Below are 141,189 nucleotides of genomic sequence, written 5' to 3' on the forward strand. Positions count from 1 at the left end.
CCTCCTTGTTTTTAAATATCCCAAAACTGCCCTCCATGAAACCTCTGTCTGCCCTTCCTTCCTTCCTTGATTTTTAACTTAAGCATTGAAATCTTTGGGTGTTGTCACTACCTCCTTAAACTACCTTAATATGAAACAATGAAAATCATCTACTAGCTTCCATCCGACCTCGGTCAAGAGCCGCCGCCGCGTAAACACTACATCAAAATAAAAGATAAGTTTAATTATTAATTTGATCATTTTATTTATTTAGAATGTTCAATTAAGTCATTTTGTTTCCAAAAGTTTCAATTCTTTGTTTTTTAAAAATCTCTCAATGTTGTCCTTTGTTTCTTTAAAATGTTTCAAGGTGATTCTTTTCATCCAATTGAGGTTGACGATGTTAAATTAGAAATTTTGATGCAAAGAATCACATTAAGACATTTAAAAAAAAGAAGTTAAAGAATCATGTTGAAACATTTTAAAAAATAAAGGACATGATTGAAATTTTGGAACACAAAGTTTAATTGAACATTTTAAATAAATAAAGGGGCCAAATTGATAATTAAACTTTAAAAAATATTTTTTTCTTCTATTCCACTTGAGAAACCCAACTTTCTAATATATCGTAAAGAAAATATATGTCATCTTTATGTAGTGCGGAAGAGTAAAAAGGTACATCACACAACAATATAGTAGTATTAACTATAAAATATATTAGTTTATATTTTTTCAATTTCCAAATCGAAAACATGGGGTCAAGGAGCAGTTAATTTTCTAATTGGAGGCGCTCGTTTCTTCAGGGATAGTCTTGCATTTCAGCATTTGTATAAAAAAAAGAGAAAGTGTTTCAGTCTCAATGTTGCACTTCAGAAGCAAAAAAAGTCCCAATCTTGCACTTAACTTCACACATATGCAAACAAATATTACCTTCGGGTGCAAGTGCAACTGTCTTAGTCATGTAAATAGTTTAATTACCTACTTAATGCATTTGTAGCTATACAAATTGTGTGCTTAGTGGACCAACACGGTTAATCCAGCCGTAGGCCATAGGAGCAAGGGCTAAGAACGGAAGGAAACAAAGGAAAGCTTGCAAAAAATGAAAAAAAAAAAAGAAAAAGAGAGAAGTTATCCAATAATCTTCAAGTTGAAGGAAAAAGAATATAGTTAAAAAAAGCGCACTTATTAATTCATTATCAAACGGGAACGAGAGGAGGGGAAGAGAAACGATGGTGAGTGGTCCATCTTTGAATAATGCCTTAAAAAAAATGTCAATTTCAAGCTGCAGAGTATCCTCAATTCCCATTCATTGATTGCAATCCACGGGTAGTGCTGAATGAATGTTTATTTTCAAAATGTGGGCTTAAGAAGAAGCCCACAAAGGATATTTAGAGGAGATGAAGAAAGAAAAGATTGAGATTCCATTATGTGACCAGAAGAAGAATCATGATTAGATGGTGTTTTATATGCTCTTGTACTCAAATTGCCCTTCAAATCAAACATGGAAAGGAAAAAGACTAATTGGGCAAAATTAAGTCTCCCTTATCTAATGACTAACTTGGCCAATGGTTCTCTTTTCTTCTCTTGAATCCTGACTCATGAAATGGATGTTGTACTTGGAAGAATGTTGGTGTATGGAAGCTTGACTAGATAAGTAAAGTGAAAAGAAAAGAGGTGTTTCTCTCTATGCCTTGTGAATTGTGATCTACATTAAAATGGACAGAAGAGAAATTTTGAACTTTCTTTTTTAAATATCAAATGTAAAGTAACTTCGAAAGGTGTAACAACTAATCTATCTATGCAAACACTTTGAATAATAATTGAATAGAGAGTCTGGCACATGCCTCCCACGTGGAAAGATATAAGTTCTCACTTCTGTTTTTATGCTTATTGCTTATTGACAAGTTTTTTATTTAGATTTGAATCAGATTTCCAACTCTGTCTTTTTGAGGTGCTTATTCAGGACTTGGTTTAATCTCTGTACTAATTAAGGTTATTTCGATTGAAATATTTTGGACCATGTGATTTTCCCTTTATCAAAGAATATGAGACTCACATGGAAGGGGAAAAGAGCAATGGTGTTTGCTTTGACATGCAGAGCAAATAAATGATCTTTCATGGGATGTCTGATTGAAGGTAGATTTTTTTTCTCCTCTACTTTATGGAGACAATGCCATCCTAGTATCCAAGTTTGATCTAGTCATTCATTAACAAGATTTTTTTTTCTCTTCTATTTTCTGGAAATAATGCCATTGATCCAATCCGAGTATCCAACAAGTTGTGCATCACTTGCTTTTCAATCTATTTACACACAACAAGCATTCAAGATTGATGAGCACTATTTCTCATTTCGGGAAAACATGCAAAAACACAGAATGGTCTATGAAACCATAATCCAAACATGCACTATTCCCACACTAATATCTACCTCAAATATCTTAAAAAATTTCATACAATTACACAAATGCAAGTTAAACAAGAGAAGAAAAAAAAAGTTCCAAACTCAAGGCTAAAAACTCTCTAGTCTCCATTTGTTCATCCATTCCTTCTTTCTAGTGAACTCTGAGGGCGGAGGGTTAAGTTTGCAATTAGCCAATCACTTCCACAGCCACATATAAAGACTCATGTTGATGTCTTCCTCCCAAGGCATTCCCTACATGATGACTGGTTCCTGCAGCTACAGCTACAGCTCCAGAAATAGTTGGATGCTCAAGCAAAGATTGTCTGCAATTAGGACAAGAGGAGTGTGAGAGGAGCCATGTATCTATGCACCTTACATGGAATCCATGGTTACATTTTGGCAACACTCTAACTTTCTCCCCATCCACAAACTCCCCAAGGCAAATTGGACAGTCTGTGGCTGCAATACTAGCACTACCTGAACCATAAACAACTATAGGGATCTGATGCAATGCACTCTTCTTTAGGCCTTTCGCCACCAAGCGTGCCGCGGTCTCCTCCGGTGTCTCGAAAGCAAACCTGCGGCTGCATCTTAGAGCACATCTCACAATTGAGTTGAGCCCCAAAGCACATATAAGTGCACAAAGCAACGCGGCCAAGATAATCACCATGTTGGTATCAAAATTTGCATCACCAGTGAAAGTCTCTCTTGTTCTATTCATGCTGCTTGGTGCAGGTGAGCTTGAATTTGTATCAACAAGCAACAAGCGGTGGTGAAGAGTCATTATCTTGTGTCAACCACTTCAAAAACACTTACAATTCCAATTTTCAAGCTTAGAATTCTTGTACCCTTTTGATGTAAGATGAAGCACCTAGCTCTGCTGCTTGAAAAGCTTGGAGAAATGAGTTTGGAAATTTAGAAGCAAATAGACCCACATAGAGGCTTGAATCATCTTCTGGCTTGTGAAAACTCAAAACCTTTCTGTGATGTAACACTTCTTGCACTGGATGGTTACCTGAGTGTTGTTGAGGACAGAAGAATTTTGACGCTTGTCAGAGAAGTGTACTCCTACTGAAGCAAGCAAGAAAAGTTCTGAATTTTAAAAAGTTTTTTTCTTCTTAGCAATAAGAATTAGGGTAAGGACCTAAACCTTTTTGAGTTATGGCAATATCTGTCAGGAATCCCACTAGATAAAGGCTCTCAAAGAAGCATTTTTTGGTTACAAGGGAAAAGGGAACCAACCACAGATGGGGTGGTGAACACTGAATTCTGAATAGTATCTGAGACTTTGGAGGATGAAAAATGAAAACCAACACAAAAACTTTGTTTATAGATAGTTTAGATACTATTATAGTACTATAGAAGCACACAAGCTCAATCTCTGACTCTCAAATTCACATAATAGGCCAAAGCCATCATCATGCAAACCGTGACTATGTAGGCTGCAGAAGATTTTAATTGGTCTTACCAGCTTGTGAATTGTGATGTTTTCCCAACAGGAGTGGTTGGAGTTTTTTCTTCACACTATTGAGAGCACTAAATATGAGATTCAAAATTTGTGGCAAAATACGTTGTGTGGATATTATTATGTGGTGTTGTTTTGTCTTGGAGTGGTTTGTAGTGTTGAGGAGCTGCAGAAGAAGCAACTGGGACATAGATATTATGTTAGGAAGTGAAAGCAAGACAGCTTCTTTCTTGTCCCCTTGCATTTATTGTTTATTGCAAAAGAGGTACTATATGTATATGACATGCAGATAATAATAATAATAATAATAATAATGATTTTAATCTTAGAATCGGGATAGCGGGGGAAAAAGCGGTTGGGAATTTTGATTATGGTACCTGAATTGATCCATCCTAATCAAAAATTAGCTTATTTAAAGAAGCACTTATTCTCAGCACTAAATCCTTCCCCCACTCACCATTAATTTAAAGTTGAACCAATCTGTTGCCTTCGTTTGTTATGTTTTCTCATCCAACGTTCAGTGTTAGGTTGAGATTTAGTAGTACTGCTGATTATGGGGCCTTTAATTATGAGTTGTGGTGTATCAACGTACGATAAGAATAAAGTAAAGATAATTAAAATATGAAACTTGTTATATATTATGTTTTTAAATTTAATAAAGAAGATATTGTTGAAAAAAAATCTGATAAAGTATAAGGAAAATATATACTTGTAGTCAGAAAATAAGTATAAATTATTAAGGAAAAATGTAAGAGTATTAATAATTATAATATAATTGACAAAAAAATTATGATTATCACCTAATTTAGAATAAACATTTCATATTTAACATAATTTACAATATAATATTTAAATTTATGTTTTAAATAAAATTTTTGCATTTTTCATTTTATCATAAATAAAGTCTAATAATAACTTTTAGAGTAAATTGTACTCACACCCCCTGTATTTTTCTCAAATTACATTTGATATTCTTTCTTTTTTTTACATTACTTTTACTCTCTTTATGTTAATCGTTAATTAACGTCAATTGAAATATGTAAGTAGAAAAAATTATCCTACCATCTTTTGTTACACTCACAACCCTTGTGTTTTTCTCAAATTACACCAAATACTTCTCTCTCTTTTTTACATTACTTCTACTTTCCTTCTCTTAACGTTGTTAAATAATGTCAATTAAAATATGTGAGTAGACAAAATTGTCTTAATATTTTTGTTAAATATTTAATAGCAAATTAACAATTGATCCTCTGAATGGACCTTTCTTAAGCCAATAATAGTTTTCCTTTAATATTTGACTCTTACTTTATTGTTGTTAACACTGGAAGAAGATGTGATTTTTGATTGAGACATTATATTAAACACCTAGCCATAAAAAATAAATTTTAAAAAAAGGAATTAAAAACACAAATGTAAGAGCAAAAAACTAAAATTTGAAGTAAATGACCATATTCAATCAATAGACATTATTGGGAACACGTCCAACAAAAAAATAACAACCAAACAATCCAACACACACAAAAAATTGAACTAAAAAAAGAAGAAGAATGAAGGGTGTTAACACATAGTGTCATGTTTTTTATGGAGTTAAGAGGAAGAAGATAAAAGTATTTTAGATATAAATTTTCATTAAAAGTTATCTGACCAACATGTGCCTACTTTCTATTAAATTATTAAACAGTGTTTAGGAAGGAGGGAATATGGGTATAATGTGAGCTAAACAATTCAACGATTTTTGATAGGGTGCAATTTGAAAAAAATATAGGGAGTACGAGTGTGAGGAAGAAGATAAGTGGTGTATTTTAGATTTAAATTTTCATTAAAAGTTATATGATTAACATACATCTATTTTCTATTAAATTATTAAATAGTGTTTAGGAAAGAAGAAATCTTTATAACTAAACAATTAAGGAGTTTTTTTTTAGGGTGTAAAAAAAGAGAAATGTCAAATGCAATTTTAAAAAAATATAAAAGATACAAATGTAATTTAGTCTAACTTTTAACTTACATATAAGTATATATGTCAAGAAAATAAAAAATATTTATTATATTAAAAAAATATCCTTTTAGTTCCTATATTTTTCATTAAACATGATCAAGGTTCATACACTTTTCATATTAATAGATTTGGTTCTCAATTTTTTTTAAAAAAAAATAGTCCTTCTTCCGTAGGAATTCATTGTATTTTTTCAAAGTTAAGAAGGATTAAATTCATATCACTTTTTTAAAAATTGAGAAACAAATTCACCAATATAAAAATACAAGAACCTTGGTCACATTTGGCTAAAAGTATACGTGACTAAAAAAAACCCACTTTACCCTTTAAAAAATATTTAACATTTATTTTTAAGTGTTTAAAAGTATGTATTTAATAAAAATTAACTTATGTACAAAATAAACAAAATAAAAAAGTATAAATTAAATTTGTAAATGATTGATTGTTGAAGAAAATTGCAATCTTAAAACTTAGAAAAATATTTTTAGCATTTTTTAAGTTTATATATTTTGAGAAAGAAGAAAAGGGTAGGAAAAGAAAAATAATAGATGTAATAAGTAAGCTATGGTAAAGAAACAAAGAGATGAAATTTATTAAGCATTTAGGAAAGAAAAAAAAATTATAAATAATGATTTTGAGAATTTAAAAATCATTAATGATGCAAGTAAATATGATGTCAATTATTATCAAATGATAAAGTCGAAATCCACATGATAAAAAACATAATTTACATAATAAAATTGTGAAACAAATTCTTTTATAAATAATGTATCAATACATCCTATTAATATTTATTATTTTTTTTATCATATCATATCACTTGTTATCCATACACTTTTTTCTCTCTCTCTTTTTATCCAAGTGTTGAACAGAATCTGACATCTATCAATTTTTTCGAACAATGTTATATGTTGTTTCGACAAGAATGTTATATGGCCAGTTAAAACTGCTTTCGATTAGTCCATTATTAACCCAAGAAGCTTAAAAGCTGAGATCAGTTTGGCTTGTTATCTGTATTGAATGCAGTTTAGATTAAATTTTGTTATTCTTATCTTAAATCCATAAATAGCAAACACCACACAGTACGCCATTAATTTATGGGAGTGTTTGATATTTATAGTTTCTTAGAGCATACTTATCTTCGGCAATAATGCATTATTATGTGTTAATACCAAAGACAAGTTTGATGGGCTAAAGAAACTCCTTTGTTGTGTTTTATCAAAGTAATTAAATAAATAATCCCCAAATCAGATAGGGACATGTCTATATCACGGTGAGGAGGGTGTCTATGGCAAATCCACAATGAAGCTTAGCAAGTATGGTATTCGAAAGAGTGGGCACATGGGAGAGGTAATGTGGTTCAGATTTCTACATCAAGGGCCATTCTCACCCCCCCAATGGCAAAGCAAAAGGGCCACAAGTGTTCCTCATCATTCTCAGAGAGTGCCACATGTCCCTTGGATTGACTTTACCCCATACACAAGTTCCATCATTGCCAGCAGCAATATATTCTCTCTCGGCTACTTTACCAAATTCAATTGTTAGCCTCTCTCTCACACAATCGTGTCACGGGAAATTTGAGTCTAGATAGATATACATAGTTGTATAGCTTGTGTAATTGACAATTTAGCATACTAATCTAATAGTTAAAATTTCTCATTTATATATATATATATATCGAAACCATTAATTTATTAGAGAAATATTAGACTTTAGACCGAATTGAAACGACCCAATGACAAATCGAAATCATGAAAAATTAAGAGGGATGAAAAGGAAAACAATAGGGCGGGTGGTAAACACCACTACAAAATCTGACGGACAAACGATAACACCAGCGATAACAGAACATAGAGAGGGGATGGAAACGGAGCGGTGACCGGTTTAAACCCATTGCATGATCGGAAGCTCACTCTCATTCCCCCCCTAAACCAAAACGATGTCGTTCTCTCACCACCGTCGATCTCAATCCGAGATGCATTTCCGCATCCCCAACGACTTCGACCTCGAGGTGGATCTCTCTCCGCCGCATCATTTCCAAGATCCGGTCCCGTTCCATACCCCAATCTCCGCATCTGGAAACCCGTCGCTCCGGTCACCGGAGAAGCAACTCCCCCGACGCCTCTTCCTCCTCGTTGGTCGACGCCATTGATGCCGAGAAGGCCTTGTCCCCCTATAAGCTCGCTCAATTGTGGACCGTTGATCCCAAACGAGCCAAGAGGTACGTACGTTTCCGCATCATCATCATGATATATCGTTTCCTTGCATTCTCAAATTAACCTTTTCGATTGAATGGTGCGTGTGATTCAATCTCTTCAAACGGAAGCAACCGCTCTTTCCGCTCAATTAAGTCTTTTCCAGGTTCATATCTGCATTGCTTCATTCATAAGGCATCACGTTGTTCAACAAATGTTATTAGCTGCATTGTGTCTAATTTAGGGTGTGTTTCGGGATACAACTTTATTTTGATAGAGTTTCATTTATATTCACTATTGTGAGTATACATTTTATTACACTGACATCCAATTCACTATATGGTCACAACTCACATCATCTTATATGACGTGACAATAAGATGAATTCTTGTTGGAAGCTTATTATGTGAAAAAAAAAAATTACACTAATGGGGCTTATGAATCAAACTCTATTCAATAAGCTTTTATCACATGAGAGCTTATGTCATATATTCGACCAACCAACATGGTGTGACTTAGTTGACAGATAACTTTGTCTTTTAAGCATGTGGTCATGGGTTTGATACTCGGGTCTGTGTGTATGGAAAACATCTGCTGGGAGATATCAAACCCTTAGATGAATCCTAGTATTTCAAATTATTAACCCTTCATTTCCGCCTGGGGTACACTGAATTCAACCAAAAATATATATTTGACCACATATAGAATATTATTTTGATAATTTAAAAAGAAGTTATGATTCTCAAACTATTTTCATAAGCTCAAATAAGCTTCCCATAAGTTCTTCAAAACGTCCCCTTAGTTGTTTCTAGTGATACATGTACTTTTCTTGGTTGTCCTCCTGTTTTGTTTTTGGAATTTATTGTATTTTTAAGATGTTAGTATTATTATGCATAGAAGAAAGGCTTACATATTTGCATGCGAAAGAACTCTTAGATCTTGTAGTCAATATGTAATGCTTGAAAAGTCATACTCCCTTTCTTTAAAGTCAGGGAAGGAGAGAATCAATGCAAATAATTACTGATTACTGTGCCATGAGAAATGCTAGGGCTCTCTCCGCATGTGAAATGCATACAGGACCTATTAAATGTCGATTAGAGTGTGTATTTATCATTCTTGTGTTATTTATTATTCCAGTATCCCACATTCAGTTATATATATGTCACATCACTGATCACACATTCGCATCTACATGGTAGCTAGCTGTTCACACCTAGTTTTATTGCCTCGTGCAGGAATTTGGTTGCCTGCACTCCAGATACAAACTGCATGTGGTGCAGTTTGTATTTGGACAGTATAAATATACTTAAGATTATTCATGGATGTGGAACTAAATAATTTGGATGAATGAGATCATGTCTATTTTGTAAAAAAACATAGACAATCTTGATCCCCTCATACATATGCAAGGCGTTTGGTTGTAATGTTCACTAAGCATTGTTCTATACGTGCGTATATGAGGAATGCTAACTACACTCTTTTATACTCGCCTTTTGTCACTTTTTTTTGGGTGAAATGTCACATGGGTAAAGAGTATGTTGCCTAGTATTTCTTATATATATATATATATATATATATATATATATATATATATATATATATATATATATATATATATATATACATATATAAGATACCTCTTGTATTTTTTCAAATTGAAACACAAGGCTTTTAGATGTCTATTCTACATCCTGTCTCATCAACATGATTGTCTTGTAATATTACAGGATGCGATTCCTATAGGATTTTCTTTATTTGCTTGCTTTGAAGTTTGAATAGGCTGCCTTTTGCCAATGTCAGGAATAGTAACCTACCCTATTTTTTTTCTGGTGATTTTTTCTTTGCAAATTGGTTTACTTTTGATTCTTGAGGCGACTTTTTCTTTAAATAAAGATTCCTTTGTTTCCTGTATTGCACTTTGTTTCCAATTCATTAAATTAAATTGGATATATGGAATGGCGGCATTCATATTATTCTACCTGAGACTTATTCTTTCTGAAACATCTTTTTTCAGAGAGATACAACTGGTCTGACTACTGAAAATACGGAGTTGAAGCTTAGGTTACAAGGCATGGAACAACAAGCTAACTTATGTGATGGTACGTTTCAACCATAGTAAATCTACAGATTTTAGTCACTGTACATGTTTATCTTTGACATCAGTTACATATATCTTGATTATCTTTGATATCAGTTGCATTACATATATCCTGAGAAATTTTGCTGGTTTTTGCTTCAGCAGGAGTGGAATTATTTACCTAGAGGGAAGTTATTGGAAATTGTTTTCAACTTTTGATGCTTTTCTAAATGTCATTTTATAATTGTTAGACTGCATCATTCCAGAAGACGAATTGGTCCTTGTGATCAATAGCCTACTAGTAGTGTTTCTATTTTGTTAAACTTTCAGCTAATATATTGTTATTTACAACTCATTTCCATGACTTCAACCCTCCTGTCTCAAAAAATTATAAAATATACGGCTCTAAATGAAGCACTGAAGAACGAAGTTGATAGGCTCAAGATTGCAACTGGAGAGATAGTAATGCATACCGATGCCTATGGTTTGGGACTGCATCCACTTACATATTCTCAAGCTCCATTCTTCTCACATCAGTCACAACATGGGCAGAGAGAACTTCAGGCCATGAAAATGTGGTAGTTGCATTCACTCTCATCTAATGTGCCTACTTCCCATGAGCCTCTGTTTGATCTAGACATTCCCTATGATTTGTCAGAAATGTTGTCAAGTGAATCCATCGGCCAATTTCAGGGACTGGACATAGGCAACGGGGTTTCTCATAATCTGATGCCAGATTGTCCATCCATTTGTGTTAATAATATCAACAATGCCTTTTGATGCAAATTAGACTGACCAACATGTCACCAGCCTTTTTATTGGAGTGTTCATAGACTGACATGAGTGAGACCTAAAGGTATTGATTTTATTTTTTTTTCTATTTAATTAAGTGCAAATTTGGATTAGTTCATCTTGAAAAAATAACTTTTGCATTTTTTAAAGGAAAAAAAGTATTTATCACCCCAAAAATAAGTTGAAACAATAAATTTCACATCTTGTGTGGCTTGGTTAGGCTTAAATTAATTTATGTAGATAAAAATGTGAGAGGTTTTTTCAAGTTATATAATCCATTCTGGTCCATTTTTTACATTACTGGGAGAATTTGTACTTAATTGCACCTTCCATGCACACAACTTTTTTTACTTCAGTCTGTGTGTACACGTTTTTTGCACTTAAGACAGACTAGCAGGTGTTTCTGACAGTTCTCATTTTCTACCATGTTGCGCAAAGAACCATTTGTCATCAACTTTAATTGCAACTATTCATTCATATGGACATGGTGTGCCATGGATGGACCATCATATTTATATTTTTGTGGAAACATAAGTTAGACCTGTTTTGTTGGTTTACTCTCCTGTCAATTTTAAAGAAGCCATTTGAATGAGGGCCTCAAATGTCCACAGAGTTTACTAGTTTGGTATCGTGTTAGGCGAGAAATAAATGGCAAGCACTTCTAGTTATCATGGTCCCTTCTATCTTCTCTGTTGTCTTTACTGTTAGTTTTTCATTTTAATTTTCCCCTTCTCAGGCATTTTATGTGGCAAGTTTGCTGATAAGATTGCAGAAAGAGTTGTATATTGTTAAAATTATCTACATTTTGAAAATTAGATTGGTCATTGAATCACTGGAAAATATGTAGTTCATTTGTTTGTTTTAGTTGAATTATTGATAACTAAGTATAAATATCTTAAAAGTTGCATAATATATTAAGTAATAAATTAACACTAAATCCTTAAAAAGGTGAGATTTTATATTCATCTTATTATATATTTTGTATGATAAAAAGAAGTCAATAGCAACTAGCAAGTGGTTGAATAATTTGTAAATGAACTTTATGTAGTATACTTTTGTTGCTTGGCATTGGGTCTTAATTGACTGCAAAATGTTTATTTGAATAAAAAAATAACAAAAAATAAAATAAAACAGTTGATTTAATTTAGTTTTTCATCATCAATTTTGTATCAATTTTCAACAGATTCTAAATCAACCGGTTTTTCGGTTTAAGTACATCGAAAATCTAATTAGTTCTTCAATTTTCTGGTCGAATTGACCGATCGGAATCGTATTTTAAAAAAAAAAAGATTTATTCAAAGAGATATGAACTAAAGTTACAAAACAAGGAAAAAAATAAATTTTGCGCGATATATTTCTGAGTCAAGTCAATGACCGCTAACGTATTTGGAAACCACTTTTATAAGGTAAATGATAACTTTTTTTTTAAAACAAATCTCTACATGAGTAAATAAAAATAATTAGTCTTTTTTTATAGTAAATTGAACTAAATACACTTTTTTTATTTATAGTTTTAAGACAGACAATATATTTGTTTGGTTTTTTTTCGGAGAAAAAAATGAACTCTCTGACCACTCGAGTTAAGACATAGTTACCATATAATCACAAATAAAAAACTTTAAAAAAATAACAACACAATACTTTCAGTAAGAAAAAAAAAACTTATTAGTCAGAAATAAACAAAGTCATTTATTAGTCCAATACTATTAGGCCTAATTGGACAATCGTAGACACAATGTCCTGTACGAGTTTAGAATCTTTCGACCCCACACCAATGTCCATGCAGTCGCATAACATGTGATTCGATATGTAATTCATCAACAACTTGCAACACAAATCATAAGATTCATCCTAGAGACACTTTACATTCGCAAACACTAACTTGAGCATTAGAGTATGTCCAGGTACATCATCAAAGTTCTAGTCATGCAGACTACAGGGAATTTTGCTTGAATATTCTGCCCTAGACTGGTTTTGAACAAGTATAATACATTCTCAATGTGGTACTTAAACTACAAGACTCTTTCATCTAATAAACAAGTCTTTTGAATTGGGTTCTTTGTATGTGCTCAAGTCATAAATCATAACATAGTCTTAAGTAAAAAATGATCAGAAAGGGATGCTTGAAATAGAATTATTGCCATGTAATCATCATTGCCAGAGAAATGAAAAAGTTATAATGTAAATTTTGAACGAGAGATAATTCTATATTCAAATTGGATAGAATTATTGTGGGTGTTAAACTCTTCCTCCAACTTCCCAATTATATATATTATATTTTGATTATATTATTAATCAATGTGAGATCTTTAACATATTTTTTTCATATTAAGGACTCGACTTCTCAAGTGTAAGATTTGTAGGATTAGATATTTGCGAGTCTAATGACTCAATATGCTCAACATCAATCCATTGATTGTACTTTAATATTATCTTAAAATTTAGGTTTGAGTTAACCAATGTTCTCCATCCTCAATCCATCCAAACGTGCGCTGGTTCTTCTCAGACTTGTTAACAGAACAAAGTTGTCTAATAATAACTTCTCTGTCCTTTTAACTCAGTGATGAGTAATGACTACCCTGGATTACCATGGTTCAAAATAAGAATTTCATTTAAGTTCACTAGCATCCCATCCAATCGGGAAAATTAATGCACATATTCTTTTTCTTTTTACCTAACTTCAACTAAATAACAACCTCTATACCTAACCGAACTCTTGAACAACTAATATGATCCAAAGCAGTTAACCCTACATCAGATTATATCATCTAATAAACCCAATGGGACACGTCATTTCAACGGATACACGGGCACCTAACTTGTAACCAAAAATAGTCTCACTTCTTATGGTTATGGATGGCCTATTAGGCTACAGCCCCCAGCATCCAATTTCAATGCACATGGTAGGGTTGGGAACATGTTTGAATTTGAAGTTTGAACAACACAAAAGAAACTAACTTTTGAAAGACTCTACATATATGACCATTGCAGTTAACTACCAGTGACAAAGCAGTTCTCCATCCTTTGTTAATGGTTCAACTTCAGTCCATATTATGGGTTTTGCATGTTGTCCAAGTGGAACTAGGAGACAAGCCTTGTGAAGGGCACTTTCATATGGTCCCCAGACAAATTAACAATGTATGGATTTTATCCACATGCCCTTCTGTGGATCTCATTTCTAGTGTCCTTCATCCATTCCCCTTAAGGAGATTCTTTGTTTTTTCTTTGTTCGATCTATATGTCAAGCATTAACAAGAATTTTTCTCATCATTTTTAATTTCATTTTTGTTGTCATTATTATCATCCCTTTTTATTTATTTGTAGATATACTCGATTTTAAGAAGTGGTGGAATGTTGCATGGTCATAAATGCACAAGCAAGGAACTTTATTGTTTTCCCTTTTGGTCTTTTGTCTTTTGGACACAAGTTTTTCCACTCCTCTATCAAAATCTGACACTAGTTTTGACATGCCCTCTTCATGTTTCCTTCTACTTTTTTTTTGGTTTTGTGGTATGGCCATTAAATCTTGACACATTAGCACCGAAAATCGGTGCACTCAAATGACGTTGGCTCTTTTATCAAAAGTTTTTTTTTTTTTTGGGTTAATTGCTTTTATATATCTACGGAAACTACCCTGATAGGACAATGACGAGAAAAAACAAAAGGTAAATACATCCTTCACGAGTATGGGCAGAAAATGTTGTTCCAGTGCTTCACGGAGTGATTAATTCATCAAACCATACTCTGATATTATTAATTTCAATCCCCTAGCAAGACAAATTAGCTGGCTTCATGAAAAGATGTTCCTACGGTGATTTAAAAGGGACGTTTAATCGTGTCCTAATAAAAGATTGCCACCACGTAACCAAATGATTTGATACTAAACAGTTGCTGATCTACATTTGTCCTTTTGTTCTTGCTATCTATTAATTTAATTTTACTTTTTCAAGTCATACTCGGGAGGAGATTTCCTCTTATTATATATTCTTACAAACACTTTCATGTTATTAAGATTCCATATGCAATGTGTAGATAATATACATCAGAAATGCTTCAGCCAAAATTTCAAACCAATTAATCAATCTATAGTGAAGCAAATAACCAAAACACCATATCTCAGTCTGATTACACTGACCTTATTTAATATGCCATTTTTAATTTCAATAAATATAAATTAAACATGTTCTTAGTTAGCATTTTTTTTCATAAATTTGTTCTGCACCATGTAATAATTAATCAAAGTAGCTTCCAGTTGTAAGCAAATTATATAAATCCACGCCTCATATTATAATAGTTTGATCACTACTGATATAACAAGCCACTAGATGATTAATTTATTTATAAGTAAGTCATTATACAAATTTGTTGTAATTGCTTTCCAGTTTTCTTTCGTCAATATCCACAGAAACAAAACAACCCAATTTTTCTTATTTTTTCTGAAAATGACACTTGAATGAAATGGGCCGTAAAGAACGGGACGGGCATGTGCTCGTAACGTGGTAGGGCCAATGTGAGATCTTAACACTACCTTTTTTACAAGACACCGTAAAAAAAGGAACGTACAGAAAAGTAGCACCGTAAAATGAAGGTTGGAAGCATCGAAAGCTTAGTTTCATTAAACAAAAAATTAACCACTCTCATTTTCTTTGATTAAACTACAAGCCCTTTCATTAAACGCCATGTAATAATTTATATGCTTTTTGTTTAAGCCCCAAGACCTTTGATTAAAAGCAATCACATCTACCAAAAGAATTTCGTTCAATTAATTCAACAATATGTATAAATTATTGTAAATTGTTTTGTATCTTTTTTTTTATTTTCCTGTGGACAAAAAGAACGCAACCACGTGTCCGGTGGCACATTCCAAATTGTACTAGGCTAGTTGTTCCGTTTAACAATTTGACTGTGTCACTGTAATGGTTATATCAATTTAATTAACACTGCACCCAAAGTTTGTTGTTACCTCCTGATTCTTGATGTAGGCTTCTAGGCTTAATATTGAATCTCTTCTAACCAAACTTGCTTTATCAATACTTTAAGTTTCCGATTTGCAAAAGAGATGTATAAGTGTGAGAAAATATTAGAAAAAGTTATTATTGCACTTGGGGATTTGCCTCCTAATATGGAATGTGGTCCTTGTGATTCAAAGGAAATTAAAATCTTCACAATAAGAAAAATTTATGCCCCTTTGATGAGGTAAGGAAAAAACGGATGAGTAAAAGTTTGTAATTAATATTTGATATGGGTGAATTCGTTGGAGAAAAATGGTCCACAGGACCACAATAAAAGTATACTACTGTTATACTCACTACTTGGATTTACATTTCACATATTTTTAAATTTGTTAAAAACCTTAAAAGTATATAGATATAACTCTACTAAAGTAAACTATACATGTTTCTTCATTTTAGAGAAGTCAAGACAATGAGTTAGTTTGATATGACTGTTTTAATTTAAATTTCTATGCAATGTGGTATAAAGAGTGGGTAACCAAACTTTGATTCACCATATAAGTGGACATATATAGGTTAATTTATTTTGACAGCAGAGACAGTCACCTTAGTGCCTTCTCGTTAAATTATAGTGTACTTTTGCTTAATTAGAGTATCATTTGTCATTGTAGCCGACAAATAAAATATAGGATTCTCTCCGAGTAATAGTCATCTGAAGTGACTAATATATGCGAGGATTGTAATTAAAAAGTTAGGCAACCGAAAGAAAAAGACAGAGAATTTGTAAGTTCTCTTTTTTTTAGTTTTGGTCATCATTGTTCATTGTTAAATTTAAGCCGTACCGATTTTTCAAATCTCGTTAACTTGAGCATGCCACACGTGTAATCAGAATACTTGAGCTCTTGGTTCTGATGGAGTGCTACAGTTTCATGTCGGTTATTTGCTAAGATACTATCCAATATTAAATCCTTCTGCATACAAATTTCTTTTAAAAAAATATTGTCCTATTCATATGTAATAGAGCAGACCCATGCAGAATATAGAAAGGGCAATGTATCTCTATAGACAGGAATGGAGAAACGGAGGATTGTAGCAGCATTCACAAGATATAGTATATTTTAATTTTTCTTTTTAAGGGCATTCACAAAATAGTTTTTTTTCCTCACACATATTCTATACTGCTTCTGTTAAAGACAATTTTATACTGCTTCTCTTTTAAAGATAATTTTATTCGAAACACGGAAAATACTTTCTTAAACTTCTAAGGAATATTTGGATTACAATTTGATATGTTGTGACAGACTAATGCAAATTTCAACATATGAACTTCAACTCTCAAAGAAAATTTCAAGATTGATTCAATATGATGGAAGATACTAACCTCTTTAACTAAAACCAACCCCTATTAGCAAATAAAGTTACTGACTAGAACTTAGAATGGTCGTCCATTGAATGCAAATAAGAAGAGAAGTGAAAACGGGTTATACATGCAATAGTAATTAATAATAACACTAGCAGTCTAGAATACCTTAACACAAAGAAAGTCATTAATTCTACACGGTTTGGTGCGGCCCTCAACAAGAGCACACCATGTTGGACACTGACCCAAAATTAGTGGCCCTTTTGTGCTATAGGCCGTGATTTAAGGGAAAATTTTAAGAAGAGAATACATACGTAACGACCACATGAAAATTAACGTTCAATACTAATCACACAAAACGATTGATGAATTAACGTTAGCATATAATAAAATTACAAGAGAAAAAATGCATGTGCCAAGTGGGCCCGTAGATTAAGTAGTTGGTAGTGTGACCGAAACATGAGCATGTGCGCCTTGATTCTTGCTCGACGTTCCAAAAAATGTGAATCCGTTTTTGTGGCTTTGGCCTCTCTCTTTAGACCTGAGAAACGCTATGTTGTCTCATTCGGGCATGGGACCCCACATCTCACACTCTTTACTGCCTCCAACCTATGCTTAAACTTTCCTATATAAAGCAAACCAAACCTTCGCTAAGCATTAAGCACCAACGAGTAAACCACTCTCTCCTACTATCTTTTAAATCCTTTTGTACCCTCAACTCCATAAGCCACTAGTACCTCACAATGCCCATTGTAGCAACCTCTCTTCTCTTCTTTCTTCTTAATTTATGCCTCAGAGGCACTTATGCTGACTATGGAGGTGGTTGGCAAGGTGGTCATGCCACATTTTATGGTGGAGGTGATGCATCTGGCACAATGGGTAAGTTCATTCAAAGTGTTACATTTTTTAGAGTATTTCAAAAGGTTTTTAGTCTCACGTTACCTAATTTTGCTAATCTTCAAGTGTTTACATATCAACAAGGCAATTACATAAGGTTCAAACAAAATGCCTAGCTTTTTTCATTTGGGCACACATGGGGTTAAAAAGTTAATGGGTCTTTAAATCTTTTTATATTATTTTTTATTTCTACATATAAAAAAAAAACATAAAAATTGTTGTATTGGACTGCCCATAACTTTATGTCACGGGCTACTTATATATTACTTTCACTCTCTCTCCTATTATGAGTCAAAGCTCATGAAAAAATTGTTGTTTTTTTACAGGAGGGGCTTGTGGATATGGAAATTTGTACAGCCAAGGGTATGGCACTAACACTGCAGCACTCAGCACTGCTCTATTCAACAATGGCATGAGTTGCGGGTCTTGCTATGAGATGAAATGTGACACTGACCCCAAATGGTGCCTCCCCGGTAGCATAATCGTTACTGCCACAAACTTCTGCCCCCCTAACTTTGCATTGGCTAACAACAATGGTGGCTGGTGCAACCCTCCTTTGCAACACTTTGATCTTGCTGAGCCTGCTTTCTTGCAAATTGCTCAATACAAAGCTGGAATTGTTCCAGTTTCCTTCAGAAGGTAATAAATGAAAACATTACAAGACAAACTCTTCAAGTGTTGTTATTTTACTCTCTTTTTTTCTCCACTTTTATACTTATATACCTTAAAACATGTCTTTATTTACTCTATGCGAGATTTTAAGAGCATGGATATCCGTTGCAAAATTACATTTGAGGCAAAAGTAATTTTGACAACGGATTAAGACTCTTGCTTTTTATTCATTTTGTTTTATATGTTGAATTTACATTTAAATGTACCTCACAACATTTTCAATTGCAAATCAAACATGCACTGATTCTCTAACATAGCTTAACATACTTTTGTTTTTGGCCTAAAACAGAGTCTCCTGTGTGAAGAAAGGAGGGATCAGGTTCACCATCAATGGTCACTCTTACTTCAACTTGGTTCTCATCACAAATGTTGGTGGAGCTGGAGATGTTCATTCTGTGTCCATCAAAGGGTCTAGAACTGGGTGGCAAACCATGTCTAGAAACTGGGGGCAGAATTGGCAAAGCAACTCCTACCTGAATGGCCAAAGCCTCTCTTTTCAGGTCACTACAAGTGATGGCAGGACTCTCACTAGCAACAACATTGTGCCTGCTAACTGGCAATTTGGACAAACATTTGAAGGGGCACAGTTCTAGGAACCTTAATGATTTTTAAGTACACATTAATTTGTGTGTAATATATGATGGCATTGTTCACTAGTTTTTGTTATAGTTGGAAAGGGTGGGGAAAGAGAAGAAACGAAGGTAGATTAGGAGGAGTTTCTGGCCAACATGGCCCCTAATGCTGTGGTGGCTATATGGCACCCGCTAGGCCTAATATAATATATAGTCTTTTATTTTATATCTATCATCTCATTGATAAATGCCTTTTGATGAAGTAAAAGGTGTTGATGATCTCAATTGCCTTGTATATTTGATCCCCCACAATATATGGTACAAAAACCAATTTGGGGGCGATTTAATATCAAGTTGATTATGCTTTTTGATTACAAGTCACTTCCAACTTTTGGATCTTCAGTGACTAAACTAAATTTGATTAATGAGTAATAAATCCTCCAGGGAACACAAAGAAAATTGCACCGACTTCATTTTACTAGTATTTTCACTTCAGTACTCCTTGTCCTGCGCTTGTCATGATGTGAAAAAAATAAACCAGTTTCTTATACCATATTATTTTAATATTGAATTGGTTTGTTGCATCTAATTATACGAAGGCTAGATTACCAAGTAATATATGATTCTTAAAGTCAAGAATTTCGAGAAGTAAAACCATTTTATTCTTCTTCCTTTTATTTTTTTTTATTCATTTTCCTTTTTTTCTAGTTTTGCAATTTCTTATTGCAATGGGACGAGGGCTTTGGGTTGACTTGTACCATCAATAGCAATAGCAACTATAAAGAATAAAAATGCAAAGTTTTTCGCATCCCAAAAGGTAAAAGACTGGCTAGCTAACTTCTCGGGCTATGCAATTGCGTCCCAAAAAGCTCCTCAAATTTAAGAGTTGTTAATCTGTTATAAAAAAGACAATGCTAGGAATACATCTTCTTTTAATATATTTTTCTATTATTGTTTGAGGTTTGTTATAACTCACAAGATTATGTGTGAAAATCATCAAATAAAAACTGAGAATTACATGACTTTTTTTAAATCTCTAATAAAACTCAGCTAATAATAAAAAGTTAAAAAAAATGTGTAGTCAACTTTTTTCTTCGTAATGATTCTTTTCAGTTTTCACCGCAGGAATTATTATGTCTTGTTACAAAAACGAACATCGTAAATGCTTCCAAAAGTGGGTCGGTTATTGAATCGGTAAATACTGATTCACAGTTTATTAGTTTAGCGGTAATTGAATCAGGATTGAGCGAAAAATCATTAAACACTTTTCATAATTATTATTATTTAATTAAAATGCATTTATAATGTCAAGATTTTAAGATTTTTTACCTTGTCATTTAATTATATATATATATATATATATATGATTGACTCCGTCGTTTAATGATAATATATAAAATAATCTCTGATTGATTTATAATATAAAAACTTTAATACCAATAATATATGAAATTTAAATTGTTATTGCTGATCATACTAGTAGCGGTGGTGTTCGTCGTGTCTAGATGGTTGTGATTTTTAATAACAATGAATTTCAGAACATGCCATATGTATATAGACAAGTTTCAAGGTCAAAATTTGATACCATTTCGAAGTTTAGTGATGCTTTGTAATGAAGTCCTATTTTAAATAATTTTTTTATATATAGATTAGAGCTATTTTAAATTAGTTTTAAGCTAAAGAAAATGGTACTCAATCATTTATAACTAGAACCAATGATTGAAATTCGATTATAAGATCTTAACTTGGCTTGTGAGATAAAGCTTAAAATTGCTTTCTCAGCACTGATTTTGACTCCTCCTGAAGTTCTTTTCGGTTTGCTAGCTGGTCAGCTACTAACATGGTTTTATTTAAGACCACGATATTTATACATTAATTTTCTTTTTTTAATTAAAAGCTTAAGTTGTCATGTGTAATCCATCTATCTATAAACTTTAGAAACTTGTCCTTCTACCCATCTTCTACGGCTACCATAGATTACTTTTTATCAATCTCTTTTAGCTTTTAGTTCTTATTTAATCTTTCTTTTTTTCAATCATTCAACTACAAAAATAGGAAATAGAACAAATTTTATTTTATTGTATTTTTATATAATTATATTTACATTTTGTATTAAAAATAAACATAAGATTTTATATTCCAACAATATAAAAATAAATAAGTAATTTGAAAAATAGATATGATTTGCTTTTAATTGGATGATAAATTAAATAAAAAAAACTGATTTCCTTTTCAGACTAGCTGACCTGATAAATGAGTATAGAGAAACAGGAAAAAGAACTTTTTCTTTAGTTTGATGTATTTTTACCGTTAATTAATTTTTCATATATTAAAAATGACTTCATTTGGGAATTTCCATCTATAAAAAATATTTTTGAAGGAATAAGTCGTTATTGTTTATTTATTAAATAAACTATAACCTATTCTTCCAATCACTTGAAACTTTTAAAATAGGTTCTAGTGGTTTAAGAGTATTTCAACTTCTGATAAAAAAAAAAAAAGAGTATTTCATCTAATAGTGTCGAAACCCTAACTTTGACACCCAATTAAAAATGATTTTTAGTTAAAGGATCTTTTAAAATAAAATATCAATTTAAAATTCTTAAATAATTGAGAAACTAACAAATTAATTAAACGAGTAAAATAATTTTAAAATTAGTCCTGAAGTAAAAGTTAAGGCGCAGTTCCCCAGCCCACCTCCCCCTGCTGCGCAGCCTCTAAATGACACCTTGTTCTACGGATCTTTACTTCAATCTAAGCTTACTTTTCTATGTTTACAGCCATTTCACAATTTATGGCTGGAAAAACGCTTGCTGCACTCGCTTCCATGCACATACTATTACATATTTTTGTGCATTTATATGTAAACATAATATCTACCTGAATACTGACATAGAACAAGGCAAGAAATTCGTACAAGGATTAGTGAAATGGTCTTATATTGCATTTTACTGAATGCACAACTTACGGAACCGAGTATCTGTTCATAAGACAATTCTGGTAATCAGAACAACTAACCGCCAAGACCCTTTGAACTGCATTCATTTCCTTGAACCGACAACACAATTTAAGACGTCAACACCATAACTTGACTCATTTAAAACCTTGTACAAATTGGAACCACTTGTAATTCCATGGTGTTTTTCATTATAGCCTCTCTCTTCGCAGCCTTTCTAGTTCCTTGACCATTTGCCAATGTTCTAGTGACAAGCTGGTCTCACCATAGCTCAATGACATGAGACGGCCCATTGTTACCAATCTGTCGGAGAAAGGAAACAGGTGTAGAGGGTAGGGGAACAATGATTCAATAAAGTTGTGCTATGAAAAAAGAAAAATGCTACCAATACATGTAGAATAGTCACTTACTAACCTGCTTAAATCTTGGGAGCTCAAGCTCCTGTCTGCTTGTCTTGCTGCAACTAGATCACTTTCTATCACCTGAAAACACACAAATGCCCAAAGGCACTGTTATGCATTCTCCATAACATTTAATTATGCACTAGAGAAATCAGCAAAGAGGAACTCTTAATAATAATGCCCACATTATGTCCCCCCCCGGAATGTATTCTTGTAAATATAAATAGTGAATTATATGTGTATCTTCAGCTGAGATATTTATGGACTGAAGTGGAAATGGAAGAATAAACCTAAAATGCCACTTCTGGTGAGCTTAGAAATTTGTTAGTTGCTGAGTATGTGTAGGCTAACGGCTAAATAAATTATTCACAACTAGTTTGACCCAGAAGAACACTTGTTTGTGAATACTAGTGCCAACGACACTCATACCTTCTGCATTTCTGGTTCAATAGTGTGTGATAGCTGTCTGACAGTGGCCAAATACCACCTCCAGGCCTCCAAAGCTTCTGCAGTCACAGCTCCAGAGCAACTGGTTGCAGAAGGTCGGAACGGTACAATTACATCGGCTGGCAAGATATTTGATTTCCCCTCCGACAAAACTAGCAGTTGGAAATCAGTTGTCATATCCACTTTATAGTACTTGAAATCATATTCAACCTGAAACACATAACAAGTGCATGTCATCTTTAATTGTAACTCCAAAAAAAATATTTGCAAACAATCAACTGTAAATAGAGAAAGTGTTTCTACAGATTAGCAAGTTCACATATAATGGTTGATAAAGGTTCCCAACAGTTGCACAAGGCGCAGACAAATTTATCCCTCAAAACACGAGTTCAAGAAAATAAAAGAGCTAGAGAAGCAAACAATTACCTTTTGCAATTCCATTAAATTTTTCAGTAGCCTTGTATTCTCTACCCCTACAGAGTTGAGAGTTCCAGCTTCTAGTTTGGTCTCATCAACAATCAAGTGTGAACCTTCAGCTAGTTGTAAGACTCCAGTTTCCAGTCTGGAGTATTAACACTAAGAGATGTGATTATATTTGTATACTGGGAAGAAGTCCATGTTCAGAAGGATTAATAAAATGTAATTACCTATTAGTATCGTAATTCTTTTTTGGCGTAAGTGAAACAGAATTCAAGTATTCAACTGTAAGGGGTATGCAAAATGTGAATGGCAGGAGGTTCTTCAAAGCAACGCTTAGTGGTTTTCCAAATACAGACACGGTTTCTTTGCTAAAACAAGTAAGATTTAATGAAAGCTTTCCCACAGCAAGATCATCTGCTCTAGCATGCACCTGTTCAATAACAATACATCAAACAAATACTCTCAAAATGGAGGGTGGAGGAGAGGAATTAGGAAGCATACGATGAAAAAGTAGGAGTAGAATTGGGAAATAAGCAAAATGTGAAGAACAATAACTAGAACATTTACAGTGCCTGAAATGACTAAAGAAAATTATCTATTAAGAACCGCATACCTTGGATAGAAGATGCAGCAACATGAAATGAGTAGCCAAATCATCATTGCTAAGAACAGCCGTGAGATGCCTTAGCAATGCTTCCCTGATTCCTCTGACCAAGTTGGGCCTTGGCTGTGAGATCAAACACATAATATTTTCAGCTAGGTGTTTTCAAGTTGAGATAATAATCCAACTCAATAGCTAACCAACAACACAAGTATTTTGGTCAGATGAATAAAAAGCATTTAGGTGCATAAGAAAGTTACCTCTACAATAGGATTGTGCTGAAGGAAGTCGTGAACCGCTAATTTCCTCTGAATAAAACAATGAAGGTGTGGCACCTGCAGAAGAGGGAGAAAATGCAAATTTAAAAACCAGATGTGGGGTGGACATAGACATGATGCACAAATGTATATTTATGCCTCTTTGGTTGTTCCTAAAAGAACAATATAGTCTCTTATTATTTCCCATTGATCAAGTGGCCCTTGCTCAAATGCACATCAAAGTGCACATACCTTGCTAGGTGGGAGATGACGCAAAGGATCTTCAGAAAATCCATCTGATAAATCACAATCTTCATCGTCCTCTTCAAGCTCTAGATCAGATGTAAGGATACCCACAAACTCAAAAATGTCATTCAGTTTCAATTCAGAATCTGGAGAATCATATATCTAGCATAATACAGAGGAAAATGAGGAAATAGATTAGTTATAATTCCGAAATTAGAATAATAATCATAAATTCATCTTAAAATACCAATAAAATATATTCCCTAAGAACTTATAGTAAAAGAGACTAAGTCTTACCTTCACAAGACAGGGAGGTGAATTGCTATCAAGACCAGACACCAAACTGGTACCAGAGCTGGCAATCTCAGTTGCAGCTCCCTGAGAATGAGAAGCAACAGAAGAGTGTTCACCTTCTCTCTGTAAAACAACCATGAAGATCAATTCTCAGAAGAACCATAATAGAAGTTTGCAAGGAGCAATAAAAATTAGACCATCTAGTAAACACATTCATATCATAAATTGAAAAAACACAACTGGACCTAACTGTCTCTATAACTTGTAAACTGCTCAAGACCTCATAATTTGTCATCTAAATATGATACTGGCAACTTGGATGAAGGTCGGCTTTACTCAGATTTGGATCGCAAACAACTTAGTTTGAATAAATAGAAATTGAGGAATAAACTTAGAAGCAAACCATAGTATACCATTCTTTTACTATTTGGGGAATTCTGAACCTCATCACCAGATACCTGTGAATAAACATAGACCAGTTAGAACAATGAAAAAACACTAATTTCCCTGTTTCCCTGTATCTAGCATTTCCAAAATTTATAATGAAAACCTATAGATTCTAAAGCATCACATTCAAAACAACCAACACATCATTCTAAACCTATTAGGAGACGGACCAAAATGGCTAAACTATACGAATACAAGGCCCTAAATGTTTCAGGGGTTCATACACCCATCACATGATGATTTAATGGAAGCAATATATCAATATAGGCAGTAACACAAGGCCAGAAATTACAGGCATATCAGAAGACTCGCCATCTTCTCTCCTCCGCTTTTCTCTATTCTCCGATTTGCAATCCATAGATAGATCGCCAAATTCTTCAACTGAAACTTGAGTCCATGGACTCAGTCCTGGAACCTACATACAAATAAACAAAGCTAATCCTTCAACAATCTACTATTTAACCAAAATCATCAACCATTTATACAACAAAAAAATAGAGAAAACAGCAAACTCAAATGCCTCACCGGAACACAATAAAGCAGTCGACGTTCCCAGATTCGCATATCCACCGAAGAAGCCATAAGAGATTGAGAAACATCCATAAACTTGTTCGTCCTCCACACCGAACCATCCTTCAATAATCATACACCCAGAACAAAATTTTACATTTTCCCCTAAATTAAATCTTAATTCTCAAGATAACTAATCTTGAAATTAAAAACTCGATAGAAAAGAGAAAGAAAAAGAAAACCTTATAAGCGCCAATGTAAAATTCGTTCCCGAGCATGTCTTGTATCATCCCGCGAAACCGAACCAGAGTATTAGGCTTCACCCATTTGATGGTGGCAGGGGTCAGAAGTGGAACCTGTTCCATTAATTGATCGAAAATTGAGAAATATTAGTATTATAATTAAAGATTAAGGTTTTGTTTTTCTTTTCTTGGAATTTGGAGATTGAACCTGAGAGAGACTGGACTGGTCGGAGAGGAAGTGGTGGAAGAGCGGGAAGACGCCCCAGTCGCGCCCGTCGAAGGCGGAGGGATCGGAAACAGAGGCTACGGCGGCATCGAAGGTGGATCTGACGACGCCCAAAGGGTTCGCCAGAAAATCGTACTGTGGGCCCACCATCGCTGAGTCGTGACTCGTTCGCTTCACTCTCTGAGTGTAGAAAATAGAAATCAGACTTAGGAACGGTTTTTAGCCGAAGGCACCCTTTTTATGCTATCGTTTCCCGCCAAATCTTCTTAGCCGGTCCTTCCCGCCATTTTCTTCTATCATATATTTTTATTTAGGTTAAAATATAATTTTTGTTTCTTATTCAATTAAAACTGTAATTTTAATTGTTTTTTTAATTAAGATATTTTATATTTTATTTTATATATATATATATAATTTTAATTTCATTTTTTTAGTTTTAGGCTTAATTATGTATTTTTTTTAAAAATAAACTTATTAGTAATTAAATAATTTTAAAAGAAATATTTATCATATAAATAATAAATAAACATGTGTCATATAATGTTTATAAAATATATAGATCAATGTTTAAAATTAATTATAAAAATTGAAATTATATATTTTTAAAAGTAAATAACAAAATATTTCAACTAAAAAATAGATTAAAATCATGAATATTTTAAAAGCTAAAAATGAAATATATTAATTTAAAAATAAGAAACTAAAATCATAAATTTAAAAAAATAAGAGGACAAATATTACATTTTAACCTTTATATAAAAATTGTTACTTTTGCATTTTACATCTTTCCCCTAAAATTCTCATCATTTCTACCATTATTAATATACCACATGAGTAAAATTATTTTTTCATGGAATTTAATTTTTTAAATTAAATAATTAGTTATTATTTACTGACGTTTTTTACCCATAATTTAATTAAATGTTTCAAAAACTTAATTAAATGTTTCTGCCAACAAATTCATGAAAACTCATTCTTTTAATAAAATTAGTCATGATTTACTAACGTTTTTAGTCATAATTTAATTAATTGTTTCAAAAGCTTAATTAAACGTTTATTTTTATTCTTCTCCCTCTTTCAATCTTAATTAAATGTTTTTTATTGGTTATTTATTGGAAACCTAATTACTTTTATTTAATAACATTTGATTTGCACAATTTTTGTTTGATTAGTATGCAAACATTGAATAAGGAGTAGATGTCTTTTCATTTTCATTTTTTATGCAATTTAACAGTGTAACAATGTCTACTTATTTTTTAAGTCCTCTCTCACGTCAAACAAATAAAAACTCAATTTTTATTAGTTTCAAAATTTACCTTAAATTTATGTTTCTTTCTCTCTCTTACGTATTTTTTACTATGAAAGTTTATGTCCTTAGATCTTACACTTGCAAACTATATTTTTTAATCCTTTCAAACCTTAATTTCTATTTTCCATGTTCTCAAAATCTTTCAACCCCTCTTTTGAATCTTTATTTTTTCCTTTTAATTTTTTATTTTCCTTGAATGTCCTTATTGATTATGGAAGATACTTGTTATGAAAACACATGCGAGACATGTGACGGAAAAAAAAAAGGTAATTATAGTTAGTTAAGCTAACATGTTATTAATATAAGTTTCCAAAAAGTGTTTTTTGAGGTTGGGTGGGGGAAGGGGCTTATTATATTTTGCTGATAAAAAATAATAAAAACCAATGATTAATTATGTTAACTCAATTTGGTTAATTTTGGGTAATAACATTGATAATAAAAACATTAAAAGCTTATTTGCATCCAATTTATTTTATTTGTAAATTAATGAAAATACAGTTTAAATTAAATTTTAGGATATTGGATTTTGAATTGATTATAAACTTATGTTTTCAATTTAATTACTATTAAATATAAGTTATATTAAAAAAACTTTGTATCGCACGGATAATTCGACTAATTGCATATAATACTCAATAGTTTATCTTTTAATTATTATATTTAATGATTTGACTATGTATTTATTCTTTAAATATTGAACTTAATGTCTCTAGATAATCAATTTTATTAATAATATATTAGTTACGATTGTTTTGAAATATATTATATTTATGAAAAGATAATACATGCACGGACAATATAAATATTTACATTATCTTTCAATCATAAACTTTTATTTATAATAAATTTATGATTTTTATAATGTATATCTTAAAAGTCATATAAAATATTACTTTTTATTTTTATTGATTGACCGTGTAAATTATTGTCTTTGATTTTTTATATATGAAATAAATAACTTATTCATCAACACCAATCAAAATACTTAGGTTGATTAAATTTAATCAATAATGTCATAAATTTTAATTTTATTTTAAAAAATATCTTTTAAATTAATTGGTTAAAGTAGTGATTATATTAATGCTACTACACTTGTATCTAGTTTTTTCTTGATGGTTTTTTTCATTTATATGTAAGGGTGGGTATATAAACCTAGATCCGCGCATCGACTTGTTAACCATGTGGATCTTGCAAATAATATGTCTTTTTTTTAAAAAAAAATCTGCATACTTATATCGAATTTATGAGTGTGACTCATTAGATATACGGATCTAACATATTTAATCTGCAAAAGAATCGAATGCATTAAATGATATGTAAGAGTAAAAATCAAATGTCCAGGATGAAATATTTTTTCATAATATATTTTTATGATTAATAAGTATCATTCATTAATTTAAAATTATTTTTATTCATTTGAAAGGGAAAAATCAAATATTTTCAAAATTATCTTAATTTTGCATATTTGATCAAAAGTGACCGGTCTATATGATCGATGTTACCGGGTTTTAATATATATCCTACATGTGGCTGACTTTCAAACTCAAGATTTGATTTAAAAAATAATTTTTTCTTTAATTTTTTTCCCAATATCTATCCTCAATAAACTTTGGTCACGACATTTAATTTTACTTTTTTAGTTGTTCCGTCATTATGTTAGTTGCAACAACGTGAAAGGAACATAAGAAAAATAAAGAAAAAAACTAAAGAGAAAAAGAATTTGAGACCCTTTCATCAATTAAGACTATTTTTGAGCTAAATTATTCTTTATTCTAATTAATGTTAAGAGTATCTCATATTCATGAAATTCTGACTTTTATAATGCTTTCGTCCAAAGATTATTGAGCAAAATAAACATGTCTAAAGCAATATGAGAAATGTTTATTTTATATATAAAAAAACTATTTTTAATAATAGAAGATTTTTACCCACTTCTTCACAATATTGTTGGAAGTAGTCTTTGTTTCCTCATCATTGTTGGATTAAGTAGCAATTAATTGCTAACACAAGTATAATAAGAAATAGTAAGAATAATATTGAAAAGCCGTAAGAAGGAAATTTTAATGAATACGAAGTTAACATATGATATTTATAAAGTCAATTGTGATCATCACCTTTTTTTGGGACTTTTTTTTAATCATTATTGTACAGTTACAACATTAATGAGTAAATATATCAATGATAATCGTGATTAAAATTAGTAAAACCAATCAACAAATATTGGTTGTGGGCAAAATAAAATAATTAGTTTTATTTATAGGATTAGATTATTGCTAAAGGAAAAAAAAAAGTGAGACGGGAGAGAGTAGAAAAGCAACCGTAGAATTAATATTGTGCTGTTAAAGTAATTAAATTAAAAACGTTTCATGAAAAATATAATTAATAGCAGAAACACGAACACTACAAAGTTCATGTATCCATATTTTTATTATGTCAAATTTGATATTTATATGTTTCTCTCATTATCCATTGACAATCACATTAATTTTAGTCAAGTGATTATTTTTTTAATACATGACTATCAATATGTTTTTCTTTTTTCTTTGTGTCTGTTTTATTTTTTGTAATATGGTAATTTAATATATTATTTTATATAGTGAAATATACGAAAAGAAAAAAAATGAATAAAACAGATTTTAAGATTTTTGAAGTTGAAGTGTTTCTTTTTTATAAAACATATTTTCAGATTTCTAATTATAAAATGCTAAATTAGAGAAACAAAAGAATTTCAGAGCTAAATCCCTAGGTTCTAACAAATGTAAGTTTTTAGATTTCGCTATAAAGTGAAAGAAAATGATAAAGGAATTGTTTTTTAAAGCTAAATGAAAACTCACATAAATAAATAAACAAATTATATTTAAGGGAAATCACAAGCAATCATTTATAAAAGGATAATTTTAATCCTTGGCAGTTTCCATAAAACTTTTTCTTCTACGTGTATCACAACCTACATTCCGTGTCACTGCAGTTTCCAACTTTCCATATAGTTGTAGTTTCTTATAACTTATCCATCACCATCCAAAAAAAAAAAAAAAAAATCTACGGAAACTTCACATTTGTGAAAAATATTACCTTTACTTTTAGTATACCATTTTTGCCAGCATAACCTTGGTTAAACTTCCCAAATGGGTTGATTGGTCCTGCACACTGTTCCAGTGATTAATTCATAAAAACATGTTGCCCTGCCCAGGATTGCTTCGTTGTGTTTGTTTTCTTAGGAATAGTTAAACACACAAATCATATTATATATCAGGGAACAAAGGAGAACATCACATATAGATAAAATAATATCGAGTGAAAAGAGAAAATGAGATGCAAATTTTTATATTTATACATATGCAGGCTTACACTTCTAATATACAAAGGTATGTAAATTTTCTCTTGTGGATGTGCCATAAGCTTTCTTATCCTTTGAACAATGTCAAGATATGAAAAGTTGATTAACATCATTACATTAAGCAATTGTTGGGTTCTACTTGAAGATAGCATGAGCAAGAACAAAAGTAGATGCATAAGCAGTATCCAAAAATCTAATGAGCCTATATATGTTGGATAACAGTGAATTATCTTCATCGAGGGGTTTAAAAAACATGATACTCAACCTTCTCTAGAAGAAGTATGCGCATGATATGCGTTTCTTTACCATCTGTAATCATTGAGAAATTTTGTTAATTAGAAGTGTGTTTAAATAATTTTAACTACAAATTTATGGGGAGTGTGTTTAAATTAAGAATAAATTTAAACAAAAGGACAAAGAAGACATCCAAAACCATGTTGTTTGGGACCCTCAATAATAAAACAGAGGCTAAAAAATATCAAAATAAAAATTGTCATACCACATGTCGTTAAGATGAATAATGAATGTGCTATACCATTGCCCCAATGCTACATACTAACGGAGAAATATATTATGGTATTTGGATGATAATAATAGTCTAATCTATTACCGTAATAGTACCTAAACCATCAAATAAATTTAACGAAATTAAAATATATACATCAACAATGGCTTGATTAAGCAAAGTAAAAACATAATCAGCAAGATATAGAGAATTTCTCCAGCTTCATTCACCACTGAATAGACACAGTTTGAATTAAAAAAATAGAGAGAATCTATGAAATAAAAAAGATAAGAAATAAACACATAGAAACGAACCTAAAATGACGTTAGCTATATATGATGTACCTCTATCACTCTCTTCTTTCCTCACCAACATTGCTTCTAGAATTCAAATAGAGTAGGGATTAAAAATTAAAAAAAAAAAACACAGTGAAAGGGAAGAACATTATTGAATCATACTATAGTGGCAGAGAGAATCGTGTAAAATACAGACCTCGGGATCAACCTTGAGAACCCACTCACCCTCGCTATGATTGTTGTTATTGATTTTGAAGAAGTAGCAAATCAATGGGGAGAAGAATGGTTGTGGTTTGGCAGAAGAAGGGGGAGAGATAGGAGAGAGGTGCAGTTACACATGAGCAATTTGTTAACATAATCAAGGGGAGTGTGTATTGTTACACATGAGCAATGCATCAGCAGTTGAAGGGAAGAATAAATGATAATTTTCTAATTAATGTAAGAATAAAACGTCAAATAATATGTATACCAAAATTAGATATTCCCTTTATATATATATATATATATATAGTTATAGATTATAGGTTATATAACTAATAATAGAATTAAAGATATTTTTCATGAATATAAGTTATATGATAATTTTATAAATATATAAAAAATAAAAATTAGTGATATTATAAATTTATGAATAAAATTTTACACATATATAAGTTAGGTGTCGATCAGTTTCTAAAATTAAATAAAAAATTGGATCATATCTAATAAAAAAATTTGATTTTTCAATTTTTTTATCCGTTTGATTTTGGTTTTTTAAACCTAATTTTTTGGGATGGGATCGGATTATGAACGCCCTTGAAATATGGCATTTACTTCCTAACACCTTTTGCATCACTTAACACTTTTATTACAATTCTCTTGAACTGCGTGCCCTCTGCTACCTTCACAGTACCGCCGCTACACGCCCGCACCTGTTTCCTGCTCCGACACTTGGGCGATTGTGATCACCGCCGGCAAACACCGCGGTCTCACTCCCAACACTGGTTCTTTTCTTAGGCGCTAAGGACTAAAAAACAAAAAAATCCAGCAGAATCAACCTTTTCTTTTCGTTGCCTCTGTTCCAAAGTATAGAGAAAGCTTCGAAACAAGCACACTCTCCAGGTAGGGTTACTCAGCGCAGAGCAATCTCCTCCGCCTCCAACATGCTCCACAACAAGTCCTTCGTCAAGAAAACAAAAGGTGGCAAAGTCATGAAGGTACACACTTCTTCTTCCTCTCCAACCCTAACCCTAACTAACTCAACCTCTTCTTTGTTTTCTTTTTTTGGGAGTAGCAAGTGCGGGAGCACTATCTGCGCGATGATATATACTGCGGCGCACCGTTTTGCACAGTTTGCGATTCTTCCGGTGCTCGCCTCAGTGCTTCTCCTTCCACCATTCTCGTCGTCGACACCAATGTCGTTCTCAACCAGGTCCGCTTCCTCCATCATTTTTCTCGCCTTAATTCAACTGAGACTTTTTTTTTTTTTTTTTTTTGTGAATTGGAATGTGTTGTTGCTGCAGATTGATTTGCTGGAGAATCCGGCGATCGACGATGTTGTGGTGTTGTCCATTGTGTTGGAAGAGGTTAAGAACAAGAACATGTCTGTTTACAACCGTATAAGAGCTATCTGTAGCAATTCCATGAGGAAGTTCTTTGTTTTTTCCAATGAATACCACAGGTGGTTTTTTTTGCCCCCCGCTTTTTTGTGACCTGCTACTAGTTTGTATTTTGTAGTTAGCGTGAGATTATGTTACAGAATTAACAAGGAGAGTATGGGAAAACTAAGGATGCAGCAGGATTGATCAGTTTCTTCATTTGTTGCATATCCAACAACTACCTATATTGATTTGATATTTTGTCTCTCTATTGGCAGGGATACATATATTAAGGAAATGAGTGGGGAAACAAAAAATGATAGGAATGATAGAGGTTTGCTTTTCAAATGAGCTTTGATTTTATTCTTTATTTTTATATGCTTTCTGGTTCACCAGGATGGTTTTTTTATATGAGTTGCCAATAGAGATAAAATTGTTTTGAGTTTTAACTTCAAATAGTGATAATGCAGCTATTCGAGTGGCTACTCAGTGGTATCAGAATCATCTTGGTGGTGCAGTAAAGGTTTTGCTGATAACTAATGATAAAGAGAACAAAAGAAAGGCTAGTGAAGAGGGCATTTTGGCTGAAACAGGTACTTATCCTCTTCACGGTAATTGAAATGTATGTTGAATAGCTAGACATCCGTTGTACTTCAGCTGTGTCTTTGAGGAATATAAAAACTAACAGTTTTGTTGAATGGAGTCATCCTAAAATCTTATTAACCAATTTGTCTTTTGTTTCAGTTGAGTCATATGTGAAGTCTTTAGTCCGACCTGATTTACTTGACCTGCTTGTGCGGCCTGCATCTGAAGATGTGGACATGGAAGAGGTTGAAGATCTTAGACCATCCAAGAGGAAAGTCATCTATTCTGAGGTATTAAGTTATCTAGTAATTTGTGTATACGCATTTAGTTAAAATGACAGGATGGAATATTTATGCTCTATTGATTTTCAGCATAAGCCGATGTCAGAAATTACTTCTGGTTTGCATCGTGGAATATATCATCAAGGGAAACTTCGTGTAAACCGTTATAATCCATTTGAAGCATATGTTGGGAGTGAGAGCATTGGTGATGAAATAGTTATTTATGGGCGCTCAATCATGAATCGAGCATTTGATGGGGATATTGTGGCAGCTGAACTTCTGCCTCAGGACCAGTGGCAAGGAGTCTCGTCTCTATCTATAGCCCATGAAGGTATGTTAATTGTTAGATTATTTGTACCCTGCCATAAGGCAGATTTGCGACTTGTAAGAATTTATTCTTTGCAAAGTTATCTTATTACTTAATTTCAGTTTGAACATGGTATTGTTTATTATGGGAGAGAAGAAATACAAGGGAAAGAGGGGATGAGTTGTCTTAGGACCGAAAGTACAACAAGTCAACAACATTAATACAAAGAGCTTTTCATTAATGCTGCATGTTCATATATTTAAGTTATTGAGAGATGCATATTAAAGTTGCCTTAATATGAGCTGGATAAGTGTGAAAATATGCTGCTTTGTTTTCTTCTCTTCTATACCGTATTTGACCTGTGCATGGTACTTCTTGAGGCTGAAATAGCTTTGGTCTTTGTGTATGCACATGCCTGTAAACTTGTTTTTCTATTTGAATTCTCCTTCAAGTAATATTATTTGCTTGCAGAAGACGAGGATGAGAATGAAGATGTTCATCTAGCTCCAAATAGTGCTGATGATGCACCTAGAGCTGTTTCTCAGCAGGGTTCTTCTGAACAACTAAATGCTGTACCCAGTCGTCCTTGTGGTCGTATTGTTGGCATTATAAAGAGAAACTGGCATTCGTAAGTATCTTTTTAATTACCTGGAGCATGTTGGAAATATGTAAATAGGTGTCTAAGTTCATTGTATAGGCTAATGAAATCATGTATTTATTTTATTAGGTTTACAATGATATGTTCATTTACGATCGTTAGTCATAGTTGAGCTCTGCTGTATAGTTTAGACTTTAGATGCATGGAATTTATCCAACCTTTCTTGTTTTCCTCTTCCCTTAGGCCTTAACAAAGCATTTCTGTTTTACTTACGGACTGATATTCATTTGATTGGAAACTGAATTCACTATTTTTTTTCAGTAGAGCAAACTAATATCTCTTTTATCTCCATTAATTACGGTGATGTTCTGCTATTGTCATTGTTTTATATCAGTTTTTGTGTGAATTAGTAAGAAGTGGTAGAGAAATGTAGAGATAGATCTGAACTTTTCAAAAAATATAAAAGGTGAAGTGTACTGAAGCAGTAATGTAATTTTGGATTTTTGGGTGTACCTGTTGGCCGTTTTTTTTCTTTCAAAATGCTAATTGCACCATGTGTGAATGAGGTGCATTCATTTTACTTGAAAATGAACCTATGTTGCTTCCTACATCATTTTAGCACCAACCTATTTGGATTAAAAATGTTAAAATGCCCATAAAGGCCAGCATTTTGCAGCAATTTTTTTCTGAACATTCCTTATTTTTTAATAAAGTTTTTTGCCATGAGGATGCATGTGGAAGGACTGGTGCAAGAAAGAATCCCACAAATATAAAATCAGAAAAATTACTCATTTGGTCTTTATAGTTGTACAGACTTTACCTTTTAGTCCCTACACTTAAAAATCATCATTTTTAGTTCCTTTACAAGCACTTTCAGGTCCTAGCCGTTACAAAATGACAAGGACTAAAAGGTAAAGTATGTAACGGTGGGGATCAAAAGGGATTTGAAAGTGCTTGTACAGGGACTAAAGGGGATTATTTTTAAGTATAGGGACTAAACTAAAATTTGTGCAACAATAGGGACCATATGAGTAATTTTTCCTATAAAAACAGAAATAGGATAAAAGGAAAGTGTTCTCATTCTTTTGAGGGATTTTGGCATTTAAATGCTTTAACTGGATGATGAGATCTATTTTATCCATTCTGAACAGCCAAAACTTTGTATAGGCTCAATCTTGAACTAAAAATTCCTTTGAAGATAGAAATTCTTAGAATGTGGGTTTGGGTCTAACTCAATCCCAAAAGCTAGCTCATGGGGTGAGGGTTGCCCCTCCCCCACTTATATATATTCTATCTTTGCCTTATCTTTAGCCAATGGGGAACTTGGATTTTTCCCAATAGACTCCCTCACGCCGAGAGCACTTTTGGGCTTGGACCTCAATCCTCAACTTTGGTAAGTTCTGGTGATAAGGGAAAGTGCCTTCGCTAAGTTTTTTCATAGCAGAATATGAATTACATCGCCCTTTTAGAATGTAGCATTGTTCAAAATCCTTAATCATCTCGAGTTTTGTTCTATCAACTAATCCTCTAAGTTAATAAAAAGGCAAGTTGAATTGGAACATCTAGGTCTGCTGACTTTTTGTTAGAGGTTGGGTGCTCTACACATGCATACAATTTATGCTTGTTTAGCCGAGAAATTCATTTTTTTCTTTCTAATTTTATAGTCTTTGTCAATGACCAACTATCCCGAAAGCTTACCCACTTTGGCAAAGGCCTCGTGAATGCTTTTTATATCTAATAGGCCTTCTCAAACAATTGTTCTTCTTTGGGCCTTGAAGTGTGAACAAGGCACAACCCTGCCTTCCTTGTATTGAAATTTAACTTATATCTAGATTCTAGAAAAGTAGGAGCTGTAAAGGTATAACTCTTGACCACTTAGTCATAGAGGCTATGATATGAAGTCAATTAATAGAGTAACCTACAGTTCTGCTTGTACAGTTATAACTCTGTTAGCTGCTGAGTATTTGATAAAACTGAGTGATAAAGTGTTTGAGAAGATGAGAAAGTTGAGAGAAAAGACTGATATTATTACTAGACTGAAAAGTTAATCTGAGTTGGTTACAATGAGAGGTATATATAGACCTCTGAACCTTTACACTAGCAGTAACAAAATCTAACTAACTAACAACAAAGGCTCACTGGTCTAGCAATCTACCAGCAGCTTTTTGCAATTAGGATAGATGGGCTGTTTTGACTATTGTAACTATGCACCTAGCTTAGACCCTAATTGTGGACAAAGTATCATATCTGTCTATTTTTTGTACTTTTAGTACCTCTGGTACTTTCCCCATATATATATAAATATTACTTTTGCTGATAAAAAAAAAACAACAAAGGCTCACTGAATTGACTAACAGTCTAACCGAATTAACTAACAAATTAACTGAACTAACTAACAGACTAACTGAACTAACTAATCAGTTATCAGACTTCTAATGCTAGAGAAGTGCTGTTAGGGAAGGCTAACAACCCTTACAAGTACACAAAATTACAAAACTGTTTATACAGTTATACAACACATGCTCTAATATTCTAATATCCCCCCTTAAACTCAAGGGGGAGAGTTTTCAGAAGAAATACTCTTCACATTGACTTTGTCTCTGAGTATCTCAAATCTTGTTGAAGAAAGAGGCTTGGTCAGCACATCAGCCCACTGATCTAAGGCTGGAATATGTACAATTGAAAGCTGTTTGGCCAGAACTTTTTCTCTAACGAAGAAGACATCAACTTCCATGTGCTTTGTATGACTGTGGAACATAGGGTTGTGAGCAATGGACACGACACTTTGGTTGTCACAGAAAAGAACAGGAGTAGTGAATGGTACTTGTTATTCTGTTAAAAGAACATGAATCCATGTTAACTCAGTGGAAGTTTGAGTTAAACTGCGATATTCAGCTTCACTGCTGGATCTGGTTGTGACTTTTTGTTTGCGGGACCACCAAGATATTAGGTTTGAACCAAGAAATATTGCAGCCCCAGAGGTGGAACGCCTGACATCCACATCTGATGCCCAATCAGCATCACAGAATGCATGGATAACCAAGGGCCTTGTAGCTAGAGCAGGCTGAAGAAGTAATCCTTGAGATAAAGTGCCCTTGAGATACCTTAGTATTCTTTTCACTACTTCCCAATGAGAGTCTAGAGGTGCAGCCATAAATTGACAAACCTTATTGACAGCAAAGCTGATTTCAGGCCTAGTGAGAGTAGCATATTTTAAGGCACCAACCACTGATCTGTATAAAGTTGGGTCATGAAAAATATCAGCACCATGTCGAGATAGTTTGCAATTAGATACCATTGGAGAAAAAATATAATGAGCTTCAGCCATGTGAGTTTTGTGAAGTAAGTCTTGAATGTATTTACTCTGAGTCATCAATGTAGAGTTATTAGGGAGATATTTGATCTCTAGACCCAAGAAATAATCCAAATGACCAAGTTGTTTGAGAGAGAATGCAGTGTGAAGTTTGGTTGTGAGCTGTTGAATTAGAGAGGTAGAACTACCTGTGATGATTATATCATCCACATAGACCAAAAGATAAACAGTATGAACCTGCTGCCTGTAGATGAAAAGAGAAGTGTCACATTTGCTCCCTTCAAATCCAAACTGAAGTAGAGTAGATTTTAGCCTATCAAACCACTGCCTAAGTTTTACTTTTCAACAAAGCATCATATTCTTGTTGCATGGCAGCAAGCCAATTTGCATTTTCCAGGGCCTGCTTCACAATTTTAGGTTCAGAATGAGTAAGAAATAATGTAGGATGTAGTCTAGGATTGTGAATTCCAGATTTGGATCTTGTTTGCATGTGATGTGTGTTAGCTGGTATAGAGCTTGGTGCTGAAGGAGACTCAAAGGAGGATGTATTAATGGTTGTGGACTCTAAAGTTTGAGGATGAACAAATGTGGATTTAGATGGGGTGAGTGAATGATATTCAGGAAGAGGAATTATAGGTGAATGAATTGGATTAGTGGAAAAACCAGGAGGAACAAGAGGTGCAGAAGTAAAATGAGAGGGAGATGGTTGAGACAATCGAGGTGTAGTGACTACTGAAGGTGGAGATAGATTAGGATTAAGAGTGAAATAAGAGTCAAGATTTTTGACCAAGTTAGAAGAGGAGGAAAAAAGATTAGAATAAGGGAATCTCAATTCATTAAACAACACATCTTTGGAGATGTATATTCTTCTAGAAGGAGACAAACATTTGTAACCTTTATGAGATGAAGAATACCCTAAAAATAAACATTCTTGAGATCTAAAATCAAGTTTATGTGCATGATAAGGTCTTAACAAGGGAAAACAAGCACAACCAAATGTTTTAAGGAATTGAAAATCAGGATCCTTGTTAAAGAGAGAGACAAAGAGTATGTCAAAATTTAGGGAAGCAGTAGGAAGTCTGTTGATTAGATAGACAACAGTGGTAAAAACATAATCCCAAAACTGCAGGGGTAATGATGCATGATGTAATAATGTAAGGCCCAAATCAACTCTGTGCCTATGTTTCCTTTCAACTACACCATTTTGATGATGAGTGTAAGGACAAATAAGTCTATGAGAGATGCCATAAGAATTTAGAAGAGTAGTAAAAGGTCTATATTCACCACCCCAATCAGATTGAACACTTTTGATTTTAGTATTAAGTTGTAGTTCAACCATTGACTTAAAAGCTTGAAAAACAGAGTGTCACCCTTAGATTTGATGGGAAATATCCAAGTGTACCTAGAAAAGGCATCAATGAAGGACACATAGTATTTATAACCAGCATATGAAGTTAAATGTGAGGGTCCCCACAAGTCTGTTAAGATAAGTTCCAAAGGAGAATAAACAGAAACAGAAGTGGGAGATGGTAATCTGTGAGACTTTCCCATACAACATGAAGAACAAAAATCTGAGAAGTTTTTATTTGATAGAGAAATATTACAATGTTTGAAAACTAGCTGCATTACATGTCTATTAGGATGACCTAATCTAGTATGCCAAAGACTAGCAGTATTAGCAGAAGGAACAACAGAATTAGGGATCACACTAGAGTTTTTATTAATAGTGGTATCTGTACTAAGCAGACCGTTATCTGAAATTGAAGTTGAAGTGGACAAAAGCAGAGGAGAATTGTCTTGAAGCTTGAGGTTATGGAAGGAGTAAAGACCATCAACACCAACAACTCCTTGAAGAATGACTTTATTGGTCTCTTTAGATTTCACAAGACACAAGTGAGGATGAAATTCAAAGTAAACAAAATTATCTTTAGCAAACTGACTCACACTTAACAAATTTTTTGATATTGAAGGAACATGTAACAGTTTGTGAAGTTTAAAGGTTATGTGAGAATCATTAGGGGACACAAAAGAAGAAAAACCAACACCAGAAATATTCAAACCTTCCCCATTCCTTATGAAGTTTTGGTCAGGTCCATCAAAATGAGTGAATTGCTTGATGTTCTGTGATTCTCCAGTTACATGAAAGCTGGCTCTTGAATTTGGAATCCAGGTTGAGTTTGCAGCACCATTCCCATGAGAGGAAGAATTAGTAAGCATAGCACTGGGTTGATTGGGAGCTGATACAGTAGGCTTAGAATTAGGATTGACCTATGTATTGGAAGATCTGATAGAACCAGAAGAGTAAGGAATTGCTTGGAGTATGGCAAGATCAAAGAAATTGAGTGATTCATGAGGTTGGAAGCTCATGTCAGACCGAAAATGACTCACATTGACAGTGTGACTGTAATTGAGACAGATTTGACATTGAAAGTTGGCAAATTTGCCATTACCCCGTCCTTTACCGGAACCACCACCATTGCGTTTGGCACCACAATTAGAAGGACCACTACGACCTACAACCACTGCCACGGCCAAAAGATCCTCTAGAACCACCAAAATCACCAGATTTATAGGAATTCAAGTGTGAAAAACCTTGAGTGTAGTTCAGAGATGGAGAGCTTAACATTTGAGCTTCTTTATTGTAACGAACCAGATGTGTTTCATGGCCATAAAGCAAGGCCTCAATTTCAGCTATTGATGGAGTGCATTTCTTGCTTTCAATTACAGAGATTACTGGTGCATAATCCGATGGGAGCCTTTCAAGCAATGCATCATCATATTCCTTGTGTTGCACCGTAACTCCAACTCCAGCAAGTTCATCAACATAAATTTTGGTTTTCCGTAAATATTCATCGGCAGATTTGCCTTCAAGTGAAACTGCTCGCATCATGATTCTCAATTGTCTAGCACGAGATTTGGTGTGCAAGCTGAAATACTCATGGATCTTGTCCTAAACCTGATATGAATGATTCAAGCCCAACACGGGCGACAAGACTGATTTCGAGAGTGTGGACTGTAGCCAAACAGGAAGTGTTTGGTCTTGAACTTCCTATGGTTCATACTCATTTTTCATGCAATCTGCAATACGATCATCCTCCGTGAGATAGCCAGGCAGAACAACAGGATTGATGACAAAACGTTGCAATTTATGCGCCTTGATCACTGGTTCGACATGCTGTCGTCAGTGAAGGTAGTTTGAATCATCGAGCTTCTCGGCAATAGTGTTTGGGAACAACTGAGATACAGGATTCGAAGGTACGGAAGCCATGGATACACAGATCTTGAATGATAACTACAAAGGATAGGCTCTCGATACCATATTTGATAAAACTGAGTGATAAAGTGTTTGAGAAGATGAGAAAATTGAGAGAAAAGACTTATATTATTACTAGACTGAAAAGTTAATCTAAGTTGGTTACAATGAGAGGTATATATAGACATTTGAACCTTTACACTAGCGGTAACAGAATCTAACTAACTAATAGCAAAGGCTCACTGAATTAACTAACAGACTAATTGAACTAACTAATCTGTTATTAGATATCTAATGCTAGAGAAGTGCTGTTAGCAAAGGCTAACAGCCCTTACAAGTACACAAAATTACAAAACTGTTTATACAGTTATACCACACATGCTCTAATATTCTAATACTGAATTAGCAGTTAGTTAGTTGCTTCTATGAGAAGGTTTGATGTACTATATATAACTCTTTTTGTAACAACACAATTAAATCAATAACATTTTCTTTCCCTAAATTCTCTCTCACTCTCTCTGTACTCTGAACTCTATTATTTATGATTAAATCTACCAAAGTTTTAAGGGTGCAATTGTTTTCACATTGAGGACTTCTGCAAAATGAACAAATTCTAATGGCTACCTATGCTTTCATAGTTCATACTTTAGCTAGCTTTAGGTACAACATATAAGGTTAAAAGTTAAAGTAAAATAAAAAATAAAAATTGACATTTCTTTGAGCATAAAGATGCATGTAGATTCTTTCTGTAAGATAGATTTTCTATTTGTTCTAGAAACGTTAAACCTTGTTAACTGATCAGAATTTTTGTTTCTTAAGGTTTTGTTAAACTTATCAGTACTTTTTGTTTGTTGAAATGTTAACCAATAAGTATGGGTCTGTGTATTTCATTTTCTAAGTGTATATGTTCTGTTGTTTCATTATTGGTATATTTAAATTGTCTTTTCAGGTATTGTGGATCTTTGGAGCCAATGCCTATGCCTGCAGGGAATGGTGGTATTGCCCATGCCTTGTTTGTCTCCAAAGATCGCAGAACTCCCAAGATTCGAATCCAAACCCGTCAACTTGAGAACCTTTTGGATAAGCGGATTATTGTGGCAGTTGATTCTTGGGATCGTCAGTCTCGATATCCATCAGGCCATTATGTGCGAACTATAGGGAAGATAGATGATAGAGATACTGAAACTGAGGTATGGAATATTGGATTTTGTATGCTATTTCTCTTTGTATTGATATTGGGAAAAACAATGGATGAGTATGTGGCAACTTCTGCTTGATTGCTATAAAGTTTTTGATGAAGCTGATGCTTATAATGTTGTGTAGGAAGTGATTTCTTTTCCCTTCATCTCATCATCTTCTGATGATTAGAATGTGAGATTTTAAAGTAAAGTTGTGAAACGAAATTAATCATCAGTCTCTGGAGCAAATCATTAGGAACCTGGATACGTGCTTATGCTCCCTTCAACTTACTCAGCTTGTTCCATCTTGTTGATGATTTCATTAACTAGAAAGGAAACCGAATTGCATTTCCCCTTCAATACATGCAAGGAAGCACAAAATTGAAAATACCTTCCATAAAAGCAAGGAACATTTAAAATGTTTGCCACACTGTTGTAGGATGGTACTTATTGGATACTGTTGACTTCAGAGTGCAGACATCATTAGATATTACTATCCTGCTCTGTCTTCCATAATGTTTATTTATTTTGATTTGATTTTCAATATGGTTTGGTAAATAATAAGAATTTGATAAATGCTGGCTTTCAGTGTGTCTGTAATGACTAATACAAAATGAGGAAACCCCTACACTTTCCCCACTTATGGAATGAACCATTTATCATTTTTGTATTTGCGATATATTATGATGGTTTGATATGTTTTCTTGGTGTTTCATGACATATTATTATTTTGAATCTTGCTGTACCTGAAATCTAATGTTTTAGCAAATGTCGTACCTGTGTCTTGCCAGTTGCCAAAATTGTATTTGATACCTATACTGCTGTACTTCTATGATTCATGCATAATTGAATACTCACTGTTGCACATTTTCATATATCTGAATTCTGAATCTGATAATGTAACTTATATTTTTTAACCAACTAAACCATATTAATTATATGGCATCTCTTATCCTTTTTGTTACAAAATAGGTGGTTTTGATAGAAAATGATATAAATACACGGCCATTCTCTTCACAAGTGCTGGCATGCTTGCCACCATTGCCATGGGTAGTCTCTTCTGAAGATTTGTCTAATCCAATCCGGAAGGATTTGTGTCATCTGTGTGTCTTCAGTGTGGACCCTCCAGGTATGGGTCTTATTTAGTTTCCATCTCTATTACTCAGCAATGGGTGAAATATTAATACAACATCTATTATTGAAAATTTAATATTTAATTATTTTATATTTCGAAGATTGCTGAGAACCAAGATCCAAGTGGTTTGGAAGAGTCCGTTGATGGATAGTTATTTATTGGGAGTATGTGATATATAATAACTTGTATTAGTAATTCTGTGTTAGTTTTGTATTAGAAACTGCACGATAGCAGTTATTCATAGAAAATAACTGATGGCAGTTATGTATTAAGATTATATATAATAGTAGGATGCGTAATTAAGATTATATATAATAGTAGGGTGTGTAATTTTGCAAGTGTGTTGTTATTTGCAGTTTGTAGGCCGAGAATACTCTCTGTAGGAAACTTTGGTCTCTAGGACATCAAGTTTATTGCTGTATTATGTATGGTTTCTGTGTTCAGGATTGCATTTTATCGGTTTATCAATTGCTGTTCTCTATCAAAGATCTATACTAAGAAAATTGATAATGAAAAGTGCATGGATTAGTTATTCATATTGTTTATTCCAAATCCCAATCATTAAATGATATGACAATGTAATAGTTTTTATGAATAGAAAATTAATGACAAATTTACTTCGCAATTTCAACATGCCTGAGATGATGCAATGTTTAAATACAATTGAAACTTGGGGCAACCTGACCCTGTCCCCCCAAACTTTCTTCTACTAAAAACAAGAATATATGAAAGATTATGAAATGTTAACCCAGCAAGTGGAATATTGATAATAAAACAATATTACATACAAAGTATATAGAAGGATGTCTAGGAAATTTAAATGAAATAAATGATTATGACTATGTTATGGGAAGCAAGAGTTTGGAATGATTTTGCTCTAGTTTTTATTTTATGAGATAACAAAACCATATAATCGTGTTGTAAATGATGCCTTTTTTCTGCTGCTGAGTATTGTTTTCTTCTTGAATGAGTCAACTTTTCTTTTTTTAATCAAAATGGAAGTGCTTATGTCTACTGCTTTTGTGTTTCTATTTTTTCTTTTTCCTTATTCCTGACGTGTAACATTTGCATTTTCAAAGAATCTTATTTTTATTTTTACCAATTTCTGTCATTAGTAGTTTCGCTTAACTTGATAAAGAACCATTTGAAGTAGCTGCTTTACTTTGATTTAGAAGAAAACATGGTAATGGTATATAAGGCTGTTGTTGTATTTCTGCTGCTTGTTACATGCAGGCTGCAAGGATATTGATGATGCACTCCACTGTCACTCTCTTCCAAATGGAAACTTTGAAGTTGGAGTTCGTATCCTTTGTTTGAGGCTATATGTATTCAAAATTCAAATTAGCATTTGCGGGTTACTACAACTGGATGGATGTTATGGTTTCATCATTTATTTGCATGCCATGGGAATTTTAGTTTGGCATATAGATGCCCTTGCTGACAATTTTAATTTGCATGTATGCTTTGCTATTTTGCTATTTTTCTTCTAGCGTGCTTGAATTTTATACTAACATATGCAGTATAATATGGGATTTGGCTCCTCAAAAGTGAGGGAGGGTAAAGTAAAATTCCAATACATTCATGATTTGTTATGCACATGCATGTAATATCAACTGTTGATTTTCCCATGAACGACTGAGATTATTTACTTTACCCTCTAGAGTGAATTGCTCACTTTAGAGGAGCGGGGTCCTATAACATGAGGGGGTGTTTGTTTCACGTCATTTTCTATTATACCCGAGAATATGAGGGTGGGAATGAATATTCCCATGTTTGTTAGAATGTTATGATAATATATTCCCGGGCATATTTTTATTCCCAGAAAAGTTGTGCTTTCACATTGTAAGCAGTTTCTATTCCCATGAGGAGAGGGTGGGTATGTGATATTCCCATGGGAATGAAAGTTATTGCCTACAATTACTACCTATTTCCATTACATTCTTCTACCTTTTTCTTTCACTTTTTTTTTTTAATTAAAGAAAATTTAACTTCTTTTCTTTCTAAAATTACTAATACTAACCAGAATTGATTCTTGGGAATAGTATTCCTAGGTATAGTATTCCTGGGAATGTGATTCTTGGGAATGCAATTGCAAAATTATACCGAGAGACAAACACCTCCTGATACTGCTTTGTTCGCTCTAATTTTACACAATCTGAAGGTTGTTTTTGTAAGGGTTTGTTTTCTGATTTCCATGCCTCAACTGAAGTTATCAGATGATGCCAGCTAAGAGCTTGCATGTCTGAACAATTCATTAATGTCCATCCTCTATGGTGCTACTTTATCCTCTTGTCCTCTTCAACAGCCAAGCTTCATTTGTTTTTCTACCCTCTTCCCCTAGCTTATGCTATCTAATCCCTCTATAGGTTCATCTTTAATGAATTTCTGTCAGATATTGCTGATGTGACAAATTTTGTTCATCCTGGCACTCCCCTTGATGATGAGGCTGCACAAAGGGGTACATCTGTCTACCTTGTTGAGCGGCGGATAGACATGCTTCCCAAACCTCTTACAGAGGGTAATATCGTTTGACCATCTTTTAACTGGTTTGAAAAAAAATAGATTGCTGTGGTTGTAGCATTTTCTTTTGCCTTCATTGATAAACCTTTTATCTGGCAGACATATGTTCTCTTCGTTCTGATGTGGAAAGGCTTGCATTCTCTGTCATATGGGTAAGTGCAATCATATATTTTTACCATGATTAAATTTATTGTGATCTACTACTACTATATGTTCTCTTTGTTCTGATGTGGAAAGGCTTGCATTCTCTGTCATATGGGTATGTGCAATCATATATTTTTACCATGCTGCTACTACTACTACTACTATACTATATCACATTAACACAGCCATAATTCACAATCTCCATTTTCTTTTCTTTTGTTATGGCTTTTTTTTAAAAAAAAAAATCAATTGGGACAATACAAGATAAAAGCAGTTATAATTGCAGCATTTTCAGATGCTATTCAAATAGCTTCTCAAAATAATCAGAAATCTGATTTTCTTTATTCTGGTTTTTTTCCCTAAGGCTTAAACAAACACTAAAAAAAAATTTCGAAAGTGATTTTTTATCTTTAAAATGAGTGATTTTTTAATTTTTTTTTTAAAAGATTAAACAATTGGGCTCACAATCAACAAGGTTATGAAGCAGTAAGCAATAGCACAAGGAGTAGCAAGCACTTTATATTTAAGTACCCTCCATTTTCTTCACAGGATTGAACTTAAACTATTTATGTGTTCAGGAAATGACACCTGAAGCCGACATTATTTCTACCAGATACACAAAAAGTGTCATAAAATCTTCTGCAGCATTGTCTTATGTTGAAGCACAAGCAAGGATGGATGATAGGTATGCTTTTATTTCTCCTAACATCCTTTGTAAAATAAAAAATTATACGGATTGATGTGTCTTTAATTAGCACTCTTAGTTATAACCTAGACTGGAAAAAAAATAATGTATTTTTATTTTCTGGGTTTCTGTTATTCCAGTGTATATGCCTGCTATAATTGCTTATGAAATAGCTGTAGTGCTGTACTGAATCTAGTGAATCTTGCAAAATAAACAAAATCATGAGTTAATGGGGCTTTTTTGACTGTATTCTGACAGTTTTCAATCAAAAGCCCATACTGAATGATTGGGCTCATGCTCACGCCGTTCAAACTGATTGTTAGTTGATCAATACTTCAATTTTTATGTGCTTAGATGACCATGTTAGTGTGAATTGCTGATTTTTTTATTTTTTGTAGCTTGTTACTGTCTTGCAATGTTATTTTCATGAAGGTATTTATTTACTTTATTTTATCTCTCTTTGTACAGTCGTTTGATGGATCCAATTACTGCTGATTTGAGGAATATGAATAGTTTAGCTAAGGTATGGACTTTGTGAATGCCGGCTTAGTTTTGATCACGTAACTATCAGTATGGTTGTATTTGCTTGCTAATTGCTATATAATGAAATTGAAAAGCATAGCTTTGTTTATGATCTATCAGAAAATGAGATTAAGGCGTATTGAGAGAGGAGCTTTGACTCTTGCATCTGCTGAAGTCAAATTTCAGATTGACACAGAGACTCATGACCCCCTTGATATTGGTATAATCTTCTTACTTAATAACATTTCCGTACTACTATTTCTTTAGGTTGTGGAGGGTGAGAAGTTGTGTATTCTTAATTTCTTATTGAATATGAAGTTCTGCTGGTGTCATTAAATTATTCATTATAGGAGGAATGAGTGAATCTGTCATCTATTGGTTCTTGTCACACTTTCCTGATGTGAGACCAAATATGTCCTTTATGATTCTTACATTCTGCATATCATTTAGACAAACCGATTGTGAAGTATCTCCTAGCTAGTGGCATCATTTAAGCCTTGAAAGCTGTCCATGTATATGCTTCTCTTGGATATTAACAATGAAGTCCTGAGCAAAATTAGCTGCTTTTTTGGGATGCTGGAAGTTTAGAAATTTTACATAATTTGGTTTCTGTTTGATGTTTGTACACATTTAGTGGATTAGATAGTATTAATATAGGAAGCTCTGTTATTATATGTAAGCACGAGCCATCAAATGAAGAGATTATGTGGTTAATTGATTTTAAAAGGTTTGCTAATAAAAATATTTAGGGCTTGTTTGGCATGTGTATAAGATATGATACTATAAAGTAAAGTATAAGATAAAATATAATACAATACATATGTTAGTTGTTGGTGTGAACATTTTATTGCATGAACTTATCCATCAAACCTTTCATATATGTCAAAATGATTGATAATTTAATTCAAGCCATAGGAAGTAGGATTAGGCCTGGTCGGGTTTTGATGTACAAGCTTTTGCTAAAAAAAATTCAACTATTTTACCGTAAAGGATTCATCTATTCTAAATAGAAATTTATTTCAAATCTTTTAATACCAATTAATTTAAGCATTTGCATTTCAAGGGAATTTTTGTCCATTAAGTGAAATCTAATGGCCCCTCTTTCTAAATAAATTTTGGGTAGTTCTTAACAATTTGAAGTTTTTATGTTCCATAGGATTAAATATTTCTTATTAGCAGACCTTGAATTAATTACCCCTAATTATGAACTTGTGTTGCTGATTATCTGCTGAAGGATGGTTGATAATTCAATATATGTTCTGTTTGCTTCATCATGCAAGACTTGCACTTCAAAGCTTTTGTTCTAGGTGCTTGTTTTGGGAGAATGGTTTATGAACCGAGTTTGTATATTGGTGAGACCTCATGAATATAGGTTTTGGAATTTTTGATGTTTCAAGTAACTTTTATGGTTTGACAATGTAATTGTAATCCATAGAATGTTAGGGTGACATGTTAAATAGTATTTTGGGGTATGTTGTTAGCATTATTGATCTATATTTTGTGTATAACAATTCAAAGTCTCATTTCATTATTGAAATATATTTCTCTTATTTCATATTTGCATCTAATCTGCAAAATTTTAATAGTAATCTATTTGCTTTGTCTTTAGTATGTTTAGTTATACCTATAGTTAAATTGGATATTTTGTAGGAGAGTGATTGAGTTGATGGTTTTCTTTTAGCTATCCCTTCATGGAAGGAGAGGGAGAAAAAACAGTTTTTTCCCGCCCTTTCTGGTTTTTAAAATTATTTCTAGTATTTGATTTTATTTGCAGGAATGTACCAGATCCGGGAGGCCAATCAAATGGTGGAGGAGTTTATGCTTGCTGCTAATGTTTCCGTTGCACAACAAATTCTTAATAGTTTTCCATTGGTCTCATTATTAAGGTTGTTTTTTAATCTGACTTTTAACTTCAGTTTTGATATGGCGTTTTTCTTGGGAAGGCTTCCTTTTTATCTCTACTAATTGGTTTACAGTATATCTAAACTCTTGCCTCTATCCTATTATTTTGCATGCCTTCCCTTACGGGCTAGTTCAATTTTTTATTTTTTTTTTTAAATGAAAGGACAGAGGCATATTGTGACTGTAAACCGTGTGTCGGAGTACACAACGGATGTGTGTTTATATAGGATATTAATGTTACATAAATAGAGGATATTCTACTTCCTATAAATCAAAGATAATGTCCCTATAAACTACAATAATTAATAGAATCAGAATATTAATTCTGATTTCAGCAATTTTATAAGAATTTTGGTAGATGTAGTGGGTGAAAGCAGAATGAATCTTATAAAGAATAACTGATGTAGCACACTCTCACCTAGTGGTGTCAAATAGCGGCTATCGTGGCACTATCACGCTATGGTGTAGCGGGTTTTAGGGAAAACGCAATTGCGATGGCGTCGCGTTGCGGACTCCACGAAAATCACAATCGTGGGCGCCTTACGCGTCGCGGAATCTCATTGCGTTGTCGGTTTCTGACAAGGTTGAATCTGGGGAGAAATTTCGCCGCGGCTGTTGCATCGCCGGCTTCCGACAAGGTTGAATCTGGACTCTGGAGAGAAATTGCACCGCGGCTGTTGCGTTTAGGGTTCATTGATTCATCCTTCTGAAAGAAAGGAAACCGGGTCAGGAGCGGACTGTGGATTCGGGTTGCATCTTTAGAGTTGTTTTGGGCTTGTGGACTGTTGCGTTTTATGTTTTTACTCTATTCTTTTTACCTTTTACTTATGGACTTGGGTTTTCTTCTAATAGGCCCAACAGTAGCACTTTTCTCTATTCTTTTTACTTCATGCAACTTTTCAGTTTTTCCGACCATTCTAGAACCTCTTAGCATTTCCACTTCTACTTCATGCAACTTTTCAGTTTTAAGGATCATTCTATAGTCACCATGTAAACCCTTTCCTCCTCTGATTCTTAGTTACAATGTTAAACCCTTCAACCCTTCCCTCCTCTGATTCTTAGTCACCACTCACCACGTAAACCCTTCCCTACCAAAACTTTCCAACCTTCTTCGTCCAATGCCTTTGTTTTTTAACAGGTAGCGCCTTTTTTTTTCATTCTTTTTGTTTAATAGTCCCCCTTCTTCGTCCATGTTTTCTTGATGCTTTTAGCTTTTTTTTATTATATGCCTTATTGGGACTTGTTTAGCTATTTAGCTTTTAGGTTATTTTGATCGTGTGCCTCACTAGGACTTGTTTAGCTAATTAGCCTTTAGCTTTTTTTGATTATATTGGGGAAGGGGCAGAAAAGATTGAACATATTTTGTCGTGAACAATTTAACTTTTGAGATAATATTATGTTAATGTTTGTTCAGCTTATTTTTATTTGCATATAGCATGCTTTTTTCTACAATATTTAATTGTTATATATATATATATATATATATATATATATATATATATATATATATATATATTCTATTTCAACTGCTATGCTGCTTCCGCTATTTGGCCATGACGCTATCCGCTATATTCTATAGTGGATTTTCAGCTTTTTGCGATTTTCCCCGAACCGCTATTCGACACTGCTCCCACCTAAGAGAGCCAAGAATACACCAGAAATGACCTTTATTGGCTAGATGTTCAGTCTTGGGTGTGTGTTAAGATGTCCTATATTGACTAGAAATATGACCAAAATACTCCTCCTAAGACACCCACAAATGTTTAGTCCCGCAAATTTCATGCTCTAATTGTTCAGTCTTGGGAGGGAGGGCTACGTGTTAGAATGCCCTACATTGGCAAAATACTCCTCCTAAGACTTGGGCAATACTCCCTCTTCGAGCTTTTGGGGTTTGAGTTAGGCTCATGCATTTCTAATACGAAGCATGCAGGACCATTCATTAAAAGTGTTGAATGTTTCTACATGATTGAAACTGTTAAAGCATCTACACGTAACACGCAGCAAGACTGTGTAATTGCTATTCTGGTAATTGTTTGTTGGTTCCTGTGTAGGCGTCATCCAACACCAACTAGAGAGATGCTTGAACCCTTGTTACAGACTGCTGCTGCAGTTGGCTTGCACTTGGATGTCTCATCATCAAAAGCGTTGGCTGATTCTCTTGACCATGCTGTGGTAAATTTTATCTTGCATTTATTATTATTATTATTTTCATCATTATTGTTTGTTAGTTGTTTTCCATCAACCATAATTATATATATGTTTTATGGATGATTATTAGCTATAATGATGCGATGATTTTGGCTGTGGCTCTTTACTAGCTTGCTAGCTTAAGCATATTTTTTTAAGGTCTTATTTGGTTTCATGTTTCTCTTTTACAAAATACTTTTTTCAGGGTGATGATCCTTACTTCAATAAGTTAATCCGTATACTGGCAACTAGGTGCATGACTCAGGTAAATTGATTTTGAATGAGAACCCAGATTTAGAATTTACAAAAATAAAATTGAGATTTTGTTTTATTTTTAGGCAGTTTATTTCTGCAGTGGTGATCTTAGCCCTCCAGAATATCATCATTATGGGCTTGCAGCTCCTTTGTATACCCATTTCACATCACCTATAAGAAGATATGCAGGTAGGTATCCTATAATTATAATAATATGTTTACTTGGTCAATTGTGCACAATAATGTGAGATGAAACTTTTTTTCCCTGCAGATGTCATTGTGCACAGGCTACTTGCTGCTTCTTTAGGAATATCCAAGTTACCGTCTGTATTTCAAGACAGACTCCAGCTCACTAGTATTGCAGACAGTATGAAATCTCTTTCATGATCTTAATAGGAATTTGATCGTATATGTTTTTGTCTTCAATTGTATCAATGCCTTGATGGAAGTTTTCTCTACACTAACCAAACCATATTCATTAGGAATCAAATAATAAATTTTTCTTCATGGGTTTTATTCTTTTGGTGTGGTATATATGTTAATAATGCTTTTTACCCATATATGTTAGGAATCAAATAATAATTTTTTTCTTCATGGGTCTTATTCTTTTAGTGTGGGATATATGTTAATAATGCTTTTTACCCATATTTGGTTCAGATTTAAATTATCGGCACAGGAATGCCCAGTATGCTGGGCGGGCATCTGTAGAGCTACATACTCTAATTTATTTCAGGAAGAGGTACTCGACAAACTTCTGCTTCCTGTTACAGTTATTTTTATCTACACTTTGCAGCCTATTCTAACGTATGTTGATCCTTGTTCACACAGGCCTACAGACACCGAGGCTAGAATAGTGAAAATAAGATCTAATGGATTTTTTGTGTTTGTTCCCAAGTAAAGCATCTTATTCTTACCTCGTCTCTTTCCCTTTTATTTTGCTTTGCTATAGAACAGAAGGAAACATGAATATGGATAACAAAAAATAAGAGAAAATAATGTTTTGATTTAATGTTAAACACTGAAGCAGCTATTTCTGTATACTTTCAGTGAGTTTGTCACTTATAGTCTGTGTGACCCTTTTTCCCCTTACAGATATGGCATAGAAGGACCTGTATATTTGACAAAAGCAGAAAAGGGAAGTGGAGAATGGTATGTAGATGATCAACAGCAGAAGATTAAAAAGATGGACGGTAGCCTTTCATACAGTGTTTTGCAGACAGTCCAAATTCACATGGAGGTTGTGGAGCCTCAGCCAAACCGACCAAAACTTCAGCTTACCCTCATCTAGAGGTACATGAGCATTAAACAACAGGCATGCCTCAAATATAACTCCTATTCAGATTGCCATTTGCATCTCTGCTCTTTTCAATTAAGGTTTCTGGTATTGGAATTGACCAGCATGAAAAAATTGTCGAAGGAACCAAACATTGATGGAGATGTTGGCTGGAGAATTTTTTTGTAGATGGAACAAAAGATTTACGGTTGATGAGGTAACTTTTAGTTAGTCCTTTTACAACTATTTACTTTTAAATTGTGAAGTGGGACGTGGAATTTTTATACATGTGATGCTGTAAGCAAGTGTGAACAGCTCAGGTAAAAAAAAAATAAAATTACGTTAGCTTAAATGTGCCAATATTGTATTTTTTGAAAGAATATCAGAACTGTTATGTTAAGAAATATGGAATCATTCAAGAGGCTCCACCTAAGTTTAGTTTCTTAAAGAGAATTGCCCAGTTTATTTTTTCTCACCAGCGATAGGTTACCGAGTTTGGGTGTTATATTATCAATTTATCATCAATAATTGAATCTCATGTTTGTCAGTGGCACACCGCTCTTAGGTGTGCACGAATGATATACATAAGAGAATTATATGCAGGGATACTGTTGGCGAAGCGTTTGAGCGAGCAGCTTCGGCAAATTAGTGTATACTGTATTTTATTTTATATACAAGGTTGAGCATTTTTCTTTTTGCCAAAACTGTAGCAATGTTGATTGCCCTGATTAGATTGAATCAATGTTTTAGAAATTGGAATCGAAATAAGCTGCAATTCTTGAAATATATGTAGAAATTATAGTGTGCTTGAAATAGGAATAACCAGCGCTATAGAAAACGGCCGTACTTGTAATATTAGAAAATGTGAACTCACGTCACACAGACCCGAGTCAAATTTCTAAATGACTGGCTGTCAAATTTTGGTGAGTACACTTTTTGCGACAAACTAATGGAAGGCAAAGCCTCTCAGGCTTCGAGGATGAAACTCATAAATACAATTAAAAATAGATAAACGTAGTATTTTGATGGGTTGATTGCAACTTGAAAATTCGTATGTAATAACATGCCACCTTCGTTAGATCCGCTTGGGTTTACCTATGATTTTAAACAAAGTGTTCATGTCCTTTAAATACTTATTCCATCAATCTAAAATGTATATCCAAGGCTAATCCAATTTCATTTGCTTCTGATCATTGTATAAGGATTGAAAGAGGACACATTATGTTCTACGCAACCAAAGTAAATTCCCGCTTAATGGTATAAAAGATATTATCATATCAATCTAAAATGCCTATTTAGAACCTTCACTTCAAATTGCTCTAGTATAATGTTTAGGTGATGGATTGCACTTGTGGAATTCATTCTCTTGAGTTCAGTTGCTCAGAACATGATAACGAAATAATAAAAGTAATCGGGGTGAGGACGAATAAACATATGTACTACAGATTAATTTTGTAGAGAAGCTTGAACCACGAAAAGCATGCAAGCTGTTGAAGATATGCAATTTAATTTTTTGTTTTATTAATGAATCATAGATGTTCATCAGTTGATAATAATTTAAAAATTGCATTGCCATTGCTTTATACCTATTAATTACTTTTAATATTTTTTTCTGCTTAAAATTTTCTTTTACCATTTTTCTTAGCCAGGCAGAAAGTTATATTCAAACTATTAAATTCATGTATACATTAAGAGTTATTCTTACATCAAAATCAATTCATATAATCAGCATGTCACTGTATAATAATAAATATGTTGATTTTCCAATATTTTTAAATCAATTTATATTCTAATCAATACTTACAAAATCATTATAAGCTTTTTTACAAAGAATCAGAGAAATGTTATTGCCGTTCAGAATAACAACGGTTAAAGGAAAATAGAAAAACTTATAGAGATTCAGATATGAAAAAGACAACATCGAAACAAACTATTGCAGAAATTCGGGTAACCGATGAAGAGAGAGATAGTAGTATCATCCAAATAAACCATTGCGGAAACTCTGGTAACTGATGAATAGAAAACATCGTTGAAATGCATGGATGTATAAATGAATCATGGAAAGTGTCATGGTTCAATCAATTTCGCTCTTTGCTGTTGAAAATGAAATATTCCACGTGTAATAGGAAGTCAAATTTCATATATAGTACTCCTTTTTTAGATTAATAAAGCTCAGTTCAGTATTTTTTAATTTTAAAAAATATTAGTTTTTTTTTTGCCTATTTACAAGTCTTTGTTGAAAAAAAAAAAAGAGACACTAATTTAACTATTACTTTCCTTAGTCTAGAAACTATCATATATTAGTTTAGCTATCTAAATTGGTGGTGCTGCATATATGATGATCAGGGTATTTAGTGTCAACCTAGTTGGAATCGTTAGCTCTAGATTGATGTTTTGCACAACTAGTTTTCTAAAAAAAATAAAATAAAATAGCTATCTAAATTTAAGCTCTAGATGATTTAAAGTCGAGATGTTTTAGTTAAATTAATATACTTTCTTAAAAAAAAATCTTAAACTAACATCTTTAATAGATAGGTTAGACTTAATGTAAGTGAGCTCACGCTCATAAACCCTTGATTATCTAATCTCTATGTGTGATGATACAATGAGTTCTTCTCTGGATATTCTGGTAAATGTAGTACGTGTGTGGAATTCTATAAATCAAGACAGTAGTAGTTTCATTTCATCTTTCAACACATACATAGTCCAAACATAGTTTTAGTAACCTTTGTATGATATGTCTTCCACCGCTATCTAGTTGCTCTCTCTCTCTCTCTCTCTCTCTCTCAACAATGGTGGCTGAAATCATTGATCTTTCAGACTCCCCTCCATCATCACCCTGGTCATCTCATAATGATGCAGCAAGAATTCTCAATTTTGATTCTGTTTCTAATGAAAAAAATCAATTTGAGAAAGTTATTCCTATATCCTTAATGGCTTGCACAAATCCCAACCAGCCACAAACTAGTCTATGGCGAGCTGCTTCAAGACATACCAATGAGCACTCTCAGATTGCTACTACATTCCAACCCAGCATGCAATTACAAAGGGTTGCTACAGTACTTGAACCAGTACCTGAATCAATCACATGCATGTTTCCTCATGGAGCTAGACTCAAGGAGCCCTGGACTCACAGAGAACATGAGTTTGTGTCCTTCAAACTTCATATACTTAGCATTCTCTCATTTTGCTTTTCAATTTCCATTACTCTTCTACAATGAAGGTTTTAAATTAGGATTGTGATCATAGTTTCGTTGGGATTCTTAATATTGTGGAAAACTGCTGATAGATGATATGTTACTGCAATTTCGGTTGCAAACACTCAGAAAAACCTAGACATTGTGGCTGAAATCATGGTTTGAGATTTTTTTTTTTTTAAAAAAACTTACTTTCAACTTTTTTTTGTTAAAAAAACATGAGTTTGTGTCCGTCAAACTTCATATATTTAGCTTTCTCTCATTTTTCTTATACTATTTAATTGTATTTCAATTCTCAGTATTATTCTTCTTATCAAGGTATTAGATTTCGGTCGTGATTATAATTTTGTCATATTTCTTAATATTGTGAAAAACTAAAGACAGATATTGTAACTGCAATGGCAGTTGTAAGCATTCTAAAAACCTTAATGGCCGAAATTTTGGTCCAAATTAAAATGTCTTTTAAAACCTTATTTTCATTTTTTTTGTTGAAGAAATACAGGAAAAAGAAATTAAATTTTAATAAGTCATTAAGTGGTTCTTGTGATACTATTTTTTTCCTTCTTAATCAATCTTCATTACTCTTTTTTTTTTTCATTTTTGCATGACACTAATCTGTACTATATATACTACATTTGAATTTTAGGCTATTTTTGATGGGGCTAATAAAGTATGGAAAAGGTCACTGGAGCAAAATTGCTAGACACTTTTTGTTGAATAAGACACCACAACAAGTTCAGAGCTATGGTGCAAGCTTCTTCAGGAATCTACCATCTACACACCTACATGGTTTTAGGAGAAGGAAGCCAAGCTACTCGACATCTAGCCTCATGTCCAAAAACAACAACCTTATGGCTGCATCTGCATCTACCACCTCATACTTCATGCCTATGATTGTTAATGAGCCACAACAAACTCACATGTTTTTCCCAGAGAATGCTCCTTTAAATTTTCTTCTGGCCCCATCACATGGAGAAGCAAGTAGCAGCAACAACAACACCACCATGTATGGGTTCCAGATGCAGACAAGTGGTGCAAGAACTTCCATGAATGCTAGTGCTAATGGAGAAGTTGATTTGGAACTGCGTTTGGGTTGATGCCAGTGAGAGACTCAAATTTGTATATGATGCTTGCATGGACAAATATAGCTAGCTAGCTAGGTGTGATTAATTGTCACCATTGTCTTTATTTCGTAATTTTTTTTGTGGGTTTATCGTTTTGTCATTTATTTATATATGTTATCAAAGTTAATTATGTGTCTTCTTATGATTGATAGATAATTTTATTTTTTAAACATGCGCTCATGAGTTTAATTTTTAATTTGTGTATATACAAAAACATCATTTGTTAAAAGAGAACAATCTCATAGATCTCAATATAGAGAATTAGTCTTTAACTTTCAAGCGAGAGATACCTTGGTAAAAAAAAATATATGTTTGTTCCTTTTCATGAAATTTGCCTTTTATGTAATAAAACTACTGTTCTCAATGTCTCCTTTTTCCATATATTTTCTTCAGCAATCACGTCTTTTATTGCAAAGGGCCAACATGATATTCTCGTTTCCTGTACGTACCTCTCGTGATTTAGGTTGAGTATGTGATTTTACCGCTGTTGAACCACTGTACCAATTAGTGTTTTAGTACAAAAGGAATGGCATTCCTGTGTGGAATCCAAATTATTTAAAATAGTTAATGTTTAGTGTTCAACCAATATCATGTTGAAAAATTATTATTCAACCAATTAAACTAAATTCTTTAGTCATTTGAAAGAGAGAATTTGGGGTCAAATTGAATTTCTTATGTTGAAAAATCTAAAATAAAATAATGTAAATGCTAATGAGTATATATATTCTACGTTATGGGTTGGCCAGAAAATTCTAATTCCACAAACTATCATTAATGACAAAATTATGAAGCATAGTGAAGTAAACAGTCACTTTCGCTGAAATTGGAGGCATTGTCATATTAATTCTTGAATTGAAGGACTTTTTTTAAAAAAAGTCCGTAAAACTGTAAATTGATAGTCACATCAATTCAAAAGAAATATGTGTCGATTTCTAAAAGAAATATGTGGAAATCGACTAGTGTTTATGAAAATTGTTGGTAAATGAAAAAACCGCTACTAACTAAATGGATAAAATATGTGTCGATTTCTAACTGTTAGAAAAAGGATTGGCACTAAACACAAGAAATTGCTAGTAAATTTACGATTTCTAGCATTTTCTAATCACCACAAAATGTGCAAAGATGCATGTTTCAAGTTGCATTTGCCGATTTGCGTGCATATTAATGAGAAAATAAAAAAAAAATATGATTCTCATATTTCTTTTTTATATTTTTCTCATCACTTATTTCCACACAACCAAACAATTTCAATTTTTCATTTCCCATCTATTTCTTATTTCTCTTCATTTATATTCTACCACAAAGTGTTAGATGACACTTCCATGTGAGATTAAGACAAAAAAAAATGACATTTTCTTTTCTCACACACAGATGTCTGATTGTATGGGATAAAATAAAATAAAATACACTTTTCATTAGGCAATAATGATACTCTTTTTGTTTTGCTACGATGATAAATAAAGTTTTGAGATAGATAAAAGTTTGTGAGGTTGAAATTGCTATATGTAGTTCATTTGGCCAACGAGGAAACTACGTACAACTAATTCTCACTCTTGTATAATATATCTAATGTGATAATTGGATGACTAAATAGAATCATTGGGTATAAGACTATATGAGAAAATGAGTTTTCCCCCCACCATTTCATGCCATGATGACTCTTGTATATGCTTCTCTTTATCTAGAGAAGAGTCTGGTAAAGAAGTTTCCTGCATTGGCCTTCTCTAGACATGCTACATGAACATATCTTCCAAGCTTGTCCACTTGCCTTGCCTCGCCCTTAGTATCCTTCTTGCACACCTTGCATGTTTTGTCAACCCATCCCTCTTCTACATATGCCCCGTCCACTGCTCAATGGAAAAAAGAAATTTTCATTTCTATTGCTAATTAAGACACTGATTCAACTAACCATATTGACCTAAGAGCATGATCAGAAAATGAAAGATGCTAATTGGTGATAGAATTGAGTTACCAATGCATTTGAGTCAAATTAACACTGATTGGTTCAAGAATTATGGTAAGAAGGGCATGAAATTCTCCTTCTATTATTAGCAGAGAAAAAAGAACAATTTTGTATAGAATAATTTCATTAGCCAAAGAAGAAAATTAAGATTGAAGAATGTTGTTGGCTACTAATGTCTCTTTTGTTTTAAAGGTAAAAGTATATAGTATTTATACAAGACTAACTATTTTGTACCTTCAACGTAAGATTTGAAAAAATCCTTGTATGTACCACCAATTTTCCTTCTAAGAGCTCCATACTGCATTAAAAAAAATAACAAATTAGTTAGCAGGATAATTAAGAATATTTACTAAATAAACAATATGTGTTGGAAGAGTACAATATACCTGTTCCCTACTCATCCTTTCTCCCGATCTTGTGGCTTCTCTAGCCTCTTCTATAAGCTGAGCATCCTCAGCAGATCTCACTTGAGAAAAATCAAGAGCTTCAGTCACACTGCTGAACAAAGATTGCTTTTTCTTCTCTTCTTGCTTCTCTTGTTTGGCTGAAACTCTGAATTTCATGCTTCTATTAACCCTGCTGTGATTGGTGATGTCATGTAAAAGCCCTCCTGACTTTGAAGAGAAACTGCTGTAAGAAGGGGTCAGTGGCAGAGTCCCAAGTCCCATTTTAGCTTTCTCTTGGTACTCAGCACTATGCTTCGCAACTATGTTCCTAATGTTATATTATGTGTGTATTCAAGTGTGTTTTTCTTAAGTTTTGGAGTCATGAAATTGTAGCCACACGTGGTTGTCAATTTGTTGCCACTCACAAAACCTGGTGGTTAATAGAGGGCTATGTGGAATCTTAGGGAACTCATAAAACGAGAGGATCTCTCTTGCCTTCCACTTTTCGCCACGTAATCATGCAATTGATGTTCATTATTATTGACTAAAATATCTTGCATAAAGACCACGTAGGATACAGGATGGAATACTAATATTTGCGTGGCATTTACTAATATTATATATCTCCATAACATCTAATTTATATGTAAAATTTTAATGTGTGTCTACCATTTTACGTATATTATGTTATTATATAAGGCTTCTCTTTATTAAGGCCACACAGAACTATTGGATTAATTTTACATTTGTTCGTACATGGCACATGTTTTTACATTCAATTTTTTTTTCCTTCTTTCTTGCAGATTATGCCAATTAATACTAGACTAATCTCGTCCGCGTAATTTTTTATTTTTTTTATGAAAGGTAATTTTATTTCTTTAGTTGCAAAAAATGCTGTTATTAATGGATTTTTTTTCTTATTCTCACACATAATTATGGCCAATATATGTTCGGACACACGATTCCGTTTGTTCACCTCTATTCTTTCCCTTAATATTACTCCACGCGTAAAATATCTATTTCATGGAGATGATCTTTGTTAGTTTTATAAAATCTGCAGTTCACACATTAAAATAAAAGAAATTACAAGTTTATTGCTGTTAGTGTACCTCCTAATCTTACAATTTGGAAAACTTCTTAGATCTTAAGAGTAGCATCAAGAACAGGGAACGGTAGCATACATCTATATAAGCCTTTCTGTTCATGCACTCAAGCATTCTATATAAATCACGTTAAATTTTAAGGGTAGAGTCATTCCCACAGTCTCATTCACAAAATCCTTTTGGAAACTGCACACTGCTATGGCATTGAAGCCTATGTCCTCTATATGAAAAACACCAAAAAAAAAAGAAGCTAATTACAAGTTAGATATTCTACACAATATAAACCATGCCAACTTCCAAAAGAGAAACTGGGGGAACCTTAAGTGCAACATCAGGGCCTCTACAATTCCTTCTCAAGAAATTGTAGCCATAGTTAAGTGCCAACTTTTTTAGTACAGATGAGCCTTGCTTTGCTCTTACATGAGAATGCCCTAGAATGAAGGCAATCCCAGCTTCTTGAGCAGCATAAAGATCTTCCAACTCTTCCTGCATTTGCACTCCTGTCTCAGACCTTGCATCACTCTCAGGCTCATCTTCAATAGCAAACCTCACTCTCCTCTCAGTCATGACCGGTTCCATCTCAATAACATCAGTCACACTTTGTACAGTTGGGAAACCAACAGATACACTTGCTTGCTGCACACTCTCCCCGCCACTCTCGTATCCTGGTTGGATGGTGAAACCAGTTGTTCCAATTACAGTTAATCTGTAACTTGATGATTCATTGGAGTTTGAACCATCATCCTCAATGCTCATGCTACTCCTCCTAGATCGGTACCAATCATATTGGATGAAATCAGCAAGCCTTGCTACTAGTTCAGACTCAAAGGAATCAACATCTTGATGAACATCACGATATCCATATCTGACTATACACCGGTAGGACCGATGAGCAGCAGGTCCTACACGGCCTACCAGATACCTCTCAGCAGCAGGGACATGAGGGACAGGCACTGATTTTACACACACGAAAACAAGGATGCGGTGATATGCAGGGAGGTTGGTAACAAAGCGGGAGAAGTTTGCTGGGATGCCAGTGGTGAGGTCAGTGAACACTAGGCCTATTCCTGGGACTCTAGCAATTCCCAAGCTTGGACCTAAGGCTAGAAGCCAATCTAGTGACACCTTGTTGTGAAGATCGTATTCATATTTTCTGATGGTCGCATAGTGCCAAAGAAACATTATAATCATGAGGAATAGGGCCAGCAGAATAGGTAACCAGGCACCCTCACAAAACTTTGTCAGTGAAGCTGAGAAATACAGCAGTTCAATAAAGCCAAAGAACAACAGGAAGCAAAGAGCTATTATAGGGGGTTTCTGCCAACAAACTACAATTACTAAAGAAGTAAGGCATGTTGTCACCAGCATCACGGTCATCACTGCTAACCCTGCACCAAGTAAAGATTGATTTATTCGTCATTCTAATTAAAACCATATTTCTGAAATTAATATTTTAAGTATCTGCAATTCACCTTGTTGATACTCTATAGTAAGAAAGTAAATGTTAAAAGTCAACAATAAGTAGGGTAAACCCAAAGGAACTAGCATAAAAACTATGATAATGCAAAGAAAACTTCAAGATTTAACAATAAGGCAAAAACCATGTTTCAGTTAATCATGCATAAATGTACAAGTTACCTGAAGCATTTCCCATGTGTTTTGTGTCCCTAAATCCAATGGTCACAGCAATGCAGAGGATCATGAGTATCCAATTAATTTCAGGAATGTAGACCTGACCATGTATCTTGTCAGATGTATGAACAACCTTAACTCTTGGGAAGCAACCTAGAGATTGGCTTTGGTTTATGATAGAAAATGTTCCGCTGATGATTGCTTGGCTTCCCACAACAGAAGCTAGAATAGCTAATATAAGCACTGGCCACCTCACACTTTCTGCAGCCAAAAACTTGTATGCTATTATACCGGGCAAGAAAATTCATATACTTTCTGGAAACTAACAAAGGCATTATTGATAAGTTCATCCCACATTGCCAAGCAATTTTTTCCATCTAGTTATTTATGTGGCTTCCTTCAAATTTTAGTGCCTACAGACTAGTAAGTAAATGTCAAGTGAGCTGGGACAATGAATACCTGGAACTGAGACATAGAAACTGATTTGGAGTTCGGAATCATGATGATGCGACAAATAAGCAGCTTGACCCATATAGGCCAATATAAGCGCAGGATATACCAGAAAGGTGAATGCAATCTGCAAATGACAAATTGTTAGAAGATCTTTACTGTTTTAAATGACCTTTCCCAGGCCCATTAGAGCCTGCCCATATTCCAGAAAAATATAGGAAAATAGAAAATGTAATTAACCAACCTGAATAGCCATATATGAGAAATGTCCAAGATCAGCAAACATAGCTTCTGAGCCTGCATACAAGGTCAACACAAGAAGTCATTCATATAGTAAACAACATCATGTGGAAGCAACCATAGATATTTTACAATGCTCCAATGGAAACTCAAATCTATTGGGGGCAAAATCTCTTGGTTATAGCGAAAGTACACTAAATTCGTTCGTGTAGATAATACCATGCTGTTGAATATCTTTAGGGGAAAAATAATGGAGTAGCATCCAGAATTGATTCAAAAGTCTTATAAAAATAAAAATAAAAATTGATTCAAAGTAAATGTGCACATAGAACTTAATCTATGTCCTAATTAAATCAAAGTTTTGACTTGGAGCTTGCAGAAGAGACAACTATACAACATATGTATTTTTTAGAAAAGCATAGGTATGGATTTAACAAGTTACCTTATGCAGGAGTTCAATGCAAGAGATAAGATTTAACCATATGTATAATTTTTCTATGTTTACCTGTTATGCACAGCAATATTCCACCCAAAGACATCCATCCACTTATCCTTGTCTTCTTCAAGAACTTGAACATATAATATGGCGAAAGAGCTTTATATACATGCGGATTCCATTTGAATATATTATATAAACCAAGTGTGCTGATGCACAACAGCCATGCCAACACAATTGGAGCAAAAAGGAATCCCACCCTATGTGTACCATAGTGTTGTAGTGCAAACAAACACACCAGTATGAAGCAAGTGATGGGAATCACAGCATCTGCAAACGCAGATCAATAGGTTCAAAAATAGAAACAAGGAAGAAATCCTGCAAACTAAGCATTTCAACTAATATGATAAGCTATCAAACAAACTATTTTTCCATTTAATTGGAATTGAAAGATTAGAAAATGCCATAAGTGAAACTTACACTGGTGGTGTTTCTTGGACATAGATACCTCAAGACCAGATACTGCCGAGAAAACTACACAAATGGATGGGCTAGTCAACAAATTGATGAGATATTATTTGAAAAAAAAACATGGTTAAGATTAATCAAGTGGAAGCTTACCAGAAATAGCTGGGGTAAGTAGACCATCCCCTATTACCATACAAGTGCCAAGAAGAACCACAATTAGGAGAGCTGTGTGCAAGCCCTTATATTTCTCAAGCATCATCTTCACTTTAGAAGTATCTTTCTCTGGAGCCTCCTCCATCTTATATGTAGAAAGCGCTTCATCCGCGTGTTGTCGATTTGGTAGGAGACTAACTTTAGCATGCCTACAAATCAAGGAATATAGAGCAAAAGTACCTCCTGCAGAACCACACAAGAAACAACCATCAACAAGAGCAGAAGCAGCATGATAGCTTCCTTCATTTTTACTCATTCAAAATGCTTACCCTCTCCATTATCATCAGCTCGAAGAACCACAAAAACGTACTTGAAGAGTGGCACCAGTGTCAGAGTCCAGAAGACAAAAGAAAGGGCACCAAAAATCTCTTCATTGGTCTCTGAATGCTCAATATCTTCAGCAAATGTGCTTGTGTAAACATACAATGGAGAAATGCTCAAGTCCCCATATACAACACCAAGGCTTTGGTAGGCCAAGAGCAGAATAGTCTTCCAAGAGCCCTGAAATGCAATTTATCGTCTTAGACTTTAACCATTCATTCTGAACTAAAAAGTAAAATTTTACCAACCCCTTATCAACCAATGAAGAAACCACATCTAAGTACCACCATATATATTTCAAAGTTTTATTTTTGCATAGCTTTTGCCAAGCTAATGCACTAACCTTTGAGGTGTCCCAACACTTGCTGGATTCAAGATCCATTAGCCTCGCTCACTTATGAATGTTCTCCAGTTGAAGAGTATCAGCTTAAGCACACTTGTAGCTGCAGATCTGCACTGAGGAACAGCACCGACTTTGTTACACAAACCAAAGGAACATGCAGCACACTGTAACAAACAACAAGAGAATAAAGGAATCTCAGACCAGCAATTACAGCCACCCATCTTGTGTGCTCGCAATCAGAGGTGATTAGAAGAAGGAAGACATTCACTCACTTTTGGATAAACACTCACATGACATCCATATCTCTGTCAAATCTTCTTGAAAAGTGGACACAATTTTTTATTTCCTCCAAAAAGCAATATTCCTAAGGTGATACTTTTTCATTAAATCACAATTTCATTTCATTTCATATAATATATTCAAAGGTAGTAAGAGATTAAAAAAATAGCATTAAGAAGAAAGAATGCACAAGTTGTGTTAATCAGATACACTAGAGCAAGAATCACCAAGGCAAAGAAAGAAGTAAGTGCATCTCATCCATACTATAAATAACTATTCAAAGAAACGGTTGTATAACAAATGATCACATGCCACGTTTATAGATCCCAGTGGAGACAATTCTGTTTGAATTTTGTAGGATCACTGTGGATGATAAACTCTATCTTTAAATATTTAATCCAACTACATATTTAAAAGAAAAACTCTGAATAAGTTAAAACAATTTCATTTCAGTTAATCTACCATAACATGCCACCTTAGTTTATCATAATTTGGTTTCTTGCTTGTTTGTTCATATAATTTTACCTTCCAGACATTTATTTTTATTTGGTCTGGACCATAGAGATGTGTAATAAGGTAATAAAAACGAAGTCTTCACTGTTTGTTGGTAGGTCCAACACGAATGATTAAACCTTAGAGAAGACAGAACAAAAAAAAAGCAAATTTCACGGTACAGTTATCATCATGAATGGATGCATAAAGTCACATAGATAGCAGGAACAGGAAGAAAGAAAAACAAGAATACAATGAGCCAACCGTCCCTATGATGTTGACAGAAGGCATAATCACGTGATTTAGTGACAGTTACAAATTCACTAGTCCCAAGTGCCTACCCCAAATAAAGCCAATTAGGAGGATCGGTTATCATTTTTGATTTCCCTTCCCTTCTTCTCCCTCCCATAATTTATATATACCACTAGTATTCTCTTTTCTTCATGTTGGGTTTTTAAGTCATTTTATTTATTATTAACTACACAGTAATCATCGTTTTGTATCCATAACCAAACAAACTTTCATAGTTCCCCACCCACCTAACCTTTGAAATTCCCTATAGTCCGTTACTAGTTAAAGCAGCCAGATAAGTAGACGAACCGTTCAAAGAGATTGGAAAAAATTAGGCTAACCATAGATAAATAAATACCAACAAGTGATTGGCGATGGATTTAGGTTTTCAATGCTATCTTTTGGTCTTTGGATTAAAGTTTGGAAAATATTTTTAGAAAGACAAATTATAGATGAACACACAATATGTTAATGGACACCTACTGAGAGAGATAAAGTAAAAAAAATATATAAATTTTATAGGTAATGTGATTTAACATATGGAGAGATAAAGAAAAATAATAAATATTTATTAAGTATATAAAAAAACACGATATCCATGTATCACCACTCTTTTACAAACTCTAATTTCCAATAACGAATTTCAATACAAATAAAGCCAGGAAAAATTGTTGCTTAGCTTCTAGAGTAAAAAGTACTTTTGGATTCTCTCAACTTTAATTGAAGTATGCACTAAATAAGTTATCAAAATTCAAATCCTGAGTTTTGTGTATGGAGAATAACCACCCTTGAGTACCTCACTCAAAATTAATCTCAGTAAATGACTAAGAATACTCTTTGCAATTTTAAGAAGAAGAAAAAAGTTGAGTAAAATTTCTGCTTAAGAAATTAAAAAGCAAGTGCATGTGCATGACTATAAATGCCATTTTGAAAGGATCATAATACCTGAACAAGTGAACGTGCTTCTAACTTCCTCCACCACTCCTCCAAGTCCCAGCTTTTCACAATTCCTTTATGGCGACATTAATGCCAATCTTTTCCGTCCTTTATAGCAAACCCCACTGTGGATATATAGCTATAAGCTTTGTGATTTGTCCCTTTTTGGCATTCACCCAAATCAACTTTTTGACCGTGAAAGGCTTGCTTGTCTCAATCACGTCAAGATGGGAATGGGATGGGATCCCGAATCGTCCCAAAAGTCGTAAAGTTGTGCTCGTGAAAATCACCACTTCACTCAGCACGTTCTGTGAAGTGTGTGAAAATGAGTTATGAATCTATCCCATATTTACATCATGGTGGGCTGCATGTGCCACGTGGGAATTTTGAGAGATAGATCCTAATGAATCTGATTGGAGCCTGGCCTTCACACACATTCTAACATGATATCATATGTTATTAAACTTATAGTGTCATCCACTATCGAATCACTATTGGACCGCTCAGAAATGTCCTGCAAATTTTACATTGGATATTTTCAGTTCTGTGAATAAGTAAATTGGAGATCCCACATACAAATAATGTTTTGGGAGGTAAAATATAAATTTATAGAGGGAGGATATATTATACTCATGCATGAAAAATATTAGAGGGGGACGATTTAAACTTTTACTCGTGAATATTAAAAGAGTTTTGCTCTTAAGGGTAGCCCGTGTAGGCCAATGCTTGGTTCCATCCTTGTGCATCATAGTATATAAGTGAAAAATGATCCTATTTTTATAAATTAATTTTATAAGGTTAAGTGCTAGATTTTATCTTAAAATCGATGGGCATTAAGTGAAATTGTCCAACAGATATATAAGTTGACTTGGGTATTTCCGAATATACCCCCTTCACATCCAGCACGTATTGGGCTTGGTGTGTGAATAACAAATGGTGGATGCTAGTCGCAGTGGAAGCGAGAGCGAGATCCCAGGTCAGAGTCTGCTCTCATACCATATTAAATTTTATCTTAAAATTAATTGACATAAATAAAATTGTTCAACAGATATATAAGTTGATTTGGATATTTCTCGATATTAAGTTAGACAAATAATTGAAGATATAATATAATCCATTACGAAGGAAAGCCTCACTCTCACTTTAGCTTACTTGTGTGAATATTTGATGGCACTTCTGGCAAACAGATATAGATACATCCAATTCCGAATGCATAGATGAGTTTTATTTTTATTTTCTCAAGGTTGAGGGATGAGACAGTGGTAAAGACAGAATTATGTTTCAGATTAAATGAACAAGAGTGGAGGTGGAGGCTGTTAAAAATTGCGTACCAACCGACAGTGACGAATGTCGCTAAATAAACAAGGTGGAGAAAACAAAAAATTACTATTATTTTTTTTGGGATTGTAGACAGTGTGGAACATGCGTAGAATCAAGGAGGGATATACAATTATACATTCCCTTTGATAAGGTTGCACGCCATGCCTTCCATAATGACACGGTTCTGTACAACTTGTGATGAAATGTTTTGGTTTATCATCGTAATTAAGTTTAAAAAAATTCAACTAATAGCACAAGAGAAAGTAGAATGTTTTTTTCATAATTTTCTCACTCTCACACTTTGCCAGTTATAAAAATAAAAAAGAAGAAGAAGAGAAGATCAAGATTTCCTTTCTTATCATAAAGGGGGGTGGTTAATTGGAAATAATTAAAAAATAAGAGTATATATATATATAAATAGTGTCTCTCCAAAAATAAATATCTTTTATATATAAGCTAAATCCAAAATAAAATATAAATTGGCTTCATAGCAAAAAGTGCAAAAGGGACACACTGGTCCCTCAAAGAAAAGACATGACATAGTCCCTAATAAATTACACCATAGGTCACATTCGTCTCTCATCAAGTGAGTTCCAATAATTAACAAAATATCTATAATACTTGACACGTTAAATTGTTTAGTTAGCAAAGACTTATCCAGCATGAAATTAAAGTAACTACTAATCAAAACGACATCACTTGAACTCATAAGGTTTCACCCTTTTAGCTCTCGTTGTCCCCCATTTCCATGCATCTCTTCCTTTTGCCCAAGGACTAATTAGCTTCCTAGGAAGAAAAATGAGAAGTCACATCAACTTTTCTTATATGCATCGATCGCACCTCCATTAGATTTAGAAGTATGGATGCTCAGAGTACTTAATAGATATATAAGAAATACTTTGATTAAACCACAAGACAACAAAATCAAAATGTAGAATTATAATGGAATGTGACTCTTAGTATATATGGATGCTAAGAGTGCTTAACAAAGTAATATTTGAAGAAAGTGACTCTTCCTCTCTTATTTATGTACATAGGAACGTGAGAGTGTGGTATAATTTCAACTCTCCTCCATTGTATCGACTTGCTCAAGATATAGCACATACCAGTTGAGAAGTGATGGTTCAACAACTGTGATACGAGGATATTGTACTGGAACACGGTTTGGGTCTGCACTATTTGGTGGATTTGGAACCAAGCATGATTGATTGATATTGAGTGTTGAGGACTAGCCAATTATCATATGCATAGATGTTACATCTTCATTAATGGAATGTTTAGTTTTAAAAAAAATTGTGAAAGGAAATAAAAAGAAAAGAGTAGTGATAAATTTAAAGTATATACATGTAATTTTATAGAGTTTTTTTAATGTTTTCATTTTAATTAAGACAACATATTGACTGATATTTAAAAGCTTTAAATTTGGATTTTAATGTATTTTAATTTTTCTTCTTTATTCTAGATCATAACTTGTTATCCAATAACGCGATTGATGTTAATTTAGTATATATGAAAAGCCTAAACAAATATCAATATTTTTTATGAAGAGAGTCTCTGATTAGGTTTGATCTAGATCATAGATAAATTAAGCTTAAAATTAAAGTTTAGTCCAAACAATCTAACATAAATTAAGTCTCATTGCCAACTACATCACAACTAGAGGCTAAGTCTGTAACCCATGAAGTTCGTATTTCTAATTAACTCATTTTCTTTTAGCTCAAACTTGTCCTGCATAGTCCACGAATTTAGTGGGCCAGCCCACATTTGTCAAAAATTAAAAAAGAATGAAAAATTAAATTTTAAAATGTAAAATTTGACAAATTTTAAATCATTTAAAAACTAATTATGAATTATCTAATAAAAAAATATTTGTTCAAAATGGTAACATAATTTACATCTTAAGCTATCTAAAAATCATTTTTTTAGATCATTTTTACTTAATCTATAATTTTATACTAAATCAAAATATTATGTCATCATTCACTAATCATTGAATTTTATACTTTTTTTACACCCTTATTTAATAGTATTATATATTTTCATATTAAAATGCAAAAATCACATGGTGGACACATCGTGTACTATGCGGATTCCGTGAGTGGCTTGTGGGACTAAACTCATTTGCCCAACTTTAATCTTAAGTAATTGTGTTATCGAATTTGTAATTTTCGCGTTATCAACACCACGTTCTAACCAATTAAGCTAGTAGGTCAATTATAAAATAATTAATGTCGTTATATATAATATTAAAATTTTTAATATATATTTATTGTATATGTAAATTTACATAATAAATTTTGTGAGAATTAATTTTGATCTAATAATTAATTTGTTTAAATATAAATTGTAAATAAAAATAATAATTTTAATAAAAGTTTATATATGTAACAAAATAAATTATTAACATGAATCTACTAATGTATTTTTTGACCTTATTATAATTAATTTTGATTTAATAATGTATTTTTTACATATATAATTTTTAAATAAAAATTATAAGTTTCATAAAAAATTATATATGTAAATAAATTAATTATTAGATCATAATTAATTATTACAAAATTTATTATATAAATTTATATGTGCATTAAATATATATTAAAAATTTTAGTGTCATATATAACGATATTAATTATTTTAAAATATAATTAATCTATTAATTTAATTGGTTAGAGCGTCATACTAATAACATAAAAGTCACATATTCAATTGTTACTTATACCATTAATTCATAAATCATGATTTAAAAAAAAATCATATAGGCAACTTAAGAGTGGGAATCCGTAAGGTGTACCACTTTTTTTAAAAAAAAAAATATTTCTGGGCTTTATTCTGATGTGTATTTCCACTTTTTGCAGCCCTTTAAGCCCTTTGCAACATCCAGTTGACAAATGGATCTCCTACAGTCCTTTCGTACATAGGAATGGAAATGGATTGAGACATATAAGTTTTTTTTTAAAAAATAAAATTAAATAAACTTTAAAAAAAAAAATTCACCTAACTAGGCCTAAATCTAACAGGCCCTTTTATGTTTAAACTTAGATATGAAGTAGGTTAGTTCATAAGCTTTAACAAGCAAATTGGCATATTCTCATCTCTTTTTATGCATTAAGGTTGTTCAATATTAAGGGTGTGTTTGGGACAGCTGTTCCAAACAAGCTCTAAAACTAAATTAATGGCTCAAATCTTGATAAAAGTATGTTTCAGTTTTTTTTTTTTCTTGAAAAGAAAAAAATGGTAATATCATGAATCTATTTGTTTCATTTTTTTTCCAATGAAAATTCACTTTTATTTTAATATATATATATATATATATATATGTATATATATATATATATATGTATATATTTTAATTTTTTAAAGTATGTTTAAGTTTTTGAGAATAAAATAAAATAAATCCGATTTCTTGTTATTTTAAGGAACTGTTTAAAATTATAATTATAAATATATTTTTAAATAAAACATACATTTTATAATTATAATCAAATAAAACAACTTTTTATAAATTTTAAAAAATAAATCACTTTAATCCATTCTAAAAACCAATATTTTAGTCTATGCATTAAACATGACAAATGTTAATTTTATATAATAAAAATACATAAAATAAATTAAATAAATATTTTAATATAGAAATTATATTATAGTTGAAATTCATAATAAATAAATATCTTTAAATATATAAATTATTTTTTGAAATTATAACGAATAATTTTAATTACGATATACATTTATTTTGAATACTGACAATTTCTTTAGAAAAAAAATTATTGAAATTTAATTTAGAGATGAGGAGGAAATGATAAATTGAAAAAAAAAATAGACAATTAAGAAGATCAAGTATAAAAATACAAATAAAAATAATGTAGTTTGAGACGATGGAGAGAAAAATATTTTGACTAGTTGCAACTTCAAATTATAGAAATAATACAAGAGAGAATTAGTGTTGAAAATTTCTAATTAAAAGAGTGGAAAAAATGAAATTAAGTCCCTCTCTTCAAATTATTTAATCTATAATATAGGAGTAAATTATTTTTAAAAGGTTAAATTCTAAATAGTTCATCTAATATATATCAAAGATAACTCAACTCCTCCTCCCTTAAGTTCATAAGAACCTCCACAAATATTTAATTGTAACGAATTAAATTTGCTTTTAATTTTTACAAATAGGTTAAAAATTGTTTTTAATATCTAAAAATTTGTCTCATTTTGTCTCTTATTTATGGAAATATGTCAAGTATGCTTTTATTATTAAATATGGTTAACTAAAATAGAAATGGAGGATCAAAACTACATTTGACATATGTATAAATGAAAGATAAAAAAAGACTGTTTTAGAGATATTAAAAACAAGTGTTTCTTTATTTTTGGGATTATTAATTTATTGGATCTTATAAACATTTTTTTTTGTATAAACACTACTTCTGTTTATGGTGTTTGGCCTCCTTTCAATAAACACTTCAACAGTACTTAATTTGGCAATTTGAAAGAAAGGACTAATAAGTATGATCCTGTAACAGACAAAAGATAGAAGAAACAGACGATGTGTCCACCATAAAAAGAAAAAAAGAATCAGACATTGTTTCTCATCTTTTCTTTCTTTTTAATATATATATAGTTTTTCATCTTTATTTCGTATCAAGCTGGACTAGATTCAAGTTCAAATGGCAAAATAAAAACGAAAAAAAATCTTTATTATTTATTTTGACAGAAATAGAAATAAAATACACAAACATTGCATCTCCTCCTCACTATATAAATAAACAAATCTTTATAAATTCAATTTATCTTATCCTCAATTTTGTATGTCATATAAACACTAAACAACAACTAAAATGCCCACAATCCATATAAAACATCTCTCACATCATCGTCTTCGGCACGGTATTTGACCAATAGGCAAGTTTTGGTCCCCAAAACCATAATCACAATCATAGCCAAATCTACGAAGAACAAGAACAGTATCACAAAATGGCCAACAGAACATTGAAGAAACAAAATCTAAAAGGAAAAAGGGAACAAACTGTATCTTATGAAAATACATATGTCAATTAATTAAGAAGCAATAGGTCTATCAAAAATATCATCAATAGATCGATACTCACCTTAATGACCAACACCAGGGCTTGGAATATCACCATGTTTTCTATAGAAGTCATAATCATAATCATCATGAGGTGGAGAAACATAAGCTTGACCATATTCATCCATTTCTAGAGGATCATGTGATCCAGTGACCTTGACATTGCATTCAATTCCAGTAGATGTACAACCCTCTTTGCTTCTTAATCTTCCCGTTGCTACAATCTCTTGGCACATCAAAGACAGAAGAAGAGGTAGCACAATAATGAGCACAAACCTGGGCTTAGATCCCCTCGTAGCCATTTTTTATCATCTAAGGAAAGAGTAGAAGATATCAGAGAATAACTTCAAAAGTTGTCAAGACAATGCCTATTTCAATAATTTATAAACCACTATGATCATAGCATGTTTAATCTTTTTCAAAAAGTAGGGCACATAGTATAATTAGTTTCTCATAAAGTAGGGCTTCTTAAGGGCCACAGAGAGCACAAGACCATATTGCTTATCTCTATTGACTTTCGTTATATAATAGATAAAATATGTTTTTAATTCATGTCAAAAGCCAATGCTTCTCTTCATGTTTATCCTTAATTTCTAAATAAACTATATGCTTTAAAGAAATAGTTTGTTAATGTTGAGCCAGACATAATTAATGTCTATTCTTTTGACCATATATATTTAGCGAGCGAGGACATGCACCATCCTCTATGTTCAAATTTAGCTTAATTTAATAATGAGGAGGCTATGTGATTATGTGTCTGGCCTGCTCCGTGAACTACATATCGAATACTTTCTACATACGTTGCAAATACTTGTCCCGATTGCTCATGCTGAATTGGTTATTCGGATGGAGACAAGAAATCATTACGCGATACCTAATTATATCTAAATTTATTTTGAGTTTAAATATAATGAAACGTTGAGTTATTTTATGATAAATTAACAATGAAAAATATATAGTGTCCAATGAGTGAGCGGTGTAAGGTTCAGAAATTCCAGTATTTTTAATATTAACAAATTTTATAAACTAAATCTTAAGCGTTTTGAATAAATGTTATTAATAAATCCTCTTAAGAATGTTATAAGAACAAGTTTCTTCGAAGATTAAAAAACTTAACATTATTCTGCAAAGAAATTAACTAACTACAGTCTGTATTTCATTTTATTTTTTTTGCTTGGCTACGGTGTGTACTGTTTTGGAGCCATTCTAGGTCTCATCAAGTGTTTCACAACTTGTGTTAACCACTTAATGATCCTTTCTGTCTAAACTACACCTTTATATATAAGGGATCACATATTTTCATATACACTCTTATACCTTAATACTCAACTCTCTCATTTACTAATTAACTTGAGCGTTAAAGTATTTGTATAAAGATTTAAAAGTTCTAGTTATGTCTAGTTAGTGTCGCTGCTATTGGAAGTTTACTCCTCCACCCGAAATATTATATGAATTTGGGACAGTCAATTTATACCTTGAACCTGGGTGGATACAAGAGTGAGGTGGAGATGACTGTAACGAAACCTACAAACACATACACACTTGACACTTGGACACTCAAGTCAATAATTAAGAGTAAGATGTGTATAAAATGAGGTCTAAGAGTGTACCTCATTGCATGAACGTCTCATATAGAGGTAAAGCTGAGGGAAAATAGTTGTTAAGCAGTTACGGCAGGTTACGGGATATGAGTCTTGAACAATTTCAACCATGTACATACACGTATGAGAATCATATAAAAGTTGTGGATTTGGCTCTTCTAATATATAGAATCAAAGAAAGAAACACCGCTTTTGGCCGACCAAGAAATATTGAAAAGTTGAGATAAGATTGGTGAAACATTAAAGGAAAGCATATTGTGGGGTCGTTGCTGATGATTTTTTTTCATTTAGAAGAAGAATTCTGCGTTAAATTTTATTTCACTTTTCTGGGGTTTTGCTATGGGCTTCTCTTTGCTTTCATCTCCGCCTAAAAGCTGAAAGGATTGTTTCAAAGTATATTCTCCCCAAAACCAACGTGTGAGTGTGACTATAATTACATGTCTTACTAATTATTTTTATTATTTACAAAATATATATAGATGCACTATAAATAATATTTATATTTTAATATAGCAATTCTTTTTAACATTTTTATTTTGACTTCTTTAATGTATATCCATAAAAATGCACATTGAAGAAACGATTTAATATATAGATAATGTATATTTCCAATCACTGCCCTTTTTTGAGTTTAGGTTACGAGGCAGCCAAATGCCACAACTTAACTGGTGAGTATCAAAACATTTTGTCTTTTCATAAACAACCACTAACTCTGTCGTATCTGCTTAATTCTTCGGTCATGCTAATGTCATTACATTATTTAACACTAATGCATTCTAATTCGAATTAGCATAAAACCGAAAGGTGAACATAGGCTAGCTAGTCCCTTCAGAAGGTTTAAAGGGCTAATCAACCTTAAAGATTTTACTAAGCTTGAAAGTTCATATAAAGTTGCATCATTGCTTGCGATTGAATTGCCAACGATGCTTAATTTGGGACAGCAATTATGATGACAATGATATAGTGAATATCTTGATCTCATCACTTGCGGAAGATATATTTACTCATTCTGGTGGATTGTGATAACATATATAATTGTAATAATATATTTTGGTCATGAAAATTCCTGATTGATTTGAACAATTTTTTCCCGCGATATATGACATAATTTTCGATGTAAAATATTATTAAAATTAATTCAAACATATATTTTAGTTATATTTAATAATATTTTTACTTAACTTCAAAATAAATAATCTTTTTGTCGTTAGTAAAAAGGTAAAATAGAAGATGTAGGAGGCATTTCTGAATCCCTCCGCCTCCACCGACACGCTAATGAATAGTAATTAAAAAAAAAAAAACAACTTTTGAAAAGTATAGATTGGCATACATTAGCATTACATGGTGGACGGCTATTTATGTTTCACCCATGTCCAATCAAAGGGATGGGTTGAATTCAATTACTCTTTTCACACATTCCTTTTCCAATCAACCTCTGTGGGGTTAACCCATTTGTCATTTATCTTATAAATTTATAATTGAAGTTTTCCATTAGATTATTTTAATTTATTTTTCTTAAAGTGTACTCTATGTTATATTATATCTTATCTTTTATAAATTGTTGTATTATTTTATTATATGTTTCAATGTAATAAAAAATTTAAAATTGATGATTAAAATATTTGTTATTATTTTATAAATAAATTATGTTGATTTTTCTCGTATTTTTTTCTTTATTTGTATTATTTTTTTCTTGTCAATTCAAATGATCTCTTTGTTTATTTATATGATATTTTCGCTAATTTAAAACATTTTTTGCCTTATTTTCTTTCTCATTTGTATAGTTTTTCTCTGTTAATCTCAATAGTTTTCATATTTTCATTCATTTGCATAGTTTCGTACTCATTTAAATGGCTATTCTCTAGTTTTTCTTATCTACATAATTTTTCTCACTCGTTTTTATGTATTTTTCCTTTTTTATGTATTTGAATAGTCTCTCACTTTCATTTGCCCGGTTATTTGTGACTCATTTGAATGAAATGCCTCCACTATTTTCCCCCTTATTTTCATATTTTTCGATCTTACTTATTTTGTTTCACACATTGTGACAATTTATTCTTATATATAACGTATTGTGTGTGTGTCATCATTTTAAATACAATTTACATTTGCAAATAATTTTGTATTTTTATATATGTATGTTATTGGATTGATATTGTATATATTTAATTAATGTTATTCATATAAATATTATTTATATTTTATAATAATAATTCTTAATTTATAATGTAGAATAATCATGAAAACGTTAAAGAAAAATTATACTAATTTAATATAAGATTGAAATCCAAATCCAAAAAGCTGCTGTCTAAACTTGAAGAACAAGAAAGAGGTTGGAGCCATGACATGAACGCGGTTGTGGAATGTGGATGAATACAATTGCATACATAATAATAATATTATATATGATATGAAAGAAATATATGGCCCATACTCAGCCTCCTACATTTCTGCATAAATATAATATCGCTAACAATTAATAGTGACCAAAATTCTTGTTCCATGTATAGTAAAAGTCTATGTTTACTTTGATATGTAGACCGTAATCAAATCAGAAGTTTCCTCCATGCCTCCTCTCACTACAATGCTTCCATCGCCCATTACAAAACTCATTTTCTAGATTCTACAAGGCGTCAACCTAAATGTTATCAAAGTCCATGTATGGATCAATATCACTAAAACTTGACTAGGCCATATGTTGATTTTTTTGTTAACATTAGCTTAATATGTTCCATCGAAAATTCCGTACTATCATCCTTTTTTTCACATCGCGTGCTGAGTTCTCGTTTTAATTAGTAATTTGTTATGAAGAACAAAGAAATAGGGTTTTTTAGGACATGTTTAAATAGTAAACTTCTCCATGCGCTAAAATTATGTTATAAATAAGTTTATGGAGAAATTAATTTAATTTTAATTCATATTTTATTATCTTAGAATATAAAAACCCTTTAAAAAGTGCTTATAAAAAAGTTTATCCAAACAAACACTATGATGGTATTTCTTAGAAGTATTTTTTTTTTTGTCACAATAACAAATGTAAGTGATAATTTTGGTGAGAAAAAAGTTTGAAAAGGAATTAAAAGAATTAATGTATTTATATATTTATTTATTATATGATGGCATTTCTTATGATGGCATTTATACATAGATATTTAATATAGCACATGGATATTTATTTATATGATGGTATTTCTTATATGTGTTATTATTTAATTAGAAAACTAGATGAATAATAACACATAGTGACATAGATATTTATTTAAATATTTATAATATGTATTTAATGAATTTTATTTATTATTAAAAAATATTCGCACGTATCATTTGGACATCACTTAGAAGATATGGTTCCAGGGCTTTAGCCCCATTCCATTAAACGAAAAAAGATATAAAGAACTTTCTCTAAATTTTATTTTGAATATTAACCTTATCTGTGATGTAAAAAAGAACATAGCATTGACTACATGTATTCCATGATTTGGTGGTCCGAGAATTCTGAGTCCCTATTTCAGTTTCTTCCTATGAGATTACGGAACCATTCAAGGGACTTAGTTTGGTTTTGAGGTCATGTGTTTGACTATTATTATTTTAAAATTTTAAAATTATATTTAATTTGATTTCTTCATTATAAAGAGAAATTTTTTTAAACAATCTAAGTATCTAACCAGACACTACCTTAGTAAAAATGACAAAATATTTTATTTGTTTTGAATTTAATTTATATACACTGTTAATATATGAAAATATTCATACAGAGATCACCAATATAATTTGATCATTTTATCACATCATTCTGTTCATTGATTATTATGATGATTCGGTGGTTCGGTGGCTTCCTACTATTAAATATGTGTATTTTTTTCAATGAGTATATATATATATATATATATACTCATTTTTTCTTCTTCTAAATCTTTGTCACCGTCTAAACACAGCAATAATCCAATCACTCAGAATGCTAATTAATTTGGACTTTCCCACCTAAAGCAACCTTTCCAAAAGTTGACAAATTAAGTAATCATCCAATCCTAGTGAGACCAAATGATATGAGGATATTTTCTCTGGTCAAAGACTTAACAAAATGATGCATATTCCATGTGGAAATTGAAAATACCATTAAGTGTTTACAAAGTAAATTCCACATTTCCACGCAAGATATAATGTTTAATTTTTAATTCTCCGATAATAGATAACATTTTTTAAGTAACTATCAACTAGTGTATAGAAGTAACATAATTTCTTTAGAATATTAAAGGTTATATAAACTTAAAATTAGTTCTTATATTTATTCATGTGGTAGGTAGGGAATTGGTAGACAATTTTGCGGTGCAACTAACAATGGTGATAATATTTGTCAGTTGTTTTAATTATTTAAGAATTATTAAATAATTTTTAAACGTTAAATGTTTATACTGCTAACAAAAACTGAGAGAAAACAGAAGTGAAAAGTGTATATTGAACTGTAGAGTGTAGAATAGTAGAAGATTTTATTCCGTTCCGTTTTAGAAGAACCCTGAACGCGGACTCGTAGACTTTTGCGTTGGAATTGACCATCGGGACTTGGAAGCAAAGGGGAAATTATACTAAGTGACAATAGCAGCAACATGACTTTTCAATAACACCTACTTTTGGATCAATTGCATGACCTAACCCAACCTCGAATTTCATAGTCAACTCTGACTTCTATCTTTCACACATACACAACCATAAAACAACATCCACTTTTGCTCTTGCTATTTATTTGTTTTTTTTTATTAAAATTAAACTACTATGTTTTTATTTTCAGTACCATTTGATATGTTCCCAAAAAAGTTCGATTAGTTAATTTTTATAATTTTCATAATATATAAGCTCAGGGCATGACCCAACGATAAAACAATCAATGTTTAAGTTTTAGACCCACTGATAAAAAAATATTTCTTATTAATTTTTATAAAATAAAAAAATTCCCATATATTAAAAAAATATTACATATGTTAGACAAAAAGATCTCAAATATAACTTTTATACATTCAAAAAGTTTCTTTTCAAATTTGTTTTAGTTCTTATTTATTGTTAGACCAATCTTGTAAAAGCTTCATTGATGTGATGGATTGATTTCTTAATGAAGGAATAAAATCATAATTAATTCGCAATGCGTAGATAAAATTGAACGAATGATTTTCTGATTAATATATTTAAATGAAAGTGTATTGGAGTTTATTTAATTATAAATGTTGAACTCTTTAGTTTCATTCAAATTAAATAGTAACGCATCAAATATATATATATATATATATATATATATATATATATATATATATATATATATATATATATATATAAATTAGGAGGGCTACTTTTTCTTAAAAAATATGTTGATAATTGTTTTAAAATTTTGAAAAAGAAGGAAAATAATAGAGTTCAATTTGTTTTTTTTCTGTCCTCCAATATTGAAACAATCTAGAGAAGAAAGTAATTGATAATTTTATGGTGTGATAACAGATCATTAAATACTTAAGAATAAATTGTTGTTGCACTAAATATGTATAATGTTATTTAAAAACAAACTAGTATATATGATAATTAGTAATTATCTTAAAAAACACACTAAAAGACTATTTTTTATAGGTTGATAGTTTAAATTAAAAAATTATACTAATGCGTTTACAATTATATTTTAAATTTTTTTATTAAGAAATGTTTATCGATGATAATTCTTTTTATCATAGTGACTTATATAATTAATATTTTTTTACATTAAAAATATATACATTATCCTTAAGAGATTACAAGACAAAAAGTATTAGTAGTATATTATTCTCTCTTTTCTTACTTTGCTATTTAGATAAAGAGACTTTTTCCTCCCTTCTTCATGACTAAACCAAACAAGAATATGCCCTCCTTTCTTTTACTTCCTCTTTTCCTTTATCCTCCATTAAAATTCCTCATTTTGTCATCCCTTTGTCTAAACAAACATATTGTCAATTAACACTCAAATTCATATCAGGGTACGTACATTACGTCATATATTTAAAATAGATAATGATGCAATAATGTACTATATTTAGCCTTGATTTAAAATAAAATAAAAAAACTGCCTCAGTTAATCTCCATTATTACTACTACTTTACGGGGATAGATGATTCATGCATTGCTATCAATAACTGATGAAAGTAAAAGTTGTTTAGATTTTAGTTGACGTTTGGACGACCTTAATTAAATAGGCAATGAAGAAGTCATAAGAGCTGAGAATCACGGGCAAGAAAAGAAAACACGCCGAGTGTTATTAAGAACTGTGTAAGAAAGTTTTACAAAAACACACACACACAAGTGCACAACAAAACACCACCAACTCAACTACTACCACTGCATGTGCATTCTGATTTCTGACCCGGTCAACTCCTATCTCAAGGATACTTCCCACACAGTTTCTCTCTCTCTCTCTCATTTCTCTCTATAAATATTAGTACACCAAACCCCTCTCACCTCATAAATCAGCCAAGCATTAATTTACATCCTTAAACAAACCTTCCCCTACTTCTCTCAAATTCTCCTCTCTCTTCATAAACCCTTCTCATTATTTTCAGCTTAATTTCCTCACTAGTCATTAATGGCAAACCACCACCTTGCAGCGATGCTGCTGCTAGTGTTTCTGTTTCTGACATCATCATCTGCTAGGCCCTTGAATGATGAAAATAACTATTTCAGCCTTGCAGCCACTGAGCCTTCTTTGAACCTCGCGCTTCCCAGCGACAGGGTGGTGGTGCCGGAGGAGCCAGCACCCCGACACGTGTCAGGATGTGGCCACACGAGGGTCGCCGGAATGCTGGCGTTGCCGGGAACGAGACTCGCCGGAGGGAAATACGGGCCAATGATCCTGAACATGCTTCCGAAGGGGCCGGTTCCACCATCTGGACCAAGCAAAGGAACCAACAACCTTAACAACTAGTTTTTGTTGAATGTTTCTGTATCGGGATCGAACCCAGTCCGTGTGACCAAACTATAAGACAATTATCATCGGATCCTGATACAACCTCAACAGCTAGTCATTCATGATTAATCAAAGATAGTGGATACATCACATATACGTCAATTGCAGCCGCAACCCATTCACTCACCGCCATCTCGTTCAGTCGTTGCTTATTTCAATTTCTTTTTAATTCCAGAGTTTCTTCTTCTTTATTATTTTGTTTCTTCAATTTGTAAATATTTTTTATTTATGTCATTCTCATACAGTGTTGCAGGATTATACTTTTTATGTATACAAAGCTGGATGCTCTTTCATACTGTACATGTATTCAGGTTTTGCTGCAGTGCAGTGTTATGAAATTAAGAAATTAGAAAGAAAAAAAAAATCATAAAGTCCATTAATTTTTTACTAATACTAACTTCTTCCTCTTTTTTTTATTATGCATATTATTTGATATTTATGATATTTGATCAATGTGGTTGTATGTGATGCATGAATATCGAAAAGTATATGTTGTTGTGCACAATTCATCGTGAGCTGTTGAAACGGTCATCTCAGACTCAAACAAGTCATCCTATATTTAATGATATGTAATTAATTTGACCCACTTCAAAACACGTTATTTTAAAGCTATTATTAAATAGTGTTAATATTTCGGTACAGTAATCAAATGATTTAAATATTGACATGAACACAATAAATATTTTAATTTGTATATCGTTTTTTTGGTTGGGTTATAATAAAAAGAGTATTTTTGGTAACAAAATAGTGTACCTTTTGAGACAAACTATCTTTTCTTCTCCCCTAAGAAAAGATTTTCGCATGAAATCAAGAGTTAGACCAATCATAAGTGATGGAAATAATAATTTTAGTTTAAATGTTTATATTGTTTTAATCATAGTATTAAAATAAGATATTAATTTATCAAAATAATGTTTATAAAACGTGTATATCTATAAACATAGAATTTTATTTAATTTTAATTAATTAGTGCATTTAATTGTGTGTTGTTTTGTCAATTAGTATATGAATCAACTCATACTAGGTTATTCAAGTTTAACTAAGTTTCAATATTAATTAAAACCAATTTCTTAATATTTGAATAATTTTTATTATATCATTTTAAATTAAAAATAATATTTTTCCTTTATTTTGGATTTTTATCGACTTTTGTTTAGCAATCACTAAATATTTTTATTAATATTGAAAATAAGCAATATATGTAACAATTAACTTAAAATAATTTAAGATAGGCAAGAGAATTTCTAAAATGGAAAAAAATGTAAAAACAAAAATAAGTAAATTAAGGGGAATAAACGAGAGAGGGAAATCTCCACCAAAAAAAGAGAGAAAAAAGTCACTAGCCTATAAGTTAAAATGCTAGTTGAAAACAATGTCATTGAAATAAAAACATATATTAAATATATTTATTTTTTCAAATCAATTTATAAGTCTTTTTTTTTAAAAAAAAGTCAAACTTAACTCCATCAAATCTTTTATTTTTTTTATTCAAATTATCTGAGTTAGATCTCATACTTCATTGAATCAAGATTCAATGAACATTTATAAAGATATTTATAAATTACTCATCAACAAGAATTTTTTTTTATATTAAAATTTATGTGAATTGGATCTCTTGACCTCGTCATTAAGTAAGACTCAATAAATACTTATAAAAATATTTATAAATTATTAATCAATAAAATTTTCACACCAATAATAAAAATTGAAACTCTATTTTTGTCGAATATAATTATGAGTTTGTTTTTCATGAATTAAACAAATCTTTGTTAACAACTCTAATAAGAGTTTCCAATAATTCAAATATATTATTCAAGTAACTTAAATTAGACTCTTGATCATTGATAAACTATTAATACAACTTACCAAACATACGCAAAAAATATTTGGTTGTTCGTTGAACGTTTTTAGCTGAGTTCGTATAAACAAACAAAAAAAAAAAAGACCATTTTCATATGGTAGTTGTTATTAATCACGCAAGGTTTCTGGTAATCGAATTAGAAAGGAGATAATTACCCTTATCTAGTTTAGTTTGAGAGACCAAAAGGCGAAGATACTCCTGATAGGATGTACTAATGACATACTTATAAATTATGGCCAAAGTCAGAGCCAATCAAGCAGAAATTAAAGGAGACAATTAAAGAAAATTAATTTTTTCCATGATAGTATAATCAAAATATTAGACACCAAAATAAGGTCAGATTATTGCCGCGGATTCAATTTAGACATACACAGCTCCCCCAAGTTTCGATATATAGGGAGTAATAGGTCGAGGTTGATAGAGAAGGTGAGTGACAATACATTTATGATAAAACTAGAAGTGGATCCCGTGTTAATGCACGGATTTTTTAAGTGATAAAAAATAAAAATAAAAATTAAAAAAATGTGAAAGAGAAGAAAAAAGAGAGTAAATGTTTAAAAAATAGAAAGCAGAATTTTCCGGTCGTTGATAGATGGCGATGGTTGAATAATTTTTATATAGATATAGATAATTAAAAGTTTAAGCTCATGGGCCTTTTTTTATTATCAATTATTTAAAATTCATCATTAGCATGGATTATTTTTAATGTCTACTTTTTAAAAAAATATGTAAAATTTTTATTTACTCCGAATTTTTTTTGTTTACATTTTTTTAAAACACTTGTCTTTATATTTTCATTCATTTAATTCAGAAAAAAATATTTTCATTAATTTAGTTGTTTTGGTTTAAATATATTATTGGTTCTTATAATTTATCTTTTTTTGCTTTTTGTCCTTTAAAATTATTTTTTTTATTTTTTTATTCCTTATAAATTATATTTATTTTATTTTTAGTTTTTAAAATATTTTAGATAACTCTTTGAACAATGGAAAAAAAATTGATCCAAAGTGTCATGAGGATAAAAAACAAAAAAAAATATAATTTACAATGACTAAAAATATAAAAAAAAAATTGTAAAAAAATATAAAAAAAAGCTAAATTACAAATACTAAAAAATATTCAAGCCTTTAGTTTTTATCACATAATGTTAAGATGTTAGTATTTTAATCATCCCAAAGATTCAACAAAAACAAAACAAGTTTTCGAAAAAAAATAACAAAAGAATATAAATATATAAACAAATTTCCAATAATCCAATAGAATCTTCAGTCTTTCCTGTTATTTTAATAACATTGACTTAGTTTAGTGTTTGTCTGACTTGGATGTTGTGTTTAGTCTTGAAGAATGCCAAAAAGATATTCTCCACCTGAGATCGCCTAAACCAAAAGATAGTTGAGAATCAAATTGTCAATTGTAATTCATGTTTGTGGTGATATATCGAGAGTATAGAGAATCTTTATTGAATTATTTAATTGTAAATTGTTATATGTGATATTTTTTAATAATTGTTTTAAAATTTATATCAAATGTAATTATTTATTGCTTAAAATTGAAAATATTTCACAGTAACCATGGATGTTTATTAAATTCTAAAAGAAATATTTTGGAAGTGAATTTGTGTTTAAATCAAATCGTTGAAATAATTAATAGTGCATTTGTTTAAAATTTTAACGAATCTATATTATGATATTTCAATTACAAATGGAAAAAACTGATAAAAAAGTTACATTGATAAAAAAAATTAAAATTGAAAAAAATAACAATTTAATGTTATTAATATATGTTTTTGTCAAAATTTTAATAAGAATATTTTATTTATTGATTTTTAATCACTATTTTATATTGATTCCGTGCCTTGTCAATTTACATTACTTTTAATTTTTCAGTTATCTTTAGTTGTATATGTAGGTGTATTTTTTAATCAAATATAAAAGACAGCTAACTTAAGAAATGTAAATAATCGATATGATTGAATAGTTGTTTTTTTTTATAATTACTACAGTTAGTTCAGTGCATATATGCATGTGCTGTTATTAGAAATAAAATGAGATAAAGAACGTGAAAATCAAATGAGATTATTTCCTTCATCACAAGTATAGATAATATAGATGAATAAAAAAATTGATAATATTTATTTAAATTAAATTAAAGATTAAAGGGATTTCCTCCATTTATGTTCTAAAAACTTCTATTTCTCATAAAAAAAACATGTTAAATGCATGATTCGTAAACACAAACCGAGACAATTATGTATATATGCCCTATTTTAAGTAATTATTAATAAACTGAAGTTAAATAATTATATAGATTGGTTTTTTATTTTGTAACAGACTTTTCTAAGTCGGGTTCAACGTATCATTTAGCTTTGATATTTAAAAAACATTTTAATAACGATTGCGTTAAAAGTACTATTAAGATGTAAAAAAACGAATAAATAAATATTGAAAAGCGTTTTGTCTTTATATATTATTTTTAACCCAAAAAAATTTTAAGATACTCCCATCATGCACGAAGTTGTAGCCCCACCACCCATTTCTCCAGCAAAATAATCTTTGTATAGCATATGCCGTGTAAAACCGGTTATAATTACAACTATTTGGGGCATCTGGACAAAACAAATGCCCATTGAATCAAGGCTAGCTTTTTCCTAAATTTTGGCCCATAAACCATAAAAAATTGTAGCCATTTCGAACGGCCTCAAATTCAAAAGAATCTCATTTTATCCTAATAAAAACTAATAATACTAAGAATTAATATTTATTGATAAGAAAAAATAACATTGACAATACACATATAGATGATACAATATATTGATATTATAGCTGAGCCGCCTAATATGACCGAAGACATTCTTGTTTTACTATAACGTAAATTAATACCTTTTTGTCTTTCTTATGAATCAAATGCGTTTGAAATTTAACTGAAGTCATTAAGCAGTTGGCTTATTTGCATGACTTTGAAGTGGAAGTTGGGAACTTGGAATGACATGACAAAGTCCAGCATCTGGCTCCGTTTTGAAGAATAAATTTCAGATATCAATACTATTCCACGCTATTAGTGTCATTCTTTCGTTTTCGTTTTCGTTTTGAAAACATTACCAATAGAGCTGTTAAAATGGTTTAGTACACTCCAATTAGTCCTGGACTATGTGTGACAAAGCTTTAAAAAGTTCATAGGACCAAAAACTCAAAGAAACGCTCATAAGATAAAAAAAAATAATATCACAAAGGTCTATGGGTTACGGTCTATCTACGAGCCATAAATTTTTATATATAAATTTAAATGTATTTTTTGTCCCTTGTAATTTAACCATTCTCATTTTTGTCCTTGAAATATTTTTATTTTATTTTAATCCTTATAAAATATATTTATTTTTTTCCCTTAAAACACTATAGATAACACTTATTTCAGTATTTAAAATATTTTTTTGCTGTTTAAAGCACTATTTAAAGTACAAATAACACTTTAAGAACAAAAAAATAAAATAACATTTTATAAGAATTAAAACAAAAAAATTATAGGAATGGAAAATATATTTAAATCTTATATATTTATAAGTAGATAACTTTGTTGCATAAGCCTAACTTTATTTGTTGCCTAACAATTAGATAAAATTAACAATGCACAATATTGATATTGTGGTCCCTTGACTATTTATGTTAATTTTGTGAGTCTGACAATTGAATAAAATTGACATTTCAGCAATCACAATGATAGTAATGTTATTCATGTTAAAAAAAAACTTTGTTTTCTTACTATTTAAAAGTTTAGAAAATTAATGTTTTTTTTAATTATCTAAATAAGTGATCCATGTAATAACATCTCTATTACAAAATACAAATTACTCAATCTGGAGTTATGATCTTTGCTTCTATTTTACAAAGGCCATGCTCTTCGACTCCTTTGCCATCGTGTATCTCCTTCCACCGCCTTCTCTCCCTTCCGTGGTGGTGTTGGGTGGAGGTGGGATGCGGTGGTCAAGGAGGTTGGGGGAGAGGTGGAAAGAGTTTTCTTGAGAGAGGAAGGATAAGAAGGGAACATTTAGGAATTTTGGGGATGCATTAAGTAATATCCCAATGACTATTGCTTGTGTTGGGCCTTAAGCTTTCGCACTTGTTTAGTCCAGTAATCTTTCGGCCTAAAACGGTTAGATTACATACGACCAAAAATATTAGTTACTGAAAAAACAAAAACTTCTGCTAAAAACTGGTTGGCTGATGCTAGGTGCACCCAAGTGCACCCAGCACTTGAGGAAAAAAGACTGAAATAACCCTGATTTGTAAGTTTTTTAAGTTAATCCGTAAAAGGCTTACGGATCAAATTGATCCGTATGCTTAATATCAACATACAGATTAATTTGATTCATATCAATCTTACGGATCAACTTGATCCATATGATTTACGGACCACCCTCACGCATATCCAGCACAAATCCGAAGAAAGTATAGGGATAGTTTTGGCATTTTCCAAAAATGCTGGGTGTACCTAGCATCAACCAAACTTTTTTAATCCGAGGTATGATGATTTACTGGGTCTCCGTTGGGCTCAGGTCTTGGACAAGAACAACTGCTCTCAAATCCGTAATGCGAGGAAGACGATATTGAGAGTTGAGTTTTAATATTTTTAAAATAAGAAACAAATCAATAAATTTAGTATCTGACCTTTTACATTTCATTTTATAAATATCCTATTGTTCTGTTAATTTTAAAAAAAAATCCTTAAGTGACTGGATTATGTGCATAAGGGAAAATCTCCTTAAAAGGAATGCGTATCAAATGATCTTTTGTTAATCAGTGTTTAAACTTTAAGCTGGTCGGGTTAATCCAACCTGTTTGAAATTTAAAATCCATTATGTAGGTGATTTGGTTAAATAAAGTAGCAAAAGAAAAACCAAAGAAAGAACGTGCGAAAAAAATGTGTTAGACTGAACATTTTGTGAAAGAGTAAAATGTCATAAGCCGCATAAGACATTTTGGAAAGATGAGTTGTGGTCATGAAAGAGTCATGTTTACCTTTTAGGTAGAAAAAATGGAATTGTTAGCCAGAGATATTGTAGGGAAAATAAATAAAGTAAGAGTTTAACAGACATGTAAGCTTTTATATTGTTAATGATCATAAATAATCTTTTATATATATATATATATTTTAAGATACTTTTTATTTCATTTTTGATTGATTTTAAGATGCTTTTTATTAAAGTTAAAAAATATATTATATATAATTAAGTAACAATGTAATTTTTTTTCACATTGTCAATAACTATATATATATATATATATATATATATATATATATATTATATTTATAAAGTAACATAAAATAAATTTAATTTCTATGTATTGCTAATATACAAAACTATAATAAGAATAACATTTAAAAAATTATTGTAAAAATTAATAAATTTATTATACAAGATAAATTTATAATTAGACAATAACATAATAAAAAAAATTTACATTAAGAGAAAATGGTTATACACTAATGTAAAAAAATTTATACACTAATCAAATCATAATTATTGACTCTTCAAATAATTATCTTAAAATCATTTAAATGGTAAATTACAATTAAATGACATTGTAAAAAATTAAATGATATTGTAAAACTGTTTTATATTATTATTGCATATATATTAAATTCTATGTACTATTTATTCATATAAAATATCTTCAGATCCATTATTAAAAGTAAAACTATTGTTAATTAAATAATTGATATTGTGTATAATTGTTTTTCTTTTTTCTGTTTTTGCTTTCATGTATCTCAAAAGGAAAGAGAACAGTAAAGGGATTTTTGTTAATCACAAAATCAAATGTAACTAATCCATCCGAACTCCTAAGAGATATTTTTTTTTTTCAGCTTACAAATCATAATTTTTTTGTTTTGTTTTGTATTTTTTCTTTTCACGGGACAAATCTCTCCAGAGATGTTTTGTAAGAAAATTGCAAGGGTGTCGTTGGCTGGAAAAATATATTATTTCAGCAGAAAAGAAAAAAGAAAAGAAATTTCTAATTGATATAGACACCTTTTGTGGGTCCTATAGCACGAAGAGAAGTGTCTAGACTCTAGAGCCCAATATTATATCCATACTATGGAAAAGGAATACATATCCAAACCTAATAAAATGATTCATAATTATAAATAATCATTTCTGTAATGCTTTGCTTCTTGACCCCAACAATCAAATTTGTTTGGCTTTTCCAAAAAAGTAAATAAATAGAAATGATTTACATTCAGATGGAAAAAGCTAACAAAGCAATAGGTTGAACTAAGCACGGAATTGCGATATGATCAAAAATCATACGATAGTATAAACTAACCTAAATAACTGATACAGTCTCACTGACTACAGATAATGTTTGACTACGATTTTACATGGATTAAAAAAATTATATACTCAAACATACAGGTCTTCATTATTTACAAAAACACACAATTTTACTGTGCATAGGACCGTATGTGTTTTCGAAAATCCATTCAGAATTTTAGTCTTTCCAATCTGAATTCTCAACATGATTTTTTTTTTATTTTAAGAAAATTTATTTTTTAAAAGATTTAAAATAATATAAATAAAAAAATTAATAAAATTAGAAAATATTATGATATAATTTTTTAATTACTATGTAAATACTTAAATAAATTGCAAGCTAAAAGTAACTGAATATCTTGTAAGTTTTTCTAAAGTTTAATTTTTATTTCTTAGGCGGTTTTGTTTCCCTATGTATATTAATTAAAAATAAAAAAAATTGATTAGTAGTCTTAAAATAAATTTTAAAAAATAGAAAATAATTTAAAAGGTTTAAATTGATTAAAAATACAATAAATAAATAATTACTATATCTCAATTATATAATACACATAAATTAAAATATTATGATAATTGAGATGATAATAAACAAGAAATATATGTAATAAACAAAATATAATAAAATAAGAATAATAAAAATACTAACAAATACAATTAAAACATAAAAATAACGAAACTAATAATAATTTAAAAAATATTAAATAGGGGCATATTTTTTTTCTATTTAGGTTACTAATTTTATCAAAATAACTAAAATTTCTATTAAACAGAAAAGTTTATTGGATTATCATCTTTAACATCTCTTCATTTTTCAATTATGTTAACACCTTTAACGTGTTTTCACTATTTTCTAGTAGTTTAATTCTGCTATGTTTCTGAAAAAAAATCATATTAGATTTACATGCCTCAATGAATGTTCATTGGATTCAACATAAAAAAATATCGTTTTTGAAGACATATCCATTTCGTTATGCCAAAAAATTGTAGCACTGACACGTAGTAAGATACAGAAAACTAAAGATTTGGAATATTACGTGACAGATTCTTATGAGTGATATAAATAATTTTTTATCGATTAATGGTAATTATTTTTTTTTTAACGACGATTCCGTAAACTCTCTCTCCTTCCTTTCTTACTGTCCAACCAAACTTACATCTTCATATAAATGTGGCAAATCGTGTGAAATGCTTGTCTTCCCGACAGTTCCTACGAATCTCTCTCTCTCTCTCTCTCTCTCCCCCACACACACACACTCTGATGTTTTGGATTTGGCTTAAGTGACTGTGTTCTGTTTCTTCAATTGCACAAATTGTTGGACTTCTAAATTCCATCACTTTGAAGAATAGTGTGATAAGTATTAGGAATAAGAAGCTGCCACTCATGACGAAGCAGAAAATTCGCAACGCTCTTTTGGTGCACTTGGTGATTCTCTTCTTCTTTTCTACATCGGTTGTTTCAGCGAGAGTTGTGTCTCTCTTGCAGAACTACGGGAACCCGATTTTCAGATCAAATTTTCATTCTATTTACGACACTTCCAAGTACGGTGTGTTTCAACTGAGTAACGGGTTGGGTAAAACGCCTCAGATGGGGTTCGATTCTCGATTTCTCTCTCTCTCTCTGACTCTTTTGCTTTTAGTTGAATAAGTTTCTGGAGTTAAAGTTTTTATTTTCTTCTTCTTTTTTCACGGTTGCAAAGTCAGCCAGGTGCACATACACGGTCACGATCAAAGATATTTTGGTTGGTCTTAACTTTGATGTTTTATTTTTTATTTTTCTATAGATGGAATAGCTGGAACTTCTTTGCATGCAATATCAATGAAATGGTCATTAAGGAAACGGGTATTGTTTTCTTGCTTTGATGCATCATCATCATTCACTTGCATTTCCTCAATGAATTAGCACATGCACGGATTGTGATCAACTGATCATATCAGTCTCCTTGGTTTCATAATCAAACTTTTGATCCTCCCTCACCATTTTTTTTTATTTTGCTTTGTGAAAAATAAAATATCTTAATTTTGATTTTATTTCAATTAATTACTAATAAAATCACAACTTATATCTTTCAGCCACTGGACGAATAATGAATTTGAACAAGTCCCGGAAAATTGGAAAATGATGTGTTTTAAAAGCTGATATCTACCAAGGGGTCTAGCTCAGTTGGTTGAACAACATGCATAAGTTGTTGTAAATCCCCTGGTCTATCTTTGATTCTTACGGATAAAAAAATAAAAAAAAACCGATATCTTTTTGGAGTGGCGGGAGGAATTTCACCCCTTGGTCTTTGGCTCTGCCTGCACTTTAAATAACTCTGCATTCTTGAAAATTTTTCTTTCTTTTTTGGTGAAATAGGTTAACTATTTAACAGAGACAAAGATTCATTTGTTTTTCTTGTGAATTTTCAATTTTGCATTCCATTGGATAGCGATTTGTATTATGATTTTACATTTATAATCTCCAATCACATATTTTGTTTCACTGCAAGCATTATGGTTCATATTTTTACAATTAATAGCAGTCATTCAATCTTTTCTTAGTAATTAATGTCTAGTCTACTAGTGCTGATATGTATTTTATCCTTTCAGCTGATGCACTGGTATCAACGGGGTTGGCTGATTTAGGTTATGTGTATGTCAACATAGGTACTCTTCTTGTGTGTTCAAAATGAACATTCTAAGTTCTAACAGTGTGTCATCTATTTATACTTATTTGATATCACAATTGGCAATGTGCAGATGATTGCTGGTCTTCTGTGACAAGAAATCTGAAGGTCAGCTAAATTCTGTTGTTTTCACTTTTCAATGTCACTGGATCAACTTTATGGTCATCATCTATTATTGCATATACTTGTTGGCTTTTTAATGTTATCTATCTGGACTTTCAATTGGCATTTGTTATGTCTTGGCTAAAGTTACTGTTGTGTAAAGATTTAAAGTTATACATTCCTTGTGCTTCCAGCCTTGTACTGCCACATGTATATTTGTTTAATCAAACAGCAACCATTTTCTGTGTGAATAAATGGTTACGTAGCAAAGTTTAAAAATCTGTTCTGAATATTCTTTTTGTAAATATATGTTGCTCCTTACTGTTTTGGGTGTGGAAGTGCAGGGTCAACTGGTTCCTGATCATAAGACATTTCCATCTGGAATCAAAGCTCTAGCAGATTATGTACATGGAAAGGGACTCAAGCTTGGCATATATTCTGATGCTGGGTAAGTGGGTAGTATGACATTGCAAAATCAGGCCAGATGTTTTAACAATTGATTCTAAAATAAATGTTACTCATGTTGATTCTGACTAACTGATCTTCTAATCTCCTGCTTAATATTTTTACACATCTCACTTTTATTAGGGTTTTTACATGTCAAGTCCGGCCAGGATCAATTTTCCATGAAACAGATGATGCAGATTTATTTGCCTCTTGGGTTAGATTCTATTTTCTCTTTTGCATGATTTGCAGAACAGTATCAGATACCATTCATGTTTAGGGGGATTTGTGGAGGTCCAAAGAACATATGTACTCTTGATTGCTTTCTGTTTTATTATGTGTATTGCATGCCGGTAGCACATCTGATATAAATTGTCTAGCTCGACAATATATCTTTTTTTGGAATTAATTTGTTATTTTACAAAACAAAACCAACCTTTGGATATGAATTTCTATTTAGTGCCATCATATACACCAAAAATTGGATGAGATAAGAGATAGTTCCATTTAATGGAATTCTCTTAAAGTTTTTGAGAAAATAAATTGAAAATAATGCCTTTCTAGATCAAATAGTTCTCAATCATTGATATGATTGAAATTTGTTGTTGAGAATTGAGATTCTTAGGAATGACCTATACTCTCATAGATATTATGTCTACTATGGTACAATTAGATTGTCAGAATTACAGAACAACTCAAGAATTTCTCAAGTAATACAAGAAAATTAGTCTCACTGCTTGATAAATTTAACCATAAAGTTTAGTTGGTACTTTTTTTATTATGTCGAGGGACATTTTTTACGCTATATTCTGTAAAAGCAGAACATCTTGGTAAGGTTATGTTAGTAATATATCTTGAGGTGCTTTTTGAAATCATTCCTGGTAAATTGTAACTTGAACATCTTAGTCACATTATTCATAAATTGAAATTGTTGCCACTACATTTTTCTTTACTTATTAGTAATTTTTTCCCCATTCAATCCTTTTACCAGGGTGTAGATTATTTGAAGTATGACAATTGTTACAATCTGGGCATCCCTCCAAAAGAACGGTTTGTTCTCATATTTATCTGTGTTTGCAATGGTCATTACACCTAGTACAATAAATTAAGTCAATGTGGTTGCTTTTATTCCAGATATCCGCCTATGCGTGATGCTCTCAATGCGACTGGGCAGAAGATTTTCTATTCACTCTGTGAATGGTAATAACTAATAAGTCATGTTTGGTTTTTTGTTATCTAAGCTAGTTACCAAGACCATTAGCTTGACAGAAATCTTCCTGCTGTACTTTTGATTTTGCAGGGGCGTTGAGGACCCTGCTTTGTGGGCAGACAAGGTTGGTAACAGTTGGCGCACAACTGGAGACATCAATGATTCATGGGCAAGGTTAAAATTCTTAACTATGACTTATAAAGTGGTGCGTTTAACATTCAATTAGGGTTACTCATGGCTCAATAACTTCAGATAATAGCATTCAACCAGATAAAACAAAAGTGGTGGGGCAAATCAGTCCTTAGTTACTGCCTTGGAATTGTGCAGACGCCCACTGATAATTGGAATATATTTAATGGTGTAATGATTACTCTTTTTGCGGCCTTGGCTTGGTCGTAATGAAATTATGTAGAAGGTTGTAACAACGAGTAGGCATGTGAAAGGGTAGGGATAAACGAGGGCAGAGGGTGGATGGTGTTTTTACATATATTCCTAGCAGTCAGAATAGGAAACATAATTAAGAATATTCATGTTTGGGAACTTTCTTTCTCTGAAGAGTAAGAAGATAAGTGGGTTCATTCCTTGAAACTCAGATAATCCTACCCAGTCAAATTTTATTCTCTTGTTGTCATTTAGCAGCTGGACTCAAGGAATTAGATGCACTCTAGCATACAGTTATTTGAGATTCTAGGATTCATGAAAGCTCTAAAAAGAATGTTGAAATAATGGAAAATGGAAATAGTGATTGGCATGGTCTCATGATTATTTGTCATAAAATAATATTATTGGATCATGATGATAGAGATGATGTTAGCACAGAGTTAGGTGTTACATTTGTTTATATGGAATCTGGGTTATCCTGCAGGATCCATCAATTTTATTTGAGGTTTGACCACTTTGAAATAATAGAATACATTCCCTTGATTTTTTGTATATCTAATCTATTACCAGAAGATTACTTTTGATAATTTGTTCTTATTGGCAAAACCATTGGTGCTGCGCCAAAGTCTCACTGTCATTTCAATACAAAGTTTTAACATATGATCAATTAGCATTCTTGTCCAAAATTATCTGTTTAGTGGGTTGTCTAATTCTTAAAAATGTTGCATTTCTTGTGTAGCATGACAACCATTGCTGATCTTAATGATAAGTGGGCTGCATATGCTGGGCCTGGAGGATGGAATGGTACACATGTTTTTCTTGAAATTTTATTGAAAATATATGGCAAACCAGATGCATTCTTACTTACCTCATATTACTGTTTATGGACAGACCCAGATATGTTGGAAGTTGGCAATGGAGGCATGACTTACCAGGAATATCGTGCTCACTTCAGCATCTGGGCTTTAGCAAAGGTGTTGCTCTTAGTTTTTATTTCATGTTTCTCAACCCCCTTCCGGTTACGTCAATGCTGGATCTGTAATCTTTGCTCAATATTCATCTGTCACCTCCTGTTTTTCTATATGTTGTCCTGATAATAACTAGCAATTTGAGATCTTAGGATAGCTGGCATTTGGTGGCAAAATTGATCTTCTGGTAAAAAAAATAGGGGCAAGTTTGAATTAGTTATCGGTTAGTTTGGTCATATTTCTTGTGAATAAAGTGTAAAGACAAGCTTGGAAAGATCAAGACAAAAATGTTACATTTGAAACTTTCACATGCTCAAAATTGTGAACATGTTTGTGCAGGCTCCTCTATTGATTGGCTGTGATGTAAGAAATTTGACTGCTGAAACACTTGAGATTTTGAGCAATAAAGAAGTCATTGCCATCAATCAAGGTAGTACCTCTGCTTTCAAGTTTTGTTATTAAGTTGATGCATAATGCCTGTGTGTGTGTGGTGGTGGTGGTGTTTATGTTGTTAGTTAGCACCTTTTTTCATCAATCTCATTCAGTAAGGTTAAATAAGGATACTGATTCTTATGTATCTCCGCAGACTCTCTTGGAGTCCAGGGAAGGAAAGTTCAAGTTTCTGGAGCAGATGGTTGCAGACAGGTAATCTGTTTTGTACCACCTCATAGTGCATTTATGTGAGAAAGCTTGGGCATTTGTCTGTGTTTTGCAGGTCCATTGTAGTTTCTGATGTAGATGTGATTGGATAAGATTTGATCCAGTTACTAGGGGGTTGTTTGGTTTGAAAAAAATGTTTTGAAGTTTTTATTTTATGTGTTTACTTTTGTAAAGTAAATAGTGAAAACAAAGTAAAACAAAAGTGGCATTTTTGTAATTAAAAGTAAAAACAAAATATTTTGTCAAACCAAATGACACCTTAGTTATTTGGAATACTCCATTAGAGTGTGGTGTGTTCCTCCTACTGAATCTTGTATACTTTCTGAATAGAAATCAATATTATTCAATAGTCAATAGCCAAAACTGTTCAAAGTCTACAAAGAGCGTCTATTTATAGACCAACAAACTCCAAACATGACAAGACCAAAACATAATAAACTAACCAAATCTAAAAATATAAAGCAAAACTAACCCTAATTTAGGATAAAATAATGGTGTCAATCTGGAGCAAGGAACATAAGCATCTTCATGTTGGATTAAGATAATTTCACTGCCCTGCTAATTTTACCTTCTAAAGCATTGCATAATAAACATACATGATCACTATCTTTGAAACTTCACCTATTTGTAGATGCAAGTTAAAAAAAAAAGAATCAAGAACAATTAGACTACTGCTGTGCACTATTTTGATATTTGATATATGGCTTTTGACCATTTGGTATTATATTTGTCACTTTGACACCAGGACAAATCATTTGTTCCTCTTTAGGTCTTGATGTGACAAAGTATGTAGACTAATATGACCTTTAAAGTTGTGTACATGTTACTATATGCTAAATTTAGACTTTACTTGTACATCTTTACAGGTTTGGGCAGGTCCTTTGTCAGGAAACCGATTGGCTGTTGCTCTTTGGAATCGGTGCTCAAAAGTAGCTACTATAACAGCTTCATGGGAAGCACTTGGGCTTGAATCTGGGGTTCATGTTTCTGTGAGGGATTTGTGGCAGGTAAGCTAGCCTAGTTGCAAGAAACTGCTCCAAGCCAGTCTTTCTATATGATTTTATCAGGTTCTGTGCATGGTTCAGTTTTTAATTGAACCAAGCTGAACCACTTTATAAAATGGTTCAGTTCAAACTGAACTTGTTACCATAGAAATGGTTTGGTTTCTATGATTCAGTTCAATTAAGTTTTTTTTTATAAAAAAATATAATCAAACCACTTTACAAAAACAGTTTGGTTCAAAATGAACTTGTTTTACAGAAATGATTTGGTTTGATTTTTGTGGTTTGAATGTTCGATTCAATTCAGTTTTGGAATAGTTGGTTTCAATTTGCTTTTTTTTTTTCACACCCCTTGTTTTTACTATTTAGGAGCTTGTTAACTTGAATGTTTTCTGCCCCTTTTTATCTTGCAGCACAAGGTAGTAACTGGAGATGCAGTGTCATCATTCAGTGCTCGAGTTGATATCCACGACTGTCAACTGTACATTTTTGCTCCATTTACAGTATCCCACTCTGTAGAGTAGCTCATACCTCACACACCTATGACTATGTTTTGGTTTTGGTCCATCAGTGTAGAAAGTGAACCTCTGCGTGTTTATTTTCTCCTATTTTGTTGCATCATTTCAGGATTTCTCGAGTATCAAATCATGCGCATCAATAGTGATTAGACTTAAAATGATGCCATAAGTAATGCATGTCCTTATTATCATTTTTTTCTTTTTTGATGACAAAACAAACCATTTCATTATCAATTGGATTATCAATAACTTTAAGGCCATATTCATAATTCCATACATATTAGGTTGCAGATAAAAAAAATTGATATGAAAGTAGCTATGCACTTCGCTTCTAACTTCTAATAAGCATTAACTAATCATAGTTTGCCGTGACTTTACTATGCGTGTGTGGTTTTACTTTTTACAGCTAGAGACCTTCAGCCTTGAAATCATTAAGCGGCAGAAACCTCCAACAGTTCTTTAGCAATTTTAATGCATTCTGTCATGGAGCAATGTCTTATTGCATTTGTTGCTATGTGAGACCTGCTTGCGGCATAACCCTTCTGCTACATGCCAACACAGAAGCCAAGTAAATGTCTGTTTTTTTTTTCTAAAGCTTTAAGGACTAAAACAAAAAACTGGCACAATATAGGTACTAAAGATTAATTAAACTTAATAAAAAATAGGCGTGCAAGAATTATTTTCCACTCTTTAGATTGTCAATGGGGTCTAGATTTGTTGGTTAAGTAAGATGATTAGGTGAGTGAGTTGTTGAAAATTTCTTAGTATCTGTCTTCTTCGATATCTACCTGATAAAACAAATTGGGCCGACAATGAGGCTAAGCCCGATGTTAAAATCAGCATGCTCCAATTCATATCATGATGAGGATCATTACTTTGCTAAGACTTCTTTCAGAAGGAAATAATTATTGTAGCGAATTTTGTTAATACAAAACTCATACGAATGACATGGATGATAAATTCCACTACTTTAATTCATCCACGAACTTAAAAGACTGTCCAATGAAAAGTAAACAAATAAAATTCGTGCAAGGTTTTACTAAAACTTTTCGTAACAGATAGTAATTTTTTCTACCTCAATCATGATTCAATTACTACTACTTCCCCTCCACGGTCTTAGCATCCTGCTATGGAACAAAAATTCAATATTTTTTTTCTTCTAAAAAAATTGAGATCCTACATACCTACTGCAGCACGCATTTTTTTAATTCTCTTGGAGCTCTGCAAACAAACAAGAAATCCAGAATGGCAATTTGATGTATACAATGCCATCAGTGCTTGCTGCAAAGGCAGAACACGTTAACTCCAAATACATACATATAGACTGTTCATTTGTTTGGGAGGGGGCACCATAATAACCACATATGAACAAGGCCTCCACACACAATTAGGGATGTTCATAAACCAATGTAATTCGAAAAAATCGATTCAAAAACTGATAATCAAATAAATCGAAAATCAAACAAATAAAAAAACAATATTTTTTATTGGATCAGATTGGATTTTGAATTTGAATTTAAAGGATCAATCCAATCCAAAATGAACTTGTAAAAATGTAATGTATTTATTCATAAATTTATAATATCATGCATATTTTTATTTTTTATATACTTGTAAAATTATCATATAACTTATAAAAAATACATTTAGTTAAAAGATTTTTTTTTACTACTTATTTGAGTTAAGATGGGTAAATACACTATTATTAGTTATATAGTGACATATAAATGAAATATTTAATATTTTAAATGATTTTTTGTTATATTTATTATATATCTTATTTCTTATTTAATATTTTCTAAAAAAATAAAAATAAAAATAAAATCAAAAACCAATCCAATACAAACAGCTTTAATATTATCAAATAACTATAAGGTCATATCCATAGTTCCTTATTAGGTTACAGATACAAAATTTAGCTATGACCTTTGCTTCTAACTCCTAATAAGCATTAACCAAGCATAGTTTGTTGTGACTGTACTATGCGTGCGTCGTTTTTACAGCTAGAGACATTTAGCCCTGAAATCATTAAGCGGCAGAAACCTGCAACTGCAATAGTTCTTTGGCAATCTTAATGCATTCTGTCATGGGGCAATTTGTCTTAATTGCATTTGTTTCTATGTGAGACCTGCTGGCAGCATAACCCTTCTGCAATATGGAAACATAGAAGCTAAGTAAATGTCTGATTTTTTCTAAAGCTTTATCTGGAATCAACATGAACAATCTATAGCCCATTATTTCATCTAATCAAACTGACAATTATTAACATGATACAGAATAAAAGACAACGCCTTTAGTTTTTTATTTTGGTACTGTACACCATGCATCAGGAAGTTGAATCAGCTTTAGTAAATTTGTAAAATTTTGAGCAAGAGGTGTTGTGCCATGTCATGTGAACAACTGAATGTTATACCATAAATGATTTCATGGCATAACATAGGAGTTTAATTTTTCATGTTTGAACTAATGACATATAAGTGAAAAGATGATCCAGACATCATTGATCAATGCAATTTTGCAAAAGATCTAAGTTATATTTGTTCCTAACAAAGATCTTCCAAATATATATAATCAATAAAGTACACAATTATGACTTATTCTTTTACCGTATTAAAGATATTTTGAAGAGTACCTGGTGCATGGCGCTCATCAAGGCCTTCAAAGGTGGAGAATTGATTTTTGCACGGCTTGCCATCTGTGGATAAATTATACAAAAAGCCCACCATAAGCCATTCTTCTAACCAGAGTAACTAACATTATTTTACAATGCAATAAAGAAGTCATTTAAAAAAGAAGCACCTCATCCAACTTGATATACCCAAATGGCAACTTGGGGTCACTTTCATCCACCATCAGTTTTATAAGCTTTTCGAGGCTGTCTTTACCGTCATCAACTATCCATTTCCACTGCTTGGCCAGATTTAACATGTTCGTAAGATATGCAGCATCATGAAGAGGTCCTGTCCAAAGAGGTCCTGAGACCACAAGGGAGTTTGAAACCTGAAAAATAAATGAAATGGAAAGTAATTTATGCATTCATTAACATTTTTCTGTAATTTGATCTCCGGGAAATTAAACCACACAATAAATAATGCTTTTAAGGTTTTCTTCGTTCAAGTTCCAAATGTCATCATTCATTAAAAGTTAAAACAAATGACAAAGAAAAAACAAGCGTGATGAATCCTAAAGGGTGGTTTTTTACATCTTTGTTACAATTACTAAGTAAAGGAAGATTTAGAAGGGAGAAGCAACAATTATACTTGGAACTGGTTATTTCTTATGCAGTAACTGTTTAAATAGCAGTTTAAGATTAAAAAAATAGAGATGCATAAAATATCATATTAATCCGAGAAGGATTGTCTAGCAATATTCCTTAACAACACAAGTTAAACTCACAAATAAGAACAAACCACAATGATGAAGTCTCAAACAAATATGTACAAACCTTAGGCGTACTGCAGGAGCAACTGATCTGGCCAAGTCGATCCCAAGAAAATTCATGGGAATTTCCACACTGGTGGCAGTAGCCAATATAACCATAATGCCTACAATAGTTATAAAAGTAATCAATACAAGAGTAACAACATAGCCATTAATCAAGAACAATCACTAAAAAAGAAAATGAAAACCAACAGGATGTAATACCAACAGTAAGATACATTACCTACTGTCATGAATCTTCCCACGATTCAATCTGAGCAAGACTCGAAAAACAGGTCCATGAAAAGCATAGTATGAAAACAAGGGAGTGATATGATACCCCAACAATGCAGCCTCCCTGGCAACCCCACCTATGAGCATTCGCAAACCAATCTCATTCGAATACGGCATAGGGCGCACATAAGCTCCATATGCAGCTAAAGAACTACATAAAAGTATAAAGTTAAACCAACCAGCAAATGGGGACCCCAAATCCATTGCAATGGAACATTATGCAATCACCTATTAACCATACACCACAACTGTGAGACACGGCACAAAACAACATCAAATTCATCAGCATCCCAAGTATCCCACCAACCAAGCATAGATAAATTTTAATGATTTTGGTTAAAATTAACTTTAAACTAATGTGATTTATATTTGAATATTTTTATTTTGAAAGCAACTTAGTAATACAACTCAGTATAAAATTTTCAATCTAAAAAGCTATTAAAGTTGTTTAACTCATTCAATTCTAAACTCAGAATCAATTCCTCAACTTGAAAACAAACACATGAACATTTACCAAAAATCACGATAATTGATATTTCAACATGATTCTAATCCAACTGAATCCAATCATGCACTACATTGAACTAGGAATCTCACATCAAACAACACAAATACATAAACATAAAACAGATAAGAAGTAAAAAAAATTAAAAAATCTTACTGATGAGGACGGTGGCCACCAGATGAGAAGCCATCAGTGGAAGTAACATAGAGCAAGCCACCCAATTTCAAAGTACAAATGGCAGACCTCAAGAAAGAGGAATCACTCCCAAAAGAATCAACATCAATAAAATCAAAGAAACTCTTCTGCAAATAATAATCCATCATAACCCTATTAGCTTCCAAATGAGTAACCACCCATCTCCCTTCCTCTTCCGCCGAAACCCGCATCAAATTCTCCACAATGGTGCTTCCATAGTCCTCGTTCCCATCATTCGCCGCCACAAAATCCGCCTCGGCCTCCGCCAAGTACCGTAGCGACCGAATTCCGCACCCACACAACGCGTCGAGAACACGCAACCTCCCATTCTCTTTCTTGTGCAGAGAAGCTGCCAAAACGCCGAGGTCTCTGCCGGTTGCGCTCTCTTGCCGGAAAAACGCGTCACCGGCGCAAAACTCCAAACCCCTTTCAATGTAGTAACTGCTCTCGCGGGGTTTCTGCGCAAAGACGGGAACTTTAGAACTAACACACTTAAATTTAGAAGAGGAGTTATGTGGAAAATAAGTGCAGGGTGACGAAAGGGTTTGAACAGCATTAGAGAGAGTAAATAACATTGCGACGGGAAAATATTATGTAACTGTCTAAGTGGCTTTAAGAGAAGTGATGGAAAAATTGAATACCCTGATAAATAATCCAAAGTGGGTCAATAACTGATATAGTCCAAGTCCAAGATGTGGTTTTCGAAGACTAGGTGGTTTTATTTTCTTTATTTAATAGTTCTTTTTTGTGTATACAAGGAACAGAGTTCATGCTTCCTTGCACAAAAGAGTTAGCAGTTTCCTTAGTGCTTTAATTGGTCTGAGTTTAGACATTGAGGCTCAGAGCTTGCAACCCAGTTGCATTGTGAAGCAAAAGCTAGAAACTTTCTGGAGTTTGTGTTGTAAATTTTTCTTTCCCGGAACTTTGTGGGAGAAATTCTGTCACCCCCAACAAAGTACTCTTTTTTTGAGTCATTGGTTTTTTTGTCCATAGTTGCTGAATGTACCTGTTTTGTCCTTGTTATTTGTGTGATTGAATTGTTGAATTTTCATTATTTGTGGCGTTAATTTTTTCTAGCCTTCCTTGGAATCTCAGTGTTGAATTCAATTTTTTGTGTGAATCTTGATGTCTGTGGTGTAGGTTTGTGAATTGAGATATGTTGTAACATCTAGTTTGATCATGCGACCAAACTTACCTAATGGGATGAAGCTTTGTTGTTGTTATTGTTGCTTATGATATACTAAACTCAAATGTTTATGAACTACTGATTTGATAGATTTGCATGGCCAGCTTTGAAGTTCCTGAAGTCTATTGGTTTAGATTTTCTATACAACAGAATCCAGTAAATATTAAAGTGCCTCTAAAGCAGTAGTTTATATACAAATGGTTTGAAAATTAGGCAAGGAAGCTAAAGCTAGATATTTCTTCAGTTAACAATTATTACCCTGCAATATTGGCTCATTTATTTTAAATATAACTGGACATTGATGTCCCATCTTTAATCCTAGGTTCACCTAAATGGAATTTTCCTATTTTTTCTGTTTTCACGAATGTTGTTCTCTTGTACTTAAAAAGATATTAGTGTTATGGTCTGTTTTGATTATTTACATGTGTGAATGAAGTTAACACTAAGATATCATGTTTGTGTTGTTTTCTAGGTGTTTTTTGCTTGCAGATGTTTAAGTTATAATATCTGCAACTATGGATAGTAAACGAGAAAATTTGTTATTATCCTCATTACCTAGACAACTGTTATCAATTGATGAAGAATTATGGCGGATGACCGAAGAGAGGATACAAGAGATACTATGGACAATTCAACCAAATGTATTATCTGAGATGAATAGAAAGAATGTTCTTAATTATGTTCAAAAGCTGATTGGAGATTACTATGATACAAAGGTTAGAATATTTTGATCTAATAATTATGTTTGCAATTTTTTATTGCTGGAGTTGGTTTACTACATATGGTATTTTATTTGTTTAATGAACTTGTTTTCTTGCCCTCATTGTTAGTCGGGTGTTCTTGTAGCGTTTGTTACTTTAAAGGATATATATATATATAATTAGATCCATTTTTATGTATGCTATAAATTTTTATTTATTTTTGTTTAGAAATGATTGGTAAATTTTTTTTTCCTTTTTTCTTATGATACTTTCCTTTTAAGAGCTGTTAGAACTCGAATGTGATTTTATTATTTATTTTACTGTCTTAACGTGATTTTATAATCATGTTGGTAACTCTTGTGTACTTCGATCATACCTTATATGTGCATGCTGACACCTTCGCCTATCAAATCCATCTTTTTCCACTTTTATATTTAGATGTCTAAAAAACATAAAAAAAAAATCATGCCATGGAAAACCAGTTTATCACTTGCAGGTCTTATAATCAATATAAATGAATGTTTTACCTTTGTGGATCTACGTCAGGTTTTTCCATTCGGTTCTTTTCCACTAAAAACTTATCTTCCTGATGGAGATATCGACTTGACGGTTATTAATCATGAAGACGAAGAGGAGAATTTGGCAAAAGAAATATGCACTATACTTGAATGTGCAAATGACCTTATATACCAAGTAAAAGACATAGAACATATACGTGCACAGGTTCATAAACAAAATTCTCTATTTTAACTGTTATAATTATCTTTTGATTATTATATTCTCTATTTTAACTGATTAGAAAGTAGTGCTTAATGTTTTTTTGGCAAAGAATATCTCTCATTAGACCTCCTTTTTACTTTTGGATGATGGATTGCAGGTTCAGGTTGTGAAATGCACAGTGAAAAATATACCAATTGACATTACTTTCAATCAGATGACTGGACTTTGTACTCTATGCTTTTTGGAGCAGGTATTTGATTTAATTAATATTTGTGTGTGTTTTTATTTCTATAAGCTTAAATATCACTCGTGGTACTTTATGTTTGCACAATTTATGTATGCTTAAAATTGATAGTTAAATGTATCTTTTATGTTGTTAGTCTTAGTTGCGATTGTGGGTATATGAAGTGTTAGAACTGTCATTTATAATATATATATATATATTGCTCTTTTTTGTGTTTCAAATGTCATGCTGACATTTTAGACTCATTTTCCTATTATGTTTTTATATATGTATATGCTTTGCTTCCCCTTATTTAGCTATGTTTCTAGGGTCCTGCAAAGCCAAAAATAATGTGAATGATTGTGAAGAGAAGAACAAAAAAAATTGTCTCGATTCAGTCAACTTGCTTTTTAGTGGCCTCAATGTTTAAGTTAATTATTCATTTAGCCACTTTCCATTTTCTTGATAAATGTTTGTTGTCAATTCTCTCTCTTCCCCTATAATTTATCTATTTATTATTGAAATCAATTTTTCTATTCAGGCTTTGCTAATTTTTTTTAATCAACAACAAATTTTTAGGTTGACCAACTTGCTGGAAAGAACCATATTTTCAAACGCAGTATTATCTTAATCAAGGCATGGTGTTGCTACGATAGTCGACTTCTTGGTTCACAGCATGGCTTGTTATCAACATACGCAACAGAAGTATTAGTCTTATATATTATCAATCGTTTTCATGCATCAGTGCGTGATCCTTTAGAGGTGAGTCAAGTCTTCCATCAATATTATTTGTTGCACCCTTTCAACATTTGTATTTAAATCAACTTGAAGAATTAAAGCAATGTATCGCTATTTACTAGCAGGTTCTATACATATTTTTTGACTACTACGGCACATTTGATTGGGAGCATAATTATATGAGTATATGGGGTCCAAAAGCCTTATCATCCCTTCCTGAAATTGTTGGTAAGTGTTATTTTGCAATGCATAAGCTATTGGATGTGTTTTCAATCTTCAGTCCTTGATGTATCCCAACTTGCTCATCACAGATAGACCAGAATGTGATCAGGATGAATTCTTGCTCCATAAAGAGTTTCTCATAAACTACAGGGATATTTTCTCTTCCAAAGCAAAGTCATCCGAGACTACGACCAATACATTTCCCGTTAAGCACATAAACATCTTGGATCCTCTAAGAAATGATAACAACCTTGGTCGCAGTGTCAACGAAGGTAATTTTGCCCACTAAAGCATAAATGGATTATGGTGAATATTTTGTGTACTTTAATTGCCTTATAGCTTTCATACTTCGTAATGATCAAAGGACTTGAGAAATTTATGTAGATCCTAGTCTTACCCAATGGAAAAGTTTTTATACTGGGGAAGATGTTTATGCATGGTTAAGAACATCTACAAGTTCACTGCAACTTAACATATACGGGTGAAAAAAATGCATCAAGGCTTACTCAAATATCAATATATATATATACTCAATCCTAGTCTTACTTTCAAGTTTTATATATGATGCTAAAATAATTAGAAATTGTGATGTTTCATGACATTATTTCAAACTTGTAATGGTTACTTTTTAAAATGTGCAGTTCTCTTCCACTTATATACTTACCTTTTTACTTACCTGCAGCCAGTTTTCATCGAATAAGATTTGCTCTTTCCTACGGTGCTAAAAAGTTTAAGCAGATCTTCACGCTCGCAGGAGAAAACATGGGTGAGGCACTGGAGAAGTTTTTCTTCGACACTTTGCAAAGGAATGGGAAAGGAGAAAGGGCAGATGTAGATGTTCCTGTTTCTCCATTTGGTACTGGAAGATATGAAAAGTCTGTCCTCGATGGAGATTGTGATAGTTACTATGGTGGCTCACAATATGCTCAACAATATCCTAATTATGCCATGCCAACAACAACTATACATTCCAATTCTCCATCATCACCTTCTCAGGACGATATCCTTGCACTATCTACACAACAAAATTGGAGTGAAGGTGATCTCCTTGCATTATCAACACAACAAAACTGGAGTATGTATTATCAAAGCGTTTACAATGGATATATCCCAGGACAAACACTTTTTCATCCAACTTACAACTTTGAAGAAGGAGGAAGATCACGAGGAACAGGCACATATATACCTGACTTGGTATATTGTCTTTCTTATCAAACTTTATCTATTTACTTATATTGTGATAACACACTGTGTCATCCTGAAAATGGTTGCATCTTGCAGAATTATAATTGCTACTGGGATATACGTGCAAAGGTGAACAGGCCAAGGAGATTTCCTTCTGCAAAGCACAATGCATTGCTCAAATCATGTCCCAAAAGGAAAGAAGCGGAGGAGGTTCATTTTGAGACAAACATGAATGATAATTCAAAACCGTTTGAGCTTTCAAATGAAGACTTCCCCCTTATTCTAGGCATTCGCAAGGCTACATCGCCAACACAAGCACAGGAGTCAGCTCCATTTGCAAATGTTCATTCTGAGACAAACAAGGATGGTGGTAACTCAAGGTTCTATGAGCCCTCAAATGAAACACATGCCAAAGAGCCTGCTCTGCTGGCAAAGGTTCTTTCTAAGACAGACAAGCCTAGTAATCCGTGGTCGTTTGAGCTTGTAAAGGAAGATTTTCCTCTTCTTCCAAAGGTTTGTTCTGAGCCACGCATGGATGATAATTCAAAGTCTTTTGATCTCTCAAAGAAAGATTTTCCCCCTCTTCAACGCAGTCACAAGATTGTTCCATCAAAGTCTAATCAGCCAACTAAGTATGAGAAAATTTCATCATCCTCTAAAGAGTCTAAATTGAAAAATGTTGAGTTTGGAACTCATAAGCTTTCACAATCACTGGCAGAACAAAGTATGTCAACAAAGGGTGAGAAAGAAATTTCTGGTGTTTCATCATCCCAGGAAACTAAGCTGGTAGTTCCAAAGGTGGCATTGTAGGGTAAAAAGGAATCTCTCGAGAGGAATGAGAAGATGGATTGACCTTTGACAATGTTAACTTTTGATATTTTGTATGATATTAAGGACACAGAGTTCTAGTGTGTTGCTTTGTTCTCGATGGTTTCATCTTCCCATCTAGTAACTTGAAATAATAGTTAAATGCTTTTTTCCTTTTCCTTTTTAGATGTGAAAGAAAACTAGGGTGAAAATAGATTGTATAGTCTCAAACTTCATTGGAAAAAGCAATTGGTAGGGATGTTAACCAACTTTGTTTTGCTTTGATTGAAATTACTTATCATTACTCTTAGGGACAAATGACATCTTTGTGATCCGATGAACTTGTACAAAATAAGTTAAATAAATCTTTTGGATTTTTATAGGCTAGTTTTTATTTTGGGTAGTTGGAGAAGAACACTATATCTATTAGTAATAAATAATGAAACAAAATAGAATGGAGTCACTGGACATAATGAGGTGATATGGAATAGATTGTAATGGAAAAATGTTATTTATTTTTTGGATATTTTGTAATGGAATCATTTTCAAAAAGGACATAACGAAATAAGTTATAATTATGTAATTTCTATATTATCTTTACTTTAAAATATTTTTATGTTTTATTTATTTTATATTCTTAATTTTAAAAAATCAAAGAAATTGCATTTTGTAAGATAATAATTTAAAAATATATATATTTTACAACCAAAAAAATGCTTACAGAAAAATTGACAGTTTTGTAACAATTTTTTTTTTTGATAAATTTCTTCGATAATATTTTGAAAGAAAAAACTTCAGTTTAATTTCATTCTTAATTAAAATTATTTTTAAAAATCTATTAGAGTAAGCATTTAAACTTGCTTGTAAAAAAAAGGTATTTAAACTCCAATATTTACACTGACAAGATATATTTGACAACAACTCTTATTATATATTTAAAACTGAATTTTAAAAAAAAATCATTCTTTGACCACCTTCTGATGGTTGATATTTCTGATTTTTTTATGGTAATACATGAGACAACAATAATCATCAATAGTTCAATACTTAAGTAGGTTTATAGGTTCAACACAATCCATGTCCTCCAAAATGCAAAAACACTGAGAAGTTGAAGCCCAAAAACCCATGTTCCAAAATGCATACACACAACTCAAGAATTGATGTGCCAAATTAGAAGTCAATCCCGAAAGTTACTCCAACAAAAATTAAGCAAATTGCAATTGCCACACGAAAAATCAAACCAAAGGAAGAAGTAAGGCACTTAACTTGCAATAGGAAGATTAATGAGGCAAAGAAGCAAACTAGTGAAGATGGATCAACGAACTAAGGCACACAAAGAAAGAATGCACCAGAAAAAAATGGGAGGTGTCACTCTAAAGAGGCTTGTGTTTAGGGTAAAATTAGTAAGAATGTCATAGTCATTTCATCATGTTAGGTGCACTTGAAATTGAGACAAGAAAAATATAGTTAAACAATGAAATAGAATGAATCACGCCTATCCTCTTCCTTCATGTTTTATCTTAATTTTTACAAACCAAACAATTGAATAATTTCTTTTTTCACTCCCTCTCCCTCCATCCTGCCCAATACCATCAATCCAAATGTAGTCTATATATAAAATCTTAACTTTTGGTCTCTTTTACAAAACTAACATTATATTTTTCATCCTTGTTAGATTAATGTTAAATAGATGTTGAGATGTGCATTAGAAATCTAACATGAAATGAGTTTCTAAAATGAGTCATATTTTAATCCTTATATGAATTAACATTGTGTTTTAGTCCCTATATAAAATCAATATAAATGTTAATATCTATATTAATTAACATTATATTTTAGTTTCTATATAAAAATTATTTGATTGTTGATCATGTACTCTTTAAATTGTATATGTCATATCACAAACACGGACAATATTTTAGAAAGAAATAATTTAATCAAATATATAAATACAAATTTTTAAGGATCATCATTATTTTCTAATATAAGAATAAAAACATTCAAACTTATAAATACAAAGAATCCAACCAAGTGATTTGATACAAATGATTAATGTGCTAAAATTAAGATTAAATCGTTCAAATACTATGAGTTCAATCCTTAGCGGAAATAATTCTTGTCTATACTTTACTAATCTCGCAATTGAATTCCAGATTAGTCAAAGTCTCTTTTTCCTGATGAACTGGAGAGTTATGACCAAAAATACATACAAAGAATTCTTATGGTAATTAATTTGTTTTACTTATTCGATTGGAACTAACAATTATGAGAAATGATGAGATTTACTAGGGTTTTTGAGAAGGAGGACACAAGTTAAGTGCTTTCTAGTCAAGAGGAAGACTCTTAATCAGAGTACAAAAAAGGTTAAGAAAGAGGAGTTGGGTGTTGGTATAGAGGTTTGAAAAAGGTTAGTTTCTATGTGGTGGAGTCTAAACTTTCAATGAGTTGAGCAAGAATGGAAAAATCCAAACTATTGATATGCAAGGCAAATATTTCCAAGTGTTTAGAAGTCAGGAGGATTACAAATTTGGATTGTTAAAAAAGCCTTAAATGGTGACAGACCACTACCTCATTGTAGGTAGTTCAACGTTGGCATCCTCTTTTTTATGAATGCAAAGGAATCAAGAAGGGTTGCAATATAAATTTGAATTCAAAGGCTACTTATTGAGCTTTATAAAGAGGGATTAGTATGACCCTTGGAAATTTTATGAAAATTGATTTTTGGCTTCCATTCAGTCTCGTAGCAAATTGCTCAGATTTGCATTGAATTGGATCTAGATAAACCTTTGGTGACTTATAGTGGTATGAGGTTATTCTTTGTACCTTGGATATAAGGGTTTGCATGTTATATGTTTCCAGTGTGGTCGGTTTGGTCACAAAAAGGATTAGGACACTGAGTTCATGAGAAACACTGGTAAATGAGCAAGGAGGGACCAACCAGGTATAACTGAGTTGATTGCATTGAATCTCTAATAAAAACAGAAAAAAAATATTGAGTCCTTGTTATTTTGTTTTAATCCTTGTTTTTGGGTCACTAATTAATTTAAAATTCTTTTTTCACACTTTTTCTATTTGAAAAACCTTCTTGCCTATTTTATCACTCACACACCCAATTAAATAAAAATAGACTAACTTTTTTTAATATGATAAGTTCTTAGAAACAAAAGGTTAAATATAAATAAACACGTCTTTTTAGGTCATTTAACATTTATTAGGTAGCTTATTTGATCTTACATTCTTACACACATTGGCATCATGATGTTGGCTCAAGGCAACGAAGAAAGGTTTTTGTTACTCTGCATTGTTGGATATCCCAATGCTTGCTTGGGGCCTGTCTAAAGTTGTTTGCAGTTCTTGTGTAGGTAAGGAGAGCAGAAGAGGATTGTTACTTGTGAGACAGGACATTATAATCTGGTGAGAAGGGAGTCACGACAGAAGAATGGCTACAAAAATCATGTCACCGGTAAATTATATTACGTAGTTACTAGAAGTGTACTAAGCCGTAAATTATATTACGTAGTTACTAAAAGTGTACTAGGCCAGGAGGATTGTCCAATTCTTATAAGGAGTATTTTGGTTGTATTACCAATCAACGTGAGATCTTAACGTGAAGTAACCATCAACTTTTGAAACTTTATAAGACGCCGTAGCATCATTTCCTAGTTGTCCCTAGTATTAGTTTAGGTTCACATTAAGCTCAGAAAACAAAATCTAATCACATTTTGATTCAATAGAACCATCAAGTAATATCAGATTACCTACTATAAAACAACCAATTCTTTGCAATTTGCATTTTGTTGAGGTAAAAGTGTTTCAAAATAGATTAAAATAAACCAATTACATTCTATTTTAACATAGCAGACTTTATTTTGAAAGTCGCGTTAGAAAGCAAAAATCAAAACTTACTACCACCACAAACAAACTGAGTAATGAGTATGGCACAACTGAGGTACTTCAAAACGCTAAAATATATCAATAATATATCAGGTTTCATTCTCCTCAAAACCATCAAATAATAATAGAAAATTTTCTCCGAGGACTAAAGCAAACAACTAGAAGAAAATATAATATCCCTACACAAAACTGAAATTTAAAAAATAAACAGCAAATGGAGTATAAGTTTGTAACATAAAACTGAACCAACAAGCCCCAAAAAACTTTGGAATTTGTTTTTTAAGTTCGGGCAGGAGCTCCTACTCCAGCAGGACGTGGGGCTTGACCAGGCTGACCAGGCCTTGGTGCATCATCCTGGCAAAGAGATCAATAAACTCATCAAACAAGAGCAGGTGTTACATAAAACAATTTTATATGCAGATAATCAGAGTCTATCCCCACAAATATAGTAATCTCCTAATTCAAACTAAAATGTTAAATGAATTCCCTTAGTACATTCAAAAGGAACAATAACTTTTCTATCTTTCTTTAACCATTAACCAACTGATTGAAATATCAATTTTTCATCAAGATAGCAAAAGCAAATACAAGTTTGTATAGAATTCCGAATCATACAACTCAATTGTAAGAATAGAAAAAGGCACGATTTTAATACGTTAAATTCCAATCTCAGATCTTTCCATCCACTATATCAAGAATAAACCACAAATTTCATCCCCCAAGTATTACCTTCGCTTAGTAGCCCCTTGAGTAATAAAATTATTCGAGTAATCCATGAGGGCCTAAAATATTAAATATCCAACTTCTAGACCTTAAAAATGTATTTTAGTAAAGTTCAGGAACCAATTTGTAGGGGGGGTTTATAATATTTGAGGACTACTTAACATGGTTTCTAATGCTTTTCTAGGACCACTTAGATAGTGATTTTTACTTAAAGAACCACTTATGAGAGAGGGTAATAGTTCAAGGATGAAATTGATTGTTTACTCCAATATCAACGGTGAATGGTCATCATTTAGTGGGGGATAAGAGACTCAACTCCTCCATCAAGGAACAACAAAGGCAAGACAGTGTTTCATTACAAAAAATGTTTCGTGGGCATCAATATCAAAGTAATGGCACAAAGGGGACTCATCTGTACACAAAAACCAAGTTGTCTCCTTTGATTTTGATTTTTTTAAAGATTCATGTGTACAAAAAAAATATAAAAATATAGAAGTGAAAGATTCAGATAATAAGATTGAATCCAATAAATATACCCTGCGTCTGATAAATCGCTGTGGAGGCTCACGCTTTCTCCTATCAGTGCGGGATCGAACCCTCACAACATGAGAGTGGATAGCACAGGAAACACAATACTGCATCTTCACATAAAGCTTCGGAAGCGTGTATTCTACAAATTAACAAATTCAAAAAACAAAATAAATAGGACGTGGAATTCTCCTACAACAAAAAAACAGAAAAAAGAAAGGTAAAGAAGAAGAAAATTACGTTCATAGACACAAGCCTCCTGAACATCTCTGACTGCAGCCTGTTCAACAATGTTCCTCACCAGAAACCTCTTGATAGCCTTGTCCTGTTATTATTATTTTATTTTTTTACAAATCGCAAAAAAAAATTAATTGAATTGCCGCAGAAAAAAAAATTTGAACGTTTAAGAAAGTGAAATAAGAACGAACCTTAGGACAGCATTTGCCGCAGTTGGAGCATCGAATGAACTTGACGTGGCCACGGCCGTGTTTGTTGCGACCTCCATTCCTGCGCTTAAAAGTCTGCAGACAAAAACAACAAGAAGATATGAGATGATGAAGAAGAAGAAGTTTGTGAAAAAAGAAAAAAAACGAAGGAACAATGGCGATAGATCTTCTACCATGGTGACGAACGAAACTCTCTATCTAGGGTTTCTGAATTCTGAAGACCTTCGTTTTAATAGCGACCAAAACCCGATTTCAAAACAGTTTTTACTAGGGCCAGGCTCACTCGATTAGCCCAATGCATAAGTTGACGTCGCCATTTGCTATATACACTCTCCCCTTTCCCTATTTCTTTCCCCAAAAAAAAAAAAAAAAAGAATGGAGGAATGTAAATATTTATTTTTGTACTGCTATTATTTTTTTATAATTAATAAAGTTATAAATTAAATGAAAATTTTAATATTACATATATTTTTTATATTCATATTACAAATATTATCAAGAAAATAATATTAATAAATATATACATTTTTCTATATAATATAAATATATTGGATATGATATAATTATATTACAAGAAGGTTATATAAATATATAATAATATAAATTTTAGTAACTAAATATATAATAAATTTTTACTTTAAATAAAATTTTCCTATATAATATAATATATTATTTTGTAATGTAATATGACTATAGTAAATTATTATTAATAATACTAATACTGGATTCTAAAGTGTCAAAATCACTTTAAAATTTTAAATGTAGTTAATTATGATTAATATCATGATAATCATTATAAACTATTTTATTGTAAAATATGTAGAGCATTTTACTGTCTGTTTCACAACACAGTCTAAGTTCCAATTAATTAAATTTGGTTCGGACTAAGGTAATTTTAACCTGATAGTTTGATTTCTAATTTTTATTGTTTGGTCCCCTTCCTCTTTGACTGTCCAATCATATCTCTATCATGTCCAAGGTTAAGGATCTTTTATTTTAAAACTTTATCCTCTTTATAGAATACAGATTCGTTCTTATTTTTGCAACTATTTTTAATATATAGAATATAACTTCTTTTTTTATCTAAAACAAAAACTACCTAAAGTTACCTTAACGTGGAACCAAGTATAAATTGACCTACATTTCCGTTAATTGGTATGTCAACATGATTTTGAAGAATCTAACAAGAAACCAAACACACTAAATAGTTTGTTGTCCTAAATTTGGATTAATTTATTTTTGAAAAACTAATTATTCTATATTCTAGGTTCTAAAGATTTCTTTTAAAAATAATTTTCCCCATAAATAGTCCCGAGTAAATATGCGATAACAACTCCGACTTCATCCAAAATGATGCTATATTGGGCTTGAACTTCAGAATTCTACAACTTATTCGAGTAAAAGGATCACACTCTAGAAGCAAAAGATATACATCACTGGAAAGGTATAGTATCTTAACAGGGCATCAAAAAATCCATAAGACATGACCAACTTGGTACAAGAAATGCAGCCATATAATATGCTCGAGGTTCTTCAGTACAACTACATAAAATAGTGCTATCTATTACATCATATCATTTTATTCCACATCTCTTACCGTGCTGCAAATCTGTCATCTCAATTGCTATATCAAGTAGCTCCTTCAGACTAAGAGCTCTCTTTCTCATACACTTCACTGGCATATTTCCAATTAATAACTTTCCAAATGTTCTTAAGATAGTCTGGTCTAACATTCTTGTACTGCAATAAGAAAAACAAGCATTACATCAAAAATTATTTTGACAACAGATGTGCATCTACGAATCTAAGAAATTGTGTTGTGTGTTCCCTTTCTTTCTTATTGCCAAATAATAGCACGATGAGTTTCAACATATGATGTAAGTAATGACATGAGACAAATTTATTTTCAAAACCACACTGACACTAATGGATCACCAAGTTAAAAATTTTACCTGTAAGTAGTACGCATGCTCCCAAACATCAATACCAATCAATGGAACCAAATTTGGTCCCTTAGTAACCAGTGGGTCCTGCAAATAAAATGTTCAAAATTATATCTGAAAAATAACAAAGCATAAACATGATTCACTAAAGCTCAAAAAAATGAGCATGAGGATTGAGAAAAGATGAAAAACTTTAAGAAGTTCCTTCTCTTCTCTCCAGTTTCCATTATATAGCAATATTTCTATATCAAGAACACCATTAACATTTGTAGAAGTCCTCCACATTCCAACAATCTCACTAATTTTAAATGGGTCCCTACACTTTATTTATTGAAAAAAATGGAATTGAGTCCTGGTAAGTTTATAAATTTGTAATCAACTCCCTGTAATCATTAACCACTATAACTTCATTAAAACTGAACCAACATCACTAAAACTTCTCTTACCAGATCTAGAAGAAAAGGAACACGGACCAAATAGCTTCTGTGTCATTCCACTATAAGCTTGCAATGGATTCAGAGGGTAGAGATTAAACAAAGTTAGAGAGAAAAGGTTCACCTGAGGTCTCTTGGTGTTTTGGTGGTTGGGTCTAGACCTATAAAGTGAGTGTAGTGGCTGAAGAGCCAGATCATAAAAGCATAAAATGGAAGACATAAAGACAGAGTGAATCAATAGTTCAGAGAGATGAAGCAGAGAAAAACTAATTAGCTATGTGGCAGGTGGCAGGTGGCAGGTGGCAACAGGTCCTCCTGTGGTTAGACTTGATGTAAAAAAAGATGAGAACTTGAGAGATTGCTCTGTCTTAGCAATTAGATTGAGAGAAAATGAACATAAAGAAGAGACCCCAAAAAACAAAATGGTGGCAGGAAAATAAATACCGTTGGTGTACACAGGTACAAATAGTTTGATATGCATACAATACATTTTGCCCAGCAGGCAAAATGTTCTTAACGAGATATAAGAATTTATGGTGCTAGGTTAGGACTTGACACTAAATTTAATAAAGGACCCAATTCCAAATAAGAAAAAAGCATAGCAGCCAAACTAAAAAGGTGAGCAAACCTGTAGGGACTAAATATGTATTTATACCTATAAATAAACTAAGAAGCCCAAAAGTCAAACCCAGTTTACAGAGCGATATTACAATAATAAAGCACTGTTTAGAGCATAACCTACTTTGAAATGTCAATTGAATTAACTAAAAAAGCCTGAGAAGCAATACATACTTGATTGTTGAATCTCATTGATTTAACATAAGGAATATAGACTACTCATAATGGCAATATACCGTAAAAGGATCTTGAATGGTGAGACAATATACAGCAGAAATACATAAAGCCAGAAATGGAGGCCAAACCAAAACAAAGAGACTACTTTCATTTACTAACATTTTTTTTAATATGCTATTGCTGATCTATGTAGCCTCCTGGCATCATATGGAAACGGGGGAGGGGCAATGGAAGGTGGAACAGGTAGTTTACCTGGTTGGCAGTGGTTTCAACTACAAGCCTCTTCAACTCTTTGTCCAGACCAAGCCACTGGCAAAGCAGTACAAATTAGGTAAAAAGAAAAAGTGCATTTCAAATAACGCCCAAGACATTAAGCTCTAATGATATGCAAGGATAGAAGATATGCTAGGAAACTTAGAATTTGCACAACTCACCACCCATCCAGACCCCTGTAGTGCAGCACCTTCTGCGTTAACTTTTTGTATTAATGCTTCAAAAGAACCAAAATGTGTGTCAATAGCCCATCCCAGTGAACCCTTGGGTGGTTCACCACCTCCTTCCTGCACATGGGTGAAGAACTAGGTAAAAGAACCGCCAAAGACAAGAGACTTCTCATAAAACAAGATCAAGGTAAAAAACTTACACGAACAGGAGCTAGATTTTTCCAGAAAATAGAATGGTTGACATGACCTGCAATAAACATTATTGGTTGTACATGAACTAAATTAAGCAATTTTAAAAATCATGGAAAATATATCCTTGCTTCATCAGTAAAAAGTTTGTTTGATTCATTTTAAAACCAGGCATCATTTCTCACAAGGGGTAAATATGAAAAGAAAAAAAAACGATGAAGGTCTTGCTTGGATAAACTTCTCCATAAGCACTTAAAAGAGAGAGAAAATAAGAAGGTAAAGTCCCTGTTTGGATAAGTTTTTTTATAACTACTTCCAAGAAAAGAAAATAAGAAGGTAAAATGAAATAAACTTCTCCCATAAGCTAAACTCAGCTTATGCATAATCAGCTTACGGGAGAAGCTTCTCCTATAAATGCTAATGGAAAAACTTATCCAAACAGGGCCAGAATGAGTTGGGTTTCTCCCATAAGTCAAAATCAACTTATGTACCTAAACTTTTGGAGAAGTTAGATGAGAGAGAGAGAACTTCCACAAAAGTTAAGAGCATAATTAACTTATGGAAGAAGCTCAAATCATTTTACTTTTATATTTTCCTTCTATAAATGTTTATAAAGAAGTTTATTCAAACAAGACTATATAAAAACTTCCAGATTACACTATAACAATCCATCCCACTGTTCATTCGCATCAACCAATCCATCCTACTGTGGAAAAATTTGACACACACACAAGTACTGGTATTGGGTACAATACGGATAGCTGTCCACTTTAAAATTTAAGTTCATTCAAGTCTGGATACAACACGAATTTGTTGACAATTCTAAGTAACCGAGATATAAGGTGGGTTGGATGGTTAAGGGAGAATGAGAAGAGGGGAAGGTCGCATGGGTTCAATCTCTCCTGCTAACAAAACTAACATTTTAACAAGTAACAACTAACCTTTTGCCAATAAAAAAAAAAAAAGTAACCGTGCATCAGCGCCTAACATACAATTCAATATATTACTTTCAGTAATTATTACCAGCATGACAGCAATGTATAAAGCAAATCTCCAATCCCTAGCTTCTATTTTATCTCATTTATTATATCAACAAAGGTCAACTAACTTCTAATCCACAACAACCTAAACCAATTGACAATTAATTATTCACGAATCGATCAATTTTCAGCCGCCGTAATTTATCATCTAATAAACCTTTAAAAAAAAGAAACAAAATCGAAAAAAGAAAAAGAAAAAGGGAATCGAACCTCCGCCGTTGAACTTGATGGCGCCCTGGAGCTTAACGACGGCGGAGGAATCTTTCTTGGCGATGGCGTCTTGGAGCTGCTCGAGGGCCTTGTTGTAGTTGGTGATGTAAGTCTGGTGGTGCTTCTGGTGGTGCAGCTGCATGATGTCGCCGCTGATGGCTGGCTCCAGTGCGCCATAGTCGTAATCCAGATCGGGTAGCGTGTACACGTGCAACCCGCGTGAATGAGTAGCCGCTGCTGTTATGCCAACTCCGATTATGGGCTTCGCGTCGTTGCGGAGCACGGTGGCTAGGGTTTTTCTGGTCAACAGAGCTCGCGCGGCCATCGCCTTCTACAATGCAACAACGCTGGAGTGGATTCGATGATGATAGAAGACTGGAGCTGAGTGGATTTATAAGTGAAATATTTTACTGCAAAGTACCACACTATACATAAAATAAATAATAATGATAATTTTGTTTCTGTCTATAAATAAATATTAATCAATTTAATTTTAATAGATGTTAAAGAAAGTAACTCGATGTGAAAAATTAAAGTATGTACCACTGAATAATCAACCACTGTCCACTGCTTACTAATCAAAACTATTTCTTTTTAAAATTAAATAAACTTAGTTTACATTTTAATCATACAGTGATTGAAAAATAGAGTGTATTATAGAGCGCAGTCTATGTGGAAGATTGTTACTTGAACCAGTGAGTATCACTGTGAGCCTTATTCCGCTGCGTCTATTATTATTTTATTCAGGAAACACGAGTTAAGCAGGTAAATAATATAATTAGTAATTAATTAATCTTAATACTTTCAATGATCAGGGTGGTCTGGTATGTCTTTACAATCAACTTCAACAAAAACCAATTTCAAGGTGAAAGTTCTGTTATGGTGGTACCCCCTTAGAAAAACTTCTATTGTTATCAAGTTTTGCCCCATTTATATCTGATTGAAAAATGCAACTTTGATTTAAAAATACTCTTACAATAAAAAAGCGAATTAGCTAACTCGTTAGTGTCTATTAATCGCTAATTATTACATATAACGACAAATATTTTAAAATAATTTTATTTTATCTTCCTTTTTTTACGAATTTATTAAATCTTCCTCAAACATCATTTTCATAATAATTATAGTTGAATAATAAATTATTAAATGAAAAGTAGATATATCTACTACTTCTCTAAAAAATATATAACACTTTTTATTCAATAATTAATAAAATTATTAAAATAAATTAATTAGGATTTATATTATTCATTTTATTTACTTAAAATAATTAATAAAATAACAATAACAGCTTATTGCATTGTATACTCTTTATAAAGGTATGGTTAGGCCCAATAGAGGTTGTGGTTATTCTTCATGTACCCAACAATTTTATATATTTTTTTTAAAATTAAACTTTATCATTTTTCACTTCTTCCTTAATATTAATCCATAATCTGAATGAGCCATAACGATTGTCAATTCATATGATTTTATATAAATTGTTAAAAATATATTTTATGAATTTTCGTGTTATTAGCACGACGCTCTACCTAATTGAACTAATAAGCTAATTATGTTAAAAAATAATTAACGTTTATATATATAACACTAAAATTTGTAATATATATTTAATACACATCTTAGTTTACATAATAAATTTTATACCAATTAATTTTAATTTGATAATGTATTTTTTTTACATATATAAATTTTTATTAAATCTATATCTAAACTTATATTTAAAATTTATATATGTAAAAAAATATTGTTAGATCAAAATTAATTGTTACAAAATTTATTATCTAAACTTATGTGTGTATTAAATATACATTAGAAATTTTAATGATATATATATCAACGTTGATTATTTTTTAACATAATTAACCTATTAACTCACTTAGTTAGAGTGTAATTCGTAAAAGGTTTATAGATTGATAATCCGTAATATGTAAGCCGGCTATGGATCATCTGTATGAGGCTTACGAATTGATACAGATTATCAATTCATTTGGGTTATATGTAAGGATATTTTTTATTTTTTCCTCTTATTATTGGGTGTATTCGAAAAAATGTTGAATGCAGGAAGAAAATTCCTAGAGTTAGGCCTAAAACATAAAAATAAGCCCAAGCTTTTCTCAAGAACCCAATCTACTGCTGCAATCTGGAGAAATCTCAGAGAGATTCCAACAACAAATTGGACCCAGAACTTTCAGCTTATAAGATATTTGATGAGCCTTCATCAGGTTCTATGACATCGAATCAGTATTTTACAACAGCAAAATAGACCAAGAATTTTTCAGCTTAAAAGAGATTTGATGAGCTTTCATCAAGGTTCTATATCATAATACTTTTTTATATCATACAGCAATATAATGTGGTCCTCATGCTTCGTTTAAGTTCACTTTCTAAAAAAAATAAAGACTTGAACAAATTACTACTATTAGTATAGGTCATAGGAATACAAACAGAGGAAAAACTGAGAAAATAAGGGAGAAAAAGAATAACCGGTAGGTGTTTATATGTTATTCAAGCCAAGAAAAGGTTTGAATATCTATATAAAATCATAATAAGTATTATGATATAAAAACATCACCAGGAAATGTATGTTACTATAAGACATTGTTGGCCAATAGAATTACGACATGACCATGTGCTTGTTCCCCTCCCTAATATTGTTGGTCGGCAAAAGATTGATAAAAATATTAAACTAAAGCTATTAAGAAAAATGGCTAGGATATGCGTTTGGCAGCACTTCCACTTTCTAATTCCATATGGATTACGGGTGTTAACCCTCTATAAGGACTATAAAACTGTTCTTGACAATGCTAAGACAAAACCCATTAAACATACTAGTCTTTGCTCTTGCTCCATACAGGAGACATTTGTCTTTGTCCGACATTAGAACTCACAACTGCACTTCCATTTTCCACATTCATCAGAGGATCAGATTCATCTTCTCTTGCCTGGAAACATTAAAAAGAAACAGGGTGACAGAATGTACTTCAAGTAAATGATTGTGACAATGCAAAAAACTAGAGACACCCAAAGTTGGCCGTGGTTAAAACAAACCTGGGATGATTGCGATGCAGCTTCGACAGTTTTTTGCTGATTCTCAAGAGTGCAATAGTAAGAATATAGTATCATCCCAATCATGGCTATCAAAATACCCAGTATGTTTCTCCAGCTAAACGGGTCTCGGAGAAGTATATAACCAAATGCCAATACAAGGCATGTCTTCAGGTGTCCAAGAACCTGATAGGTGACTGGAGATGTCTTTCCAATAACAAGGAACGTACTGAAATTGACCGAGATAGAGATAAGGCAGGAAAGAATTATGAAAACCTGCAATGCAGAAAGAAACAATTGAGAACGCATTAATAATAATAATAATAATTTGGGACTTGGGAAGACTATTTAACTCTTACCGTCACTTGTGTCGTATAATTGAAACCAAATACATTTTGGTTGGTCAAAAGTTTATCCAGATATGGGCCAGAAATTAACAGGGTTGCTGCTTGATATGGACATGATTGATACAGAAGCTGGGTGGAAGAAACCTTGTACTTCTTCTGGATAGTATTTGTCATCTAAAAACCACTAATTAAGGACAAGACGCCCAGATAAAAAATGATAGCCCAGGAATGAAAAAAGCAGACAGCCACCTTTGTAAAGCTTTCAAGTGCAATAAAAAGTTATATTTTCTCCAAATTATGTTCAAATACCATAAATGACAGTCTCTAGATAAAGAAAATGGACTTGTCCAAAGGCAAGCAAAGACAGAAAGAGGGATTCCAGGCCAAAATGAGGCTCTGCATGTAAAGCCTTGCACAATTTAAACAAGAAAACCTAAAATAATATGAAGTTATGAGTATGATTAGTTCTATCACCAGCTCATGTCCCTTGGAGCAGAAGATAATTGTTTCTTCAAGTGCCAAGGGCAAACACAACATTTTAGTTCTATCACCAGCATAATATTTTAAAAAAGCATTGTATATGGTTAACAAATATTGCACATATAATATATGCCACAGTGGAACAGGTTCAAAATTAAGTCCCCACTATATATGTTTCTAGTCAATCTATCACAAAACTTAGGTGTTAATGCAATTGGAAATTATTTTAAAAGGATACAATCTGAGCAACACAAGTTGTAATCACTGCGAGAAAAGATAAGAAAGAGCCCAGAGCATTGAGCTGCAAATCTGTGACAGTAGCAATCCCGACACCCAAAAGGAGGATACTGAGGGCAAATTGAATTCTCTTACTGCAATAACAATGAAAAGAAAATAATTAATTTTATTTAAGGAAAAACTACTAAAGGAAGCTATGCTCAGACAGTAAAAAAAGCATAACAATTAGTTACAATCATACTTCAGGTTAAAACAATGAGCAAGTGAGAGAGAGAGAGAGAGAGAGAGATACAACAGATAAGAAGAAAAAAACAAAAAGTGACCGTTACATAATTATCATTTCAAGTATATATCAACACCCGAACATTAAAAAAATCATAGTATTCATAAGAAGCTAAATGGAACCTGAATCTCTTCCCAAGAAATATGGTCTCCAACAATACAGTACAAGGAATGATTGCCAGCTTAGTCATCTGAAAAGGAATATCATAGAGATGTTCAGAGTCAACAATAATCAAATGAACACGTGAGAAAAACAGAACCATAATAAACATACTTGATAGAAGCCAACAGAATTGAAACCCAGGCTCAAATTTAAAAGTCCAATTGAGATCCCATTTAAAATCCCAAATCCAATTACAGCTTTCTGCTCAAAAGGTTTGTGCTCAAAGAATCTCATTTTGAGCGCCACATGAAGGGAACAAAATGTGACAAGCAGATGCCAGCTGGTCAAAGTTGTAGCTGCATATCAAAAAGCACAAATTTCAAAAACTTGTAAATCTCAGACAGTACATTAAAATGTAAACATGAAAGCTCAAATTTGCATATATCATGGAAATAACCCAAACCATCATCAGACACCACATTTTAGAGGAGATAAATTTACCTTCTCGATGAATAGAACTGAAAATAGGTAATTAAAAACCACAAAATGCTAAGAGATGACTAATGTTTAGGCACTTCCAAAAAAATAAATCAATAAGTACATTTTTTTATGAGGCAACTTACATCTGATTCACATTACTTGGCAGCTGGATTGATTTAGAAAAAGCAGTAAAGAAAACAAAATCCTTAACTTAGTAATGCCTAGCGAATAAGACAACAAATGATACTTCCAAAGAGGCAATATTTTATTTAGAAAAAGAAGGGACACCAACAATCCAACAGATCCCATCACATTCCCACGAACAGTATCTAGGAAACTAAATTCCAAACATAAAGGCAAATAAAAAATTGTAACATTTAACAAATGCAATCTCCAACTAACACTTCTAGTTTTACTAAAGCCACGAGCAGTTCAGTTGGAGGAAAATGATTGTTAACCAAGAGCAAAAATGAAACACATATTAATTTCCACCTTCTCATGCTTATGTCAAAACAAGCAAGTATAACGTAATTTTCATTCCAAAACCTCCACCCAAATAAAACACCCTAGGTGAGTACATAGCCTAGATCACAAGCACAATACAGCACAAGGAGTACCAGCAGGTACAATGGAGCAACTTCGAAGTTCTAACAAAAGATGCAAGAGAGAGAGAGGAGGGTTAAAAACCTTCAATTCTAATAAGCACGAATGAAATCACACAAGAAACTAATAGAACAAAAAACTAATAGGTTAGCAAAGGAAGAAATGAAAGACACAAAATACAAATGGGTGGCAAAATTAGAAAGCAAAAAGAATAGTATAAACTTGCAACGATCCAAAGGGGGAAGTTTAAGTTACCGAAAATGAAATGCAGTGAACTCATCAGCGCCTTATTGCAAATCACAATGGACACAGATGAGACCACAGAAAGAGTCAACGCGCCCACCGTCCCAAGCTGGAAACGTTCTCCCTCACCCATCTTTTTGTCGTATGCTCCAAAACCTGAAAAACCAAACCAAAACAAAAAAGAAGCATTCCCGATTTCAAAACATCAGAAAGCGAACCAGACAGCACACGAATTACGACAACGAGAAGAAAACATCAAAACAGCAGGATCAGCCATACCCAGAAGACAAAACAACAACTTTTACCCACCTAGACGCCGACAGCGGAACTTAGGGAGAGAATTGACTGAATTGAGCAAAAGGGGTTTGCGATTTGGGAGAGATTTAGATCGATTCAATGGTTTAGGGTAGAAAAAGAGTGAGTGGTGGTGACGTAAGCATGAAAGGAAGGTGAAACGGAAGAGGGTAATCTAACTAAAAAACTAATGATGCAAAAGAAGATGGTGATTTGGTTGCTGCTGAATGGAAATTGGAATGGAATGGTTCGTGAATACTTGTACGAAATAGTAGTACTATGAATTATCCATGATCTGTGATATGAGTAGGCGCTGGAGAGTAAGGAAGCAACGGAGATTTGGTAGTAAAACACAATTGAATTAGATTAATGGAAATGGGGTTTGGTGATGGGCACACACAATTAATGGCTTTGGATCCGTCGTCAAACCCAACTTTGCTATCAAGAGAAATGTTAGGGACATTATCACACTACCTCTGTCGCACACTTTTTTTTTAAAAAAATAAAATAAAATTTAATGGAATTAACTATTATTAATGACAAAAATTAATTATGAATGGTAAATTTAATGATATTTTCCTTATTAATAGTATTAATTATTCAATGACTAATTTTGTAGAAATACTCAGTTCATTCAAGGGTTAACCTCTTTTAATAAATATTTTTTCATAATCAATAATCAAATTCATAACGACAACATACTTTAAGTGACAAGATTTTAGTAATTATTTAAGGATTTTATTTAGGATAATTTTATTTAGTTGATAGTATAAATGCTTTTTAACAATGTGCAAAAAATTATACTCAATTTTAAATATTAAAACTTATGAAATACAGTACTTTTTAAACTTACAGTTTATTTAATGAATATTATTGATAATTTTATTTTTTTAATAAGTTATACATAAGTGTTTGACTGGAATAAATTATTAAAACTACAGTAAGTTTTTAAATATTATTATTTAATGACTACTGTATATATTATTCTTAGTATATTAAAAATTCATACTCGATTTTAAATATAAAAACTTATTAAATACAGTGGTTTATTCATTAAATAATTAATAAATATAAAATAATAAAAAGATATTTATATGATATTTTATATAAATGTTTTTTATCAATAATTATTAATTTAGTAGTTGCATTTATATTGTAATGTATGGGTACGATTATGAATGTGGGTTAAAAACCATGTTAGATTTACAATTATTGGTTACAGTTCCAATTTTATGTACCAAAAGGACTCTTAGGCTTTTTCTAGTAATGATTATTGGGATTTTATTTGAACTTGTAGGCAACTGTTATTTATACCTTCCCCTTCTACAAATATAGCTTTCATTTGTTTTTTTCTTTAAAAAGTATCCCTTTCGTTTTACATTCCAGAAAATAGTTACTGAAAGTGTTTAAATTAACCTGTGCGCAGCGGCGGACTGACGTTGTGGTTTGGGGGATGGTTTTTTTCACTTCAAAATTTTAATATATAATTATATATTTAGATAATCAATTAAAAGAAGAAGAAAATCATTGGAATCCAATTTGATCCTGCCCTCCCTTGGCTGATTCTTAGCAATTACTCATCTCATAAATAAAAAGAGAAAAAATTAGGATAGTTATTTTTATTTTATAATTAAATAGTAATAATTAAGTACTATCTACCTTTTCTTGTTTTTTGATAAAACATTTTGCTATTAGTTTTTTTAATAACTTTTCTTGTGAAGATAATGGCATTTTGTTTTTATTTTTATTTTTTAGATAGATATTTTTTTACAGCATTTTAGATAGATATTTTATTTCTCTTTTATAGTATTTATTATTATTACAAAGATAATTATATTCTTTCTCTGTTTAGATAAAATATTCAAATATCATTTTTTTTATTCTGAACAGTGTTTTTTTTTATGATCCATTATTACTATTTTAGAAGATATAACCGATTACATCTACACAATTATTAGCCTTTCTTTATATTAATTTGATTATGTATGATTTGATAATTAAATATTATTTACTAATCTTTATAAATGTGGTAGGCTAAATTATGAGCATTATATAACAGATTGACAATTTGAGACTTTAGATGCATTAATAATTATTCTCTCTTAATTTCTTTTTTTTTATAGAGAAACTTAATTTCTTATGTTATTTTTACTTATTTTTTTCTCTTCTCTTTATTTTTTTGGCATTGTTCGTAAGGTTTTAACATGTTACTAACCTCATGTGCATGGATCTAAACACATGTAAACTTTGGAAAAATAATTTAGATATTGAGTTGCAAAATATACTTGTTATAATTCGCTTCTAGTGCATTATTATTGTCTTGATAATTTTTTATTGAAATATTAGTCGTTAATATCCTTAGTTTTTATTAATTGTCATGACATAATCTAAAAGCATATTCCTTTTAAATGGTTCTTGATTACCATTGTGTTGTGAGTAATAAAATTCATTATGATTTAAAAGTTTTTAGAACATAATTAATGAGATATTTTAAAAATATATATGATTGAAATGCATAAACACTGATGTTTATTATATTTTTTCAATGAAATTTATTTATGACGTGTGAAATTGATGATATAATATTCTTGGTTTTTAAAAAATACATTTAGTTTTTTATTTTAAATATATTTTCTATTAATATTTTGGGAAATTATTAATGTAATCAACATTTTGAATATTTTATATGAAATTTATGCAAATATATTTGTTGCGAAATTGACACCTGATATTAAAGTCTATGTCCGCTCCTGCCTGTGCGTCACACAGGAGACGATATACACATTTTTTTTAATATTAACAAAAATGTTTATAAATATTTATTTATAAAAATTTTTGAGGGGATATATTTGTTGAAGTTATAAGAGTATTGCTAATTTTTATGAAAACAAATTTAAAAATTCAGTTTTGAAATTTTAATAATATTCCAAATTAATTGTAATTAAAATACTTCTTAAAGTGTAAAAACAGCTTAGATGTTAGAATAATATCACCTTAACAATTTAAATGATAGGATGGTTTCACGTAAATTATTTATCCTAAGTTAAGTGTAATTTTGTTTATTTATTTATAAGAAATTTTTTATTCCTGTATATTATATATGATTTCTGCATTAATAAATTTACGTATAGATAATAGATAATAGTATATAAAAGAAGATATAAATATACGGGCTATATATATATATATAATTATAAACTTACATATTTTTTTATCAGAAAATATTTATAATTATATAATTATTATTGATTATAATAATAATTTTTAAATTGATCTATCCAAATAATTTTTTATGGAAAATAAAGAAAATAAAACTATTTAAATAAAACCATTTTCTGACGGTTTAAAATAATTGCGAGAAATTACTACACCAAATCCGAATTCAAAATTTACGTTGCACCCACCTTAGATTCAAAACTTTCGATCCACCATCACTTTCTCATTCACACATATATTTGTGCGTGGTAAGTTGTTTTCTTCCTTTCTTCTATAAAAAACTAGCATTTGTCTTTTATTTTCATTACTTATTAATTATTTTAAATCAAGTGTGATATCACTAGTTTATCTGAAAACTTCTTCTTAACTCACTCGACTGGATCTCATAATAGTTTGTTTTTTTAGAAACTTCCATAAACTAGTGATACCACATTTGATTCATCATTTCTCATGAATCTCAAAGATGTCAAATGACATTCTTTACATTAAAAATACAAAAAAAAATATTTACGTAAATAATACAAGCAAAAATCCATTTACGTAGATAATACAAAACACAAATATTGATTACTTTCAGTTTCTTTAGTTGAAATTGTATGTAATTTTGATTACTTATTTTACTTTTAAAATTTAATATTTGTGTGATTATGTTGTCAAAATTGTTTTTTATCAAAACTTTTAAACTATTATTTTCTAATCAAATTTAGGGATTTGGATTGTAAAAAAATATTATTCAAGAAATATTTTCTTTTAATTTTAGTGGAAATGGATTTAAATTATCCATACTAGAATTTTAAATTTAGTCAGAGATTGAATTCTCTATCTTCTCCAATCCACATTCCTATCCCCCAATAAAATAATAACAACTATTTTTTTTCTTAGTTGACAACATTTTATTGATGAAGCTGAGATTGAAGACACATGATTTATATCCTACAGCGTGTCATCTTCCAACAATGTAAGCAAGAATGTCATTAGATGATTATGATTATATATACTCAATTAAGGAAGCAGACTAGAAAGTATAAAAAAATGAAATATTTTTAAATATGTAACAAGATATGAAGAACATCTTGTTAGTATTTGCTGAGTGAGCCATATCTATTGGCTAATAACTTAGACACGATCATGTACTTCCCCCCTCTAATGTTGTTGGTTGGCTATCAATGTACATAATGCTAAGCTAATAGTATTGAACGAAACAATTCACACCTTTAAGTATTTGAGACCTTAAGTCTGGAAAAACTTCCTAATTAAGGGTATAATTCCTTTAAGGCCTATGTATTGTCCTTAACTATGATTTTGAAAAGCTCATACAGAGTCCTAATCTTTTTCTTTGCTCCAAACAGGGGGCCTTTTGTTCAAAACTGTACTTGCATTTTCCACATTAATTAGAGTCTCAGTTTCACCTTCTCTTGCCTGAAAATAATAAGGATAACAAATAATCACAAAGTGGGTTCCTGTAGTCCATGATCAAGATAAAAAAAACACACCAGGACATGCAAAATGCTGATAAATAAAACAAACCTCTGATGCTTGTGTGGCAGCTTCAACTGTTTTTTGTTGACCCTCGAGAGCACAATAATAGGAATACAGAATCATCCCAACCATGGCTACCAAAATTCCAAGTATGTTCCTCCAACTGAAAGGGTCATGAACAATAATATATCCAAAAGCCAATACAAGGCATGTCTTTAGATGTCCAAGAACCTGATAGGTGATTGGAGATGTCTTTCCAATTACAAGAAATGTACTAAAATTCACCGCGATAGAGATCATGCATGAAAGAATAATGACCATCTGTAGTGTAGAAAATAGCAGCCGAAAATAAATTAACAAAACAAAGGAATTTGGGTTTAAAAATAAGGACGCAAATCATTTTAAATCTCACCGTCACTTGGGTTGTGTACTTGAAAGCAAAGACATTTAGGTTGGTCAAAAGTTTATCCAAATATGGTCCAAAGATTAACAAGGTAGCTGATTGATATGGACATGTTTGATACAAAAGTTGGGTAGAAGAAACCTTAAACTTCTTCTGAATGGTATTTGTCATCTGAAAGGGACTAATTAAGATCTTAACAAATAAGACAAAAATACACAATTGATCCACCATGCATAAAAAAAAGGGGACAATCTTTTTCTTAGTAGTCACACACAAAAGAAAGATATACTTCTGTTAAACTATGCTCAAGCGAAATGAATGATAAGGCACACACACTGGGTAAAACCGAAGATAGTGCACGTAAAGACTTGTAGATATATACATATAGAGAAAATCTATGAACATAGGAGCTATATTAACTCATAAGAAGTCTATCTTCTCATACGCCAAATGAAACTTAAATTGACAAGTTTTTTGTTATGCAGTTATTGGCATGATTATCATGAAGAAAAATTACAAGGTTAAGGATATGAATTTATGCAACACTTTTTCCCTAAGTAGTTAATAGCATAATTATCATGAAAAAAAGTTTCAGACCACTAGGAGTTAATGCATATAAGTTTTTTTATACTGGAAATGAATGCATATAAGCTAAAGCATAGTAGATTTTTTTATTTGATTCTTAGTTTCATTAAAAACTTGAGCAACTAACAAAATTGGAACTTTCTTAAAGGATACAATCTGAGCAACACATGTTGTAATCACCGCGAGCAAAGATAAGAAAGAGCCCAAAGCATTGAGTTGCAGATCAGTAACGGTTGCAATTCCAACACCCAGAAGGAGGATAGAAAGAGAAAATTGCACTCTTTTACTGCAATGACAATAATGGTAAAACAATTAATAACACAATTCAAAATTAGTAGAACTACTAAGGTAATGCCATACAACAACAACATCCTTATCTCACAATGTCAAACTGAGTCAATGCCATATGGAATAAAAGAAAGAAAAAAAACCCAGAATATCAGACAAGGAAAAGAATAATGATAGTTTAGTTCAAGACAAGAAACCAGAGAAGACACATAGATGTCTTCATATTTATGTGATGAAGGAAAGGACAAAAAGGCACATGACACGTTGAAAATCATGCGAATGATATGATGACTTGAAATCTATTAGAATTTAGAAATCACTCTAAATGATATAATTGCTTAAAAGGAAACAGAAAGGGAGAGAGAAAAAAAGGTTGGTACAGTGTATACTTTAATGGAACTTACTTAAAAATCTAGACGTATATAAACTTCATAAAGTATAAAGACTTAAAGAGATCAATCATAAATGTCCCATTAATTTTAAAAGGCTAAACAAGACCTGAATTTCTTCCCAAGAAAAAGGATCTCCAATAGAATAGTGCATGGGATGATTGCCAACTTTGTCATCTGAATGCAAATATAATAGAGCTTGTTCAAAAAAACTTGAAAAACAACTTAAACAACACAAATCAAAATATTACATGCAAAATATATAGCTGAGAAAGAAAAAAATCACCTGATAAAAGCCAACAGAATTGAAGCCTAGGCTCAAATTTAAAAGACCAATTGATATTCCATTAAGAATTCCAAATCCCATCACAGCTTTCTGCTCAAAAGGTTTGTGCTCAAAAAGTCTCAACTTTAGTGCCACATGAAGGGAACAAAATGTTACAAGAAGATGCCAACTTGTCAAAGTTGTAGCTGCATGGGAATTCAAGGATACATATTAAAACCTCAACTCTAGGACATTATACTTCAAATGGGTTAGGATGCAGCATGGAGCTACTTCTAACAAAAGTTAAAAAATCACATCAAAAGTTTAAACTTTAATACTTTCATCAATGAAATGACAACTCAATTAAGCCCCATTTCTTCTAATTTAAAGAATCCTACCTAAAGCTTATCAGTCCTCCATTGAACTTTTTTTCTTGTTCCCCACATGTATCCTCCTTCAAAGGCAATCTTATTCGAATGACAAATACTAAATGTAAACATCTTTCCCATTAAGGATTTAATACTTGGTTCTCCATGTTAGGGTAGACTAACCCCATCAGTCAATTCAATTATGAAACACTTGAATGACTCATATACAAAATCACACAAATGGAAACAACACACTTGTAATAGTCACCAAAAATTAGACACACAAATAACTTGTCATTTCTTAATCATATATCAATTTGCTAATAGCTAAATTGTTTAAAAAAACTTACCAAAAATGAAATGCAGTGAGCTCATCAACGCCTTATTGCAAATCACAATCGACACTGACGACACCACAGACATACTCAATGCGCCAACAGTTCCCAGCTGAAATTTCTCTCCCTCGCCCATCTTTTCCTTGTTGCTCTAAACAAACCAAAAAATAATAACAACCAATGAACAAAATGAAGCACAAGAACCCAACATTGAAGCAAAAACCTTAAAACAAAACAACAACAACTTCAGCCAAAAACACGTTGGGAAAACTTACGTAAGGAATATATGAATTCGGGAGTGAAACTAAATGGGTGTCAGCGAATTGCTAAAAAAGCTCTTGGATTCGATGATTATAGAAAAGTTAAAATTTTGGCTACTGAAAGTTTATGGGTAAGAGGGAACTCAGTAGTTAGCATAAAAGTCGAGAGAAATGTGATTCAATTAATAAAATGAAATGAGAATGAGAATGAAAATGAAAAACAGAAATGGATGAAGGTGGCATTGATCAATGCAAAACAAAACAGGTATGTGCTTCTTCTTCTTCTTCTTACAATTATGGGCAGAGGAGAAAGGAAAAAAAGGCTTAATTTTAGTTCCAAAAGCTAATTAAATAATGAACATCAAGATTAGAACTTTTCTAAAATACTCATGGTTTTGCGATGCTCGCTTTTGTTATTTTTTACCTAAAAAATGACGGTGATGCACTTTTCTTGATGCTTGCTACCTGAGAGTCGAGAGTCTATGTTAAACAAGATAATTAATTAGTAATAATTATTTCCTTGTACAAGATTATTTATTGTGCGCACCATGTCATTTATGATTTATGAACATATCATTAATGTGTCAAGAAAAAACTTCAATTGATGTATTTAGTTTTTAGGATAAAGTTAACGGTATTAATTAACACATTAAACGTGAAATTTTGTAATACTTAACGCTATTAATGTATTTTATTGTGATATTTAATAAATTTTTAATTTATTATTAAATTTAATTAGAATATAATTTTTTTTATATGTACAATGATTGGTAATTAATATCCATCTTAAGATTATATTTGACAAAATTAACTTAAAAATTAGTTTATAATTAAAAATACAAAAATATTTTATTATTAAATCATAAATATTTAATAAAAATATTTATTTAAATAACTGAAAAATATAAAATTACATATATAAACATATTTATATATAAACATATTTATGTAATGTTTGTATACAAAATTTATTTAATTTTCTTTAGAAAAAAAATATTTTATAATATCTCTAATTTTAGTATTAAATTAATTTTAAACACTTGTGACTTTTTATTTATAAAATATCCCAAAAAAAATATATAAACATATTATATATCACTATCAATATCATATATCATATATCATAAAAATGTAAAAATGTAAAAATCCTATTGTATGTAAAAAAGATAATAAAACTTTATCTTAAATAAAAAACATTAAAAAGAAAAATCTAATAAATGTTCGAATATAAGAAAAATGTAAAAAGCTAGAAAATTTAGAAATTAACATTTTTAAAGAATGTTACGTATCTTATAAATGTTAGAAATTATTAAAAAAAGCTTATTTATTAAATAATCAAATAATTTTTTTTTCAGTTAGTTAAAATAGCTTGACGGTAACTAGAATACCTTGACAAACAGATTCTAAGCCTTCATGCATTTACAAAAGTTTACAATTTTATTTAATCATGAATTTTTATGTAATATTTTTAATTATTATTTTTAAAATTATATTTAAGATAATTTATAATTATTTATTAGTATAATTATTTTACATTTACATTATATTAAAATTAAGAGTTTGATTTTTATACAGAGTTAGTATAATTTGTTTACACTATAAACTAACTAGAAATATTTTTTATATAATTTTTTAAAAATAATTATTAAAAAAATCAACTATATTAACATAAGCAACAATTTATAAATAGATAATGTAAGTCTTTTTACATTATTAATATATTTAATTAAATTCTATGCATTAATACATCTATTTTCAATATAAAATGCTTGTAAATTATCCCAATAACTCACTTTTAACTGTGGATTATAAAATATAATCGGATATTTCACTAAAAACATTAACGAAGTGATCTTGTTATTATTTTGAACTATTTAAAAAACTAAATAAAAAATAATAAACAATATATCAAAATCAATTAAAAATAATGTTAAAAAATTATTTTGAACCATTTTTTTAAGTGCTCTCTCGTTTTTATTACAACCTTATTACATATAAATAATGAGTATTCAATTCTCTACTTTAATTTTTTTTGGCATACTTGTAATTTTTTTAGAGTAAATCTAATCACTTTTGAGGTTTCAGATTTGGTGAAATTATATAAATACTTCTTGACTTTTAAATCATTAAAGTTACTTCTCTTATGAGAATTATAAGTGGAATATATAACATATGTTATTATAGTATTTTCAAACATTATTAAGGAGGTGTTAGTATAACATATAAGTAGTACTGGTGTAATTTTTTTAAACATAAATGCGGTTAGTGTCGGAATGGAAAAAAAAAATATTATCATATATAATTTGAAAAAAATTCAAGAAGTACACGTATAATTTGTTAATTTTTTTAAACTTATACAGTATAATTTTAGAGTTTAAATTCTAAGTATAATAAGTATATTAATTTTTAGAATATTTTTTAAAAAGTTAACAATATTATCATATTTTATAATATCTGATTCAATGATAATATAAAATGAGAACAATCCTAACCTTTTCAAAAATTAAATTTCATGAATTAATTTTCTTTTTTTCTCTATGAAAACTCAAGAAAAAATCTATCCATCCATTTAAACTAACCAATCCATATCACCAATGACACATCCATAAATTTTATGCCGTAGGAGCAGTATTTGTATGCATAAATTTGTTGGAGACAATACTCATATTATAAATTAGTTTTTTATATTATATTTCAAACTACGAGAACAATTTATAATTACACATGTATATTATATTAAAAGTTTGTGGGGACAATGGCCTCTAATGTGGAACAAATAGATACGTCTCTTGCATATCATTAAATATGTAAATTCAGCTGAGTGAGATTGGTTAACCCAATATTTTGAAACCTAAATCGAACTGGCCGGTTCGATTGCGAATCCATCACGTATCTGATTTAACGATAAAGTGTTAACTGGTTTTACTTAACTTTTTTTGTTAAAAAAACTTTAAAAATGACGTTGTTTTGTTTTTTTATTAAAAAAACATTATAACTTATTATACTTTAAGTGAAATTTATTTTTTTATTATTATCAATTTAAAATATTAAAAATATTTTATTAAAATCAATTTGAACCATTGACCTTGAATAACTTTCACTGGATTGGTTTAATTAGAGATTTTAGGTTCTTAGACATATAATAATTATGCTAATTACGGGAAAGAAATAATTTTACCATATGTAACGATCTTACCGAACTCCAAAACTATTGACTGGGATGGAGAATATTTGTATTATAGAAAGAAAGAAAACGAAAACTAACCATCCATTAGTTTACATGTTATTCAGATTCGAGGGTAAATAAACATGTTAGTAAAAAAAAAAAAAAATGTTAGTCAAAAGAAACAAAGTGAAAGTATTGAGCCGGATGTTGTTTTGTACACCATTTTGATACGAGGTTTGTCAAGGGAGGGCAGGGTTGGTGAAGCTGGCAAGATGTTAGGTGAGATGACCCAGAGGGGCTTAGTTCCTGATGTTGTTTGTTACAATGAAATTATTAAAGGTCTCTGCAATGTTGGTCTTTTGGATCAAGCACGATCTCTCCAACTTGAAATTTCTGAGCATAGAATTTCATAATGTTTGCACACATACCATTCTCATCTGTGACCTGTATAAGAGAGGAATGGTTGAGAAGGCACAGTAAATATTTAATAAGTTGGAGAAGCTTGGATGCTTTCCTTCAGCAGTGACCTTCAATGCTCTTATGCATGGACTGTGCAAGGCTGGTAAACTTGAGGAGGCACACCTTTTATTGTACAAGATGGAGATTGGGAGAAGTCCTTCGTTATTCTTCTGGCTTTCTCAGGGTTCTGATCAGGTTTTAGATACTGTTAGTCTCCAGAAAAAGGTGGAGCAAATGTGTGAGGCTGGACAACTTGTGGATGCATACAAGCTTCTCACTCAAGTTGCTTGTAGTGGGGTTATGCCTGACATTGTGACGTACAATGTTCTAATCAACGGCTTTTGCAAGGCTGCTAATATCAATGGTGCTTTAAAGTTTTTCAAGGATATGCAAAACAAAGGGTTCTCACCTAACTCTGTTACTTATGGGACACTTATCGATGGGCTTTTCAGGATTGGCAGAGAAGAGGATGCCTTTAAGATTCGTGAGCATATGCTGAAGCATGGGTGTGAACCTAGCTTTGAAGTTTATAGAGCACTTATGACTTGGTTGTGTAGAAAGAGGAAGGTCTCACAGGCCTTCCGTCTTTATTTGGAATATTTGAAGAACCTTCGTGGCAGGGAAGATGATTCAATCAATGCTTTGGAGCAATGTTTTGTCAGAGGAAAAGTGGAACAGGCATTTCAAGGTTTACTAGAATTGGACTTCAGGTTGAGAGATTTTGCTTTAGCTCCATATACAATTCTACTTATTGGATTTTGCCAGGCAGAAAAAGTAGATGAAGCATCAGTTATATTTTCTGTTCTTGATAAGTTCAATATCAATATCAATCCTACAAGTTGTGTATTTTTAATCCGAGGTCTCAGTGAAAAAGGAAGGCTGGATGATGCAGTAAACATCTTCCTTTACACTCTTGACAGATGTTTCAAGTTGAAGTCAAGTGTTTGTGAGCAGCTCCTCAACCATCTTAATCTTTCCCAAGATAAAAAGGAGTGTGCTATTGATCTTGTTCATAGGATGAAGTCTGCTGGATACCTTTTAAATAGTTTGTTTTCACAGAACACATTGTGTACAGAGCAGGACAAACAATAGCACTGACTGATCAAGATGAATGAATTTCTGTATTCAGCTCTTCGCACATCCCCATTACGGAAAGAGGTTATGAATCAGGAGACTCAATACACTTTCTAATGAGCTAAAGGTTATAGTGATCAATTGAAATGTACTTGCATGCTGGTTTTCAGGATTTTACTTTACACTAGGAATTGAGTTGTCTAGAACTACCGTAGAAATATAAACACTTCATATCTCAGAATTCTCTTCATTGCTGAAAGAATTTGAAGAGCAAGTAGGAAAGTTGGTTTAAGCTTTAGATGGAAGCTTAGCTGGTATGATTAAATAGAGACACCCAATGTCACTTGTTCTTGTGGTCTTTCTTTGACCTGAAACACAAACAGTCTTTTTTTTTTCTTTTCTTTGGATTTTGTAAGTTCTTCTACCCTTCTTACCTTTTTGGTATCTCTTTTGGGGGATTTTATGGTTGGTTTGTGCATAAACCGTTGTGGCATTTTAAGGTGTGTAGCAATGATTTGATGAGTTTTATTCAAATTTAGAATTACTTGCATAGACTGAGAATAGTACTTTCTGAATAATGCTGGTGATAGGGAGTCCTACTACCAATATCCAGCCATCACTAGCTATGCTGCTTTGCTCAAACAACTTGAAGTATTTCATCTTTTCCTTTTCTTCTCTTTATTATTTCACCTCTTTGACTCCTAGTTTTTCTCAGAGGACTTGAGGTGCTTCAAGTTGCTGACTTTTGGAATTTGGGCTTGAAATAATTTATGCATTTTGTTCTCCTTGTTCTTAGTTAAGAATTTGCTTCTAGTTATTTGTTTTTGAGAAATGCTTTTGGTATAATAATTCACACAACAAATTATACAACTGAGAGAAATAAAGTGAAGACAGAAAAATGAGATGATGTGGTGGAGAGAGATAGACACAAAAAGTGTGGTATAAAATGTTGTTTGAATAACACAACTCTTTGATTTTTGTGCTGAGACCGTCTTCTTCTTGGCTATTCTCCACCTAATGATGTTTTCTTTCTCATCTGGGGAGCTTTTGTCTGTTTTATTGTGTCAAAAAGATGATCATAGATAGGGTCTGTTTAGTCTTTAAGTTTTTTTATTATAGCTAAAAGGAGACTTCATTTGCTCCTGATACTACAGATTTTTTTTTAAAAAAAAATCCTTTCAGTTTATTATTGAATTTTTTTCTTTTTAATCTGGCATTTGAAAGGTTGCTTTTTTGGTATCTGCAAATGGGTTACTGAAAATTTATAATGAGTGCAATAGATGGGTTTTCATCTTGAGTTTTGGATTCTTATGCATTTAAAAAAAAAATGTTAGTTTCTTCAACCCCATAGCATGATAATTCTATTCAGTAGATTATAATAGCAGTGCATATACTGGTATGGTTTTAAACTGGCCTTTTTTGGGTAATCCATCTATATTGAAGTGCTCTGTTAAGTATTGATTAGTATTCCATAAAAATGAAAGGAATATATAGACACCAACATAATTTGATCACTGCTTAAAATACCATCTAGGATATCCAATCCCTGGTAGGATTCATGTAGGGTTGTGTGATCATTTTTCTTTCTGATGTATTAATGTGTAAAGTGCATTGAAGATGTTAGGACATTATTGATGCCATTATGCTTGACAATTTCCTTAACTTCTTGCAGGTCTCATGTTGTAGGGGCAATTTCTCTTGCTTTGTTATTCTGCGTGCTTGTCATCATGTGCTGTATGACCCTTCATTTCAGGCAGTTTTGGGATTTCCATTTGTTGTATGCTTCAGTACGTTTCTTCCTATATGTCTAAGAGCATTTTGGCAAACATTGACAAGGAAGAGGGAAAGAAGACAGACATTATGGTTGTTCTTTGGTGATATCTCACTCATGCATTGTACACCAGCAGGCAAAGGCAAATTTCTTAACGATAGTCAGTATCTGATTTGGAATAACAAGTTCTTGCTAATAATAAATTTCCCTGGATTCCATATCTTTTTCACATTTTAACACAATAATCAAAATTTGGTGAAGTTTAGACACAATTACTTGTTTTGATACCCAAAGAAGACATTTAGTTTTTTACTTCCCTATAACATATCAGAAGCTGAGGTTTAGCTATATATCAGGTTGCTTATTATTGATTATGATTTTCTTTGTAAACGGATTCTATGCCTCACATAGTTGATTGCTTATGTAACCTGGTGTGTTAAAATGTCGTTTGTGTAATCCGGTAATCACAGCTCAATTCCCATACAGATGGATAGGATAGACACAACTCACAAGGGCACCCCACAAAACATGCACAAATGTCAATTATATTTTAGGGGCATATAGAACATGTCCTTTTTCAGCTATATATGATGCAAAGCCACAAGAGGGTTAAGATTATAACTATTTTATTAATTTATAATTTAATTTCAATTTTGAAGCTGATTCTGACTACAAGCTGAAAATAGCAGGGAAACAGCCTCTTCGCTTCCAGGATAAGGCAGCATACAGTTACCCTTTGCGGATCCCTGCAGGTTGGAAACCTTGCCCATTGAACTGGTCTTGTTAAGTGTTAACATTATTATTACAATATCTTGTCCTGCTTTTGTATATTCTTTAACATCTTGTTCTTTCCAGGTGATCAGAAAATAAAGAAATAATAAATTTATTCAAGATGGTTATGTACTTACAAAATACCGTTTCAATTCATTATATTTTTATTGGAAAAAAAATTGATCTTGATATTGCCTTCCCAGCAAATGAAATATGGAATCATTTCATAACCCTCCCAAATCCCATTAATATTTTTTTTGCACATTTTATTCTTCAAATTTCAAGGCCAGCCATGCGATTAAAATTTAGTACAGCTGATACACAGTTTTAGGATTTCAAGATTATGGATTTGAGAATTCTATGTGGCCTCTTTGTGCTGTAGCACCTCTGTGCTCTGTCTAATTAGCAATATTTCATTTTTTAGATTACTGTTGCTTGAAACTCAACATTAGTAATGCAGATACCTGGTATCCCTGTTGTGTGTTGGAACATTTTTTCCTGCCCAAATGGCACTTGTGTAATACTCTATCAAAAAGAATGTCAATTACACTGCTATTTTCCCCCCAGTGCCACTGCAAGGGGGTAACCATATCTGGGGAATTATAGTGTGGAAGTTTGTCAATTGGTAGTTCCTAACCTAAGGTTGAAAAGGTTGGGTCTTGAAAACAAATAGTGATTGAATCTATAGGAATAGTGGGATGTGTTTCTCTTGTAAGTAGCAATCTGTTAGGAGTTAAATGTTGGTGGGTTAAGATGGTTTGATAGTGGGGAGTTTAATTAAAAATTTCAAGTAAAAGAAATCTGATAGATGGATCAAATTTAATTAATATTTAAAAAAAAATAAGAACTTAATTAATTTGAGAAAAACT

At 31.8% G+C, this 141,189-nt stretch overlaps 16 protein-coding genes and 1 long non-coding RNA gene across 34 annotated transcripts; 7 read left to right on the forward strand and 10 right to left on the reverse strand.

Annotated features, from left to right (window-relative positions):
* Positions 1-2,307: 2,307 nt before the first annotated feature.
* Positions 2,308-4,073, reverse strand: LOC100787273 (RING-H2 finger protein ATL74). 2 transcript variants are annotated; one of them, XM_014776431.3, is made up of 2 exons: positions 3,849-4,073; positions 2,308-3,395 (listed from the first exon to the last, which is right to left on the reverse strand). In XM_014776431.3, the coding sequence occupies exon 2, from the start codon at positions 3,162-3,164 to the stop codon at positions 2,568-2,570; it is 597 nt and encodes a 198-aa protein (XP_014631917.1). In that variant the 5' UTR covers positions 3,165-3,395; positions 3,849-4,073; the 3' UTR covers positions 2,308-2,567. The 2 variants fall into 2 exon arrangements, with proteins under 2 accessions (XP_014631917.1, XP_003528016.1); XM_003527968.5 differs by having other exon boundaries at positions 3,531-4,073.
* Positions 4,074-7,378: 3,305 nt separating this feature from the next.
* Positions 7,379-11,785, forward strand: LOC100787795 (bZIP transcription factor 18). Its single transcript, XM_006581650.4, is given in 5 exon segments — positions 7,379-7,893; positions 7,895-8,077; positions 8,079-8,202; positions 10,051-10,135; positions 10,529-11,785. Coding segments are annotated over 5 exon segments (870 nt in total). The 5' UTR covers positions 7,379-7,780; the 3' UTR covers positions 10,894-11,785.
* A 6,091-nt stretch (positions 11,786-17,876) lies between these two features.
* DD2/63 (expansin) lies at positions 17,877-19,620 on the forward strand. The gene is made up of 3 exons (NM_001253184.3): positions 17,877-18,096; positions 18,441-18,753; positions 19,076-19,620. The coding sequence occupies exons 1-3, from the start codon at positions 17,961-17,963 to the stop codon at positions 19,377-19,379; spliced, it is 753 nt and encodes a 250-aa protein (NP_001240113.1). The 5' UTR covers positions 17,877-17,960; the 3' UTR covers positions 19,380-19,620.
* A 2,602-nt stretch (positions 19,621-22,222) lies between these two features.
* LOC100781925 (mini-chromosome maintenance complex-binding protein) lies at positions 22,223-26,634 on the reverse strand. Its single transcript, XM_003526758.5, has 14 exons — positions 26,388-26,634; positions 26,180-26,293; positions 25,953-26,060; positions 25,720-25,842; positions 25,394-25,438; positions 24,984-25,103; positions 24,693-24,848; positions 24,444-24,518; positions 24,196-24,309; positions 23,810-24,012; positions 23,589-23,724; positions 23,145-23,372; positions 22,729-22,796; positions 22,223-22,617 (listed from the first exon to the last, which is right to left on the reverse strand). Exons 1-14 carry the CDS (start codon positions 26,553-26,555, stop codon positions 22,506-22,508), a joined length of 1,770 nt encoding a protein of 589 aa, XP_003526806.1. The 5' UTR covers positions 26,556-26,634; the 3' UTR covers positions 22,223-22,505.
* A 6,026-nt stretch (positions 26,635-32,660) lies between these two features.
* LOC100782456 (exosome complex exonuclease RRP44 homolog A) lies at positions 32,661-54,332 on the forward strand. 8 transcript variants are annotated; one of them, XR_001388637.3, is made up of 26 exons: positions 32,663-33,048; positions 33,126-33,263; positions 33,355-33,512; positions 33,708-33,763; positions 33,900-34,022; positions 34,174-34,304; positions 34,386-34,626; positions 35,074-35,230; positions 42,716-42,956; positions 43,917-44,073; positions 45,313-45,381; positions 46,472-46,597; positions 46,699-46,751; positions 47,322-47,428; positions 47,897-47,951; positions 48,071-48,170; positions 49,725-49,836; positions 51,904-52,024; positions 52,245-52,304; positions 52,378-52,483; positions 52,566-52,661; positions 52,952-53,033; positions 53,123-53,188; positions 53,387-53,584; positions 53,712-53,784; positions 54,171-54,332. XR_001388637.3 is itself a non-coding variant. In XM_006581655.4 (25 exons), the coding sequence occupies exons 1-24, from the start codon at positions 32,995-32,997 to the stop codon at positions 53,580-53,582; spliced, it is 2,805 nt and encodes a 934-aa protein (XP_006581718.1). In that variant the 5' UTR covers positions 32,663-32,994; the 3' UTR covers positions 53,583-53,584; positions 53,712-54,015. The 8 variants fall into 8 exon arrangements, 4 of the variants coding, with proteins under 4 accessions (XP_006581718.1, XP_006581717.1, XP_003526807.1 ...); XR_001388635.3 differs by having other exon boundaries at positions 32,664-33,048; positions 53,387-53,606; positions 53,693-53,784; XR_001388636.3 differs by having other exon boundaries at positions 32,664-33,048; positions 53,693-53,784.
* A 2,027-nt stretch (positions 54,333-56,359) lies between these two features.
* On the forward strand, positions 56,360-57,861 carry LOC102663307 (transcription factor MYB1R1). The gene is made up of 2 exons (XM_006581657.4): positions 56,360-56,712; positions 57,411-57,861. The coding sequence occupies exons 1-2, from the start codon at positions 56,360-56,362 to the stop codon at positions 57,859-57,861; spliced, it is 804 nt and encodes a 267-aa protein (XP_006581720.2).
* Positions 57,862-59,277: 1,416 nt separating this feature from the next.
* LOC100783000 (uncharacterized) lies at positions 59,278-60,575 on the reverse strand. The gene is made up of 3 exons (XM_003526760.5): positions 60,238-60,575; positions 60,086-60,149; positions 59,278-59,735 (listed from the first exon to the last, which is right to left on the reverse strand). Exons 1-3 carry the CDS (start codon positions 60,517-60,519, stop codon positions 59,566-59,568), a joined length of 516 nt encoding a protein of 171 aa, XP_003526808.1. The 5' UTR covers positions 60,520-60,575; the 3' UTR covers positions 59,278-59,565.
* Positions 60,576-61,437: 862 nt separating this feature from the next.
* Positions 61,438-67,759, reverse strand: LOC100783540 (potassium transporter 2). 8 transcript variants are annotated; one of them, XM_041016491.1, is made up of 11 exons: positions 67,451-67,759; positions 65,645-65,807; positions 65,444-65,551; positions 65,049-65,280; positions 64,720-64,962; positions 64,579-64,632; positions 64,168-64,428; positions 63,667-63,719; positions 63,432-63,549; positions 62,979-63,233; positions 61,438-62,728 (listed from the first exon to the last, which is right to left on the reverse strand). In XM_041016491.1, exons 3-11 carry the CDS (start codon positions 65,480-65,482, stop codon positions 61,611-61,613), a joined length of 2,373 nt encoding a protein of 790 aa, XP_040872425.1. In that variant the 5' UTR covers positions 65,483-65,551; positions 65,645-65,807; positions 67,451-67,759; the 3' UTR covers positions 61,438-61,610. The 8 variants fall into 8 exon arrangements, with proteins under 8 accessions (XP_040872425.1, XP_040872426.1, XP_014631920.1 ...); XM_041016492.1 differs by having other exon boundaries at positions 65,444-65,556; positions 65,716-65,807; positions 67,451-67,587; XM_014776434.3 differs by having other exon boundaries at positions 65,444-65,556; positions 67,451-67,587.
* A 5,677-nt stretch (positions 67,760-73,436) lies between these two features.
* On the reverse strand, positions 73,437-74,312 carry LOC102664302 (uncharacterized). Its single transcript, XR_414694.4, has 2 exons — positions 73,867-74,312; positions 73,437-73,704 (listed from the first exon to the last, which is right to left on the reverse strand). It is a non-coding gene; the product is annotated as an uncharacterized lncRNA (long non-coding RNA).
* Positions 74,313-91,726: 17,414 nt separating this feature from the next.
* On the forward strand, positions 91,727-98,724 carry LOC100784072 (alpha-galactosidase 3). The gene is made up of 15 exons (XM_006581665.4): positions 91,727-92,176; positions 92,368-92,426; positions 93,173-93,229; positions 93,323-93,357; positions 93,696-93,799; positions 93,940-94,012; positions 94,787-94,845; positions 94,930-94,995; positions 95,096-95,179; positions 96,126-96,190; positions 96,278-96,360; positions 96,694-96,784; positions 96,941-96,999; positions 97,881-98,021; positions 98,429-98,724. The coding sequence occupies exons 1-15, from the start codon at positions 91,968-91,970 to the stop codon at positions 98,537-98,539; spliced, it is 1,296 nt and encodes a 431-aa protein (XP_006581728.1). The 5' UTR covers positions 91,727-91,967; the 3' UTR covers positions 98,540-98,724.
* A 1,646-nt stretch (positions 98,725-100,370) lies between these two features.
* LOC100788340 (tRNA (guanine(26)-N(2)/guanine(27)-N(2))-dimethyltransferase) lies at positions 100,371-104,026 on the reverse strand. Its single transcript, XM_003527970.5, has 6 exons — positions 102,909-104,026; positions 102,198-102,398; positions 101,979-102,078; positions 101,333-101,533; positions 101,166-101,228; positions 100,371-100,681 (listed from the first exon to the last, which is right to left on the reverse strand). Exons 1-6 carry the CDS (start codon positions 103,520-103,522, stop codon positions 100,562-100,564), a joined length of 1,299 nt encoding a protein of 432 aa, XP_003528018.1. The 5' UTR covers positions 103,523-104,026; the 3' UTR covers positions 100,371-100,561.
* Positions 104,027-104,135: 109 nt separating this feature from the next.
* Positions 104,136-108,909, forward strand: LOC100788864 (uncharacterized). Its single transcript, XM_003527971.5, has 8 exons — positions 104,136-104,849; positions 105,381-105,557; positions 105,712-105,804; positions 106,357-106,539; positions 106,641-106,743; positions 106,827-107,009; positions 107,420-107,931; positions 108,019-108,909. Exons 1-8 carry the CDS (start codon positions 104,649-104,651, stop codon positions 108,730-108,732), a joined length of 2,166 nt encoding a protein of 721 aa, XP_003528019.1. The 5' UTR covers positions 104,136-104,648; the 3' UTR covers positions 108,733-108,909.
* A 3,732-nt stretch (positions 108,910-112,641) lies between these two features.
* LOC100784958 (40S ribosomal protein S26-1-like) lies at positions 112,642-114,614 on the reverse strand. The gene is made up of 5 exons (NM_001253047.3): positions 114,494-114,614; positions 114,303-114,395; positions 114,115-114,199; positions 113,883-114,016; positions 112,642-112,977 (listed from the first exon to the last, which is right to left on the reverse strand). The coding sequence occupies exons 1-5, from the start codon at positions 114,494-114,496 to the stop codon at positions 112,903-112,905; spliced, it is 390 nt and encodes a 129-aa protein (NP_001239976.1). The 5' UTR covers positions 114,497-114,614; the 3' UTR covers positions 112,642-112,902.
* A 1,120-nt stretch (positions 114,615-115,734) lies between these two features.
* Positions 115,735-119,793, reverse strand: LOC100785490 (superoxide dismutase [Mn], mitochondrial). Its single transcript, XM_003526765.4, has 6 exons — positions 119,375-119,793; positions 118,136-118,182; positions 117,927-118,052; positions 117,745-117,801; positions 116,273-116,350; positions 115,735-116,060 (listed from the first exon to the last, which is right to left on the reverse strand). Exons 1-6 carry the CDS (start codon positions 119,697-119,699, stop codon positions 115,968-115,970), a joined length of 726 nt encoding a protein of 241 aa, XP_003526813.1. The 5' UTR covers positions 119,700-119,793; the 3' UTR covers positions 115,735-115,967.
* Positions 119,794-121,881: 2,088 nt separating this feature from the next.
* On the reverse strand, positions 121,882-125,943 carry LOC100786018 (UDP-xylose transporter 2). 2 transcript variants are annotated; one of them, XM_003526766.5, is made up of 8 exons: positions 125,507-125,943; positions 125,210-125,353; positions 124,043-124,227; positions 123,892-123,959; positions 123,488-123,620; positions 122,782-122,943; positions 122,426-122,698; positions 121,882-122,319 (listed from the first exon to the last, which is right to left on the reverse strand). In XM_003526766.5, exons 2-8 carry the CDS (start codon positions 125,328-125,330, stop codon positions 122,206-122,208), a joined length of 1,056 nt encoding a protein of 351 aa, XP_003526814.1. In that variant the 5' UTR covers positions 125,331-125,353; positions 125,507-125,943; the 3' UTR covers positions 121,882-122,205. The 2 variants fall into 2 exon arrangements, with proteins under 2 accessions (XP_003526814.1, XP_006581729.1); XM_006581666.4 differs by having other exon boundaries at positions 125,477-125,927.
* A 3,787-nt stretch (positions 125,944-129,730) lies between these two features.
* Positions 129,731-133,578, reverse strand: LOC100786535 (UDP-xylose transporter 3). Of its 2 annotated transcripts, none has more exons than XM_006581667.3 (8): positions 133,504-133,578; positions 132,835-132,970; positions 132,138-132,322; positions 131,961-132,028; positions 131,328-131,460; positions 130,599-130,760; positions 130,235-130,507; positions 129,731-130,126 (listed from the first exon to the last, which is right to left on the reverse strand). In XM_006581667.3, exons 2-8 carry the CDS (start codon positions 132,953-132,955, stop codon positions 130,031-130,033), a joined length of 1,038 nt encoding a protein of 345 aa, XP_006581730.1. In that variant the 5' UTR covers positions 132,956-132,970; positions 133,504-133,578; the 3' UTR covers positions 129,731-130,030. The 2 variants fall into 2 exon arrangements, with proteins under 2 accessions (XP_006581730.1, XP_003526815.1); XM_003526767.5 differs by lacking the exon at positions 133,504-133,578 and adding an exon at positions 133,095-133,473.
* Positions 133,579-136,366: 2,788 nt separating this feature from the next.
* On the forward strand, positions 136,367-141,027 carry LOC100789393 (pentatricopeptide repeat-containing protein At1g79540). Its single transcript, XM_014777128.3, has 2 exons — positions 136,367-137,862; positions 139,451-141,027. Exon 1 carries the CDS (start codon positions 136,786-136,788, stop codon positions 137,794-137,796), a length of 1,011 nt encoding a protein of 336 aa, XP_014632614.1. The 5' UTR covers positions 136,367-136,785; the 3' UTR covers positions 137,797-137,862; positions 139,451-141,027.
* Positions 141,028-141,189: the final 162 nt, after the last annotated feature.

Source organism: Glycine max, chromosome 6 (genome assembly GCF_000004515.6).
Source record: "Glycine max cultivar Williams 82 chromosome 6, Glycine_max_v4.0, whole genome shotgun sequence".
Lineage (NCBI taxonomy): Eukaryota > Viridiplantae > Streptophyta > Magnoliopsida > Fabales > Fabaceae > Glycine > Glycine max.

Bases quoted from the DNA above. Each gene is read 5' to 3' on its own strand.
- LOC100787273 (XM_014776431.3), bottom strand. From the start codon at position 3,164: ATGACTCTTCACCACCGCTTGTTGCTTGTTGATACAAATTCAAGCTCA.
- DD2/63 (NM_001253184.3), top strand. From the start codon at position 17,961: ATGCCCATTGTAGCAACCTCTCTTCTCTTCTTTCTTCTTAATTTATGC. The intron at 18,097-18,440 runs GTAAGTTCATTC...GTTTTTTTACAG, and splicing joins TGATGCATCTGGCACAATGG to GAGGGGCTTGTGGATATGGA. The intron at 18,754-19,075 runs GTAATAAATGAA...GGCCTAAAACAG, and splicing joins GTTCCAGTTTCCTTCAGAAG to AGTCTCCTGTGTGAAGAAAG.
- LOC100781925 (XM_003526758.5), bottom strand. From the start codon at position 26,555: ATGGTGGGCCCACAGTACGATTTTCTGGCGAACCCTTTGGGCGTCGTC. The intron at 24,310-24,443 runs GTAACTTTCTTA...TTGATCTCACAG, and splicing joins AGCACAATCCTATTGTAGAG to CCAAGGCCCAACTTGGTCAG. The intron at 24,013-24,195 runs GTATGCGGTTCT...GTTATTGAACAG, and splicing joins TGCTGCATCTTCTATCCAAG to GTGCATGCTAGAGCAGATGA.
- LOC100782456 (XM_006581655.4), top strand. From the start codon at position 32,995: ATGCTCCACAACAAGTCCTTCGTCAAGAAAACAAAAGGTGGCAAAGTC. The intron at 44,074-45,312 runs GTATGGGTCTTA...TGTTACATGCAG, and splicing joins CTTCAGTGTGGACCCTCCAG to GCTGCAAGGATATTGATGAT. The intron at 46,752-47,321 runs GTAAGTGCAATC...TTATGTGTTCAG, and splicing joins TTGCATTCTCTGTCATATGG to GAAATGACACCTGAAGCCGA.
- LOC102663307 (XM_006581657.4), top strand. From the start codon at position 56,360: ATGGTGGCTGAAATCATTGATCTTTCAGACTCCCCTCCATCATCACCC. The intron at 56,713-57,410 runs GTTTGTGTCCTT...TTTGAATTTTAG, and splicing joins TGGACTCACAGAGAACATGA to GCTATTTTTGATGGGGCTAA.
- LOC100783000 (XM_003526760.5), bottom strand. From the start codon at position 60,519: ATGGGACTTGGGACTCTGCCACTGACCCCTTCTTACAGCAGTTTCTCT. The intron at 60,150-60,237 runs GTATATTGTACT...TTTTTAATGCAG, and splicing joins AAAGGATGAGTAGGGAACAG to TATGGAGCTCTTAGAAGGAA. The intron at 59,736-60,085 runs GTACAAAATAGT...TCCATTGAGCAG, and splicing joins TTTCAAATCTTACGTTGAAG to TGGACGGGGCATATGTAGAA.
- LOC100783540 (XM_041016491.1), bottom strand. From the start codon at position 65,482: ATGGATCTTGAATCCAGCAAGTGTTGGGACACCTCAAAG. The intron at 65,281-65,443 runs GTTAGTGCATTA...ATTGCATTTCAG, and splicing joins AGTGTTGGGACACCTCAAAG to GGCTCTTGGAAGACTATTCT. The intron at 62,729-62,978 runs GTAACTTGTACA...TACTTGGTGCAG, and splicing joins ACACATGGGAAATGCTTCAG to GGTTAGCAGTGATGACCGTG.
- LOC100784072 (XM_006581665.4), top strand. From the start codon at position 91,968: ATGACGAAGCAGAAAATTCGCAACGCTCTTTTGGTGCACTTGGTGATT. The intron at 92,177-92,367 runs GTTCGATTCTCG...ATTTTTCTATAG, and splicing joins GGTAAAACGCCTCAGATGGG to ATGGAATAGCTGGAACTTCT. The intron at 93,230-93,322 runs GTACTCTTCTTG...GGCAATGTGCAG, and splicing joins TTATGTGTATGTCAACATAG to ATGATTGCTGGTCTTCTGTG.
- LOC100788340 (XM_003527970.5), bottom strand. From the start codon at position 103,522: ATGTTATTTACTCTCTCTAATGCTGTTCAAACCCTTTCGTCACCCTGC. The intron at 102,079-102,197 runs GTAATGTATCTT...TAACTATTGTAG, and splicing joins GGGAAGATTCATGACAGTAG to GCATTATGGTTATATTGGCT. The intron at 101,229-101,332 runs GTGCTTCTTTTT...ATTTATCCACAG, and splicing joins GGTATATCAAGTTGGATGAG to ATGGCAAGCCGTGCAAAAAT.
- LOC100788864 (XM_003527971.5), top strand. From the start codon at position 104,649: ATGGATAGTAAACGAGAAAATTTGTTATTATCCTCATTACCTAGACAA. The intron at 105,805-106,356 runs GTATTTGATTTA...ACAAATTTTTAG, and splicing joins CTCTATGCTTTTTGGAGCAG to GTTGACCAACTTGCTGGAAA. The intron at 106,540-106,640 runs GTGAGTCAAGTC...ATTTACTAGCAG, and splicing joins CAGTGCGTGATCCTTTAGAG to GTTCTATACATATTTTTTGA.
- LOC100784958 (NM_001253047.3), bottom strand. The intron at 114,017-114,114 runs GTAATTTTCTTC...GTTAATTTGTAG, and splicing joins GGAGGCTTGTGTCTATGAAC to AATACACGCTTCCGAAGCTT. The intron at 112,978-113,882 runs GTATATTTATTG...TCTCTTTGCCAG, and splicing joins AGCGATTTATCAGACGCAGG to GATGATGCACCAAGGCCTGG.
- LOC100785490 (XM_003526765.4), bottom strand. From the start codon at position 119,699: ATGGCCGCGCGAGCTCTGTTGACCAGAAAAACCCTAGCCACCGTGCTC. The intron at 118,053-118,135 runs GTAAGTTTTTTA...ACCCATGTGCAG, and splicing joins AAAATCTAGCTCCTGTTCGT to GAAGGAGGTGGTGAACCACC. The intron at 116,351-117,744 runs GTAAACTACCTG...TTTTATTTGCAG, and splicing joins TTGAAACCACTGCCAACCAG to GACCCACTGGTTACTAAGGG.
- LOC100786018 (XM_003526766.5), bottom strand. From the start codon at position 125,330: ATGGGTGAGGGAGAACGTTTCCAGCTTGGGACGGTGGGCGCGTTGACT. The intron at 124,228-125,209 runs GTAACTTAAACT...TTTGATATGCAG, and splicing joins TTCACTGCATTTCATTTTCG to CTACAACTTTGACCAGCTGG. The intron at 122,320-122,425 runs GTTTGTTTTAAC...TAATGTTTCCAG, and splicing joins CTGCATCGCAATCATCCCAG to GCAAGAGAAGATGAATCTGA.
- LOC100786535 (XM_006581667.3), bottom strand. From the start codon at position 132,955: ATGGGCGAGGGAGAGAAATTTCAGCTGGGAACTGTTGGCGCATTGAGT. The intron at 131,461-131,960 runs GTCTTGTTTAGC...TTGTCATTGCAG, and splicing joins TTTCTTGGGAAGAAATTCAG to TAAAAGAGTGCAATTTTCTC. The intron at 130,127-130,234 runs GTTTGTTTTATT...TATTATTTTCAG, and splicing joins CTGCCACACAAGCATCAGAG to GCAAGAGAAGGTGAAACTGA.
- LOC100789393 (XM_014777128.3), top strand. From the start codon at position 136,786: ATGCATGGACTGTGCAAGGCTGGTAAACTTGAGGAGGCACACCTTTTA.